This window comes from Dama dama, chromosome 23 (assembly GCF_033118175.1).
Source record: "Dama dama isolate Ldn47 chromosome 23, ASM3311817v1, whole genome shotgun sequence".
Taxonomy (NCBI): domain Eukaryota; kingdom Metazoa; phylum Chordata; class Mammalia; order Artiodactyla; family Cervidae; genus Dama; species Dama dama.
Genome location: NC_083703.1, coordinates 74,790,059 through 74,933,244, shown reverse-complemented (window position 1 = coordinate 74,933,244; position 143,186 = coordinate 74,790,059). Strand labels below are relative to the sequence as shown.

The 143,186-nt window shown below is 51.5% G+C and overlaps 1 protein-coding gene across 1 annotated transcript; it reads left to right on the top strand.

The window, feature by feature from the left end:
- Nucleotides 1-31,713: 31,713 nt before the first annotated feature.
- CDH22 (cadherin 22) lies at nt 31,714-111,151 on the top strand. The gene is made up of 11 exons (XM_061125887.1): nt 31,714-31,965; nt 43,165-43,459; nt 58,227-58,346; nt 69,141-69,308; nt 73,945-74,138; nt 76,739-76,992; nt 86,906-87,042; nt 98,950-99,071; nt 99,192-99,309; nt 106,025-106,276; nt 109,851-111,151. Exons 1-11 carry the CDS (start codon nt 31,714-31,716, stop codon nt 110,414-110,416), a joined length of 2,478 nt encoding a protein of 825 aa, XP_060981870.1. The 3' UTR covers nt 110,417-111,151.
- Nucleotides 111,152-143,186: the final 32,035 nt, after the last annotated feature.

Sequence of the window (143,186 nt, the reverse complement as noted above, 5' to 3'; positions counted from 1 at the left end):
TTAAGGGGACTAATTACCTTCATTCTCCCACCTTTCCGACAGCCGTTTGTTAGCAGCAAGGACTCATTCATCTGCTGCTCAGGGAAGGCCGTCAACATTTGGCTGCGATGGGATTCTCCGCTCCTGCTTTCACTCACAGGGCGTGTGTGTGTGTGTGTGTGTGTGTGTGTAAGATAGAGGGACAAATGAATGCCCCATGGGTAGGAATGAAGGTGAGGGTGGTGCCATATTCAGAATCAGGGATGGATGGGTTCCTGGGGGAGGTGGAGGGTACCTGGGGGAGGTGGAGGCTGGATCCTGCCACACAAGTTCTTGACTAGCGTCTCCCCAGGGACCATAATTCCCAGCCACTGACTCACTGAATGGCTTTGAGAAGTCACTTTGTGTCTTTGGGCATCTGTCTTCTCATTGGTAAAATAAGGGTAGGGAATTCCCTGGTGCTCCAGTGGTTAGGACTCCTAGCTTTCACTGTCAAGGGCTCGGGTTTGATCCCTAGTTGGGGAACTAAGATCCCACAAGCAGCAAAAAAAAAAAAAAAAAAAAACCAACAAGTAAAATAAGAGTAATTTGCTGTAGCTACAGAAACATCTCTGTCAAGCTTTCCTGGAGACCAGGCTCACACAGACACCTCTGCCCACTCTTAATCCTCGCCATACCAGCCTCATACAGGCTTGCCCTGTGAACTGAAACATGAGGTAGCCGAGAGGAGGATGGCAGGGGAGCAGCTCATCTGAGGGCAGAGGACTCAGGGAGAGGGAAAGACTACCCAAGGGCATCCTTGGAGTCAGCGGAAGCTGGGGACACAAACCCAGGGGTCTGGACCCCCAGGTGCCCTGCCCCTGGTCAGCTGCCCCCACTCCTGTGCCCAGCATCGAGGGGCTGCCTTCTGGAACAAGGCTCTGAGCAGCAGGAAACAGACCGACAAATGGGGACGCCCAGAGCAGCGCGCCAGGGATTATGGGCTCCAGCGTCCAGCCTGGTACCTGGTGTGGGGGAGGGGCCCTCACCCACCGCCTCTCCCGGGGAAAACTCACTGGGGGAGGCGGATAAGCTGAGAAGATGACGGGAACATCTTCCATTTTCCATTTAACCACCTGATATTGAATTATAAATAATTCATACACCTGCCAAACATTTGATTAAAAGAACCCAATTCGCACTGCATTTGTCAAGGGGTAAGAATTGCATTTGGTGTTTTTATTTTAATCTGTCCTTTAACTCTTTTACGAATATTTATTTATACTAGGCTGTCAGGTTTTATTCTATTTGCCCTGATTTTATTCTGGCTGTAGCTGGCGTTTTCTCCTTTCCCTTTTTATTTTGTCACTTCTGCCTAGTAGTCATGCATTTGAGAGCTCAGAGGTAATAAATAAGGAAGCGGGATTCCCTCTCTGCTCTCGGCATGCACTCCTACCCCACCTCTGTCTACACCCACTGTTTATGGACGCCCCCCTTACCCTGATCCTCTCCCCACCCATCCAGGCTAAGCTACTCTGGATGTAACTCACCACGTCCAGGGTGTCTGGATGTGTCCCACACATACGCACACATCTCTGTTTCCTGACCTCTGCCCATGCTCTTTCCTACCATCTTTGTTTTTTTCAAAAAAAAAAAATTCATTTATTTGGCTATGCCAGCTTAGTTGCAGCATGCAGGATCTTTAGTTGAGGCATGCCAACTCTTAACTTGTGGCACATGGAATCTAATTCCCCAACCAGGGATCAAACCCTGGCCCCCTGCATTGGGAGCGTGGAGTCTTAGCCATTGGACAATCAGGGAAGTCCTGCCGTCCTTCTTTGTTGCCAAGCTTAGAGGAGGTCCTCTAATAATTATTTTTTGAATAAACGAAGCCACATCATTAAAATCATCAGTATCATTGTCTTTGGGGACAAAATGGAAAGTATTGGTATTCATCAAGTCTGGTGATGAGAATTCGCTGTCACCATGGACCTCGCACTCAACCAGCTCGAAACCCCTGCCCTGTCACGTACCAGCTGGTGAATGTGGGTGAAATACTTCAGTTTCTTAGGTCTGCACTCGCCCATCTGTAAAAGGCATATATTAAAATAGCACCCACGTCAGAGATTGATACAAGAATTAGTGCATACGCCCAGCACATAGTAAGCATTCAAAAGCTGGCAGCTGCTATTTTCATTATAAACTGCAATTTCTCTCTCTCTCTCTCAATGCTGCCCGTGTTCCCACCTGCCCTCCCTGCTTCTCCCTTGAGTCTGAAGTCTTGGTGTTTGTGATATTATCCTCAATGCCGGGTGGAGGTCGACAGATGTGTCTGACAAACAAGGAAGAGAAAAGCAGGCCATTGCTTTTTGTGGGCTACCTGCTTTCCCAATAATGTGCTGTGTTTGTCGGAGGGCTTACACCGGTCGGTTTGTGAGTTGACATAAAAACTTGTTTCTGCCAAGTGATTCAGGTGAGCTGGGAATTTACTTGAGACCTTGTCAATGCTCTCTGAATACAAAGGGGCTGGGAGGCTGTATGCCTCAAAAAGCCTATGATTGTGACATTAAGAGCATCAGGGTGGGGATATGCGCTTTTTTTTTTAAGTTTATGAAACATGTTCTCCTATACATCATGTGTTATATCTCAAGCTCCTATAAAATTCTAGCATCTGTCAAAACCCAGCCAGCCGTCTCTCTCTCCCCTGGCTTATGCCAGCCCACCAGGTATCAGGATTAAAAGGGACCTTGGGCCCTACCTCTCACCTGAACTGTTCACCAGAGCCTTGCCACAGGTCTCCTCGCCCCTGGGCTTGTCCCTTCCAAAGCCACACTCCACACTGTGCGTTCTTTCTGAGACTTAGCCAGCCCCATCACTCTCTTGATTAATCTTTTGATGGCTCCCACTGCCCTCAAAGTAGAGTTCAGGATGGCCCTTGCTTGTGACTGGGGTCTGCCACCCCAGTTAGATGGTGGAGACTTTTTCCTTTGTCATCAATAATTTAATCCTGGGGACTTCCCTGGTGGTGCATTGCTTGAGACTCCACACATCCACTGCAGGGGGTGCGGGTTCCATCTCTGGTTGGGGAACTAAGACCCCACATGCTGTGTGGTGCAGTCAAAAAAATAAATACATAAAACAATTTTAAAAATAATAATGGAATCTAATGAGAAACCAAGCCACAGCTTCCCTGGGGACCTACTTTATGTCAGGTACTGTGCCTGACACAGGGTTCAGAGGTAAGTCAGGCTTCTTCTAAGAGTCAGGGAAGCTGTGAGAAGAGGGAAAGAATAGGAACCAACACTCACGGATCACCTCCTATGTACCTTTTGCCCACTGCAACCTGCAAACCTGGTATCATTGTGCAGAGCAAGGAAGTGGCTTGTTTGAGGTTGCAGGCTGGTAAGTGTCGGAGCTGGGATTCAAACCCAGGTGTCTCTGAGTCTAATCCATGTGTGTGTCTGTATGTTTCCCCACCACTTGTTTTTGCCACTGCCTCCCAGGCACCTCCCAGGGTGAGGGTCTTGAGAGAGGGTGGGGCTTCCCTGGTGGTCCAGTGGTCAAGAATCCCCCTGCTAATGCAGCAGACATGGGGTCGATCCCTGGTAGGGAAGAGTCCTCGTGCTGTGGAGCAATTAAGCCCACAAACCACAACTACTGAAACCAGGGTGCCTAGAGCCGGTGCTCCCCAACAAAAGAAGCCACCACAACAATAAAGCCACGCAGCACAATGAAGACGAGCCCCCACTCTCCACAACTAGAGAAAACCCACGCACGGCAACAAAGACCGAGCACAACCGAAAATAAACAAATCTTTGATAAAAAGAAGAGAAAGAGAAGAGGGGGCGACTCCCAAGCCAGGTGTCCACGGCCGTTGGGGCTAGACAGCGCAGCGGGGCTGTGGGCCTTCTGGGTAGAGGCTGCAGGCCCCCCTGAGAGGGAGCTCAGGGTCGGGTCGGGATGGTGCCCCCACCAAGATTATCCTGTGACAACAGTGACAAAGGCATTCTCATTCCAGAGCCTGAAGCCACAGAAAGAGGGGCCCAAGCTAGGGAGCCAGACAGCCCCAGGCTGGAATCCCGGTTCTGTCCCTACACGTCCCGCGTGTGACCTGGGAAACAGTCACATCACCTCTCTACTCCCCGATTTCCTTCTCACTAGAACAGAAATTACAATTCATCCCTCAAAGTCTCGTTGAGAGGATGGAGTAAGGTCACATGGGTAAAAAATGCTCTGTCAACTAGAAAATGAATTATACATTCACATATAATTCGGTCCTCCAAACAATTTCATGAAATGGGCAGGGCAAGAATTTTTTAAATTTAATTTCTTTTCTTTCTTTTTTTTTTGACTGTGTCAGGTCTTAGCTGCAGAATGTGGGATCTAGCTCCCTGACCAGGGATCAAAGCTGGGTCCCCTGATGCATTGGGAACATGGAATCTTAGCCACTGGACTACAAGGGAAGTAAGTCCCTATGTTAATTTCTTAAAAAAAATTAATTTTACAAGAAATGCATGAATCCATTCTCTTAGAAATCAGGACATTGTTGATGAAACTTAGGTCCCCTTGGGGGAATTCCCTGGTGGTCAAGTGGTTAGGACTCCATGCTTCCATTACAAGGGTCATGGGTTCCATCCCTGGTTGGGGAACTAAGATCCCACAAGCCGCAGGGCACCATCAGATAAATAAAGTCCCCTTTATTGCCACCTCCAATCTGGTCTCTTCCCCACTTCCTTAGAAATCACTCCTGTGATGAGTTTGATTTGTATCATTTCACACCATTTTTATACTTGAGCATATATGACATGGACCTCCAGAAAATAAGGAGCGTTGTTTTGTATTATTTTCATGTTAATGGATTCCTACTAGATGTATCATCGCCCAGCAACTGGCTTTTTTCTCTCCAACAATGTGTTTGAAAGCTATCCATGTTGATAGATCTGGTTCATTCCGTTTAAGTGGCTGTGTTCCATGGTATGAATATACCCCATTTTATGTGTTCCCTCTTTTACCAATAGACATGTAGAATGTTTTCTCTTTTCCCCTTATTACTAGCAGTGCTTCTGTAAATGTTACGTGCGCATCTCCTGGAGCACGTGCTGAGGTTTCTCCGGCACAGATGTGGTCATAGATCCAGGCAGGGCTTGTGAATAACAATGATAGTTGTCCTGTACTGAGCGTTCGCTGTGTTCTAGAAGCATCACACGCATTATCTCATTTAACCCCCACCGAAAGTCATTTGTGAGCAAAGGTCATGTCCAGTTTTCAGATGAGAAGACTGAGGCCCAGAGACATGCAGAATTTCCTCCTCGTCACACAGCTGGCCCTGATTTTCCTCAGCCCAGCACACACCTTGCACCAGCAGTGGTGTTCCCCCTCTGTTCATGGAGGTTTAGAGCAAGAATCAGGAAAAACCAACTGGGCATATCTGCACCCAGAGCCCAGAATCCACAAAATTCCGAGTGACAGGTGTCCTCTGGCGATAGGAAAGGTGCCCAGGTCATTTCCGGGACAGGAGGCTCAGCTTGTCAGCTGGGAGGACCAGCTCCTCACCTCCACCATTTGTTATCATTGTTCAATAGCCAATTTGTGTCCAGCTTTTTGAGACCCCATGGACTGCAGCATGCCAAGCCTCTCTGTCCTTCACCATCTCCTAGAGGTTGCCCAAGTTCATGTCCATTGAGTGGTGATGCTATCCAACCATCTCATCCTCTGTTGCCTCTTCTCCTTCTGCCTTCAACATTTTCCAGTATCAGAGTCCTTTTCAGTGAGTCAGCTGTTCACATCAGGTGGCCAAAATATTGGATTCAGCTTCAGCATCAGTCCTAATGATGAGTATTCAGGGATGATTTCCTTTAGGATTCCCCCCCACGAGTTTTCCTTAGGCAGGGGCTGAAGCAGTCGAGATGTGGACTAGCAGAGACACTGAACCCTGAAATGGTAGACTCCTGGAGCTGGACCTGGGAGGAGAAACTGAGGCCTGGGGAAGGGTTGAGGAGGACTCACTGATGGCCACATGGCCATCCAGAGGAGGAGCAGGGTGAGGAGGCTGCCCTCTCCCTGTCCAGTGGACCCAGAAGTCTAGAGAAGGGGCGTGGAAGCCTGGGCCTGGATTAGGGGTCAAGGAGAGGTGCAGAGTCAGCAGGGTCCCCAGGAGCCCAGGGCCACAGGGGAGAGTTGGGGGCGGCCCCTGTTCCCCCTCCACCCTCTCTCCTCCGGTTAGGTCAGATGAGCCTTGCTCCCTGCCTGTGCTCCTGGCTCCACGCTCCTGCTTCTGCCCTCTGGATTCCACTCTCAGCCCCTCTGTCTCTCCCCTCAGCCCTTCCGTCTCTCCCCTCAGTCCCTGTCTCTTCCCTCAGCCCCTCTGTCTCTCCCCTCAGCCTCTCTGTCTCTCCCCTCAGCCCCTGTCTCTGCCCTCAGCCTCCCTGTCTCTCCCCTCAGCCCCTGTCTCTCCCCTCAGCCCCTCTGTCTCTCCCCTCAGCCTCTCTGTCTCTCCCCTCAGCCCCTGTCTCTCCCCTCAGCCCCTGTCTCTCCCCTCAGCCCCTCTGTCTCTCCCCTCATCCTCTCTGTCTCTGCCCTCAGCCCCTGTCTCTGCCCTCAGCCTCCCTGTCTCTCCCCTCAGCCCCTGTCTCTCCCCTCAGCCCCTCTGTCTCTCCCCTCAGCCTCTCTGTCTCTCCCCTCAGCCCCTGTCTCTCCCCTCAGCCCCTCTGTCTCTCCCCTCAGCCCCTGTCTCTCCCCTCAGCCCCTGTCTCTCCCCTCAGCCCCTCTGTCTCTCCCCTCAGCCTCTCTGTCACTCCCCTCAGCCCCTGTCTCTCCCCTCAGCCCTTCCGTCTCTCCCCTCAGCCCCTGTCTCTCCCCTCAGCCCCTCTGTCTCTCCCCTCAGCCCCTGTCTCTCCCCTCAGCCCCTCTGTCTCTCCCCTCAGCCCCTGTCTCTCCCCTCAGCCCCCCTGTCTCTCCCCTCAGCCCCTCTGTCTCTCCCCTCATCCTCTCTGTCTCTGCCCTCAGCCCCTGTCTCTGCCCTCAGCCTCCCTGTCTCTCCCCTCAGCCCCTGTCTCTCCCCTCAGCCCCTCTGTCTCTCCCCTCAGCCTCTCTGTCTCTCCCCTCAGCCCCTGTCTCTCCCCTCAGCCCCTCTGTCTCTCCCCTCATCCTCTCTGTCTCTGCCCTCAGCCCCTGTCTCTCCCCTCAGCCCCTGTCTCTCCCCTCAGCCCCTCTGTCTCTCCCCTCAGCCCCTCTGTCTCTCCCCTCAGCCTCTCTGTCTCTCCCCTCAGCCCCTGTCTCTCCCCTCAGCCCCTCTGTCTCTCCCCTCATCCTCTCTGTCTCTCCCCTCAGCCCCTGTCTCTCCCCTCAGTCCCTGTCTCTCCCCTCAGCCCCTGTCTGTCCCCTCAGCCTCCCTGTCTCTGCCCTCAGTCCCCGTGGCCTCCCCTACTGCGATGCTTCTGTTCATGGCCTCCGATTTCTGCGTCACAGTCATCCCCTTGGTCCTTTATGGGCACTGGACACCCGTGGCCACAGCATCCTCCCAAATCTCCCTTCACTGACCTCCAAGATCCCCCTTCCCTCCTGGATTCTTCCTGCCTCTCTGAGCATTCCTTCTCCATCACCTTTGCCATCTCCTCCCCACCCGCCCCTCCATTTGTTTAAAAACATTTTTCTAAATATACCAAAGTAGTATACAGAGGAAAAAAATGAACGAAAATGATTTGAAACCTCACCAGTTATTTTCCCCTGCCAATATATTTTTTTAAATAGATGTGGCGCATGAACCACACATCCAGGAATATGCTGTGTCCAGAGAGGCCCCCCCACAACCACTCTCCAGAGGCAAACCCTGATCACCCTGTCTCATAATTCTTCTAGAAAAATGTTTTGTGCATACTCCAGCGCCTATGTCTTTATGTTATTTTTATGTGCTCTGAAGGGATCATCCTAACACCCTGTTCTGTGTTTCTACCACCCTTTAAATCTTGGGGCTGACCTGGGCCTTTTCTCATTCCTCATTCTTGACCCAGGGTTGTGTCTTGGGGTGGAGTGGTGGGGCATGATGCCAAGTCACCTGTTGCCAGCTCTCATTTCTTCTCTGGGTTCCAGACCCACACACTCAGTTGTGTAGTTGGCATCACCACTTGGGTGACACCTCACACTTTTTGTGGGTTTAGCATCTTCCTGCCCACTCCCAGCCCCATCTTCCCATCACTCAACCCAAATCAGCTCCCTGAGGTCACCCCCTGAAAGCCTGACATTGTCTCTAGCCTGCAGCTGAAGCCTGGATGCCCCACTTCTGCCATGGAACCTCCCTGTGTTTCCGGTTCCTGGTGTGCCGTGTGGATTAAGAGCTGGGACCTGCCAGGTGCTCAGAGCCTTCCCTGGCGCACAGTACCTGCCCTAGAAGTGCTGGCTGTGATTATGGATATTACCCATGACCCCTCCCTTTCCTGACCACCTACATCCAATCCATCGCCTGCAACGGTCCATTCTCCCAGGCAGACTGGCTTAAAGCCCCCGTCCAACCTCCCTCCAATCCGTTCTGCTCCTAAGTGATCCTTCCGTAAACCTGATTACAGCCTCCCATGATCACCAACACGTGTTAACTCCACGGTCTCTCCCACAGGCTTAGCGCACAGCAGAGATTCAGCAGGGGATGCCATCTGTGTATGGCCAGTGTCTTTTCTAGTTGGTCGGTGCCCTGCTGAACTGACCACTATATCTTTCGATGCGCCCCAGGTCCTGTACAGTCCGACTCTTGCACACCTCACCAGCCCCATCTCTCATGCCACTCCCTTTAAGGTTCATGTTTGACTGGGACAAACATCTTACATGTCTCCAAACAGAACACCCTCCCTCTCTGAGCTCTGGACCTTCTCACATGCCGTTCCCTGGGCCTGAAACTCTCTTCCCTCCACCCCACCTGGCCAATTCCTACTTATTCAACGGGTCACTCCCCAGGAAGATCCTCCCCACCCATCCCGCACCCATACCAGCCTTTTGTCAAGTTTATCACACTCATGATTTCTTGGTGATGGAACTCAGGGTCACCCTCCATTACTGGTTTAAAATTTGTTCTTGCCTATGGCCTTTCTACTTTTCTGAAATGCATGCCATCTGGGGGTGTGAGATCTGCTCACCCATTCACTGCTGTCTGCTCAGCTCCTGACACAGAGAGCGCATTCAGAAAATGTTTGGTGAATCACTTACTAATTCTTCCACTTAACAAATATTTGTTGAACTCTTTTGTGTCAGGTATTGTTCTCTGCTGAAAGGGTGCATCAGGGAATCAAACCAACATGAATTTTGATCTCAGGGAAGCACCTATGATGGGGTCGAGAGAGAAATAAGCATTAAACATAATAAAGAAGTAAATCGTATGTGAAAAGGTAATAAACACTTTGAAAAACCAAGAGGAGGGAAAGTGGGTTGGGAGAGCCTTGGACAGGGGCTGTAATTTCAGCTGGAGTGGTTGGGTTGCTTTGCACTGAAAAGGTGACATTTGAGCAAAGATATTAAAATGTTAAGGGAGGGAGCCCTGCAGATATTTAGGGGGAAAATATTCCAGGCAGAGGGAACAGCCAGCGCAAAGGCAGTCAGATGGGAACACGTCTGCTGTGTTCAAGGAAAACTCAGAAGGCCAGTGGGGCTGGAGCAGAGGGAAGGGGGGACAGGATGGGAGGGAGAATGAAGTCAACCAGGCCGTGATCACAGACCACACAGGGCCTTGTAGAAACTCTGGCTTTTATGCTGAGAGAAATGAGAGCCTTTTTTTTGACAGCTTTATTGAGGTGTAATTTACATACTATAAAATTCATTCATTGTCAGCATACAATTCGATGATTTTTAGTAAATTACAGACTTGTGCAACTCACATCACTATCCAGTTTTAGAACATTTTTTTTATCCCAGGAAGATCCTTCGTGCCCATCTGCAGTCAATCCCCGTTCTCACCACCAGCCCCAGGCGGCCACTAATCTGTTTTCTGTCTCCAGAGATTTGCCTTTTCTGGACATTTCACATAAACAAAACCATACAGTATGTGTGTGTGTGTGTGTGTTTTTCCCATCTGGCTTCTTTCATTGAGCATAATATTTTTTGAGATGTGTTCCATATGATAGCATTTATCAGCAGAGTGTTCCTTTTTATTGCTTAATAGTATTCCTTTGTGCGGCTGTATGTTTTCACTTCTTTTGGGTTGATACCTAGGAGTGGACTTGCTGAATCATATAACAAATTTGTGTTTAACTTTTTGAGAAACTCCCAAAATGTTTTCTTGTGGTTCAGACAGTAAAGAATTTGCCTGCAATGCGGGAGACCTGGGTTCTGTTGTTCCTGGGTTGGGACGTTTCCCCTGGAGAAGGGCATGGCCACCCACGCCAGTATTCTTGCCTGGAGAATTGCATGGACAGAAGAACCTGACGGGTTCATGGGGTGATGCAGAGTTGGACACGACTAAGCGACACTCGCTTTCACTTTTCGCTTTCAAAGTGTTTTCCATATGGGCTGCTGTGTGGAGAACAGTCTACAGTGGATCAAGGGTGGAAGCTGAAAGACCAGTTGTTTGATGAATATAAGTAAGTAAGGAAACCCACTGCATCTGTGGAGAGAGAAATTAGGACTGTCACCAGACTGGTACCAAAGACCCTCATGCAAGACCCCCATGAAGGACCCAGGCCAGGAGACCTCCCCAGCTGCAAACCTAGCCTTCCCAGGCCCAGAAAGGTACCGGGAGGACTGTCTCATACCTACCCCTCCCTCCACACCACCCAATCCCCAGACAGCTTCCACGCAGCCAAACCGTGAAAATCCCCAGTATGGAGAAGAATCAACTTTGGGACATGACTGTTCGGAGCCATGGAGCCCTCTCCCCCCCGGGGAGATGACAACATTTTCTTTGCAATTAAAATTCCTTTGAAACTGAGACCAAGGAAAATGCAGAGGAGAAAGCCTTTTAAACTAGGGGAAATACTCTTCTTAGCAATTACTATGTGTGCATTTCAACAAAAGCTGTTTCTCCTCCCTCCTCCTGCCGGCTGCAGGGAGCTGACTCTGCCGGGGCTCGGGTTCCACATTCACAGTGAAGCCAGAAGTCTCCCTTGGCCTCTGAAACTTTTCCCTGACTGGTCCTTGCTTCTCTGCCCACCGCCCACTCTTAGCTCCTGGATCCCTTACACCTTCCAGACTTCATTCCAGGCTTCTACTTAAAATGTCACTTCCAGTGAGTCCTCCTTTCCCAGTCCAATGCCTTACCTGCTAAAATGTGCTTCCGTCTCTGTGTTCCCGATCACTCTGTCCCCTACCCCCTGCTAACTGCCCCTCCCCATCCCACTTAGATCTTCCCTCTTCTGAGTGCACAGCCCTCTGTTCTGACCACAGCGCTCTGGTAATATTAATATCTTGGCTGGGAGTGTGATGTCCAACACATTAGAAAGAATGGGGACATTGGAGAGCTGGATTCATTTCATCCATTAGATCAACAAATATTCATCGAGTCGTCACGATGTGCCTGTGCCTGTTGCCAAGTCCCAGGGGTGGGCAATTTCTGTGTTTAGAAACAGGAGGCTAGTTTTTTGGAACAACCCTTCAGCTGAAAAGAGCTAAGAATACTGGATAAAATAGAAAAAGCATCTTATTAAAGCATCATCAAAGAGCTGACAAGCAAGCTCTTTGTAAGGAATTACCAGGAATTATTAGGTCAAAACTGAGGGGAAGACAGAAACCCAGAGAAGTTCGAGAGCACAGAAATCTGTTTTTGTCCTGAGGGCATTTGCCGATCTTGAAAATTTTGAATTTGTTTTTTGAGGATCTCCCAGCATAAAGGGAATTGAAACTGAGGTCCGCAGCCTGTACAAAGTGGGCAGTCAAGTAGGACGACCCTCACCAAAATGAGCTGAGGCTCCAGGGGGCTTCACCCTTGCATTAAGGGTGAACCAAAGGTAACTCGAGTCTGAGTAAACTCCAGGAGTGGGTGATGGACAGGGAGGCCCGGCATGCTGCAGTCCACGGGGTCTCAAATAGTTGGATACGACTGAGCGACTGAACTGAACTGAACTGAAAGGTAACCCAGCCTTGAATCACGGATTGGTAGCCTCATCCACACTACCAGGGTATTCCAGGGAACATCAAACCCTGAATTTTGTTTAAAGCAGTCCCAGATTGGTAGCACTGCAGCCAAATGCTAATCCTTTTTAGAAGCAAATGCTTTCATCTGAGGCATAAAATTCCTCTTAAAAATTCTTCCAAAAAAAAATTTCCAAGTACAATGGTGAACACATAGTCAAAGATAACCAGACATGTCAGAAAGCAATGCTAGTAAGCTAAGTAAGCACTTAGAGGTACAGTGTGAGCAAACAAATACCATCCCCCTGTCTCAGAGAGCTTATAGTCCAGCAAGGAAGACAGACACCAAGACTCTAATCAAGGCCACTAACAACCTCTCCATTGCCTACTGGAGTCACTTCTCCTCCTCAGTTTACTTTGCCTCTCAGCAGCTTTCCACATGTTGACCTCTAGTTACTGCTCTTGGTTTCCATGACACCAGTCTCTTGAATGGCCTCCAGCCTTACTGGGAGCTTCTCAGTCTTTCTCCTTCCCTTTCCTCCTCTGTTTTATCTCTAATGTTGGCGGGCCTCAGGGACCATTTCTGGGTCTGCTCTCTATCTCACCCCAGGTGATTGCATTCATTTCCTCAGCATTAAATATCACCTACATGCTGATAAACCTCAGATTTATATCCCTTCTCCTCGGAGTCCAGACTGTTCCATCCAACTGTCTGCTACGTATCTCTTCTAACATATCTTGTGAATGTCTCAAACATAACATACCTAAATAGAAACTCTTGCTTCTTACCGCCAACCCTTCCTTCATTTGCTCAATCACGGTGTCACACCATCCAGTTTTAGGCCAAGAATCTAAGAATCATCTAGAATCCCTGGTTTGAATTAGGGTGGTGATAAAGATTATGCAAAGTGTCAACCTAGAGAGTTATTTATGGAGTAAAGTGAACCAGACTTAATAATAGATTGGGTGCAGAGATGAGAGTTGTCAAGTATGACTTCCAGCCTTCCGGCTTGGACCACTTGACGGATATGGATGCCATTCACTGACATGGAGCACCCAGGAGATGGGCCAGTATGGAGGAAGAAGAACATATGTTTGGCTTTTCACATGTTAGATTTGAGATCTCACAGAGGCATCTAAGTGGAAGTATTGAGAAGTTATTGTATCTTTATCTCCGGACTTCTTCAGGAGGGAGGGCAAAACTAAGCTTGGGAGTCATCATAGCATTGATGGTAATTGGAGCCATTGGCATGGCTGAGATCACCCAGGAAGAGACTGAGGAGCTTGAAAGTGGCATAAAGGATGATAAACCTGCAAAGGAGATGCAGAAAGTATTGTTAGAGAGGTGGGAAGGAACCCAATTGCTTAGTTTCATGTTTCAAATGCTGCTGCGAAGTCAAGTAAAATGAGGCGTGGAAAACATCATTGGATTTAGCAAGATGGAGGTCAGTGGTGACCTCTGTGAGCTGTCTCAATGCAGTGCTGGGGACAAAAGCCAGATGACCGTAGCTTAAGAGGAGAGTGGGAGGTGAGTAAAGGAATTGTGAGGTTACCCCGCCCCCCGCAGAGAAGTTCTGCCATTAAGGGAAGGGGCTGAGAGGTGTCAGGAGGGGTGTGCCTATTTTTGTTTGTTTATTTTAAGATGGGATCTTCTTGAAAGGGGCTTCCCTGGTGACTCAGATGGTAAAGAATCTGCCTGCAAGGCAGGAGACCCAGGTTCAGTTCCTGGGTTGGGAAGATCCCCTGGAGAAGGACATGGCCACCCACTCCAGTATCCCTGTCTGGAGAATTTCATGGACAGAGGAGCCTGGCAGGCTACCGTCCATGGGGTCACAAAGAGTTGGACATGACTGAGAAAGGAATCTTCTTGAGCACGTGTAAATGCCAGGAGTCCATCAGAGACCGGAGAAGATAAGGCAGAAGAAGGGGGAATTTGCAGAGTAAGTTTTCTCAGATGCCAGGAAGATGTGAGTGGGCTTCAGAACCCAGATAAGGGACCTGTCCTCAGACAAGAGAGACATTTTCTCTGTTGTAAAGAGCAAGAAAGAGGAGAGAGGTGATGTGTTCCCTCATCTATAAGATGGGGATAATAATAGTGCCTACCCCTGGGGCCAGTGGGGTGGGAATTCCATGAATGGATGCTTATAATGGGCTCAGCCTGGGGTAGTAATGGCAGGTAGTTAAAACTCTACAGATAGCAGCCACTATTATTATCTTTCACTCTCGAAGCTCTGATCCACTCTCGTGTGTGGATAATAATCATCAAACCTCACCTGGTTATAGCACTTAACTCTTTCCAGAGGATTACTTAGATATTCATCTGTGTGAGTCTCACAGCAAAACCTGGGAGGATTTATTTTCCCTATTCTACAAAGGAGAACACTGAGGCTCAGAGAAGTGAAGAAACCTGCCCAAGGTCACAAAGCTGGCAGCCGCAGAGTTGGGAGGCCAGGTCCAATCCCCAATCCACTCGCCCTACACCAGCTCCTGCTTTCTCCACCAAGACGAACTCAGACTTAGGTCTCTCCTCTCCCCCATGCAGCCTCTACAATACAGCCCTCTGTGGGAGCTCTGTTTTCCTCAGTGGTTGCAGTGTCCCCTAGAGAAAGGGCTGGGGAATCCATGGCTCGAATCTACAGCTTTAAGCTCAGGAAAGAGAGGATTAAGTTTTGAACAAGGTGCCGAGCTCGGCTTGCTTTCTTGTTCCAGCCGGAGACAGGAGATTAGGGAAGACGATGCCCTATCTGCCAGCTCCATCACTTGTCAGGAGAGAGAAGAAAGTGAAACCTCCTTCAAGGCTTGGCATCGGTGCTGCCTATCTGTCACCCCAGAGGAGGCCCTACTCACAGTCAGGAGGGTGATTTGGCCAAACTGGTTTGCAGCTTGCAGCCCCAGCCGTCCCAACCTGGGGATGTAGCACTTGTGAGAAATATTCTTTCCGGGTTCCCTTCTCCCATCTGTTGCAGGCACAACGAGGTCATAAGGAGTGTTTCCACCTCTAAGTTAAGACCCAGCCCCTTGAATTTCCCTGGTGGTCCACCTGCCAATGTCGGTGACATGTGTTCGATCCCTGGTCCGGGAAGATTCCACATGCTAAGAGGCAGCTAAGCCTGTGTGCCACGACCACTGAGCCTGGTGCTCCCTGGAGAAGCCATCGCAGTGAGAAGCCCATGCAGCACAATCAGAGAGTAGCCCCTGCTTGCCGCAACTAGAGAAAGCCCACGCACAGCGATGAGGGCCCAGTGCAGCCAAAAATAAAGAAATAAAAATTTTAAAAAAGACCTGATCCCTTGCCAAGATGCTCAGCCTGGCCACAGCTTACTTTTCCATCCTCTTCACCTCACAGTCCCACCCCTGCCCCGCAGCCTGAATGTTCCTTCCTCTAGGACATTGCCCAAGTAGTCCCTTCTGCCAGGCACTCCCCTTCTCCTTTGTTCTAAATGGTGAACCCCTCCTTATCCTTAAAGCAGCAATTCAAATGTCACCTGCAACAAAAAGTCCCATGTGACTTCCTTAGAGAAAACTGTTAGTCTTTCAGTCATGTTGGGCTCTTTATGACCCCCATAGACTGCAGCCCTCCAGGCTCCTCTGTCCAGGGGATTCTCCAGGCAAGAATACTGGAGTGGGTAGCCATTCCCTTCTCCAGGGCATCTTCCTGCCCCAGGGATTGAACCTCGGGTTTCCTGCATTGCAGGCAGATTCTTTACGGTCTGAGCCACCAGGGAAGCCCTCCTTAGAGAAAAGCGAGCCTTTATTGAGCACCTACTATGTGTGGTCCGCAAGTTAGGCTCAGAGATGTGTCATATCGTGACCTTGCTTCCAGGGGCTCGGGGTTGACAGTCTGGTAGGAAGAAGGGGCCTGGCTGGAGGTCCCTGGGGATGTGGATGCAAAACTGCAGAGGAGGTGGGAAGTGACGACCGGGAATGGGCAGGCTGGGGCAGGGGGAGTGTTGATTTCAGGCCCCAGGCCTGATAGCGCAAGTGACAGGTCACTTTCCCTGACAAAGCAGCCACCTGTGCTTCTCCTTGGTATGCTGGCTCCTCTTGGCGTCTTCTGTCTGCTAACTGTTCGCAAACAAGCCAGGTGGAGTGGAGCAGGGGGAGCACCTGGTGAGAAACATGGCTCTGATGTCAGACCACCTGTGTGACCTTGGGGAAGTCACCTGACCGCTCTGTGCCTTGTCCCCTCCACAAAATGACAATAGAAATGGGGCCTGCCTCATAGGGATGTTTGAGAAAGTGCATTACACACGAGGTGCTTAGGATGGTGGTATCAGGCCCTCAGTGGATGTCGGCTATTTTATTACTATTTATTATTTTCATTGGCAGAAGATTTGGGCCCATTATCAGCTCCCACTGTGTACAGGAGAAATTCACTCTCTCTGAGCCTCTCTCTATCGGGAAAATTAGGAAAGTAGTAGATTTCTAGCTCTGATATGTGAGGATAGGAATAAAAGGGGGATAACAATTATAAGGGGCCGGGGGGAATAGAAAGACCCAGTGAGAAACCCCTCCCGTCCCCCAGGAAGCCTACCATATTGGTGAGCCACAAAAGGTGAGTATTGAGAAGGAAGTGAGCAGCTGGATCACAGAGAAACTCAAATGCCAAAGCAATGCTTTCGAGAGGTGACAGGGCTTGATCAATAATTTGGAGACCGTGTCTAATCATTAAAGAGATAATGGGTCCTTCAGAGAGGCAGTGATCTCCCCATCCCCAGGGGAATGCGAGCAGAGGCTGAGATCTAAGAGAGGGTTCAGACATCAGATAGTGGGCTAAGGTCTTCTTGTCTTCTTTTACTTATTTATTTGGCTGCACTTGGCCTTAGTTGCAGCACCCAGGATCTTCGGCCTTTATTGTAGCATGCACAATCTTTTAGTTGTGGCACGACGGATCTAGTTCCCTGACCAGGGATCGAACCCAGGCCCCCTGCATTGGGAGCAAGGAGTCTTAGCCACTGGACCACCAAGGAAGCCCTCTGGGTGGGCTAAGGTCTCAGAGGGCATGAAACCCTCTCAGACACTGCAGCCCTCCAGGAGCGGCCGTTGCAGGAAGAGGCAGTGACCAAGGTGCTTAAGTAAGTGCCGCAGCCCTGGAGTCACCTGCTTCCACAGTAAGCGACCCCATGCTCTCTGGCCCCAGTTTGCCCAGCTGTCAAATGGGGGTGATGGTTGCGTCTCGTATTGCAGACAGTGTGAGGATAGATGGGATGGCATGGACGTGCTCCTTTATTGCTGGGGTTCCTGTTATTGCCTTGGCCTCCAGAAACCCCATTCTGCTGTCTTGGCCTCTCCTCTCTCCCATCCTAGGAGGAAGCGGCCGCACTAGAGTCTGGGGCTGACGAGGCTCCAGCCTGAAGCCTCCCTAAGGAGCTTGCCATGGTTACCAGCTGCCTGCAAGGGGAGGCCATAAATCCTGAGCCCAGGGTGGTAGGAGGGAGGGAACCCGTGTGTGGGGTGGGAAGGGGGGCAGCTAAGTGGAATAGAATCTTGTTTAAGGAGGAGGCCCACGCCTCTCCGGGCCTGTAATTTACTGCGAGGTTGACAAGATGAAAGCGGAATTTTCAGTGGCATAATCGCTGGGACCTCGGGGAGCCGCGGGAGACGAGCCGCGAGGCAGGCGGTGGCAGCAAAGGCTTTAAGCGAGATCTGGGGCGCTGATCCCGCTGTGATCACAGTGGAGGGCGGCAGACTGGGGGGCACAAGGCTCCGAGCAGGGCCAGCCATGCCAGCTAAGCCTGGGGCTCAGGCCACGTCTTGTCCGCTGTCGTCTCCAGAGCCGAGGTCAGGCCCCGATTTTTCAGCCAATTTTATGTAGCGGAACATACCGCCCAGGACAGCTGTGAGCAAGGCTGCCAATAGCACTCAGCTGAGCGCCTTCTCCGGCATTGCCCTCAGCCAAAGGGAGCTGTCCAGCTCAAGGTCATGCCCGCTGGAGGGGAGGGCACAACTCATGTCCAGTATCTGATTAGGTGCATGGATTCAAAGGCGGGACCCCTTGACTCAACCTGGAGCATCCCAGCTCCGGAGCACCCCATGGAAGCAGCTGGGGCCTCTGTTGAGACAGCCTCATGGTTCAAGTTCTCCCTCTGCTCAGCCTTGCCTCTCTCACCCCTTCTCCCGTATTCCCTTCAGCTCTCCCAGTAAACCTCCCACAGGCACATCTCTACCCTGGAGCCTATTTCCAGGTAATCAGACCTAAGGCTTTCTCTCACCAGCGGGGTTGTTGTAGAACAGCTTTTGTGAGTAGTGTTGAAAGAGGATCACAGAGCCTCCTTTTCCAGATGGGGAGACTGAGGCCCAAAGAAGCAGGAAACTTACTCAAGAACACTTGGTGTTAGGGGCAAAAGCTGGAAAGCCAGACTCCCAGCCCACTAGCCCAGCTCCTCCATTTTACAGATGGGAAGACTGAGGCCCGGAGAGTTACAAGGTACAGGGGAGAGTAGGGCATGGAGGCAGTGTGCTAGGGTGAAAGCTCACAGCTTTGGAGCTGGATCCTAGCCACATGATCTTGAGCAAACCACCTCTTCTTAAGTGCTTCTATTTTTCATCAGTAACTAGAGAGACCAGTTCCCGTCTCAGGAGGATAGGGTGAGGCTTGCTTAAGTAACAATAAGAGCTGGCCCTGGCTGTGTGTTGGATGAGCCCTTCACACACGTCTTGATGAACCACTGTGAAAACATGTCGCTCATAGTAGGTACATGATGCTTTGTTACACAACATCCTGACCACATGGTCCAGGGGCTCCAAAACCAGCTTCAGAATCTGAGAGTGGGCTGTCCCAGACCTAGGACACACTCTGGGGCCAGAAGTTCTTACATCAAGCCCTAGATTCCCACCTCCTGGCTAGGAGTTTGGACAAGTTACTTCACCTTTCTGTGCCCCAATGTCATCATCTGTAAAATGATAATAACTAAAACAGACTGGCACAAATTAAACAGGGTAACTCAGGTAAAGTGCTTAGCACAGCAGTCAACAAGCACAGCTTCTTACTTTTAGTTCATCAGATACCCACATCCTGGCATGTAGAAAGCACCCTATAAATGTTGCCTATTAGTATTATTGTCACTGTTAGTGAATCAGATGCCCTGGGGACCTGGGGATATGGATTTTGAAAGAGTCCCTCTTATTATACTGCCAACATGACCCTGCTTCCAACAGGTTATCGGACGAGCCCTGGGAACCACAGTTTGACCTTCCATTGTACAGAAACCCGGAGAGGGTGGGGTCTTGCCCAAGGTCACCCAGCACAGCGGGATCATAGCCAACCTCCAACCCAGTCCACTTGCATTCCATCCTGGAGAGCTTCCTCCTGCCTGTGCCGCAGAGGGACAGATCCCTTAATGTCATCTGCTCGGGTTGCAGTAAAAATTAACTACCCTGAATATGGGCATCATCAATGCAGCTCCAAGACAGAGAAGGGATGGAAATGAGATGTGTCACACACACTCCTGGGGTATCCAGGCAGGCTCTTTAATGACTCCTTGGAGGGCCCTCCACTCTAGGAGGACATCTCCCCCCAGAGCCTGCTGGTCTCCTCTGCTTTGGCCTGGGTGGGACCCGATGCTAGGACAGGATGGGTGCCCCAAGAGGCCTTGAGTGAACAGGGCTGAGGGTGGGGCTTCACCCTTGACTCCCCTGGTTCCAATCCCCCCCTCCCAACCCACCTATACATCTTACTAGTACATCTTGCCCGTCACCTCGGTTCTCACCCCAGCCCAGATGGCAGTGTTTTACTGTCTGAGTGAAGGTGATGGGTGAGAACTCCTCCCCCAAGTTTGCTAGAAGGAAAGCTGATGCACAAGGGCAAAGGATGGTGCTGTGGGTCTCAGTCTCTGCTCCTGAATATCCTTTACAACAGATAAACTTTAATAGAATCAGGTCTGTGGGAATTTCCCTCTGGCCTAAGCCACACATTCCAAGAACTGATACCAGAGGAAGTATCCAGGCCCCTGGTAGGATGGAGGAACTGGGATCAGGGATGGGTGATATGAACAGATATAGCAGACAGAACAGTGAGAGACAGACAACCAAGGAGGCAAAATGGGGAGAAGAAGATAGAAGGGTCGGAAGAGACAGACTAGAAGAAAGAGCAGGAGAAAGGAGGAAAGCAGAGGAAAAAGGGGAATGACTAGAATGGATATTCACATGGTGGAGTACTATACAGCAGTGAAAAGAAACACGCAAGAACAAAAATGAATCTTAAAAACAAAGCTAACAGGATACAAAAGAGTGTATACAGGATGATTCCATCTATCTCAAGTTCAAAAACAAACCTGACTATTGGAATGCATAATGAGGTGGTAAACTGTATAAAAGGCAAGGGTCTGGTTATCACAAAAGTCTGGGAGAAGGGAAGCAGTGCATTATAGTCAAAAAGGGGCACAGTAGGGGGCTTCTGAAGAGGGGACCATTTTCAGTGTTTTGATCAAAGGGCGATCCACAGGGCTCATTTTCTAATTATTTCTTAAATTCCTCATTTATGTTTCGTGTACTTTTCAGTATGAATGTTGCATTTCACAGTTTTAACTGGTCACCAAAGTTAAGAAAGAGGAGGGGGGGCCACTCAGGAGTGAGAGGGAGAAGGACCTCCCGGGACTCTGCTCAGCTGGCCTCGCGGCAGGGCCCTGCCCCCCATTCGGCCGCGTTTGTAAAATGGAATAAATATTGACACGGCCAGGATGGTATTCAATTTGTCCTGATCACTGGGCTGCGGTGAGTTCTGACAGGGCGAGGTGTAAAACAGCAGCTCGGATGTAATTTCTACTGTCAACATGATGTACAGCGGGCTCTGCCTGTGGCACCAGCAGGCAGGCAGGATGGGGGCAGGGTGGGAGCAAGGTGCAGGCCCCGGGCCCCTGGCAGGGAGGGGGCAGGTGTGGGTGGGTGTCAATGTGTATGCACATGTGTGTTCCTAACTTTCACGGGAGGTCAGGCTGTAAGTAGACATCCAGGCCTGGGGTAAACAGTGTCAGGAGGCGTTTGGGGGAGGGACACAGCTCATCCTTAGAGCCAAATGCAGGCCTTTCCTTCTTTCCCAGCAGCCGCTAAGCCCCTCTTTGCTCATTCTCCTTCCCCGCTTTCTGCACAGCCTGTTTGAATTCCACATCTGCTACTAGCTAGCTGTGTGACCTTGGGCAAGTCCCTCAGCCTCTCCTCGCCACTTTCCCTTCTTCTGTAATAGAAATTTTAAAGAGAGCTGCTGTAAGATTTCAGTCAGATCATTGATATAAAATGCCTTGGAACTAAGTGTTGCCTCTTATTATTAGCTAATTGAATGGCACCGTGCCTGGCACACAGTAAAAGTGCTAAAAATGTTATCTATCATTATTCTCGGTGACTCAGAATCAGCTCAGTACATGCACCCTACCTCCCTTTTTTCCTTCTCTATTCTTTTCATCTGCCAAGGCTGTTTCCCCAAAGGAACAAAGCTTGGGACAAACCCCACTGTGTCCACTCACTCCCCTCCTTCCTCCCCAATTGTGATCAGAGTGAAATGGGATTGTGAAGGGGGATGATGGTAACTTATCTTATGGGGTTATTGTGAGGAGTAAGCAAGGTAACGCCCATAAAGTGCTGGAACAGTAAGTGATCAATAAATATCCCTTAAAAACCAGGGGTCATGCCCAATATTGCTCCCCCCTCATTCCTTATGTCTGACCCATCACCAAGCCTGGTCTACTTTATTTCTTAAATAATTCAAATCTGTTGCTTCCCCTCCATCCCATAACGGCCTATACCACTGTCTATACCACCACCGAGTCCTCCTTGGTCCCCTTTTCTGGTCCTGCACCTGTACAGTTTGTCCTTTAAGTCTCAAGCCCATGATCTTCTTCAAAACACAAGTTTGATTATATCTCCTTGCTAAAAAGCCTTCAATGCCCTCCCATCGCTCTGGAGCTAAAATCTAAACTTCTTAAGACCCTTGGCGAGCCGCTTCTCCCCCTCACGTGCTATGTGAATCTTCAGGCCCCTGAATGTGGCTTTGCACCTTCTATTACTTGGGCCCCAGTATGCCTCTGTCATCCTTTACCTTTTAGCTCAAAAGCCCTTTCTCTGGGAACTCCCCTCCCTGGCGCACCCAGCCCTAATGAGGTTCCTGAAATGTGGTAGTCCCCGTTACCTTCCCTCTGTGGAATCTGCCCCCATCAGTAATTGTATATTTACATGTGAGATGATTGGATTAATGAATGTCTTCTTACACACACACATACACACACACAAACTCCACGGGGGCAGAGACTTTGATTTGCCTACAGCTACATCCTCAGCCTCTAACACAGTGCCTGGCATAGAGTAGGTGCTCAATAAATATTTAATGAGTCAATGAATGGAACAAACAGAAGGAAACGATGCCATAGACGGGCGGTCTGCAGGGAGGTGGTGTGGCAGTAACCAGGCAACCGCAATGCATGCCCTCCTGTCCATTCCTCCATCCACCCATGCCTCCATCCATTCATGCCTTCTTTCATCCAGTTCACTCACACATTCAGCAGCAGCCAGTCTGAGCATGTACACAGGTATGAACTGAAGGGCAGAGAGCAGTAAGGGAGTTGCCCAAAGCCAGCTGGCCAGATGCTGAGACCAAGACAAGAGAGAGAGCCTGATTCTGAGCCATGGCTCAGGTGAGTGAGCTCACTGGGGAGGTGGTGGAGGGGAGGCAGAGAGACTGCCTGGAGGAGAGGGCAATGGGGCTGGGCCCCATGAGGGGGGTCAGGGATGGATGTGGGGCAATGTGGGAGAAGGGCATTCCTGGCAGAGGGACCAACAGTAGGAGAAAAGAACTAGAGGCATGAAAGTAGTAAACAGTGGCTGATCCCATCTGCTCAGAGAGATGAGTGCGTGGAGAGACACCATGACAGCAACTTCCCTGGTGGTCCAATGATTAAGAATCCGCCTTACAATACAGGGGATTTGGCTTTGATCTCTGGTCACGAGAACTAAGATCCCACATGCTGCAACTACTGAACCCGTGGGCAGCACTAGAGAGCCTGCATACTGCCACTAAGACCCAATGCAGCCAAATCAACAAATGTAAAAAGTCTCTTTGAAAACAAGGCGGTGACGGTAACATGGAGTGGGCCGGTCCAGATCTCCCAGGGCCTTGAGTGGCCGTGTGTGCAGTGGCTAAAGGAACAAGCTTTGGAGCCCACAGCCCAGAGGTCGAATCCCAGTTCCACCTCCTCTGGATGAATCTGGGGCAAGTTTCATGAACTCTCTGTACCTCAGTTTCCCCATTTGATAAATGAGGGCAAATAACAGGCCCCACCTCAAAGGATTACGTCTAGGCAGAGTCACTGAATATGAAGAACTCTGTTACTCTGAATGGTAACTAATGAATGCCAGGTCCGAGGCTGCACTTTATCTTGAAGGTGAAAGGGAGCTGGGGAGAGTTTTGAACAGAGCCTTCCAGACTGAGCTGGGCTGCATGAAGGTGCCTCTGGCAGCATGCCCAGGATAGACTGGGGGCAAGACTGGGAGCCCTTGCAGATGCTTGCAGATGGGGTGATCCTTTATATGGGTTACATATGACCCCTCTTGTCCCCTCTCTCCCCCAACCTCCCACATTTTCCTCCCTTTATAACTGTCCAGCTACCAAGCCCAGAAGCTTTGGCATATCCTGAGCCGCCATACAAACACTCAGAGAGATAGTCCCTACCCCACCCAGCAATACAGCACTGTTTACAGGACACCCGCCTCACCCCCAGGGCCCCGGGAACAGCCCACGGGCTCAGCTCACACAGAGCAGGCCCCTATCCAGTCTTCCCTGCACACTTACTGAGCACCTGTCACGCGCCAGAAGTTGTTCTAGCTGCTGGGATACTGTGCGCATGCGTGCTATCCCTGCACACGTCATCACTGATGCAAAGGCACACATGTGCTCAGGCACACCCATGCTCACGCGTGTCAAGGCAGGGCTGAGGCAGTAACTGGTCTGCTGTCTCGCTTGTGACTCCGCTGTGCCTTCCATGGAGCAGGGGGGTGGGAACGGGCAGACACAAGGTGACTCTGCCCCATACCGCTCCACACCTCAACAGTTCCTACATTACTCTGGGGTCCATTCTGGCCCGGAGGGAGAGTACTGAGCTGGGAGGGATCATTTCTCCCCCAGGGGAAGGCAGCAGCCAAGCACAGAGCGCTCTGGGCACAGGATCCAGCGGGCATGGAGCCCTCAGGACTCGGACAGGGCAGACAGGAGCCAGGCTGCCAGGCACAGTTCCCACTGGCAGACCTGGGAGCCAGGTGGGCATGGAAAGAGGACATATACATGTCAAGCCAGCGTGGGGCAGAGAGAGGGAATGAATGGATGAGAAAATGAATGAACAGCCTCTTCCTGCATTACACATCCCCTCCAGGGCAATAGCCCTGGAGCCAGAATAAACACCACAACCTGGTACAAGACTTCACTCTTCTTAGAATGAGGTGCATTCATGGGCTTCTAGCAGTTGTTAAATAAATGCATGAATGAATAAATGAATAACTGAGTGGACAAATATCTATGAGCCCCTTTCACCTGGTCAGGATACTTTTGTACAAAGTAGGAGTCCATTAGTAATTTTATTTTACTTTTAAATTTTTTTAATTAATTTATTTATTTTAATTGGAGGCTAATTAGTAATTTTATAGTTTTTTTTTTTTTTTTTTTTCACCTCATCCCTTGGCATGTGGATCTTAGTTCCCCGACCAGGGATCAAACCCATGTCCCCTGCATTGGAAGCGAGCCTTGTTTGGCTCTGGCAGGTGTGTGTAGGAGGGAGCAGGGAGGGGTGGAAGAAGGAATAGGCATGATCTCTGCCCTTCAGAAGCTTGTCATCACAGCTCACACCAAACCTCAGAGGAAGCCCCAGCCAGAAAGGTCTGAAGGGGTTCAGAGGAAAAAAGAAAAGGAGAGTCTGGAGGAAGTAGGGGCCAGAACTGGATCATGAAAGCCCAGAATGGATATATATTTGGTGGTTCAACATCATCATCAAGGATACAGACTTTTCCATCATTTTTAGTAGGGCCCTTTGGCCTCATTGTCCCAAAATGGCTGCTAGCGCTCTGGCCATCACCTCATATGTGCAGGAAACAAAAAGTTTCTCCTCAAGACACCTCTTTTTAAAGACTAAAAAAATATATATCCAGAAGCTCTCCAGGAGTTATACTTCATTGGCCAGAATTGTGCATATGATACTTTCTAGACCAGTCACTGGTGGAGAAGGGAGAATGGCTCTTACTGGCTTAGACTAATCACTGTTCAGAGGGGAGGAGCCCCGCACATGGCCCAGCTGTGGGAGGGTGGATATTAAAACAAAATTGAAACAAGAAAGAAGGTTGGGGGAATGAATTCATTTTTAGCAGCCAGCCCATCTTTTATATTTCCCATCACTCTGTTTACACATCATAAAACCTGGCCAGACTGCTGAGGTAGGGGGCGGGAGCTGGGGGAGCAGGCAAAACGGACCTTCAAAAATCCCTAGGGGGGCTGCCACCCACTCACACATGTCTGCACATATTCTCTTCCCAGCCTCTCCTGAACCCACTCCAGTAGCACCAGCACACCCACCACTCGACCAAAATAGCTTTTGTCAAGGCCACTAATGACCTCTGTGTTGCTAAATCCAATGGTCAATTCAAAGTCCACATCTGACTTGACCTAGCAGTAGGATGACCATACAATTTATCATCCAAGCTGAGAGTAAAAGGGGGTAAGACACTATTCATAGTTATGCCAGGACAGCAGATGTAAAGTGGAACTGTCGCAGGCAAAGGTGGACAGAGGGTCACCAGTTAATGCCTCCTCCCTCCTTTTTCTACTGGTTTCCAGGATACCTCCTCTCTGCTCGCCTCCCTTCCCCTCTCTCCCCTCTTTCTCAGGCTCCTTTGCTATCTCCTCATCTCCCCAGCCTCTACGTGCTGAGATGTTGGGCCTCTTCTCCATCTACATTCACTCCTTCACAAGCTCACGCAGCCTCAGCTCTGAATACCATCCAAATTCCCACAATTATACCTGCAGGCAGGACCTCGCCTCCGAACTCCTGTCTGTAAGTGCTAGTCACCTGCTTGATGTCTCCGCTGGGTATCCAGTAGGCAGTGAACGTAACACATCCGGGACTTGATTGTAATATGTCCAAATGAGTCCCTGGTCGCCTCCCCAGGTTTGCTCTGCTCAGGCCTGTCTGCAGCTCTGTGAAAGGGCACCCCATCATTTCTGTTGCCTAGGCTGCAGGTGTGGTCATGCTCAGTTCCTCCCTTTCCTCCACGCCGTTTCTGACCCACCAACGTATCTTGTGGGGGAGATACCTGCAGGAGGAGCCTTATTTCTCAGTACTTCCTCTGCTCCCACTTGGTCCAAGCCATGTTTATTCCTCGGATGGATTATTGAAATAGCTCCCTCGCCACCCCCCTCCCTTATCCCACTTCCCTCTGTTTTGAATCCACCAGCCAGAGGGATCTTTTAAAACACAGGTCAGATTGGGTCTTTCCTCTGCTCAAACCCTCCTATTGGGTCCCATCTCACTCACAGAAATACCCAAAGGAGACCCTACAGACTCTGATGCCAACCAAGCTCATCTCACTGACTTCATCTCCTGCTGCTCCTCTGCACTCACTCCAGTTCAGCAACACTGGGCTCCTTGCTGTTCCTCCTGCACACCACACACGCCCTGATCTCAGGACCTTTGCACTGCTGTCCCCTTAGCCTGGAATGCTCTTCTTCTACCCATGCGCACAGCTCTCTTCTTCACTCACTTCAGAGCTCTCTTCCAATGTCATCGCCATTGCGGGGCCTTCCCTGACCACCATGTATAAACTATTACTTATAATACATGATTGAGAGAGAGAGAGAGAGTAAATCCCCACCCTCAACACTTTCTGAGCCCCAGTTTTGTTTTTCTCCATGGCGTTTACCAGCTTCTGACATGTTGTTTGTTTATTTTCTGACCCCCACTAGAGGTGCAAGGGCAAGGACTCTTTCTTTTCATTGTGCCGAGAACAGCATAGGGTGGAAACTCACAAACATCTGAAGAGTGAACCAGTATGCACCAGATAGACACACCCACATAGGCTAGCATGCAAGACTGCAGACCCATGTCCACAGGCAGGTAGGAACCACACCCATTTACTCCAGAGCTGGAGAGCACAAGGATTACAGGAGGTGAGGCTGACAAGCAGGCTGGGTGAAGCCAACACTAACTGAGCCAGGCTGGGGCTCAACTTTTCATGGGATTCAACATGGGATTCAACAACTGCGCAGTAGGATGAGACGTTTGGCTCAGAGAAGGCCACCAATACTCCCAAGATCTCACCAGGAGGCCCGGTGGAGCCAAACGTGACCCCACGGCACTACAGCTGTCTCCCCTGAAGGACTCGGAATGCCAGGACGGGGCCCAGTAGTTGACACCCATTCAGGACAAGCAGCTGGAACAGGAGAGAAAGGAAGGAAGGGAGGGAACAGGCTGGAGTGTCTGCAGCAGCCGTGGTAGAGTCGGCTGGCAGCCAGGGCAGCTGGCCAACACGCCCGAAGGTGGACCTGGTGGGCCGAGGTATGAAGGCCCAGGGAGGGAGGGAGAGATGGGGTCGTGAGGACCTTGCCCCTCAAACAACAGTGCAGGATCAGCACGTACAAGGGCGCCTGGCCTGGGGCAGGTGGGGACTGAGAGGCGGCCACTCTTGTCCTGCCAAGCGTGCCTCCTGGCCTAGGGCTGATCCACTCAGAGGGGCATCTTTTCCCATCCTCCTTAAAGGTGCCCTCTGCCAAGGGGAATCCAAGTCCTGGGTTCGAGGCTCCACCCCATCATCAGGCATCCTGTGCAAATTTGGACCACACTCTTGGACTCCGCCCCTTTCTAAAGTGGGATCTGACCGTAGGCCTCTGCAGCCCTTCCATAGAGTGCACCCTCTCCTCCCCAGCACCCCAAATGCCACCCGCCCCAATCCTTCCTGTGCCTCAACTCCAACTGCCACCTTCTCTGCGATGCTGTCCCTACTCCGCGGTTCACTAGGCCTGGCCCTCCAACGTTGACGGGCTTGCATCATGAAAGTCCCTTATGGCCGTGTACCATTTCGTTTTACCATGATTTTTTACTGCATAAAGTCCCTCCAAGCCTTTCTCTGCACGCTCAGAATTAAATGGACACTGCTTCTCTTCCTCCAGTCCTGCCCAGCGTGGCCTGTACCCCTCTCTCCTTCATCTTCATCTGTACTGCTCTGTGCCAACCACAGTGGCCTTCCCCCTCTTCCTCAGCTTCTCCCAGCCTCTGGACTTTTGTACATACTGCTCCATCAAACCATGCTGTCCCCAGCTCCGTCTCATTCCTCCAGATCAGCCAAATGTCACCTCCTCTGAGAGGTCCTCCCTGATACCTTGTCTATAATAACACACACCCTAACTCTTTCATCATCCTCTTCCTTCCTCTTTCCTGCTTTATATTCCTTCTTAATACTTACCACTCCCTGGAATTGCATTGTAGATTTTATTCCTTTGTTACCAGAAGGTCAGCTCCATGAGAGCTGGGACTTTATTTTATTACTTTGTCCCCAGTGCCTAGCGCAGGAACTGGAATCAAGGAGGCATGGGTAAATATTTGTAGAAAGAGTCTATGAATAACCAGAAGAAATGCACCTCTCTCCTGTCACATTGCTGAGGAGCTGATTGCATCTTTCTGTCTTACACAAAGAGATGATCTTTAAAGTGTGTTGAATGAGTAAATGAAATGCATTTCTGTCTCCCCACTTGTAGCGGACACTAATGTTTAATGAATGGATGAATGATTGAATCTTAGTGTGTCCCCGTCTTGTAAAAGGTGTTATAAAGAAAGACATAAAGAAGAGAGGGGGATGGGGGAAGGAGAAAGAGCCACAGTGGGGTGCTTGCAAACACTGAGGGATCACCCCTTGTTCCCACTTCCTGCACCCCCCACAGCCCTCCTGGAGATGGTCCCCACTTCCCCAAACCCTCCCTCCCACCAGCCCCTCCCCTTTGCATCCCCACAGGGCTGTGATGAGCCCTGAAACTGCCTGATGGAGTCAGGGGACCAGTTCCTGCCGCGCGCAGGGAAGTCATAAGCTCCAGGAAATGAAGGCCTCGGAGCGGCGCCTCCTCCTCACCCATAACTCCAGTCTCATTAGGACCAGCCCTGGCCATGACGTGGGGAATCGACGCTGGATGCCCAGAGGCAGCAGCACAGCTCAGGGACCACCCGGGTGGGGAGGGGTCTGCCAACATCTTCAAGCCTAGACCCCCCAGAGTGGGGTGAGGAGGGGGTGGGATGGGGTCCTGGGGATGCTCTCATCAGGGTCCCAGGTCCTCCTGATGCCCATCAGTTCAGGGTGGGTCCTAAAGGGAAAGAGGGCTGGCTCAGGATGCCTCCCTTCCATTCCTCCTTACGGACTGTGGGGGTTTTCCCATTTTCACTGCCCCAAAATGCAGTTTTGACCCCCTCACTACTGCCCCTACCTCCCAGCAGATGACTCCCTCCCCCAGAACCCCTTCCATAAAGAAATTCTGGAGCTGAGAGGGGGAAAGAGCACTGGGGCGTTGAGCATCTGTGAAATGGGTATAAGACGCCCACTTTCACAGCTGTTGTGACTCATGTGACTTAGCGAGTTAAACTGCAGCAGGCCCCCAACTTTTGGCACCAGGGGCGAGTTTCAGGGAAGACGATTTTTCCATGAACCGGGGGTGGGGGAGATGGTTTCAGGATGATTCAAGCACATTGCATTTATTGTGCACTTTATTTCTATGATTATTACATCAGCTCCTCCTCAGATCATCAGACATTAGATCCCAGAGGTTGGGGACCCCTAAAAACGTATGAGAATTGCCCACTGGGGTCCTGGGTCACATGAGGCCCATGTCTTCTGCCGCTCCGCCCCCCCCCCCCACACACACACACCAAATTCCAGCCACTTCCTTTGTCTACAGGAGGACCTGGCTGGGGCCAGGCACTTTTGCAGATTCTCTGCTTAGCTCCACACACCTCACGGTTTCCAACCTGCCTCTCCAAACTAGCCAGATCACGCCCAGCCTGGCTGCACACTCAGCTACCAGAATGCCCATCCCTTTCTTCTTACCCAGTCAGATGCCCCCCTCCTCCAAGCAGCAGCCCTGATATCCTTCCATACACCTGCGCCTTCCAGACAGGTGTCAGGTAGTACCCCCTTTTATAGCCCTGATTACATGCCACCCAGCATTTAAGTCATTACTGGGGGTCTTGTCTCCCACCCCACTAAACTGTGAGCTTATTTCATCTTTGTCTTAGCATCCAGCCCAAACCTGGACCAGAGTGGAAGCTCAGCAGAATGGAGTGGTTGAATTGAACTGGGCTGGGAGGGGGCAGGGAACTTGGGGATTCACCTCTGCTCACGTGTCTCAGGCCGAAACTCCTCCATGGAAGCAGCTTTGCTGTCCCCTGTAAACACCCACACGAAGCCATTATTCATCATTATGGCTTGAGTAGGAGTTAGTCCCTCAGATCCTTTCTGGCTGAAAGCAGGATCTGATCGGGGGGGGGGGGGGGGCATGGCGGGAAGGAGAGATGGATTGATCTGGGGAGGCAGTGCTGGTCCGGGGTAGTGGGGGGAGTGTCTCTCAGTCTCCAGGAAAAGAAGGTTTTCTGGGGGGGAGAGAGGGCGGGTGGAGACACCAAAGGCAGGCACAGAGGGTGTGTGACCCTGCCAAAGCCACAGAGGATGCCTCCAAGCAAGGCCCTCTGGGACTCAGGTGCCCCACTCCTGAAAGGGGGGTGTGGAGGGACTCCAGTGAAGTCAGAGGGCTTTCCCCAGGCTCTTGCTTTGGATGGAATGACTCCTCTGTGCTGCCGCGGGAGGGCCGGAGGGGTGGTGGGGTGGCAGGCTGGACTCTGTGCACCCAGGAAGCTGGGTCCTGGGAGCTCTCCAGTGTTTCTACAAGGGTTGGCTTCCTCTCGGTCAGGGGTTATGGGGGCAGGGGGGCTGGGCTACAGAGATTGTGGGGGCGGGGCGGGCAGGAAAAGCAGCTCAAGGGGTCCCTGTCCCTGTGGGCACGTAGGGTGGCCCAGGACCACTAAGAAAGGGCTGGACCAGGGGAGCTGAGGAAAAGGGATGCTGGGCGAGGAGAGGTGAGCGGTGGGTGTTCAAAGGAAGCACGCGGGGCTAGCGGAGGGAGCGGGGAGGGGCAGGACTGCTAGACCTTGGGCCCAAGAAGGTTGGGACTACTCTTTCCTCTTTGTCCCAGCCTGCACGGTGCCAGGCACACAAGAGGTGTTTAACTGGTACCTAAAAGGACAAAAAGATAGACCCAACCCGCCCCGACCCCGCAGAGCGCCTCCTCTGATGTCTTCTTGTTTCTCTCACAGGCTCCTGGGCGGGACGGCCCCTAGTTCCCGAAGGACCAGCCCGGCCCCGGCCAGCACCCCTTCGCGCAGGAACCATGGCGCATCCCAGACTCCGGAGCCGCCGAGGCGCTGCCTGGTGACCCGGCCGCGCCGGCGCCAGCGGGGCGCGGGCGGGGACCTCGGGGGGCCGTCCATGCCCCGGGTGCGGTCGCGCCCGCTCCTCCTCCAGCCCGGCGCCCCCGCGGCTGGGCGGCGATCAGGGCCGCGGGCCTGTCCGGGTGCCCCGTCGGGGGCGGCGCCCCGGCGGCCGCGCTGAGCCACCATGTGACCGCGGCGCCGCTCCGTCCTGGCCACCGAGCGGCGACACCCTGGTGCCTCCCGTCCATGCTCCTGGGCCCGGGCCCCTCGCAGGCCAAGCATGAGGCCGCGGCCTGAAGGCCGGGGGCTCCGGGCGGGAGCCGCGCTGTCGCCCGCGCTGCTGCTGCTCCTGCTGCTGCTGCCGCCGCCGCCGCCGCCGCCGCTGCAGGGAGCCCTGTGGGCGGCGGGCACGCCTGCGCCGTCGGTGCAGGACGGCGCGCCCGGCGCCGGCCGCGTGAAGCGCGGCTGGGTGTGGAACCAGTTCTTCGTGGTGGAGGAGTACACGGGCACCGAGCCCCTGTACGTGGGCAAGGTAAAGTGGGACCCAGCACCCGCCGTCCTACTCCTAGGACCCCAGAGACACCCGCTGGCAGACTCGAGGGATCCCAGCTCCCTCCCACCCCCTCCCAACCCCCTTCTGCCTCCTCCCAGCGGCCCCGATGGGGCGGGCCGACCACAGGACCCTCACTCTGCTCGCATCCCTGCCCTGCATCCTTCTCTGGACCCTCTTGCTCTCGCATCTTAGAGCAGAGAGGACTAGTAGGGCGCAAAGTCAGTCCGTCTTGTAGCTGGACCCAGCTGGGGTGCAGAATGCCATGCTGTGCCAACTCTCTTCAGTCGTGTCCGACTCTTCGACCCCATGGACTGTAGCCAGCCAGGCTCCTCTGTCCATGGGATTCTCCAGGCAAGAACGCTGGAGCGGGTTTCCAGAATGTAGAAAGGAATTTGCATATCTGATCATGTCACACACAGACTCCCTGCTATGCTCAAAATTCGTCCATAGCTTCCCATGCACTTGGGGTCAAGTTCAAATTCTGCCCCACTGCTTGCAAAGATCCGGCTTCTCCAACCTCATCTCCTGCTACACTCTGAGTTATGGGCCACAACACCCTTCTGATACCTTTCCCTGGTCCCTCTGCTGCCCCCACAGGCTTCTGCCAGCCCCACACCCCCTTACCTACCTCGATTGCTTGCCTCCCCTAACTGCTCCATCCTGCTCCTTCTTTTTATTTATATTTTTGACTGCACTGGGCCTTCCTTGCTGTGCATGGGTTTTCTCTAGTTGCAGAGTGGGGGCTACTCTCAAGTTGCGGTGGTTTCTCTGGTTGTGAAGCGCACTCTAGCGTGCGCGGGCTTCAGTAGTTGCAGCTCCTGGGCTCTAGAGCACAGGCTCAATAGCTGTGGCACACAGGCCCAGTTGCCCCGCAGGATGTGGGATCCTCCTGGACCAGGGATCAAACCCATGTCCCCTGCGTTGGCAGGCAGACTCCCAACCACTGGACCACCAGGGAAGTCCCCATCCTGCTCCTTCTGTTGCTGACTTTATCTCATATTCAGGTCTCCACTGAAATGCCACTTCCTCAGAGAAGCCATCCCTGATAACACCCATCTGGGATGGATCCCCCTGCATGTGGCCCTTGAGGTCCCCATATCTTTCCTTCATAACACTTCATTATGTATGTGTTTTTGTTTGATTATGCAATTAATACATGTCTTTCCTATTAGCTTGTGTTTGTTTTGCTCAGCATAAAATCCATAGCGCCTGGCACAGACGTTGCTCACAAATTGTTCATTGAATGAATGAATGAATGAAAGCTAGTTTCTCAAACTGAGGAAGTGTTGGTTAATGTGACTGAAGGTCTATGCCTTAAGAGTATATGGAACTGAGAAGGACTTTCGTTCATCCCTTTAATCCCTAAGCCCCTCATGGGTGTGATGGTGTAGAGGCAGAGACACCCTGGTGCAGAAAAAGCTCCACAGGTCAGCACCTGGCACTGAGTAGGTTTTCATTAAGTGGTATCTGTTGACTGGCTTTGTGGAAGTGTTTTCTAAATGCCTGAGCTAGGTTTTAATATATGAGTAGGAGTTTGGGCTGATGGGAAGAGGGCATAGCCTATAAAAAGACTTGATGTCCTGACGGAACCTGGCTTATTTAGAGTCTTGTCAACAGTTGAGATGTTTATAGTGCATGAGTGAGGTGGGCTTCCCAGGTGGCACTGTGGTAAAGAACCCACCTGCCAATGCAGGAGATGAAAGAGATGTGGGTTTGATCCCTGGGCCAGGAAGATCCCCTGGAGAAGGACGTGGCAACCCACTCCAGTATTCTTGCCTGGAGAATCCCATGGAGAGAGGAGCCTGGCTGGTTACAGTCCATGGGATTGCAAAGAGTCGGGCACAACTGAAGTGACTTAGCATGCACACACGCAATGACAGTTGTATATTTCATTACTCATAATTCAATGTTTGGTGCTGTGGCCTAACCTAGGTACAGGGGAAATGGAAATGAACAGCCATATGCTTGATCCAAGGCAGATTCTTAACCGCTGGACCACCAGGGAAGTCCCTAGTTGTTTATTGTTGTTTTCTCATTATTCCCATATGAAGCATTTAACTCTTAAACTGTAAAGTAGAAATCATTCCATTTTGTAGACAATGGACTCAAGGTGCAGAGCAGGCAGGCATAGAGTGAGCAAGTGGCTTAGCAAGGATTGAAACCCGTGTGCTGATTCTCCAAACCTCTACAAGACCTACAAGCTTGGGAGAGAGATTTGGGTCCAGGAAAAGCCCAGAAACTCAGAGAGTGACTGACATGTCTACCTGATTGTCAGCTACGGTGGTCTCAGGCACCTCGGCCATGTTGTCTGCCTGCCAGCTGGGGCTCTGAGAAGGTCTCCTCAGCCACCCACATCCCGAGCAGATGAGAGAAACCAGATGCTGATTCATTCACCATTTCCCATCTGCATCCACCTAGCAATTATTGTTATGAGTCAAACACCACCCTTGTCTCGTTGAACCACTGTCTCTAGGTGATGGAGGGCATACTAGTACCTGCCTTCCTGGTAAGGGGAAACTGAGGCCAGAAGAGTATCATGCCGAAGCCAGTCAGCTTTCCAGGGACTTTTGATCAGCAGAGATGGAGTGAGTCCAACATGGTGGTAGAACCAACCCCAAGAGGTGAGGTTCTGCTGACACCAGGTCTGGCCCCAGTGCAATTTTTTAATAGTTTTTTTTTTTTTTTTTGGTAATATCTTGACCCTATTTATTTATTTTAACTTTTTGGCCATGGGGCATATGGGATCTTAGTTCCCTGACCGAGGATCGAACCCACACCCCTTGCCGTGGCAGCATGGAGTCTTAACCACTGGGCCACCAGGGAATTCCTCCAATGCAATCTTTTTTTTAAACTTTTATCGGTGTATAGTTGATTTACAGTGTTGTGATAGTTTCAGGTGTTCAGCAAAGTGAATCAGTTATACATCTGCCCACTCTTTTCTAGATTCTCTTCCCGTATAAGTCATCACAGAGCACTGAAGAGAGTTCCCTGTGCTGCATAGTAGTCCTGTATTAAACACCCTCTATGAGCCCCGCACTGTGCCCAGCCCCAGGGGTCCTTCTCACAGCAGCCTCTCCCAGCATCCCCACTGCAGTCATGACTACGTTATCTTCCCCCTCCATCATCTTCACCCAGAGCCCCTCCTCCCTCACTCTCAAGGCCACCTCCAGAAAAGCACTCTTTGCAGGGAGAAGAGAAAAGTTTCCATCTCTTTGCGAACATGGGCCCAAAGCACCCTTTCTTGTGAAAGGTGGTATAGTGTGTGCTTCAGAGATGTATGTATACGTCTATGTATATTACGTACATGTATAACTGATTCACTTTGCTGTTCAACTGGAGCCAGACTGCCAGGGCTCAAATCTCAGTTCTGCTGTTCATTCCTTTTCTGACCTTGGCACATTATTTAACCTCTCTCTGCTTAAGTTTCCTCATCTGCTGAGTGAGGCTGTACCTGGCACCTTCTCAAAGAGTTTCAGTGAGGATTCAATGAGCTAGCATATACCAAGAACCTAGAGAGCATGTTCTATGTGCCCAGTAAGTATTAGCTTCTATTATGATGGATCTTGCCTGACTTTCCCACTGCCTTGAGTATACACCGGTGTTATGAACCCCAGCCCCAAATCCCGAAAGCCTTCTTTGCAACCTGATGTGCTAGTTTCTCACCACAAGGTAGGGGGAGGTGGTCGTCAGCCCACCCCGACCCTGGGAAGATGAGCTCGTCCTCTTGAAAACCACCTGTTCCCCTTCCAGCCAAGTCCCACATTTGCACAAGTGGTTGTGTATGCACGCACACACACACACATTCATACCACGTGCTCTCGCTCATCAGGGAGAAAGGACTTCTCCACAGTTTCAGTTAATTCACTGCTTCCCGGTCCCCACCCCAGGGAGCCGCTGGGAGCATCCGTCCTTGTCGAATTCCAAAGGTAGCTTAGCAACAGCACCATCCGTGGAGTGAACCCCAGGCGCCCAACGGTAACCTATTTTACAGCCGCCTCCTCCATCACTCACCGCCAGGCTCCTGTCGGCACCTGCAGGAACCACTGGGCCCTGTGGTTGTCGCCAGGGCCCCACACCAACAATTCCCTCTGCTGTCCTGCCCCCCCACCCCCACTCCCCCCAACAGCTCGGGGGCTGCCTCCTCCCTACACCTTCTCACAACTCCCACCCTCAGAGTGGCCTCCCAACATTTCCATACAATCTGGGTACTTTGACTAATCCCTTTTCCGAACTGTAATTTCCCCTGAGGCTTCTGTCAGCTGGATGTGGGTTTTGTAGGATTTTTAATTCTTTTTTTTTTTTTTTTTAAAGAGAATTATGGGGTCAGCACTTATGACCAACTCCTGTGGGCGGTGAGATCTATTTTAGATATACGGCAGGATTAAAGTGGGGAGGAGAGCAGATTTAATTAAGTTGCTAATATTTAAAGAAAATTGATGAACTCCTGGTTTACGAGTAGCACAGGCATGAACAGATCCCTCATTCTGGGGGACGCTTTTTATTTGATTTGCTTTCTGTTTAAATCCTGGACTCGTTTTATTTGCGTAGCCGCACTGTCCGTTTAATTGTCTTTAATAAGGAAAATGTACCTCTGCTCGCATTTAATTTTGATTTAATTAGGAGGAAGTAATTAATGGCCTCGTAAATCCCATTTTTCAGCATTCCCCCCACCCCCCCACCCCAGGATGAGAAGCCATCACTCTGGTGTTTTTCAAGTTGTTTATGATCCTGGGCTGGGGCTTAGGGAGGGGGAATCCCCTGCGGGGCTGTCTCCAATAGCTGCAGTGAAAAGAGCCCAGGATGTGGAGGCAGACAGGCCTTGGGCTGCCTCTTGTTAGCTGTGTGGCTTTAGGTGGGATGTGTTCCCTCTGTGAGCCTCAGTTTGCCAGTCTGTACAATGGGGAGAGGATGTACTCTGAGCCACAAGATCATTATGCAATATCAAGGAGGTAACAGTAGAGGGTCTAAAAGTGTGCCTAGTGATTGTCCATCCTAGTCTAGCTCACGGGTACCTGGGATTGAACAGAGTGACTGGATCCTCCAGAAATCCTGGAAGACAGTTGCAAAATTCTAATGACAGTTGCAGGGCTTCCCAGGTAAACGCTAGTGGTGAAGACTCCTCCTGCCAATACAGGAGACATAAGAGATATGGGTTCAATCCCTGGGTTGGAGAGGTCCCCTGGAGGAAGGCATGGCACCCCACTCCAGTATTCTTGCCTGGAGAATCCCATGGACAGAGGAGCCTGGCAGGCTACAGTCCATGGGATAGCAAAGAGTCGGGCACAACTGAAGCGACTTAGCACACACACACAATGACAGTTGTATATTTCACTAATGTATTCAATGTTTGGTGCTGTGGCCTAACCTAGGTACAAGGGAAATGGAAATGAACAGCCATATGCTGGATCTGAGTTCACCATCTCACATACACACTTGCTCTCTCTCTCTCTCTCTCTCTCACACACACACTCACCTCTCCCACTCCCCCTGTATTTTCTCTGCATACGTTGTCAGTACACCTATTGTATGCCTGGCATGGGGAATTCAGACAAAGATGAATCAAAGTTAGTCCCTGCCCCTGAATCCCATGAGAAGTGGGGAGACAGACTACAATACAGAGGTGTTATAGGCGAATGTGGAGCAGAGGGGAGTGTGCATGGAGGAGGGTAAATGGGAGGGCCTCTGGGAGGGCTGCCTGCAGGAGGAAATGAGCTGAGTCTAAAAGGCAAGAAGACGGATTTCCCTGGTGGTCCAGTGGTTGAGACAGCACACTTACAATGCGGGTGATGCAGGTTCGATCCCTGGTCAGGGAACTAAGATCCCACATACCACGTGGCAGGGTCAGAAAATAAAAATAAATAAAATAAGAATAATAAAATAAAATAATACTTATAATAATATTTATAATAATATAGTACTTATAATAATATAATTAGTGTAATATAGTAATAATACTTACAATAATAAACAAATACTTAAAAAATAAGTAAAAGACAAGAAGATGTTGCATAACGGCCCCCATGTCTCCAGTGGGTCAGGATTTGAGCCTATGGCTATTATGTCAGGAGATGGGGGAATGGATGCACTCGTTGACCCTCAGTCTCTCTTGAGGTCAGGTACCAGAAGAGGAAAGGCAACTTGTCTTCAGTGAGCACTTAGTAAGTGCCCGGAGCTCCCACATGTTATCTAGTGCATCTTTAGACTCTGGGGAAGCCCTGTCAGTCTCTTTTACTGTTGAGAAAACCGAGGCTTGGAGGAAGGTAGCCTCTCACTCAGGGCCAGGCAACAAGTGGGTGACAGAGCAGACGCTGGCACCTGGCTCTTCCAGTATCCAAAGCCCATCACCTCTTCTGATTTTGAAGTCCTTTTCCAAATGATGAGATAGAGGCTCAGATTGAAAAGGCCACCAATGACCATGGCCTGCGGGTACAGGGTGGTACAGGCCTCTGTCGAAGCCATGCAGCCCCATGACTGCCCTCCAGCCCACCCCCTCTTCCTTTCTCCCTCTTCCTTAACCAGAAATGTTATAAGTGGACTAAGTGAAGTCAAGTGAAAGTCGCTCCGTTGTGCCTGACCGAGAAGGTCAGTTGGGATCTGCTCGGCCTTTCCCTTTTCCAGGGGAATCTTCCCAACCCAGGGATCGAATCCAGGTCTCCTGCATTGCAGTCGATTCTTTACCAGCTGAGCCACAAGGGAAGCCCAAGAAAACTGGAGATCCCCTTCTCCGGCGGATCTTCCCGACACTGGAATCAAACCGGGGTCTCCTGCATTGCAGGCAGATTCTTTACCAGCTGAGCTACAGGGAAGCCCTGTAAGTGGACTAGCCAGATTCCAAAGGCTGCAGAGGGACCAACTTGTGCTTTGGAGTCAGACAGACCTGGGACTATCTCAGTCTGTTCTCCTGGAAAATGGGGAGACATTTACATGGGCCACAGTGTTTTCTTTTAAATTTATTTATTTTTGGCTGTGCTCAGTCATCACAGGCTTTCTGTGCGCCAGGCTTTCTCTAGTTGTGGCAAGTGGCAGCTACTCTCTAGATGGGGTGTATGGGCTTCTCATTGCAGTGGCTTCTCTTGTTGTGGTGCACGGGCTCCAGGGTATGTGGGCTCAGTAGTTTCAACTCACTGGCTGTAGATTATGGGCTCAGTAGTTGTGGGCCATGGTAGTTGCTCCATGGCATGTGGGATCTTCCTGGACCATGGATCAAACCCATGTCCCCTGCCTTGGCAGGCAGATTCTTAACCACTTAGACTACCAGGGAAGTCCTGCCACAATGTTAAATTAGATTTCTGCAGAGGCTTGCAATCTGGCATGTAGTAGGTGCTCAGTAAATAAAAGCCCCATCCCAGCCTCATAGCTGAGATTCTTGAGAAATATCATTCTGGGATAGAATGAGCGGCATGTGTGTGTGTGCTAGGTCACTTCAGTCGTGTGCGACTCTGTGACCCTGTGGACTCTAGCCCTCCAGGATCCTCTGTCCACTCCCTCTCCACTCCAGAACCAGGACCCAGGCAGTGGGTGACGGGTGGGAAGCAGCCCCGACCCAGCCCGAATCTGCAGCTCTGAGCTCTTAGCTCCTCCACAGGCTAACCGGCTCTGTCCAACTCTGCTGTCCCCAGAGAGCAGTCCCTGGGCCCCAGCATGAGCTCTCTGTCACACTTCACGGAAGAATAGCAGTGACATCATCGCTAGGTTTCACTCCCTCCTTTCTACTGCTCACTGGTAGGTGATCCCTGGCCAGAGGCTGAGATAAAATGTTAAGGGCTTCAGGGATGTGATGGAGACCCAGGAGATGGAAAGGGAAGGAGACAATCACTTACAGAGTGTGTTATTGTTTAGTTGCTGAGTCATATCTGACTCTTTTACCACCCCATGAACTGTAGCCCACCAGGCTCCATCTTTCCATGGGATTTCCCAGGCAAGGATACTGGGGTGGGTTGCCATTTCCTTCCCCAGGGGAATCTTCCCATCCCAGGGGTTGAACCTGTTTCTCCTGCATTTGTAGGTGGGTTCTTTACCACTGAGCCTCTAGGGAAACCCTATAGAGTGTGTAGGTCATGTTCCTGTTTCGTCTTCACCGCATCTGTGCCAGGTAGGCTTGATCCAATTTCTCAGGTGGAAAAACAGACCCAGAGGGATAAAAATAACAGATGGTGTGATCACAACGTGCGTGAGTGATGAGTTCAGGAGATTGGCTTCCTGCACTTAGCTGGGTGACCAAGCAAATGACCTCTCCCCTCTGTGTTCCTCAGTTTCCTCATCTGGTAAATGGAACTAAGAATGACATTTCATTCTTATTAGGGTGGTGATGAAGACTAATAAGATTACAGCTGTTATGCATTCCTCCAAATGGCATCTATTCCACCAGACTTCCGGGGAGGAGTGTGTGCTGATTAAATAAACCCGCAACGGCTCTGACTGGGAAGTGGGTGAAGTCATCTGAAAAAGGAACCCATTCACTCTCTCTGGTCCCTACCTCCTCCGGGCAGAGGTGGAGGAACAGCATAAACAGCAAACAGGAGAGACAGGTCTCCTCATCTCTAGCACTGCTGATGATTCAGGGCTGATGTCTTGAGATAATTTTATTGGGGGTATTAAACTGAGTTATGAGGTTTTTACAATCCAGCCACTTATGAGAAATCTATTAACAGTAACTGGACAGGAAGAAGGCTTCTCAGTGGAGCCCAGGACGGGCATTAATTGGGGCAATCTATAACAGGACGGGGACCCGGAAAGGTTCCACCCGACGCCTCCATTTACTCCCCGCAATTTCTGCTGAGAATCAGCAGACTCGCCAAAAAGAGAGAGATGCCCATTAATCGGCTAATGAAATATGAAAATGTTTATGGGCCATTCAATCTTCCAAATGGCACTTCTATAATCCACCTTTCAGACACAAAGTTCCACCAGCAGAATTTATACCCGGGCTCCTCCTGCGTGGCAGGGGGTGGGCTTTTATTCCTCTTCGTGATGACTTCATTGGCACCTGTTATCCTGCTGAGTGGGCTGGGGTACATGGCGTCCTGGCCTGAAAGGGGCCTTTACGGCTTCTCTTGTTCATGCTTCATCTTGGAGGAAGCTTCGAGAGGAGCAGAGAGCCGCCCAAGGTCACTGACTTCCTCGGATGCATTTTCTTCTGCTCAGCGCTGCCTGAGAGATTTGCACGTTGTAGGATAAGGACTTGGGTGTTTCTATGTGGGAGAACAGTCTTTCTGCTGGTTCCTTGCCCAGGAGATCTCGGTGCAGTGAAAACAGCCTGGGTTCTGGAGCTTAACAGTGCCTGGATTAAATCCCAGTTATATATAGCTAACATTTAATAATAATATAATAATAATGATAGCTACCATTTATGGGACATTTACTATGTCTTAGGCAGGACTGATTTTCAACTAGTACCTACCAGTATAGTTGTACCAGTTGCTAAAATAGTGAAGAGGCTCCCTACCTGCGGTAAATAGTCTGTTTCCCCTCACTCCCCTCAGCTCCCTCCGCCCCTCGGACCTCTCTGTGATCCAGCATCCAAAGTGTTCCCACCTGGGCCAGCAGGGGCTCTGCTGTGGTACCACTCCATAGGCAGTGCCAGTGCCAGGCTGGCTGTTACATATTGTAAACATCATCTGGTGCCAGGCAAGTGCTAAGGGCCTTTGTGGACTTTAGACTCAATTAGCCCTCCATTTGGGCTCCCCAGGTGGTGCTAGTGGTAAAGAACCCTTCTGCCGATGCAGGAGATGTAAGAGACACATGTTCGATCCCTGAGTTGGGAAGATCCCCTGGAGGAGGAAATGGCAACCCACTCCACTATTCTTGCCTGGGATAATCCCATGGTCAGAGGAGCCTGGAGGGCTACAGTCCATGGGGTCACACAGAGTCGGACACAACTGAAGCCACTCAGCACGCAGACGTGCCACCCTCCGGCACCTCTAGGAGGAGGTGCTATTATGCTCCGCGTGTTACAGAGGAGGGACCTGAGGCCCAGAGAGGTAGTGACTTGTGCAAGAACTCACAGGGAGGTGATGCTGGCACCAAGGCTGGACCAAGCTATACTGCTCCTTCCCTCTGCCATGGGCTCCTCCCAGGAGGCGTGAGGATGGAGTGAGAAAGCCCAGGCTGTGGACCAGGCCAGTTCCTCCAGTGGTCTGACCTTGAGCAATTCATCCCATTTTTCTAGTCCTCAGTAGGGAAATGAAAAAAAAAAATCTGCAAAGTGAAGATAGCAAAACCTACTCTAATAGTGATTTTCTTTTTAAAGAACTGTGCACCAAATAAATATGTAAATTGCTCAGCACACTGCCTGGCACATGGTAGGCACTCCTCCAGTTTGCATCTCCCTTTCCCCTCTGTCCTTCCAATCCCTGTCCCCACCATATGCCAAGCCCTGAGGCTGCTCTCCGGAGAAGTAAGAAGATACTTCTGAGGGCTTGGAGCCTAGGGACCCTAGACCTGTCACTCCAGCGAGGGTCATGGACAGCAGCTTGGAAATTTGCTAAAAATGCAAATTCTGAGGCCCCACTCCAAACTCCCTGGGTCAGAATCTGCTTTTTACCAAGATCTTGGGTGATTTGCATGCACATTAAGATTTAAGAAGCATGGCTACAGCGAACGTGATAACGATGGCTTGACGTCTTGCAAAGATCTTGGAGCAGAATGGCAGAGTTGGAGGTGGAGTGGGAATGGGGGTGGGGGTGGGTCCAAAAAAAAGCTTTTGAGAAGAGGTGGCATTTAAACTTGCAAGATGTGGCAAGCCTTGCAGGATGAGGAGACTTTCAGTAGACAGAGAAATAAGGCAGGACACGAAAAGAAGAAGAGGGGTGTGGAGGTGGCTGTGACTTCTTTGTAAGAGTGATAGGGAGCCATAGAAGATTGCTTGCACAGGAGGACCTGTTCAGATCTGCCTCTGAGGCTGATATCTCTGGCCGTAGGGGGGAAGGTCAATTACAGGGGCAGGGTTGGGGCAGGAAGAGCCATGGAGGGCTAGTGGAACATGCCAGACCAGACAGTGAGGCCTGGGACTGGGATGACGTTTGGTTTCCCCAGCCTCAGTGACTTCACTGAAGCATGGGTATGTCAAAGAAGAGATGTGCTTAGGACGAGGCCCCCAGTGGGACTTGGTGGAGGAGTGGGGCGCCAAAAGAAGCTGCCACCCAGGCCTCCATTCTGCCTTCCTCCTTGCCTCCCCAGATCCACTCGGACTCAGACGAGGGTGACGGGGCCATCAAGTACACCATCTCGGGCGAGGGCGCTGGGACCATCTTCCTGATCGACGAGCTGACGGGCGACATCCACGCCATGGAGCGCCTAGACCGGGAACAGAAGACCTTCTACACACTGCGGGCTCAGGCTCGGGACCGTGCCACCAACCGCCTGCTGGAGCCCGAGTCGGAGTTCATCATCAAGGTGCAGGACATCAACGACAGCGAGCCCCGCTTCCTGCACGGCCCCTACATTGGCAGCGTGGCTGAGCTCTCACCCACAGGTGGGCGGTGGGCTCCGGGGGGTGGGATGAGCCAGCAAGAGGGGAAGGGGAGCAGCTGGCTTGAGCGAGGGAGCCTGCTGGGGGGAGGGGAGTCAGGGCACAGCTGTGAGCCCAGTTGCCCAGGCACGGTCCTGGACAATCACTTAGCCCAGGGCTCCTGGTAGAAACTGGAGTCGTGGGCTGAGGAGCAAGCCGGCCACTACCACCTTCCCCACCACATTAGCCTAAGTCACCTGCAAGCCAGGCTGGACAGGGAACAGTGGCCCTGGGTCCTAGAACACATTCCATCTCTTTGGCCAAGGCACTGCCTCCTTCTTGGCCTTCCAGCTCTGCAGCTGCTCATCAGAGGCCAGAGGAACTTGGTTTCTTGGGGAAAAGTGCGGTCACCCCTGGCTTCTCTAGATGGGGCAAATCGGTAGGTAATGAGCAAGCAGGCGGTAATGGAAGAGAAGGGAGTGAACCAGAGAAGACAGTGAGCACAAAGGATGGTGGGAGAACAGGGAACGGCGAGGGTGTGAATGTGGGTGTGGGTTGGTGTTCACACACACACAGGTGTGCTGGTGTTGTCTGCTGTGCATACCATGTTCTCACGCGTGCGCAGATGTGCACGGCCTTTAAGACCTGTGCATGCATTTGACAGGTTATGTGTCTGCTGAATGAATTCATTCATTCTTTTAACAAATATGCATAGGTACCTGGGACACAGCGTGGAGAAGGCAGACCAGCCTCTCTGCTCTCATGGAAGGGATATTCTGGTCAAGGAAGACAGGCAGGAAGCAAGTTAACAAACCGATCCTGGGGTTGGGAAGAAGACACTGAAGCAAAGACTCGAAAGAAGTGAGAACCTGCGCCCAGGGAACAGCAGTCCAGGCAGTGGGAACAGTATATGCAAAGGTTTCAGGGCTGACTTCCCTCTGAGGGGAAGCAGAGAAGAGACCAGATCAGGCAGCCGTGTGATCATAGTCAAGGTTTTGCGTTTTATGCTCAGCAAGCTGGGAAGTCAGTGGAGGGGCTTGTTCAGAAGAGTGACATGACATGACTTAATTTGAACAGGATCCTGTGACTGTTCCGTGAAGATTAGATGGAGAGGTGGGGGAAAGGCAGAAGCAGATAGCTCGTTGACAAGGATATTGCAATTACCTAGGCAGGAAATGATGGTAGCTTGGAACAAGGTGGTACCAGTAAGGGTACTGAAAAGAGGTCGGCTTCTAGATATATTTCGAAAGTAGAGCTGAAAGCATTTGCTAATGGATTGGATGTGGGGTGTGAGAGAAAGAAAATTCAAGGATGACTACCGAGATTTTGACCTGGGCAATTAAATAGATGGAATCTCCATTTACTGAGATGGGAGAAACAGTGGGAGAAACAGATTTGTGGGGATGGAGGGAAATCATGAGTTTGGTTAGATGAACTAAGTTGAAAGTATTTATTAGAAAGCCAAGGAGAGATCTTGAAAAAGGCAGTTCAGTATCCAGTTTCAGCTGCAAGGTCTGAGGTAGAGAGATAAATTTGGAGGTTGTCCATGACAGAGACCCAGGCAGTACTTAGAAATCAGTTTTGCAAGTGGGGAAACTGAGGCTCAGAAGAGCCGTGACGGGTCTCAGGTCACACTGCAAGTCAGAGGTAGCTTATGAAGCCTCTGATTTCCCAAGTCTGGCAGCCCTTACTCCTGGACTCAAACTCTGGCAAAAGAGACATAGTCCTGTCTCTCTTCACTCAAAAGTGAACTGCATGTTTCCACATGGAAAAGCCAGAAAGATGGCGAAAGATGAGGCTAGAGGAGGAAGCTGAACTCATGCAAAGGACTTGAGGGAAGCAGGTAGCCTGGGAAAAGCTTAAGCAAGAAAGTAAGTGGGCAGACTTGCATTTTGGAAGCCTCCCTCTGCCTCAGGGTGGAGAGTGGATGGGAATGAGGGGCCCAGAGAGAGTTATAGTCCCATATACCCCATGCTGGCTTGCCCATCACCACTTCACTCTCACTTTGACTCTGAGAGGTGGCAGGACTGATGTCAGCATCCCTATTGAACAGATGGAAACACGAAGGCTTAGAGAGAAGAGATGATGTGACCCACGGTCACATAGCAAGTCAATGACCCAGCAGATCGCTGGGTTGGGCTCCCAGGCTTTTGGAGTGTCAAGGTTCTTGTGTTACTCATGGGGAAAGTCAGACCAAGAAAAGCGCAAGGACTCACTCAAGGTCACCCAGAGAGTGGGAGGCTGAGCCAGCCCCTAGCTTGATGAGCCCAGCCGCAAGGAACCCCCGCCCCACCTCACCCCGGTTTCCCGGTCCACTGATTCTGACATTCTGCTCAGGAAATAGTGGGGATTTAACTCGGACAAGCCAGGGGAACCCAGGAAGGGGGAGGAGGAAGCAGAAATTAAATTAGTTTATTTCATTTGAGCAACTTTTTGAAGGAAAAGCAAATCCGACACTTGGGTGCTTACGGAGACTCCAGGCAGCTTTGAAAATCAGTCACAATTACTGAGCCTCCTGATCTGGGCTGAGGGGGGCGGGGCCGACAAGCGGCACCGGGGTCTGGGCGGCCTCGGAGATCAGAGGGAGCGGGACACGGCTTGGGACATGAAAGGCAGCGGCGCTCACAAATTAAACCACTCACAGCTTAAAAGGGAAGGGAAGTGTGCCGGGGGCCTCCAATGAGCCACGCTTCTAAGGAGGGGCACGCCAGCCACGCTGAGCCTAACGCTGCAGCGCGGGTCCTGCATCTGACAGTCAGGAAGCCTGGCGCCCCGCGTGACCTCGGGAAAGCCCCTGCTCTTCTCTGGGCCCCAGGTTCCCTTCTGAGCACAGAGCAGGCTCATTCATGCCCAAATGTTTACTGAGAGCCTACTCTGTGCCAGAGACTGTTTCAGGCATCGGAGATTCTTAGAAAGCCTACATCTAGGGCAGGGAGAGAGATAGGAAAGAAAGAAACAAGTCAAGATATAAATACACCCTCTGGTGTAAGTGTGAGGGGAATTGGGACTTATATTGGGGGAGTGCTATTTTAGACAGAGGGGTCAGGAGAGACCTTTCTTTTTCTGTATTTATTCGCTTATTTGGCTGCATCTTCGCTGTATCACACGAATATTTTGTTGCAGCGCAAGGCTTCTTTAGTTGTGGTACAGGCTTAGTTGCTCCAAGGCTTGTGGGATTTTAGTTCCCCTACCAGGGATTGAATCCACATCCTCTGTACTGCAAGGTGGATTCGTAACCACTGAACCACCAGGGAAGTAGGGACGTAAGGCCTTCGTTTTTTATAAGAGAACATTTGAACAAGGTCTGAAGGAACCAAGAGAGTGGACCAAAGAGCTATGTGAAACTCAGTTCTCAGTTCAGTTGCTCAGCTGTGTCCGACTCTTTGCGACCCCATGGACTGCAGCACACCAGGCCTCCCTGTCTATCACCAACTCCCAGAGCTTGCTCAAACTCATGTCCATTGAGTCGGTGATGCCATCCAACCATCTCATCCTCTGTCATCCCCTTCTCCTCCTGCCTTCAATCTTTCCCAGCATCAGGGTCTTTGCCAATGAATCAGTTCTTCGCATCAGGTGGCCAGAGTATTGGAGTTTCAGCTTCAGCATCAGTCCTTCCAATGAATATTCAGGACTGATTTCCGTTAGGATGGACTGGTTGGATTTTCTTACAGTCCGAGGGACTCTCAAGAGTCTTTTCCAACACCACAGCTCAAAAGCATCAATTCTTCGGTGCTCAGCTTTCTTTATAGTCCAACTCTCACATCCATACATAACTACTGAAAAAACCATAGCTTTGACTAGACAGACCTTTGTTGGCAAAGTAACATCTCTGCTTTTTAATATGCTGTCTAGGTTGGTCATAACTTTCCTTCCAAGGAGTAAGCGTCTTTTAATTTCATGGCTGTAGTCACCATCTGCAGTGATTTTGGTGCCCCCCAAAATAAAGTCTCTCACTGTTTCCACTGTTTCCCCATCTATTTGGCATGAAGTGATGGGACCAGATGCTGTGATCTTAGTTTTCTGAATGTTGAGTTTTAAGCCAACTTTTTCACTCTCTTCTTTCACTTCCATCAAGAGGCTCTTTAGTTCTTCTTCACTTTCTGCCATAACGGTGGTGTCATGTGCATATCTGATATTGATATTTCTCCCAGCAATCTTGATTCCAGCTTGTACTTCATCCAGCCCATTCTCATGATGTACTCTGCATATAAGTTAAATAAGCAGGGTGACAATATACAGCCTTGACGTACTCCTTTCCCGATTTGGAACTAGTCTGTTGTTCCCTGTCCAATTCTAACTGTTGCTTCTTGACTTCCTACTTTTGCATTCCAGTCCCTTATAATGAAAAGGACATCTTTTCTGGGTGTTGTAGGTCGTCATAGAACTGTTCAACTTCAGCTTCTTCAGCATTACTGGTCGGGGCATAGACTTGGATTACTGTGATACTTAATGGTTTGCCTTGAAAACGAACAGAGGTAATTCTGTCATTTTTGAGATTGCATCTAAGTACTGCATTTCGGACTCTTTTGTTGACTATGATGGCTACTCCATTTCTTCTAAGGGATTCTTGCCCACAGTAGTAGATATAATGGTCATCTGAGTTAAATTCACCCATTCCAGTCCATTTTAGTTCACTGATTCCTAAAATGTCAATGTTGCCATCTCCTGTTTGACCACTTCCAATTTGCCTTGATTCATGGACCTAACATTCCAGGTTCCTATGCAATATTGCTCTTTACAGCATTGGACTTTATTTCCATCACCAGTCACATCCACAGCTGGGTATTGTTTTTGCTTTGGCTCTGTCTCTTCATTCTTTCTGGAGTTATTTCTTCCCTGATCTCCAGTAGCATATTGGGCACCTACCAACCTGGGGAGTTCATCTTTCAGTGTCCTTTTTGCCTTTTCATACTGTTCATGGGGTTCTCAAGGCAAGAATACTGAAGTGGTTTGCTATTCCCTTCTCCAGTGGACCACATTTTGTCAGAACTCACCTCCATGACCCGTCTGTCTTGGGTGGCTATGGCATGGCTCATAGTTTCACTGAGTTAGACAAGGCTGAGGTCCTTGTAATCAGATTGGTTAGTTTTCTGTGATTGTGGTTTTCATTCTGTCTGCCCTCTGATGGATAAGGATAAGAGGCTTGTGGAAGCTTCCTGATGGGAGAGACTGACTGAGGGGGAAGCTGGGTCTTGTTCTGATGGGCGGGACCATGCTCGGTAAATCTTTAATCCAATTTTCTGTTGATGGGCAGGGCTGTGTTCCCTCCCTGTTGTTTGGCCTGAGGCCAAACCATGGTGGAGGTAATGAGGATAACGGTGACCTCCTTCAAAAGGTCCAGTGCACCCACTGCTGCATCAGTGCCCCTGACCCTGCAGCAGGTCACCACTGACCCATGCCTCCGCTGGAGACTCGTGGTCACTCACAGGCAAGTCTGGGTCAGTCTCTTGTGAGGTCACTGCTCCTTTTTCCTGGGTCCTGGTGCACACAAGGTTTTGTTTGTGCCCTCTAAGAGTCTGTTTCCCAGTCCAGTGTAAGTTCTGGTGGTTCTATGGTGGGTTAATGATGACCTCCTCCAAGAGGGCTTATGCTATACCCAGGTCTGCCACACCCAGAGCCCCTGCCCCTGCAGCAGGCCACTGCTGACCCATACCTCTGCAGGAGACACTCAAATGCAGCTCTGGTTTGGTCTCTGTGGGGCCTCTGGGTCCTGGTGTGCACAGGGTTTGTTTGAGCCCTCCGAGTGTCTCTGGCAGATATGGGGTTTGACTCTAAATGTGATTTTGCCCCTCCTACAGTCTTGCTGGGGCTTCTCCTTTGCCGTTGGACGTGGGGTATCTTTTTTTTGTGTGGGATCCAACATTCTCCTGTCAATGGTTGTTCAGCAGCGACTTGTAATTTTGGAGTTCTCGTAGGAGAAGATGAGCACACGTCCTTCTACTCCACCATCTTGGTGAGGTTCATGTGAAACAGTGGTTTGCAAAGTTTATTGTACTTGGAGGACTTGTTAAAGCGCAGAAGGCTCCCCTCTACCCCCAGGGTTTCTGATTCAGTGTTAGTCACTCAGTCTTGTCCCACTCTTTGCAACCCCATGGACTGTAGTTTGCCAGGCTCCTCTGTCCATGGGATTCTCCAGGCAAGAATATTGGAGTGGGCTGCCATTCCCTTCTCCAGGGGACCTTCCTGACTCAGGCATCGAACCTGAGTCTCCTACATTGCAGGCAGATTCTTTACCATCTGAGCCACCAGGGAAGCCCAGCACATCTGGTCTATTAGAAATGTTGGCATTTTTAACAAAGATGTTGTCAAAGCCAATGCTGATGCTGCTGGTTCAGGGGACACTTGAGGAACCAACCAAGCCTGCACCACAACTGAAGAATTCTTGCACAAAAGATCCGCAAAAACTAAGCTAGAGGAAGAATGTTCCAGGAAGAGGAAACAGCAAGTGCAAAGGTCCTGAAGCGTAATGTGTTTTCTCATGTTTGAGGAATAGCAAAGAAGTCAGTGTGGCCGAAAAGAGGAATAAAGGAAGGGGAGAGGGTACAAGGAGGTCAAAAGAGATACCGGAAGCTGGACCACATAGGACTTTTGTAGCTGCTGAAGGCTTTGTGGTTGTGCTTTGAGTAAGACAGGGTGGGGCAGAGGAATTCTATGATCCAACGTAGATTTTTAAAAGATGATCTGTTGGCTGAAACTAAGCTATAGGGGTTAAGGGTGAAAGTAGGGGGATTGGTGAGGAGACATCTGTAATTGGGGCAGGAGGTGATGGTGACTTGAATTCTGGATGTATATTGAATGCAGACCAACAGGGTTTGTAAGGGATTGGATGAGGGGAGTGAGAGAGAGAGAAGACAAGGATGAGGCTGAGTTTTTGATCTGAGCAAATGGATGGATGAAACTGCTATTGCTGAGGTGGGAAATGCTCCACAATGAGCAAATTTGCAGCACAAAATTAAGAGTTCCTAATTGGACATCTTTAGGCAGCAGCAGCAGCAGACTGAGATGTCTACTAGAAATCCAAGTGGAGTTGTCAAGGGGACAGTTAGATCTCCAAGTCGGGAGGTCAGAAGCAAGATGAGGGCTAGAGTTACCACTTTGGAAGTCATCAGCAAAGCAAGAATTTAAAGCTTGAGGCTGGGTGAAATCAACAAGGGAGTGAGTTTTGGTATGGAAGCGTTAGACTAGATAATCTCCTGTTGCTGGGGGGCCCAGATCCCTTATGTAGGCTGGCAGAACCTGACCAGTGGACAGCAAGAGCATTTCACAGGGCTCCCATGCCCAGTTCAACTCCACCTACTTATTAATGCCAACTATGTGTAAGACAAAATCCTTGACACTGTTGAGGATACAGAAATGAGAAGTTCAATCCACATCTATTACCCACTACTTTATTCAGGGCACCACTGGGGATGTAAAGATAAGTAATTGAATTAAATCCACACATGTTTATTAGCACCCATTATATACAAGGCCTTCAGTGTACTTGGGTCTGTAGGGGTTGCAAAGATGAGTCACCCAACTAAGCAAACATTTATTAGTACCTACTTTATATATATATATATAGCCCAAATGGGATAGAAAAATAAGCAGTTGCTTTAATTCAGTAAATACATAATAGTGCCTACTATGTATGTGGTCCTTTGCTAGGTATGTGAGGATGCAAAGATAAGCAAGATACTGCCACTGTCCTCAAAGTGTTAGCAGATCAGTTTCATCTCTGGTGCCAGCTCTGGTCAACTGGTCATAGGGCTGTGTTGAGAAGGTGTCTGAGGTCTCATTCAGGTTTAGCAGAAAAAAATACCACAATCGATTAGTGATGTCTGCTGGGAGCAAAGGAAGGAGACTATGGAGGCACATATGCCATAGGATTGGCATTGCTGGACCCTGAGATTAGGGCTCAACAGACTGTGGAAATGGACAGGGGCCCTGCCACAGCCGCTTTCCCGATATTGCAATCCCTCTGTGAGCAGCATCTATAATAGATGGAAAAAGACTCTTTTGTAGTACAGTCTGCACTTCTCGGGACATCCACTAAATAACAGCTATCAGCCAACACTGTTTTCACAAAGCTATTTCCCTTTATTCTCACAATCCTGGGGGATAGGCAGGGCAGGTATTACTGTCCTCATTTTACCAATGAGGAGATAAATGTGGAGAGAGATAAAGTAACTTGCCTGAGGTTCCATAGTAAGAGCTGGAGCCAGAACTGGACCCAGAGCCTGGATCCAGAACCTAAGCTACTTGCCTCAGTGGGCATGAGAAACAGCCACAACCATCTCTTTAGTGTGCACAGGACTTTACAGCTTACAAAGCACTTTCACACCCCTAATCTCATTTCATCCTCCCAGAAACTCTCTTGGGTTAAGTGTAGATACCCTCATTTTACAGCTGAAGAAACTGAGGCCTGAGAGGGGAGGGGGAGATAAAATCGGGAGGACATACTATCTGATTGCCAGGGCCCGTGCTTGAGAGGACGGTGGCAGAGAGGAGAGGAGGAAGGCAGGGGGCAGTGTGCTTCCCAGAGGTCCTGTTTGGGGAGGGCAGGGAAGGCTGGGAGCCTCTGACTGTCCCACCTGCTGCTGGAGAGAGTGTGGCTCAACAGCCCTCAGGCCCAAGCCAGGAATCAATTGCTGGCCTCTGCAGAGACACCTTCTAAAGATGTTTTTAATTAAAGTCCAGGAAGATCTATATGTGCAATATCTCCTTGCCTAGCAACGGCACTGGCTCTCACCACTCAGGATGGGGAGAAAAGGGGCAGGAGGTTTCTGGTGGAGAGAGGTGGCAGAGAGGAGCACAGGCCCCAGCTTCACTTCATTCTCTTGTCTTTTCCATCAACAAATCCCTCAGCAAACATGAGCAGCCCCTCTCTGCCAGGCCACGTGCCCACATGTCAGTGAGTACAAAGGTGACAAATGTGGCATCCTACCCTCAAGGGTCTAGCACATAGTAGGTGCTCTGTATACCTTGGGTGACCGAATAGAACTGAATCATAAGCCAAAAATATTTGCTTTCTGCAACTGGCCAAGGGATGCTACTGCAGAAACTTAGAATGTTGCTGCACCGAATAAACGAGGTGACCAGACTGCTCCACAGAGGATCCCACTTGAATGTGGAGAGGATGGAAGAGTCAATGGGACTCAATTTGGAACAAAAGAAGAATCCCCCTTTCTCAGGGTGGTAGATGAGATCCACGCACACACACACACTCAAGTGTTGCCTGCCTGGGTGAGTCCATGGCGATCTCTTTCTGTCCCCGTCTCTGTCTCTCTCTCTCGTTGTATATATATGTATATCTGCCTCTTTGGCCCTCATCTCTCTCTCTCTATTCTAATTTCTCCCCACTTGTCTGGCTACCTCTGTTTCTGGCACTTCTTTCTGTCCATCTCTCTGCATCTCTGTTTCTTGTTTCTCAGTCTCTGACCCACTTTCTCACCGCATCTCTGTATGCCGCCTTCTCTGTCACTTGTCTCTTGACCTGCTTCCTCCCCCTCTATCTTCTGACCCCGCATCCATGCAACCACTTTCCTGCACCTCCTGTGTATCATTCGTCTACATTAGGCTGCCCTGACTGGGCAGCCAGAAGCGGAGTTGAGGCCCGTGCAGTGAGCCGGCATTGTAAGTGATGAGCAAAGAGAGAGTTGACAGGGGCGGGGGGCGGAGGTAAGAGGGGGAGTTTGAGAAGGGACTTGTTTCCTGTGTAATCTGAATGTTCCCAGGGACTCGACAAGTGGTTTTTAATTTTTAATAGAAAGCATTCCACGCAGTTCTAGCAGCAGCAGGGGGTGGGACTCATTTTTCAAAAATGTTTGAGAAGCTAAATGTGAGCCAAGGGTTTCCCCGGGCCCAGCAGGGCAGCAGAGGGATGTAGGGAAGAAACAGGATGATAATAATTACTAACATCTTCATAATAATGACACTTGGTCATCTCGGTTGAGGACTCTGTTCTTTTCCAAAGCGTTTCATCCCTTTCATCTCATCAAGGGGTCTCCCTCATCCAGGATACAGGAAGCATAAAATGTTATCTCCATATTACAGAAGGGGAACTGAGGCCCAGTCAGGTTGGGGTAGTTGTCCCATAGCCATACAGAGAGCCAAGGACAGGGCTGGAATGAGAATTTGTCTTCAACCCCTGACCTCCACTCCACCTGGCACCACCTTCTCCCTGAGCAGCTTGGGGTTCTGGGGCCCATGTTTGGGCCTCAGTTGGATTTCATAAACAGCAAGGGTTAAAGGGAGAAGAGAAAGCGTTCTGACCTGGGAGCCAGAGCATGGATTCTAGTTCTGGACCCAGGATAAACAATGTCAGAGCCACCCAGATAAACTAGAAATGAAGGGTGGGCAAGCCCCAGCCCTCCTGAATCTGGTGCCCAGGAGTCTCCCACTCAGGGGCAAAGACACAGCCCCAGAGATCTTCTGACCATATAGAGAGAAGAGAAAGGAATAAACTCTTACTGAGCACTTACTAAATGCTTGGCTTTACCAGCCTCTTAAATCCATCATCTCTAACCCCCATAACATCTCTGAGAGGCAGAGTGTGACCCTCTAACTTATCGATGAGGAAAAAGGCCAAACAAGGGAAAGACTTGATTGAGGGCACAGAGTGAGGAAGTGGTGGGATTTGAACCCAGGACTCTCTGATGCCAAAGTCCCATGTCTCCATGGAGTTGCAAGGGGCATCTCTTTGTAGGGCTGTCCAACTTCTTATGCTGATTTGGTGGCTTGTGTCATCCTTGCTGCTTCGTTTTGGGTGTCAGTCTCAGTGCAGGCACAGTGAGTCCAGGAGGGCGACATGCTGGCTACAGAGATGTGGGTTGGAATCTTTTCCTACCGTTTACTAGTGACTTGACCTGGGGAAAGGCTCTGAGTCTCTCTGTGACTCTGTTTCCTCATCAGTTCAATCAGGGGTTGCATCTAGGGCATCAGTTCTCAGTCTGGAATGCACTTTAGAATCACTGTTGGAGCTTTTAAAATACCCTTGCCTGTGCTCCACCCCCAAGGGAGTGCTATTAAATTAATCTGGGTTGGGGCTCAACATCAGTTCTCTTTTAAAGCTCCTAAGAGATTCTAATGTGCAGCCAGGTTGAGAACCACTGGTTTCTGTGCTTTCCAAGGAGCAGCCTTTCCATATCCAACATTCTACATGGAGCCCTGGAGTTCTGAGATCCTGTTTATGCAAGAATCCTTTGGGCAATCCTTCCTACGACAGTCTGGAATTAGGCCCTTAACCTCAAATAGCAGAAGGGCTGGGGGCATCCCCACGGACGGCGAATGGCTCATTCTAGCCAATCCCAGCCCTGCTTCTGAAAGTCTGGGCTTGAACTAAATACCAGGGAGGGAGAATCCTGAATCCAGTTCCTCGCTCTCCTCCTGCTCTTCCTTTCTGTCCTTTCTTCCACTCTTCTCTCACTTGCCTATCTACTACTTCTATTGATCCCCAACCTACTACCTTATAAGGCAAGATACGTGTGTGTTTTGACATCAGATCGACCTGGGTTTGAACCTTGCCTCTCCTATTTCCTTGCCGGATGAATTTAGCCAGGCACTGTCCCAGCTGTTGAGCAAGGAAATCTATTTGAGTTCTCACAATGGTCCTGAGTACCCCCATTTCACAGATGATGAAATTGAGACAAAAGGGGTTCTTTATTAAACTTCACTCAGCCTCCATTTCCTTATCTGCAAAGTAGAAATCTTAATAGAGCTTACTTCAAGACTCTATTATATGAATTCCGTAAGATACTATGCATAAAGAGCTTATTATAACATGTAGTGCAAGGTAGTTATTTAATAAACAATCTATCATTATCATCGAAGACATTTATGTAATAATGGGTTTCATTATTATTCATTATTAATTTACATTGTCATCCTTCACTGTGCATAACAGTTTCCTCATCTGTAAAATGGAAATGATGCAGGAGTATACTGAAGTTGGCTTGTATCAGCTCATGAGAGCCAAATATTGACTTTCAGGAGTTTCATAAGCCACTTGATATCACATTGGTAGTTTGAAATTGGCCATGGTGAGAGTATTTACACCGTAGAAATCAGCAAACACTACAAAGCAGGGCATTTATCCCCACCCCTCCGTCCCCCAGAGCCAATGGTTAAACATTTGCCAGCATGTCACTGCATCTACCTCATCGAGTTGGCATGAGGACTGAAGGAGAGAAGAGCCGTGATGGTGCATTGTAAAATGCAATCTGCTAAACTTAGGGGGATGGTACAAAGTGGTCCTACAGCATCCACAAGCCTGGCACCCATTTTTCTGCTGATTCTGGGGAGCTGCTGACTTGTGAAGGAGGTGGGAGGCAGTGTGGGGCCTATGGAACCAGGGATGAATCACTGACTCTTCACCATCCCCATGCGTCCGCATTAACTGTAATGGCTGCAATAAAGAACCCCAGATTGGGGAAATGATTCCATCATCCCTGCGGGAGTCCCTGGGATACATCCAGGGAGAGAGAGAGAGAGAGCTCAGCCATGTCCCTGGGGACTCACTCAAGCCAGCATTGTGTCTTGCCCAGGGGGTGGGGGCAACATGCAGAGGAGAGTGACAGGGAGATCCTCTCTCCTAACAGTTACACAGCCACTATTTATTGAGCGCCCACCATGAACCTGATGCTGTATGAATCGTCTCTCATTTCAGTATGTCTGTGAGGGAGGCTTGATTGTGCCCTTGTATACAGGCATGCAGTGCCTCCTGAGAAGACAACAACCTGCACTTACGGAGTTCTTAGCGTGGGCTAGGCGCTGTCCTTGGTGCTGAATACGGAAATCTATTTGAATTCTGAAATCGATCCCAGGAGTCTGGTGGTACTGTCACCCTCGTTTCACAAAGGAGGAAACTGAGGCAAAAGCGGGGTTCATGACGGGCCCAAGGTCAAACTGCTAAGAAGTGGCAGAGTCACTGGCTGTGATTCAGTACACCGGGCCACCATCGAGGGTCACCATGTGTGTCTGTGCTGACTCTGGCTTCCAGAGGACTTTGACCTTAGAGAGTCCTGGGTTCAAGTCCCACCACTTCATCATTCTGTGCCCCCATTCAGGTCTTTCCCCCTGTTTCCCCCACCTGTAATTTAGAGAGGTCCATTCTGCCTCTCAGAGATGCTATGAGAATTAGAGATAATGGATTTAAGTGGCTGGTGAAGCTAGGCATGCAGTGAGTGCTCAGTAGGGTCTATTACTCTCTCTTCTCCCTGTTTAAGAGGAGGGGCCTGGGATCATGCCCTGGCCCTGAATAGAAGACCCCTGGTTACCTAGCATCAAGAGGGAGGGGGCTTGCCCAAACCTCTTCCTCCCAGCTTCTCCAGGCAACTCTGACATGGTTGATGTGGAGCTGGAGCCGCCAAAAGAGAGAGGCGCATTGCAGGGCCGGTTTAGGAGGCTGGGAGGGGGGGGACACGGAGAGGGAAATGAGAAATGCAAAAGAGTGAAAAATAAATACATGTGTCTGTCTGGAATGATCGAGGGCCCCAGGCTGGAGGAGGGAGAGGCGGGCAGCAGTCTGGGCTCAGGAGAATTGCTGCAGTAGCACTTCCAGAGCCTCACTCATTAGCCAGGCAGTGAACTGGCCCTACCCCCCAGCATGCCACCTCGCTGGCCCAGAGAGCCCAGCCCACCAGAAGGGTTCTATCTGGAACCTTGGCAGCGCACCCAGAAGGGGGCATCTCCTTGAAGTGATGCCTGAGTCTCTTCCCCCTTGGGTCCCATCTCGAGCCTTCATGACTCCCTCTTGGGTCTTATCCCCTCCTCTCTGGAAAGGTTCCGATGGACCACTCAGCTTAGCCCGTCCCTCCATCCAACCCCTCCCCCACCCCTTCCATCATCTGCACCCTGTCCAGCCTCACGTCCCAAGCTCTGCTTTCGTCAAATTGAACATGATGTCAAATTAGAGCCATCTCTGGGACAGGCCGAGAGAAGCTCCCAGTTTAATGAGGCAGCGTCGAAAATCAATAACTTAATTGCCGCTGTTTGATGGACTTTTATCCAATTTATACTCTCCCCAGCAGCCTACGTGCAGAGCATGAGGAGAAGTGTGTGCGTTGGGGCTGGGGGCTGTCTGGGCACCCGGGGGGAGGAGCGAGGAGGGCACCAAGGACCACAGCCAACTACTTCCCAAAGCAAGAGCTGGGTGCTGCTGTTCTTCTGCCTGGGGGCCAAGAGACACTGGCTGCTGAGTCTCACTAAACTTGGTTGTCCTTCTGCATTGACCTCCGCACACACCCCCTCCATGGTGGGGATGGGAGTATGGAGGATGGGAGGAAGAAGGCAGAATTCCCTTGAGAAATCAGGACGGGTTGGGATGGGTAGAAAGACCCCTGCTTTGGGAGTAAAGTGCGTGGTTTCCAGTCTCAGCTCTAACTCTGACGGTAATGACCTTAACTGGTAAAATTAACCATTTCCACCACCACTGAGAGACGGCTCTGAGCCCATTCATTGTAGACTGGGAGTTTAAAATGTGTTCCATCATGAACAAGAACCAGGATTGTCCCCATTTTGCTGGTGAGGAAACTGAGATTCAGAGAGGCTCTCTTCTCTCGCCAGAGTCCTGCAGCTGGGAAAGGAGTTTGAATCCAGATCTGGCTCCATGGTCCTGCTGGTGCTTCTGGGAAGGCCCCCAGATCTGGAAGCGGGTTGGGGCTTAATGTGGACAAGGGGACTGTGAAGGGACTGGCTTCAGTGACCTCCAGCCTCAGTCTCCTTTCCCAGCTTGTCGTGGGTGGGGAGAGGTGGAGAGGAGGAGCACAGCGGCGCCAGCTGACCTCTGTCTCGCTTGGTCCCCCGGGCCCAGGCACATCGGTGATGCAGGTGATGGCCTCGGATGCGGATGACCCCACGTATGGCAGCAGCGCTCGACTGGTGTACAGCGTGCTGGATGGCGAGCATCACTTCACCGTGGACCCCAAGACCGGTGAGGGGCGGGGCCAGCCCGAAGGGGCGGGGCCGTGGCGGGGCTGGAGGCGTGGCATAAGGGGCGGGACCAGAGAGGCGGGCAGACTTCCGCTCTCAGCCTTCCAACCAACAGCGCTGAGGTTGGGACAGGATACCGAAGCATCTCGTCAGATCCAGGAGACCCCAGGGTCTCGGAGGGCGGCCAGGCAGGAAGAGAGGACAAAGCAGGAGGGGGAAAAATGGAGTGGGGGGGGGCACCTGCAAGACTGGCACGAAAATCAAAAGGCGGGAGGCATCCACTATAAGCCTCCTGAAAGGACGTCAGAGATCTGAACTCAGTGGCCCCCCACCTTGGCCTGAGAACTAAACTGGAGCAGACGCATCCGTAGTCCGTATGAGTTGGCCATGGTCATAAGTGTAGCTGGGGGCCCTCAGGTAGTGGGGGGCGGCAGTGGGCCTGTGCAGGGCACATTTTTGGCAGTTGTGAAACCTTTGTTCAAGTGACAGTTGTTAAGGATCTGATGGGAAGACAGAAGCCAAGACCGTTAGGGAAGGTCTTGGCTTACTGCTCCCCCCCCCCCCCCCCCCCACCAAGCAATGGTGCAGCACACCTCCCCACTGTCCACTGCTTCACTCGCTCTGAGGCTAGAACCTGAGTACACCCCCAGGTGGGGGATGTGCTCCGGTGGCTTGCCGGAGGTGCACAGAGGACAGAAGGAGGAGGCTCAGAGAGGTGAACTGGTTCACTCGAGGTCCCACAGCTGGCTGCGGCTGCCGATGCCAAGAGCAGTGCTCTCACTGGTCCTGGGACTGAAGAAGGCAGGGGTTGAGACATCAGATACCACCAAATGTTTATTGAAAGTCACCATGGGGCTCCTAGTCCAGTGGGGGCAGGGGGACAGGCGTCTGCGTGGGCAATGAGGATGCCAGTTTCTCAGAGGAAGTGGTAGCAATCTCCAAAGGATAAAGTGCTGGCCAGACCGAGATGCAGAGAAGGGCACTCCAGGCAGAGGGCATGGTACAGGCAAAACTGGGAGGAAGAGAACAGCCTGAGGCGTAAGGGGAATTGTAAACAACTCAGGACTGGGGAAGAGGCTTGTGGAGAGGTGACCTGGAGAGGCTGGCTGGGGCCTGGCTGCATCGCATGCAAGGCAAGCAAAGCGCTTGGATTTTATTCTAAGGGCAGTGGGGTGGGAGGGTGTTTGATAGATTTGAGATTGGGATATTGTATGTGTGTGAGTTTGTTTTGTTTAGGGGGAGGGTTCCAGTCTATAATCACATGCTCTTACACATAATATCTGCATTACTTTTTCTCCTTGCAAAACTAATACATTTTAGAAAACATTCAAACATGAAAGAAATGTTTTTAAAAAGAGAGGAAGGAAGAGCAGTCTCACCCTCAGAAGTTGCAACCCCAAAGGGAGCCACGTGGTGTGTATATCCTATGAGACCTTGAACTCATTCACTTGAAAAATATTGTTTAAAAAAATTTTTTAATAGATAATACATTTCAAGATTCAAAAAGTCCAAATTTGGGAGCTTCCCTGGTGGCTCAGAGGTAGAGAATCTGCCTGCCAATGCAAGAGACACAGGTTTGATCCCTGGTCTGGGAAGATCCCACATGCCATGGAGCAACTAAGCCCATGCACCACAACCCACAACTACTGAGCCCGTGAGCCTAGAGCCCATGCTCTGCAACAAGAGAAGCCACGGCAATAAGAAGTCCGCATCCCACTAGAGAGTAGCCCCCACTTACCACAACTAGAGAAAGCCCACACACAGCAACGAAGACCCAGCACAGCTCCAAAACAAGTCCAAGTTTGTATTTAATGGAAAATTTTCACCCCTTCTAGTCTCCCAGATACCTGGTCTGTATCCCCAAAGCAACCAATGTAATTTTCTTGTGTATCTTTCCAGAGCTATACTATGCATGTACAAGAATGTAGGTACATGTATTTGTTTGTTTGCTTGTTTTTTACACAAATGGTAGCTATAAACACACACTATACACACTGCTTGCCTTTTTCGCTTAACAATACATCTTGCAGATTATCCCATATGAGCACATAAAGAGCTTCCTCATTCTTTTATTTAACAGCTGTTGTGGATACACTGAAATTTATTTCACCAGTCCCCTCTTGATGGACACTTACGCTGTTTCCAATCTTTTTCTACAACGAACAATGCTACAGTGAATAACCTCATACATATATCATTTTGTGCTTGTGTGAGTGTATCTGCAGGATAATTTTCGGGAAGTGGAAAAGCTGGGTCAAAGAGCATGTGCGTTTGGAATCAGGATAGATAATGCCGAAATGTACCAGATTACGCTCGCGAAGAGCCGCCTAGGAGAGAGCCTGTTCCCCTCCCCTTCGCCAACCCTGTGGGTTCATTGATGACTTTAAAGCAGGAAAGTGACATGCTCAGGTTTTCATTTTAACAAGATCCCTCGGGCTGCCCCTGTATAGCATGGCTCAGAAGCAAGCACTGAATTCAGGGACACCCAGGAGCCTGGGGTGTCAGCAGAGAGCCCCGAAGGACAAAAGTCAAAGCCTGCACCCTTTCTTGGTGCCCACCCAGACTCCTTAACTTGCTTCATCTTGTTGGGGGCCAGAGATGATACGGGATTGCTAGGGAAGATTCGTTGAGATGCTGAGGAGGGAGAATGAGGGGTGACAGTGAGATCCTGCAAAGGGCAAACCTTGAAGACCTGGGTGAATGTATAGGACTAGATTAAGGAAGGGATCTGGGGTTTCCTAACGTCAGAACCTGGGATGGAAAGGGGCACTATCTACAAAAACAGAAGGATGAGGTTGGCTTAAGAAAACTGTCAAGCGGCAGAGAAATTACTGAGTATGCTTCAGGATCTGGGGCAGAGCTATTTAATTTGATTTTAACTCTGTTGGCTTTTAGATGAGAGGAGGGAAGAATCATCTAGAATGGGCCATCTGAAATTTGGGTGTAAAGCTCCAAGAATGCTTGGGACTCTGAGCTTTGACTTCCCCATGTGCACAAGAGAGATAATAATACTCATTTCACGTGATTGCTGGGAGGGTCCAGTAGGAGAATTCATTCATTCATTCATTCACCAACTCTTTATTGAATGCCTGTACATGTCCTGCTGTCTCCAGGCCCTAGGAATGCAGCAACAGACAAACCCAAGACCCTACCCTCACAGAGCTTTTAGGTAGAAAATACAGAAAACAAGCACATAAACATGTAACATAATATTGAGTAGCAGTGAGTGCTAGGAAGACACCTAAGCAGGATAAGACAGTAGACTGAGATGAAGAAGTCAGGACAGACCTTTCTAGGGAGGTGATATTGGGGCTGAGCCCTGAATGAAAGTGAGGGGGTCGGCCACCCAGAATCTAGGACAGAAGATGCAGGCCAGGGAACAGTGAGGGTGTGATGGGCTCAGTGCAATCCCTGGGGATGACGGTGCCTTCAGCCTGAGAGTTCTTCAGCTTTAAGGTGGGGAGGAAAAGACAGGACAGAGAAATAAGGGCAGGGCCAGGACTGAGTCTGGCAGGTGACAGGGGTGGGCAGATGAAGCATCAGACTCCAAGAGAGTGAGGAGGATGGCCAGGTTCTAAGAAAGGGAGGAAGGTGGCAAGTAGGAGGCCGTGGAGCCTGGGAGGGCAGAAACGGTTCCCAAGAAGCTCGAAAGTGGGCACCGGGCAAGGCAAGCGGAGAAACACAAACGGGGTCCTTGTTTTCAGGATCCTTCAACTTCCACAGCCTGAAAGGGTCTTTGTGGAGGTGTTGCCCAGGAAGGACTCGATGTTTCCTCCCCGAGCCTTTGGCCCCACGGTAGGAGCCGCCCCAGTGCCATTTCCAGCCCCAGCTCCATTTCCCCAGCCAGGAATATGCCGCTGATGCGGGTCTATATTTAGCAGCTGCTGCGAGGTACAGTCTGTTCTGGCTGTGCAGATAGCAGGGAGCAGAGCCGGAACGGGGCCTGAGAGGAAGGTGTGAGAAGGGAGGAGGCGGGGCGCCACGAGCCCGTGCCAGAGGAGGAATTAGCGTGTGTGTTTTAAAGGCCAGGCCTGCCAGCAGACCCCCCGCTGGGAAAACAGGGATGGCATTTGCGGGGCTAATGAGGCGTCACTTGGGCTCCTGGGCCCCTTCTGCAGCATTTGGAGGGGACGGCGGGAGCAGGGAGGACAACAGCTGGAACTGGGGGCGTCGGGTGAGGACAAGGCTGTGGGGAGCCAGGGCCAGGTTCTCATTGCCAGCCCCCGCCCAGCCACCATCCCAGCAAGAACAGAAAGCCTCTGGCTCTCAGAGACTTCAAGATCTCTGCTGAACATTCTCAGCTGAGCCAGAATCATTGGCTTCCCGAAGAGGGAATGAAACTCACCCTTGTAAGTGCCAGATCCCGGGGGTCAGGATGATGCACTGGATCTGGTTTCTGCCTTCATGGGCTTTTGTTCCACCAGAGAAGCCAGATAGACAGACAACTATCCAGGCTGGGAGAGGCAGGCAGAGGGTCTATGGTTGTAGGTCCGTAAGTCAGAATGTTTATCGAACACCTACTATGTGCTGGATTGTATAGATAAGATGATGAGCAAGACAATGTGGATCTTGGCCCTTGTGGAACAGATTTATGGGGTCCACAACCCAGGACTTTAGGAGAGGGAATCCTCAAAGCATCTCCAAAATGTGGGACCTGCTACTGAAGCTTTGCCTCATTTAACCCACATAAGAGCCCTTTCCACTCAGTAGTCCCATTTTATAGAATCGGAAACTGAGGCTCAGAGGGAGTTAAGAACTTGCCCAAGGTCAGGTAACATATAAGTGGTGGAAAGAGGGCTTGAACCCATATCTATCTGACTCTAAAGTCCCTCATTTTTGTGCTACTTCTTATCTGACTCTGTGTAGCCCTGGCACAAGATAGCCCCTCAGTAAGGCCCTGATAGATGAGTCAGTGAATGAATTTTCAGAGTCAGATGTTTGCTTTTTAAAAAATAATTTTATTTCTTCATTTATTTTTGGCTGTGCTGGGTCTTCCTTGCTGTGCGGGCTTTTCTCTGGTTGCGGAGAGTGGGGGCTCCTCTCACTGAGGTGTGCGGGCTTCTCACTGCGGTGGTTTCTCTTGGAGCACGGACTCTAGGGCACACAGGCTCAGTCGTTGTGGCTCACGGGCTTAGTTGCTCCTCGGCCTGTGGGATCTTTGCAGACCAGGGATCAAGCCCGTGTCTCCTGCGTTGGCAGGCAGATTCTTCACCACTAAGCCACCAGGGAAACCCAGAGCCAGATGGTTTAAGAGTTGATTTGAGAATTTTCCCTCAGACTCTCAGGTGGACACCAGCCTCCAGGACGCTTCTCCCAGCATCAGGGATAGAATGGGGCATGGAATAGAGCAGATCGTAAAATATGCCATCAAGTCCTCCCATCCCTGAATTGGCCTCCTAGAAAAGTGACTTCAGCTCTTCCCATCGAGTGGGGGAGGAGGGGTCTATTTCCCTGCGCCTTGAATCTAGGCTGCCGCCTTACGACTTGCTTTGGCCAATGGAATGTAGCAGAGGTGATATTCTGCAGATTCCCAGATTAGGTCTTAAGAGACCTTGCAGCTTTCATGCTTCTCTCCTGGAACATGGTCCTGAGATCACGGTTTAAGGAAGCCAGCCCAGCCCACAGGAGGATGAAGGAAGGCCTGGTAAACAGCCAGGATCAACCACCCAGCATGTATCAACGCATGAGGCCATCTTGGACCTTCCAGCCAGATGGCCCTCCCGTGAAACGCAGCTACAGGAGTGAGCCCAGAAGAGGAACGGGTTGGGGAATTTCGATTTCTCTGTTAGCTATCTACCGCTGTGTGACAAACTGTCCCCAAACACAGTGGCTTAAAACAGCAACAATTTATTATTTGTCACGATTCTGTGGGTTGGCTGGGCAGTTCTTTTGCTGGGGTCACTCACATAGCAACAGTCAGCTGGCAGGTCGGCTAGGACAGCTATGGCCTTTCATCTTGGGTTTCTTCATGGCGCAGTGGTCTCGGGGTCCCAAGGAGACAAGCCCTGGCACACAAGGGTTTATCAAGTCTCTCTGCTTCTGTCGCACTTGCTGATGTCCCGTTGGCCAAAGCCAGTCCCACGGCCGAGGCTGGAGTCAGTGTGGGAGGGGCTGACCCAAGGCGTGAATCCCAGCAGGCGTGGTTCATCGGGAGCTATCACCATAGCAACCTGTCATTGAGTGTGGCCCTGGGGGCAGGGTTCAGAGGCAGCACCTACTCATTGTCCGGAGAGGGCACCTGCTCACACACTCAGCACGGCTTCATGACCTGTTTCTAGGGATGAAGACTTAAGTGTCCCCAGCTCCTCTGGAGTCAGAACTGACAGGGACAGCAAGGAGGCCAGTCACACAAGTGTGGCACCTCACCCACAGGCATAGATCTCAGTCAGACCCCTGCTCCCAGACCCACTCAGAACCGAGGTCACTGACGTTTTGGTCCACAAGCTCATCTATGCACAGTGGCCCCATCACCAGACTCCCATCAGTGAGAGCCTTGACGTAAATGACAAAGCTCAGCCCATAGATTTCCTTGGTGGCTCAGACGGTAAAGCATCTGCCTACAATGTGGGAGACCTGGGCTCAATCCCTGGGTCGGGAAGATCTCCTAGAGAAGGAAATGGCAACCCACTCCAGTATTCTCTTTTTTTTTTTTAATTGGAGGCTAATTACTTTACAATATTGTGGTGGTTTTTGCCATACATTCATATGAATCAGCCACAGGCACACATGTGTTCCCCATCTGACCCTCCCTCCCCCCTCCCTCCCCCTCCCATCCCTCAGGGTCATCCCAGTGCACCAGCCCTGAGCATCCTGTCTCATGCATCAAACCTGAACTGGTGATCTATTTCATATATGATAATATACATATTTATTATCCTCTTATACATGCTATCCTCTTAAATCATCCCACCCTCACCTTCTCCCACAGAGTCCAAAAGTCTGTTCTTTACATCTGTGTCACTTTTGCGGTCTCACATATACGGTCATCGTTACCATCTTTCTAAATTCCATATATATGCGTTAATATACTGTATTGGTGTTTTTCTTTCTGACTTACTTCACTCTGTATAATAGGCTCCAGTTTCATCCACCTCATTAGAACTGATTCAAATGCATTCTTTTTAATGGCTTAGTAATATTCCATTGTGTATATGTACCACAGCTTTCTTATCCATTCGTCTGCCGATGGACATCTAGGTTGCTTCCATGTCCTGGCTGTTGTAAACAGTGCTGCGGTAGACATTGGATACACATGTCTCTTTCGATTCTGGTTTCCTCAGTGTGTATGCCCAGCAGTGGGATTGCTGGGTCGTATGGCAGTTCTATTTCCAGTTTTTTAAGGAATCTCCACACTGTTCTCCATAGTGGCTGTACTAGTTTGCATTCCCACCAACAGTGTAAGAGGGTTCCTTTTTCTCCACACCCTCTCCAGCATTTATTGTTTGTAGACTTTTTGATAGCAGCCATTCTGACTGGTGTGAAATGGTACCTCACTGTGGTTTTGATTTGCATTTCTCTGATAATGACACTCCAGTATTCTTGCCTGGAAAATCCCATGGACGGAGGAGCCTGGTGGGCAACAGTCCATGGGGTCGCAAAGGGTCGGACACAACTGAGCAACTTCACTTTCACTTTTTCTTTAGCCCACTGTAAGTGCTTGACTGGCCCGCGCCGCGCCACCCCCCAGCCCGCCTCTCTGCCCCCCACCACGTCTCTGGCCTGTGGTCACGCCCCTGTCGGTCCATCTGTCTGTGTTCTCCTTCCCGCCCTCCCACCTTCTTTCTCAACCCCTCCCTGTCCGCCTGCCTCTCTGGTGTCCCCGAGGAGGTCTGTCCATGCTGCCCTTGCTGTCCTTGGCCTTGTTTTCTCCTTTCTTTCGCTTTCTCTCCAGGCCTCTGTCTCTCCGTGGGTCTCCCTTTCCCTCTCCTCCCCTCCTTCCCCTTCTTCTGTGCCTCCGCATAAGTGGCGCTTTCTGTCTCTTTCAGCTCTGACCTCTCAGATTCCTCTCTGCCTCTCTCTCCTTCCCTTTCGGCCACCCCCATCCTCCCCTCTCTCTTCTCTCTTTCCTTCCTGTTCTTTTCCTCCTTCAGCCCCTCAGGATAGAGGACACACAAGGCCACCTTCCCAGTACAGCCCCTGCTATCCCAGCCTCGGGTCCTGCCCTAGTCCCCGGAAGGGATTCCTCTGACAATCCCAGTGTTGAGGTCCAGCCCCGGGGAGATGGGCAAGGAGCCTAGTGCATGACTGGAAGCATGGCTTTCCTGATTAGGATGGAGATGAGCAAGGACTCTCTCAGGAACTGAGACAGAACCGCATAAGCAGCATCAGTCTGTCAGAGGCTTGCGCTCTCCCCTTGTACCTGAGGCTGGGTGGGGCAGGGGATACCAGGCTGGCTGGGCAGGGGCCCTCCGTCCTTACTGAGGTCCAGCAGAGCCATCCACAGCACGGGCTCCAGCCCCAGAGAGCCTGCTGGAATCCTCACCGTGTGCTTTCTACATGTGCGATCTTGGGCCAGTACTTAACCTGTCTGTGCCTCCACGTCCTCATCTGTAAACTGGGTATAATCACAGCACCATCCTCATAAGGCTGTGGAGAAATTTAAATGAGGCAGTTCCCTAAAGGTGCTTAGAACCTCAGCAAGCACAGGGTAAATGCACATCCATGTCAGTTATTGTTGTTACTGTCACATGCAATTCTCATGAGATGAAACTCTACCCCAGTGATTCTCAACCAATTTTGCCCCCCAGGGACCATTTTCCAATGTCTGGAACTGTAGCTGGGAGGGGGAGGGTGCTGCTACCAGCATCTCGTGGGAGGAATTATCCTGCCCGGGATGTCCACGGTGCCAGTTGGGGAAATCCTGCTCTTTGGGGAGGTATGTGATGGTCCCATTTTATAAATGAGGGAACTGTGGTCCAGAAAGGTGAGGGGTGTTGCTCGAGATCACCTGGTCAACAAATGGCAGATCTGGGATTTATCCTAAGTTGGTCTGCTTCCGAGTCTCTCCTGCCCTTGGAAAGATCAGTCCAGGCCAAGGAGGAGTCAGGAGGGAGCTTATTGAGGAGTCTTGAAGGCCACTGATAGAGGGTCTCTATGACCCCTGATTAGACAGACTGCACTTTCTGTATCTCCATGGGATCCCACAGAAGCAGGCCCATCCCCTAGATGCACCACCTCTGGCTCCCCCAGTTACACACACACACACACACACACACACACACACACTATAGCCTCTTCTCCCGTTCCATTGCCTTTATTGGAGTCTAGGGACTGTCTGGGGACATCAGGAGGGAGAGGCTGGGTTTTATGGGGCGCATCGTGGGGCTGCTGGTGCGTGACTCCACCTGGCGCTCAGGCCCTGGGCACCACCTGCCACCACCTGGCGCTCACAGGTTGAAGTGGGTCAGGGGTGGGGGGGCTCTGACTGGTGCATCAGCTCCCCCCTTCCTCCTGATCTCCCACCGTATGAGCGTGTGTGCAGGGAGACCAGAAGTCCAGCCTTCCCCTGCTCAGAATTCATCTCACAGCCACCCCCTCCTGCTGCCCCTCTGCCTGCTTCCATTAACAGTTTGAAAGATTGTCTGATCAGCAATTAGCTGATGTCTGGACAGAGAATCTAGGGCCGGGCCCCAGAGGAAGGGGCTGGGGTCCCCAGGGCTGGGGGATGACTTAATCATGGAGGGTGTATGTGTGTGTGTGTGAGAATAAGTGTGTGCTAGTAGCTATGTGTGTGCCTGTGTGTGTGACCTCATAGGTGTTAACTGTGTATTGATGTATTAATGTGTTAATAGCACATCTAAGTGTGTGAGACATATCAGTGTTTATGTGCGGGTGAGTGTGACTCCATCGTGAGTGTGTTTGAGGGTGACTGTGAGGCCAGTTCACTCAGTTAAACCATTCACCAAGCTGCTACGCTGGGACTGGCTCTGGGCTGAGTGACACCGACCCAGAGATGAATCAGACAGAGGCCACGCTCACCCAGAAAATGTCAGGATTCCCACTCACATGGGGAAACTGAGACCCTGAAAGTGGGATCGGAGGCTCAAGGGGGGTCACACAGTGCCTGATTCTAGGCCCTATGCCTCTTTCTAGTAAACTAAATAGTCCATATTCTATTGCTTTTGTGTTGCCTGTGAGTGTGTGAATGTGCACGTATGTGTGTGAGTGTGTGGATGTATGTTAATATGTCTGTATATAATGTGTGTGTTTATGTGTACAAGTGGGTGGGAGGGTGTGTGTTTTAAAATATATGTGCATGTATCTGGGCTTCCCCAGTGGCTCAGCAGTAAAGAATCCGCCTACAATGCAGAAGACGTGGGTTTGATCCCTGGTCTAGGAAGATCCCCTGGAGAAGTAAATGGCAACCCACTCCAGCGTTCTGGTCTGGAAAACCCCATGGACAGAAGAACCTGGCAGGCTACAATCCAGGGGTCACAAAGAGTTAGACATGAACTGAGTGACTGAAGACACACGCATGCATGAATCTGATGTGTGTGAGACAGCAGTGTGTGTGTGAGGGTGTGTGTGTGTGGAGTGCTGAGTGTGAGTTGTCTGTGAGCCTATCTGTATAAGCGTGTGTGTGTGTGTGTGCATGCATGCGTGCGTGTGTGCACACGTGTGTGCACATGTGTGTGTATGCTGAGCCCCACACCTTCATGGTGGTCGTATCAGTATCTTCTGCATCAGTGATTCCCCTCCTGAACTTGAATGAGCCTGGCCTCTTCTTGGGGAAGGGTCTCCGTATCGGTTGGCAGCTGGCAAGGGGCATCCCTGGCCTCAACCCCCCCACCCACAGGTGTGATCCGGACGGCTGTGCCCGACCTTGACCGCGAGAGCCAGGAGCGCTACGAGGTGGTAATCCAGGCCACAGACATGGCGGGCCAGCTGGGCGGCCTCTCCGGCTCCACGACCGTCACCATCGTGGTCACTGATGTCAACGACAACCCGCCCCGCTTCCCGCAGAGTGAGTGAGGCCTTCCCGGAGGGAGGAGTGCATCTGTGTGTCTGTCTGGTCATCCCTACCAGTCACCCTCTGACCCCAAGTTGCCCCGCAGCCTTCTCGCCATAGAGGGACTTCCCGATCTGTCCATTTGTCTATCTGTCCAAGTCACCCACTAGCCCCCTCCCCCCTCCAATCTTGCCTTTTGCAGGAGACAGCCCCAAAGTTGTCTGACTTTCCACACATCCTGTAACACACCCTGCAGCTTGCTTCTGGTCAAGAGTGAGCCCCCATCTGTCCACCCACCCCAGCTGGTCCTTGCACACACCCCTGTCACACTTATTATGTGTGACATGCTACTGACCCGAGCTTACAAAGGTACGCTGGGGATGGAGGGACAGACACAGGGATCCTTTAGACAAGCAGACAGAGGCTGCAGCCATGCCCAGGGGCACCTATCATTTTGCATAGAAATGCTATGGTCTGGAGAGACAGGTCTTTCCCTTCTCCTCTGAGCCTGCAGGACTCTGCTTCTGAACTGGGGGAGAGTGCTTTCCACTCTCTGCCTCCCCAGGCACAACAGAGTGGGGGTGACTTCTCTGGCCCAGTCCCCCACCTCCCGTCAGCCCAGCCAGCCCCTCCGTCCCAGCTTCAGACGGGAAAGCTGTGCCCAGGAAGCCGACGAAGCTGGCAGAGACTAAATGCCGTGGGGAGCTGGGCTGATTCCTATCAGGCGAGTCATTACTTGAGGTCTGCTGCTCTCATATTAGGCCCTGCCACAGGGGACTGACCCCCGAGAGATAAGGGAATCCAATCCCTTAGCTGAGAGCCCAGCGTAGCCTAAGCGCCTCAGTCCAGACGCAGAGCGGGGTGGGCAGAGCCCGCCAGCCAGCTCCCCGTCTTTGCTGTTGCCGGGGGAACCCGGTCCAGCAGCCGCCCTCAGCCACTCCCCCAGCCCAGCCCCACTCACTTGATGGGGAAGCTTCAAAGCCCCTGTGAAGGGGCGGGGGCCACCCAGTTTCCTGTGTGCCAGGCTGTGTGCCAGCCCTGAGCTGGAAGGGGTGGGGCAGCAGAGGGGCCAGGGCCCCTGGAAGACTCCTGTTTATTCATTCATGTATTCTTTCTTTTTTTTTTTAACCTTTTCATTTTATATCGGAGTATAGCCAATTAACAATGTTGTGATAGTTTCAGGCAGACAGCAAAGGAACTCAGCCATACACACACATGTATCCATTCTCCCCCCAGCTCCCCTCCCATCCAGGATGCCACATAACATTGAGCAGAGTTCCCTGTGCTGGACAGTAGGACCCTGTTGGTCATGCATTTTTAATATAGCCGTGTTGCTCATCTATTCTTTCTTTATTTCTTTATTGGGAAGTACAGCACACAGACAGAAATGCATAAAATATAAATGTCCAGTTCAACACATAATTACAAAGCAAACATTCTTGTAACCACCGACCAGGGCCCCGAAGCTGCCACAAGTCCTTTCTTGATCATAACTTCTCCCCCCTCCCTCTTCCTCCAGAGTTAACCACCGCCCACTTTCATGATCATCATCTCCTTGCTTTTCTTTTTCTTCTTTATCGAAGTATAGTTGGTGAATAATAGGGGCTTCCATGGTGGCTCAGATGGCAAAGAATCTGCCTGCAATGCAGGAGACCCGGATTCAGTCCCTGGGTGGGGAAGATCCCCTGGAGAAGGGAATGGCAACCCACTCCAGTATCCTTGCCTAGAGAATTCCATGGACAGAGGAGCCTGGTGGGCTACTGTGCACGGGATCACAAAGAGTTGGACACGACTGAGCAACTAACACTTTCACTTTCTTTGATGTATAATATTATGTAAATTATAGGTGTACAACACAGTGATTCATAATTTTTAAAGGTTTACTCCATTTATAGTTACAACTAATTATAAATTAGTCGCTATATTCCCTGTGTTGTACAATATATTCTTGTAGTTTATTTTAAACCTAATAATTTGTACCTCTCAATCTCCTCCTTCTATATTGCCCCTGCCTGCTTCCCTCTTCCCGCTGGCAACCATTAATTTGTTCTCTGTATCTGTGAATCTTTTTCTTTTTTTTATATTCTTTAGATTATATATATATATATAAGTGATACCATACAGTATATGTCTTTCTTTGTCTGACTTATTTCACTTAGCATAATGCCCTCCAAGTCCATCCATCTTGCTGCAAGTGGTAAAATTTCACTTTTTTATGGCTAAGTAGTATTTCATTATGTATAAATATGCACATATACCTCGTCTTCTTTATCCAGTCCTTTAGGGTTGATTCACCCATGTAGGCATCACCTAACATTATAGTTTAATTTTATAAGTTTTTTAACCTTATCTAAATGGAAACTCACAATACAAATGATTCATCTTGCTTTTTTATCTCCCCAAATTATGTTTGTGAAATCACATGTTATTGCTTCTAGCTGGAATTTATTCATTTTCAGTGCTGTATAGCATTCCATGATTTATCTATTCTCCTGCCAATGGACATTTGGGTTGTTTCCGGTCTGAGGTTATTATCGAGGACACCGCTTTGAATATGGTTGTATGTGTCCTACTGCTGTTTTGCATGCAATTTCATTAGTCTACAGAGGAGCAGAATAAACTCATCTTCAACTTTACTAAATAAAGCCAAATTGTTTTCCCCCATGAAGAAATGCATGTGTCCATCATACCATATCCTCACTGATACTTGGTATTGTCAGATTTCTTTCATTTGTGTTAATCTAGTGAGTGTATACTAGTAACTCATGCTGCTTTTCATTTATTCACTCACTAGTCACTCAAACATTCCATTTATGTGACAGCCTGGTGTTCTGCCAGGCACCATGAATGCCTGATGAATAAGAGATGTGGTCCCTGCCTTGCAGGAGCTCACAGCCCGGAGGGAGGGAGGGAGGGAAAAGAGAGAGAGAGGGAGAATAAACAGAAAATAATAGGGAGATGCAGTAATCCTTACAATAGAATAAGCTTGGGGGACCTGGACACACAGGATCAGAGCCTGGAGGTCTGGGAACCTTCCCCGTTATAGGAGGTAATAGTCAGTGAGACTAAAAAGGAGGGGAAACAGAGGAAGTGAAGGTAGAGAGGAGAATAAAGAGAGGAAATGTCTAGAGGTGGGACAGAGAAAGTCATCGTGAAGGAATTCTAAGAACTTCAGCCAGGCTAAGGCTTACGTTGAGGTGGGGAGTTGGAGGCATGAGGCTGCAGAAGTCAGCAGGGGCCAAGGGGCTTGTACAACTTCACCCCAAGTGCAGCGGGGAGCTATGGCAAAGAGTGGGGGGTGGCATGGTCAGCTTGTGTTAGGAGTTCCCCCGAGACTCTTATGTGAGAGTCAATCAGAGACAGCCATACCACACAAGGGTATCCAGACCAGTGGGGGCTCCAAGAGAGACACATCCCCAGTGCCACAGCCCCTGCTTCCCCTGGGCGGGCCCATCACTTAGCAAATCACCCTCACCTTCATCTCCACTCTGGGAGGAGAGCAGGGAGCCATTTGAGTTCTACTTGACCATCACTCCTTCTGGTTTCCCCTCCGCTTCCCCACTCGGGTAACAGTGGTCATCTTGCTATTCTTCAAACATGCCAGGCATTGCACCCACCTCAGGGCCTTTGCACCTGCTGTTCCCTCTGTTTTTCCCAAATATCTGCTTGACTCACTGCCTCACCTCCCTCAGACTTTTGCAGAAATGTTGTCTTTTCCTCGATTACCCCATTTACAGTCTTTTTGGCTGCATTCTGCAGCATGTGGGATCTTAGTTTCCCGACCAGGGATTGAACCCTCGCCCCCGGCATTGGAAGCACAGAGTCTCAACCACTGGACCACCAGGAAAGTCCCAATTACCCTATTTAAAACTCCACACACACTCTCATCATCATACCCCATTTCCCTTCCCAGTTTTATTTTTCTCCCAAGTACCATTTGACATCCTATTTTACTGACGTGATTGTTTAGTGTCTTTCTCCTTCCATTAAGAGGAAAGCACCGTGAACCCTGGGATTCGGGTGGGTTTTGCTTGTTGCTGGAACCCCAGTGTGTACAGCTGCATCTGGGACATCACAGATGCTCAATAGTATGCAGAAATGAAGGAACCAATATCATTAACATCCACAGCAACAAAAAGTCAGTGTGCAGCCCTACTATGAATGCAATGTGTCCCATTTGTTGGGTAGGTAACAGATACTAGTGTCTATACTAAGTAACTGACATGCATCATCATCTCAGTTAGTTGGGAAATGACAGTGCTATTAGGAAGGCACTATTATTCTTCCCATTCTACAGATGAGGAAAACCAGAGCTCAGAATTACACATGCAGGACTGACTCCAGAGCCGTAGCCTTTATCACTGTGCTTCTCTGTTCCCTTACTGGGCAGATGAGGACACTTGAGTCCCAAAGAACTGCTGGCACTTTCTCAAATCAATCAGGGGATAAAGCTAAGGTCAGAATTAGAACCCTCCTCTTTGCACTGCATCCCACATTTCTGCAGAGGAAGTGCCTCTCCCAGTACCAGTCCTGGCCAAGCAGGGAGCTCCAAGGAGCCCATCTGAGACCTCCCCCTCCTCTCCCGTAGTGCTGGTGGAAGCTGGGGGAGGGGCTGCCTTCCCATCCCCGCTCACAGCTGTATCCCCTACAGAGATGTACCAGTTCAGCATTCAGGAGTCGGCCCCCGTCGGCACGGCCGTGGGACGCGTGAAGGCCGAGGACTCAGACGTGGGCGAAAACACAGACATGACTTACCACCTCAGGGAGGAGAGCGGCAGCGGCGGGCACGTGTTCAAGGTCATCACAGACAGCGACACGCAGGAGGCCATCATCGTAGTGCAGAAGGTGCGGCCGCTCTGGGAGCGATGGGGGAGGCAACCCCAGGGCAGCAGGGTCGGGAAGGGGGTCACTGAGCAGCCAAATACCCCATCCCACTTCACTCCAGGGATGAAGTCTCTCCAGAGACGCTGGACCAACCTGGGGAAACGCTGATGCTGTCCTTCCCATTTTACAAAGGAGAACACAAGGCACAGAGAGATTAAGTGACTTGTCCGAGGTTGCACAGCTAGCTGTCAAGAGCCAGGAGTCAATCCAGATTTGAATCTATGCTGTGCTACTTTAAGTTCACACCAGGCCCTTCACACTCACTGTCTCCTTTCATCTTCATGTTACCCTCCGAAGGAAGACATATTATGACCGTTTACAATAAAACAGAGAATTAGAAAGGTCAAAGGGCTTGCCCAAGATTATACCTGGAAGGGATAGAATAGGATTTGAACCCAGGTCTGGTGACCCCAAAGCTCTTTCCTTCCTGAGTCTAACAGCCTCCTTACTGACCAGCCCAGGAACCAGAAGCTCAAACAGTAAACTCAGCACCCGCTAGGGAAAGGAGACAGAGGTCAGATAAAAAAGCAAAAATCATCTTCCAGGGCTTGGGAACAGGTTTGGCAACTCAGGGGTGCACAGGGCTTTGACGCTGCCCACTCCAACCCTGCTGCTCCACGGGAGGTCTGAGTCCCCTGCCCTGGCCTACAAACAGTCGTAAGCTTTTGTATACTCCCAGGGATGGGATGCTCACTCCCTACCAGTGTCCTGCTCCTCCTTCTCCCATTCAGCCACAGTCTATCTTACTCTTGTCAGCCCAGGCTCTACCTCCCGGGACCCACAAAAACATCTGCCCTGACAGCCCTTTATTCACTCAATAATCAAACACTCTCCCTGGCCGTGAGGGTTTGAGGATAGAGAAAACTCTGTTTCTTCAACTAGGATAAGAATATGAGGCTAATACTTACAATGAAATGTTAATAGTGTGCCAGCCTCCTTTCCAATGCTTTCCATGTATTAACTCATTTAATCTCTACAACAACCCTCTCAGTACTATTATTGCCGATTTCATAGGCGAGAATCTGAGGCCCTGAGTTCAGTCATTTGCATCCAAGGACAAGCATCTTACAGAGAAGTTGTAGGGACAGGGCCCCAGGGAGTCTGTCTCCAGAATCCACCCTTTTAAACATTACATGGCTTTCTGACCTCCACTTGTCTTCACTGTAAGATGAACCCATTTCACAGATGGGGGAACTGGAGGCCTGGGGTGGCCCAGCATCACAGAGCAGTAGAATCAGGCCCCAGGCCCAGCCTGGGGACCCCAGCACAGCATTTGCTCTCCTCCCCGGTGATGCCCCTGCCTCTTGCCCCATAATGCCCCCCTCCACCCCGCCTGCTCCAGCAGTGGCGCCTGAGGTGTCTCTGTGGAGTCAGTGGTGGCTCAGGCAGCAGAGCCCCCGCCTGATTGATGACCTGGCTCCAGAGCCCATCGCTCACTCCCAGGCCAGGTCTGCGCCTGCCTCCCTGCATCCTGATTTCCCAGGCAACAGGACGGAGGAAGGAGGTAGCCCTTCTTTTCTTTTTTTTCTGTTAGAGAAGGGGGAGCATGGAGGGGAGGTTCTGAGAGGAAAGGAGGGTCCCTAGACGGAGAGCAGTTCTCCAGGAAGGTGGCCCTTGCTCTCCAGATGGCTTTTCCAGCATGTAACAGTGGTGCCCATGTTCCACCACTGCCCTTTCTCTTTGCTCTAAAGGCGTTGCCCTTAGGAGGCCAGAGCCCACGCAGCCATGCAGCTTGTCCATCAGAGGGTCACCCACCAGCACTCCCTGATGAGGACCAGGGCTCAGCGTGGCTTTAGCCAGGTCTCTGAGGGAAGCTCTAAGGCTGCCCAGCTTATCAGACTCAACTCATATTAGCAGCTGCCACCAACAGTACACCAGGAAGGTCTCTCTCACCCTCCCGCCCAAGGCCCAGAGAGGCCGAGATTGCCCGCAGACACACAGCTGGGCAGCCACAGATCCAGCACCTTTCCTGCCGTGGGGTTAAGGGCTGGAACTTGACAGCTGCACTGCCAGGGATGTGAATCCCGCTTCTGCCAGGGACTAACTGCTAAGTGACCTAGGGCAAGTTACAGAGCCTGCTGGGCCTTGATGTCCTCACGTGTCAAATAGGATGATAATAATAATACAAGCCTCTTTGGGATGCTGTAAAATTAGATGAGTCGCTACATTTAGAACACTGGCACGCAGTGCTTTGTAAATTAATAAATTATAGCCAGTCTCGTGTGCCGGGTAGCAGGAAAGCTGGACGTCAGTATGTGACCCTGTGTCCCTGAGCAAGACTGTCCCCAGCAGGGCCTGACTTTCTCTACCTGTAACCCGACAGTGTCAGTGACGCCATTGAGTCAGTGATGCCTCAGCCAACTGTGACCTTAAGCCAGCCCCACCCTCTCGGGGGTCAGCCCCGCCCTCTCGGGGGTCAGCTCCGCCCTCTCGGGGCCGGCCCCGCCCCCTCGGGGCCAGGCCAGCCCACCCAACCCCGACTTGAGCTCTGTCCGCCTGGAGGTGTGGAGTAGACCCCAGCCCACTCACCGGCCCTCTGCTCCCTCCGCCCACCCCTCCAGCGCCTGGACTTCGAGTCCCAGCCGGTGCACACCGTGGTCCTGGAGGCCCTCAACAAGTTCGTGGACCCCCGCTTCGCCGACCTGGGCACGTTCCGCGACCAGGCGATCGTGCGCGTGGCCGTGATCGACGTGGACGAGCCCCCCGAGTTCCGGCCGCCCTCCGGCCTCCTGGAGGTGCAGGAGGACGCGCAGGTGGGCTCCCTGGTCGGCGTGGTGACGGCGCGGGACCCCGACGCCGCCAACCGGCCCGTCCGGTGAGACCCCCGCCCGGGGCCGACGCCTGCTGCCTGCTACCCCGCCAGCGCCTGCGGACAGACGGCGGGCAGAGCGGGTGGGGACGGGGCAGGGGGCGGGGGCGGCGATGGTGCGGGAGGAGGGGCGAGAGCGGTGGACGGGGCCACCGGGAGCCAACGAGACAGAGGAATCAGATTCGGGAACGGTGGCAGAGAGACGGGGAACTCAGGATAACGAGAGAGAACCGGGTGTGATAGACGCATCAGTGACCTGGGCTCAGCCTCGGTCCTCCACCAAAGGGAAAAAAAAAAAAAAGATAATTTCATCCTTCCAGCTTTTCAGGTCAAAAATGTTGCAAACATCCTCGACTTATGTTTTTCTCCCACACCTCCCTCCAATCCATCAGCAAAGCCTGTCATCTCTGCTTTAAAAACATCTCCAGAATCTGACCATTTCTCACCTCCTCCGCAGCTGCCGCCCTGGTCCAGGCCACCTGTTTCTCTTGCCTGATTACTGCCTCTCTCTGCTTTTGTCCTCACCCCTCTTCAATCTAGAATGGGCACAGGAGCCAGATTGACTCCCGCCCCACCCTTCTCATGACCCAAACCACCCTCCACTGGCCCTCCTCTGCTGAAAGCCCTCCAAAGGCACCTCTGGGGCTCAGGGCAAAAGCCCAGACCCTATAGGATGTGGCCTCACTGTAACCTCTCAGACCCCATCCCCTGCTCACCTTCCTCCCTGGTTCACTCTGCTCAGCCACATTGACCTCCTCACAGCTCCAGGGATACACCCAGCCCGCCTCTACCCCAGGGCCTTTGCACCTTCTGATCCCTCTGCCTGGAATGTTCTCCCGCTTAACATCTCCATGGTTGGTTCTCTCACTTTCTCCAAGACTTTCTTCAAGAGTCACCTTCTCAGTGCAACCTTCCCTGACCACCCTTTCGAAAATGTCAACCCCACCCCAACGTGTCCCCACACTTCATATCCATGTTCTTTCGTCCTTCATCACCATCTAACCTGCTACCCATTTTCCTGATGACTTTGTCCCTCTCCCTAAAAGATAAGCTTTAGGAGACTAAGGATGCGTGTCTAAGTTCACTGCTGTATCCTCAGGGCCTCACACTGCCTAGCACTTGGTGGACGTTCCCTGATGCATGGTGAGTGAATGAAATGTAAAAACAGAGAAAGACAGAAAAGAGAGAGGCTCTTGGAGAGGTAGTGAGACCAACAGTGAGAGGAAGTGACCAGAGAAGAAAAGCCAGTGGAAAGAGGGCAGGAGTAACTAAAGGACAGAGGAACCGACCTGACACTGTAGGAACAGAAAGAGGAGACTTGGAGAGAAAGCCACACTCAGAGGCAGAGGCATGGGAGGTGCGGCGCGGGGGGAAGGGGGGCAGCGGCAAGTGGGCAGAGGCGACAGGATGCTGTGGCGCTGTTGGTGTCCCTGGAAGGGTTTGCGATCTGCAGGGGTTGGGGAGTCCCTGACCATGGCCCCAGTTGAAAGGATGTCAGATAGAAAGTGATCCAGAGGAGGAGATCAGGGTGGGGTGAATGGCCACTGCTGACTGAATTTAAGTGTCTGGAGCTTCCTGTTTATTCCCTGAAACCCCTGTACATAGTGAATGATCCCTGAGCCAACTGTGTGCCTAGCTCTGTGCCAAGCATTGGAGAAGGAGGGAAAGGACGTTACTTTAAGGATCTCTGCATTACTCAACTCCATATGGGTAACACTCTCACCATCATTCATGTGAATGGCTCCCTCCGATTTGTCCAGTGCATAGCCTGTGCAACCTTACATGGCAACCCCAAGGTGAGGACACAAAGATGTTTAACTACCTATGGGCTCCCAGACTGGAAGCTACCCTCAGGGGTCTAGAAAGACTTCCTGGAGGAGGCAGGAATTATACTGAGCTGTGTACCTGAGTCTGGTCAGTGTAGCTATGAGGAGAAGGCTATTCCAGGCACAGGCATAGGAAGGCAAGAAGTGGTAGGTGTGTCTGGAGATGAATAGACTGTGATGTCTACAGGAAGCTGAGCAATGAGCCAACAAGAGAAGTCTGATAGGGCTTAAAGATAGGCTGAGGGGCTCAGACTCAGTCCAGAGGTTCCGAATGCCTCCTAGGCTGCCTCCACCCTTCCCATAGCCAAAACCACCCCCCACTGCCTATGAACTCCTCCACCACCCTTCCATCCCCTCTGACAATACATACAGTCTTTAAACATCCCTGTCAGCCTCTGGCTCAGCCCCAGACCTTTCCCAGGAGGGCATTATCACCCTTGTTTGGCAGGAAACTGAGACCCAGGGAGGGGAGGAGGTTCCCTGGGCTCACAAGAGTTACCAGGCAGCAGTAGGAGCCTTGTCCTTGCCTCCCAGGTCCAGCGCGCCCCTCTGCCCTCTCCCCTCCTCTCCAGTATTGCTCTCCTCACTCCCCCCTCAGTCCTCCCCCTCCACCCTCTGTTGACTTCCCTTCCCCCCTGCTTTCATCTGCACTGAAAGGGCCAACTTTGAAACCTGCTCCTCACCTCCTTTCATCTCTCTGTGCCGCCCCTTCCCTGGGGCTCCTCAGATGTGGAGGCGGTGAGGAGCTTGAGACAGGTCCAATTTCACACCACAAACATTTACCCAACTCCTCCTCCTCCGTGCCCGGCCTGGAGCCAGGCCCACGATGACTCAGCCAAGGGCAGAGCTGGGGAGGAGCGCCCAGTCTGTAAGGGGACAGATGGCTAGAGAAGGGGTCCTCACAGACCACCTGGGCAGCCCAGAGCCTGGCTTATGTTCCAGCTCCCTGAGTTCCAAGGGTCCTGGACTCCGTCAACACCTAGGCGTGTGAGTCATGTCACATCCGGCACTAATCCAGACAATGGGGAAACAGCAGTTAGACCCAGTCTCTCCGCTCAAGGAGTTTGCCTTCTCCTGGGGGGCAGGGGAGGCAGGGAAACAGCCAATAAGTAGTTGAATGTTTGTCACCACAAGTCAACAGATGGTTAAAAGGGGTCATTGCTGATAAAAGCTATGAAGAAAACAAACAAGGTAATAGGATAAGATCAATTGGGGCCACAGGGGGCTACTCTGGATTAAGTGATCAAGGAGTTGACAAGTGAGTTGACATCAGAATGATCAAGAGAGAGCCAACTAGACTAAGATGTGGCAAAATGCATTGTGGGTAGAAGGAATGAAAGTGAAAGTCACTCAGTCGTGTCCGACTCTTTGCGACCCCATGGACTATACAGGACTATACAGTCCATGGGCCAGAATACTGGAGTCGGTATAGCCTTTCCCTTCCCCAGGGGATCATCCCAATCCAGGGATCAAACCCAGGTCTCCCGCATTGCAAGCAGATTCTTTACCAGCTGAGCCACAAGGGAAACCCAAGGATACTGGAGTGGGTAGCCTATCCCTCCTCCAGTGGATCTTCCCAACCCAGGAATTGAACCAGGGTCTCCTGCATTGCAGGTGGATTCTTTACCAACTGAGCTATCAGGGGTAGAAGGAATAGCAAGTGCAAAGGTCCTGAGGCAGGAACAGGCTTAGTGTGTTCCTGGAAAGGATGTGATATCCTAGGCGATTCTGCCTAGGATGGTGGCACCTGGGAAATCCAGAGATGCAGATGTACAGAGTGATTTTTCTGAGTCATTGTACTGCAGAGCATGGAAGATGCCTCACACTGTGGCGTTTGGCCCTCAGGATGTAGTTTACTCATTTTATAGATGAAGAGACTGAGGGGCAGAGAGAAGTGACCCTCCCAATGTCACTCAGCCTGAAAGGGGAAAGGAATGGGATTTAACCCATGATTGTCTGATTCTTGAGTCCAGCCTTCTGCCATTTCACCCCTGCTTCTGATTCTCTTAGGCCTTCCCTCATAGCTCAGTTGGTAAAGAATCTGCCTGCAGTGCAGGAGACTGGGGTTCAATCCCTGGGTCTGGAAGATCCCCTGGAGAAGGAAATGGCAGCCCACTACAGTATTCTTGCCTGGAGAATCCCATGGACAGAGGAGCCTGGTGGGCTGCAGTCCATGGGGTTGCAAAGAGTCGGGCACAACTGAGTGACTAACATTTCTTTCTGATTCTCTTTGTAGTTTGAACAGCTTCCAACTTTATGCTGTGCCTTGCGCCATTTGTGAGGCACAGAGAGTCAGACGGGAGTGAAGGGGAAGGCTGGGCCCCCATATGAGTGAATCAAGTGACAGATGTAAGATCAATGGGCTGAGCAGGGGCTTCAGGGCTCAGGAGATCCAAGAAGGGGTGGATTCTCTGGGCACCAAGGAAGGATGGAGCAAGGATAAAGAGGCTGCGGTTGAAATGGGAGGGCAGTATCCAGGGTGGAGTGGTTGTGAGAATCTGGTGGCAGGAACAGACTCAGGGAGCCAGGAGGTCAAGTTCAGGATCATTGAGGTCAGCTGAATGAGCTCATAGGAGGGGCGTTGGGACCAGAGAGGAGGTCGGGGTGGGGGCACTTGGGGACAAGCTGTGAAGGACCTTGAATGTCAGGTGAAGGTGTGGGACTTTATCCTTAGGCAGTGCCAAGTCTTGGAAGGCTTTGAAGAGAAAGAGGAGAGGGCTCAGATGGGCCAATCTCTGGATCTGCAAGGCAGCCTTGCAGACAGACTGGCTATTTATCAGCCCATCCCCAGCCCTACCAGCCCCAGCCCCCTCGTGAGTCTCCCTTGAGTGTCAAAAACAGGAAAACCCACGCTGGACCAGAGAGAGAGCGAACACTTCATTTCCTCCCAGCATTCCACAATGGGGTGCAACAGAAAGCACATGGGTTTTTAGAGTCAGAGAAAACCCGGAATGAATCCTAGCTCAGTCGCAGAATTATGGGAAAATCACTGCACCTAATCCAACCCTCAGTTTTCCCATCTCTAAAATGGGTGTCATGGTAGTTCTTGCCTCATTCATTTATTAAAAAAAAAAAGTACTAAATGTCTACTATGGACCAGGTTCTAGGATCAGTGGTCCCAGGGTTGGAGGAAGGATTAAGTGTTTGGCCCATAGCAGGTCCTCAGGAAATGGACCTTACCATTTTTCTTGGTGGTCTGGACACCCAGTACTCCCCTTCATTCTGCAACCAGTACTAACCCCAAACAGATTTCTAGGCATTGTGTCTGGGCTTTGAGGGTGTGCTTTAAAAGGGGTGGGGGAGGGGAAAGAGTCAAAGGCAGGATGGAGTGAGCAGAGAGGAATCCCCACATCAGGGGAGTCTCCCCCACTAGGAGCTCAGGCGGGGGCTGCATCATACAGCCTGCTGTGTGTGCACATGTGTGTACACGAGCCCGGATACAGGAGCACCGGGCAGCCTGGACACCCATGAGTCTGCACACTTTCGTATTTATCATGCCTGCGTGAGCTATATATGCACATATTTAAGTGTTGAAAACCCACATGCGCCCTCAAGCCAGGAAGACACACCCTCGCCACTTCTCTCGCCCTGACCTTGACAACAGCAGTGTTTTGTGCTGTTCCCAGCGTGTGGGAGCGCCCGCAGGTGTACCCAGCTGGCCCTGAGGCGGCTGCTCTTAGTTAGACGTGGGACTCTGCACAGACGAACATGGCTTGGGAATCTGGTTTTGCCACCCATCAGCCCTTCTACCCCAGGTCAAGGCGCCTGGCTTCTCTGAGCCTCAGTTTCCCCATGTGTAAAATGGCAGCAGCAGTGATGACAGTTATCTGCAAGGTTGGGAGGGGCTCCTGCATGTGCAGCCCTTAACACAGGCCTGGCACAGAGTTTTGCTGAGCAAATAAAAATGAGAGTGAATCCATACGTCATGCGGCAGGGGTCCAGCGCCGTTAAAAGTGTTTTATTGGTGTTTTATTGGTAGTACTTGTCTAATCCTCACAACCACTCTGAGGTAGGTGTTATTATTAGCGCCATTTTTAAGAGGGAACCGAAGAGCTTAAGTGACTGACTCAAGGTCATATAGTTAGGTTGCAGACCTCGGCAGATGGCCACCAGATCCCACTCCTGACCACCATTGCCAGGCTTTCTTGCACTTGTGTGCACACACACACACACACACTAGTGGACACAAACCTACACTCTCTCACTGCACTCTTCCACTCACACCTGCTCCTGTTCCCTTCCTGCCCTCCAGGTGCTGGCTGACCAAATGAGAGGTGAGATTTGAGCAGAACCTTCTAGACCACAGATGCCTTGCTCCCATGTCCATACATGGTACCTCCCACCCCCAGGCCCGCAGACCAACACACTGGGTTGGGGGGCTCCTTCGTCTCTGGTCTTACCAGACATTTCTGAATTGTCATTAAAATAACAATAGTGCTCACTCATAGAGTCATTTTCCTGGAACCCAACTAGGCACCTGTCCCCCAGCTAGGCACGTAATCCTCCCAACTACTTGCAAGATAGGAGTAAAATCACTTTTCCATTTTCCTTAAAATTAAGGCTCAAAGAAGAAGCGGCTTCCCTGGGGTCGTTGTGGATCCTTCTCCAAGTCTGAGCGCCCGCCTCTTGTACCTTCCAGCTGTAACACAGCGTCACACACACGCACTGACCACCTGCAACACAGACCAGACACACAACTTGAGCGCCGCCAAGTGAGGGCCTCAAGCCTCCCCTGCTGCCCCCCACACCTGCCAGGCCACGCTCCTTGCCACGTGCCATGCCCTCCACCCACCCCTCCCTCTCGCTCGCTGGCTCCCTGAGCTGGAACAAAGCCCCCTGGTCTGGGCAGCCACACCGACCTGCAGCCCCCAGTCTTCAGCTGGAAGATGGCGGCTCCCCACACCGCCCCCCTCCCTCCCCATGTCCTTGGGAACAGCTGCCTCCACTGAGAATCCATCCCCCTCTCCCCCTCCAGGAGGAAACAAAAGAGTAACTGGGAGGAAAGAGAAGAGTGGACAGAGGTCTGAGCAGAGAGAGGAGGAGAAAGAAGAAGGCGGTGGGCATCCTCCCATCAGCCCTGCCTCATGCCCAGCCCCGACCAGGCAATCAGGGGCCCCTGACTGTCTCTTGGACTCACTTCTACCTGTAAAATCAAGAGGAGGTCTCCATGGTTCCTTCCAACTGAGCCAACACTACTCAGAGTCTGGTTCTACCTCCTTTGGACCCAAACATCCAGCAGTTCAGGCTTGGGTCCACAGTGACCCGAGACTCCATGCATTGCTGCTTTGGATGGTTCAATGTGCTAGAAAGAACTCTGGGTGTAGAGTCCAAAATTGGGGTACAAATTCCAGTTCTCTGACAGTCCCCGTGCAACCTTAGGCAGGGTTTTCACTAGCCCATGTGGCACATTTCGTAAATAAGAAAAAGGTCCTCCTTTGAGAAGATGCTCCCTGAGCTAGCACTTGTGGCTGGGCAAGAAGAACACCAGCTGGTCTTCATCCCCTCTACCCCTCTTCAGCCTAGTAACTTTGCGCAGGACACAGCCTGCACAACCATACTTGGCAGCCCTAAGCTTGGGAAGCTGCCTGTCTCGTCCTCATCTGCAAAATGGGTTGACCACACATCAGCCTCACAAGATGCCAGGCAGGGCGGGGCCTCATCTGTCTCATCTGCCATTTTACCCCGAGAGCTTAGCACAGAGTGGGCTTCCCCTGTGGCTCAGTTGGTAAAGAATCCGCCTGCAATACAGGAGACCCCGGTTCAATGCCTGTGTCAGGAAGATACCCTGGAGAAGGGATAGGCTATCCACTCCAGTATTCTTAGGCTTCCCTCGTGGCTCAGCTGGTAAAGAATCCGCCCGCCATGTGGGAGACCTGGGTTTGATCCCTGGGTTAGGAAGATCCCCTGGAGAAGGGAAAGGCTACCCACTCCAGTATTCTGGCCTAGAGAATTCCATGGACTGTATAGTCCACGGGGTCTCAAAGACTGACTGACTTTCACTTTCACTTTAGCACAGAGCAGCACGGAGAAGGCATTCAGCTAATGTTTAGGCATAAAGGAACGAAGGGAGGGATGGCTGGCGGAAAAGTAAGCTAGACTGTTAAGTGTTGTCCTGATGGGAGGAATTATCATCTTAGATCTGACCCACACACTTTGACCCAGGTCAGGGGGACCCAGGCTGAGCAGGGCCAAAGAGGATGTGGGCTTAGCAACTTAGAGGAGGTGGCATTAAACCAGGGATTTGGGGGACCTCCCTGGTGGTGCAGTGGTTAAGACTCTTCGCTTCCAATGCAGGGGATGTGGGTTTAATCCCTGGTCAAGGAACTAAGATCCCACATGCTGTGTGGCATGGCTGAAAAAGAAAAAAAACCTAGGGCCTCAGGAGACTAGCTGTAATGCCCACCACACCCTCATGCCCAGCCCTTTGCAGTCTGCCACAAGCTTCCACCTCCACTACTGCAGTGAATAGGAAAACAGTAAGGGCTGTCACCATCGCCCGGTTCCATGGATTACCTCCTCTAACCCACACCAGTGAGGTATGAATCACCCTATTTTGCAGACAAGTAAACAGAGGCCAGTGAAGTCCAGTGCCTAGTCCAGGGTCACCCAGGTGTAAATAAGCAGAGGATTCAAAGCCAGCCCCACCCGCTCCCAGAGTTCTGCAGTCCCACTGCTACTGCTGTGTTCAGTAGTTGGCGACTCTTGGCGACCCCATGGACTGTAGCCCTCCAGGCCCCTCTGTCCATGGGATTTTTCCAGACAAGAATACTGGAGTACGTTGCCATTTCCTCCTCCAGGGGATCTTCCCGACCCAGGGATCAAACCCATGTCTCTTGCATCTCCTGCATTGGTAGGCATGTTCTTTACCATGGGCTACTTGGGAAACCCCTGCCACATGCACTGGGTATCATTATCCCCATTCAACAGATGAGGAAACTGAGGCCTGGAGCGGTTTGGTAATGCAGCCAAGGCCCACTGAAGGGCCATCTCAGGGCTTCGAGTTTCAGTGCGGGGAGGGAAGGGGGTGTTCTGGTGTCGTCCTCTCCGTGGGCCTCAGTGTCCGGGCTCCGGAAGATGCGGGAAGGGCTTGTTTCCTCCGGCTGGAGAAAGGGGGAGGGGTGCCCCGCCCCACCAGGCTCCATTGTCCCCGCAGCACAAAGAGCCCTTGCTTGGCATTCGGGGGCCTTTGTAGGCCGCGCAGCCTGACGGCGCCCCCGCCCGCGTTATCAGCCCGGGGAAGCGGCGGACAGAGCTGGCGGGGCCTCTCTGGGCCGCCGCCGCCCGAGACATGTGTTGGACACGGGCCTTTCAGGCCTGGAGCCGCCGCACAAAGGCCCGGGAAGGAGGCGGAACAAAGGGCTTTTTCACGCGGCAAGTGAAAAGCCGCAGATTAGCACGGGCGCGCTGCGCTGGCGGGGAGGGGCCGGCGGCCAGACTTCAGACCCCTTCCCGGCTCAGCCCGCGTTCCAGGTCTGGGGCCTCCGGAGAGCCTCGGAGCGGCACAGCCAACTCCCTCCCTCCTGCTCAGAATCCCTCTAGGCTCCCCAGGACCCCCAACGCCCTGAATTCTGCACTCTGCTTGTTCTCAAGCCGCCTCCTCCGCACTTCCCAGTTCTGGCCGTTTCTGCACCATTTGCCGTCCCCTGAATGATTCTAATTCAAGCAGTTCTCACTTTGCAGCTTCTGTTCCCCATGCCTGGAATGCCATCCTGTCCCTTTCTCAAGCCCAGTTCTAGGGTCACCTCTTATGGAAAGATAAGAATCAAATACCCCATGAGTGCTAACTCTGCTGGGCCCTTTAACTTCTTCCCGCCTTCACAACGACCGTGAGATGAAAATTATTAGCCCCGTTACCCAGCTGAGGAAGCTGAGGCTCAGAAAGGTTGACCGTTGCCCATGGTCACACGTCAGGAACCCAGTGTAGCTGAGATGCAAACTCGGATCCATTTCCACTCTTCCTCTGCCGGAAAGGGTCTCTGCTTCCTGTGTCTCCCAGGCAGGTGGCTCCTCTTTAGGAGGAGGGTGGAGGGACATGGGCACCGGTTCCAACGGCGCCAGGACACCTTCAATCAGCCCTGACCTGCCTCTCTTAGGTACGCCATCGACCGCGACTCCGATTTGGACCAGATCTTTGATATCGATGCGGACACGGGTGCCATCGTCACCGGCAAGGGGCTGGACCGAGAGACGGCCGGCTGGCACAACATCACAGTGCTGGCCATGGAGGCTGGTGAGCCAGGGGGCGGGGCGAATACGGAAGGGAGGGGCGATGACAGAAGGGTGGGGCTGTGGGCGGGGCAAAACCCAGGGAGGAGGGGCCGAACGCTGGGGGCAGGGCAAAAAGTTAGAAGCTGGGCAGAGCTGAGGTGGGGGCGTGGTCGGCAAAGGCTGACCCACAGGAACACAGATCTGGGAAGGATCCCAAGCCAAAAAGGCAGGGCCCAGTCTTGAGTTTGGCTTTCTTCCTTCAGCTTTTATTGAGCACCTACTATACACCAGTCCTTTTTATAGAGGCTGGAGCTATAGCCCCTAACAAGATAAAAACAACAACATCTTCTTTCTCCATGGGCTAGAGCTAGACCTTCAGCAAACTTCAAGAAAGGGTGTTCACATGTCAGCTGATGCTAAGTGCTAATAAGAAACTGGAAAAGAAGAAAGCAGAGGAAAGGGATTAGGAGGGAATTGTTTCTCTTAGGGTAGGCCTCTCTGCGAAGGAGACTATTCAAAAGAGAGCTCGTTAAAGTGAGGGAGTCATGCTGCCATTGGAGGGAAGAGAGTTCTGAGGAGAGAGAACAGCCAGTGCAAAGGCCCTGGGATCATAACTGGAGAAATAGCAAGGAGGCCAGTGTGGTTGGTGAGGGGCAGAGTGTCTGCCATTGCAGGGTCTTTGGACTTGACTCCAAATGAGGTGGGAGTCACTGAGGGGTTTGAGCAGAGGAGGGAGGTTGCCTGACATGATACCTATGGCCACTGCATTGAAAATAGATTGTCTGGGGGCTGCAGGGCAGGGGCGGGATGGGGGGAAGGAGCAGGGGCTCAGCTAGAATTTACATGCAGCAGGTCCCTGAAGATGCGACAGTGGCCTGGCCCAGGCTGATAGCCATGGAAATGGTGAGAAGTGGTCAGCTTTTGGAGGCAGGCTGAAAATAGAGCCCCCTGGGCCTGCTGATGGGGTGAGATGGAGGAAAGAGACGGAGGGTCAAGAATGACTCCGAGGTGCTTGGCCTGTGTTGAAGAGTGTGGTGTGTGTGCTCGCATGTCACAGGCGGTTTGGTGCAGCTGGGGAGGCGTGTGAGCTGAGAAAGAAAGAGGAGGCCCTGGGACATGGAGTCTGGACAAGTCAGGCCACGGAGGTGAGGAGCTAAGAGCATAGGGGTTCACGGCACCCCAGGAGTGGGGAAAGGGCAGTTCAGCAGACCTCCTCCTCAACCAGAGCAACACTGCCAGTGCCCATGCCGGACCGGCTCCGCAAGCTCCCCGCCGTCAGCTCTCCAGGTCTCAGCAGCCAGCAGAGCCTCCAGTAACCGATGCTGACAGCAGGAATACTCAGAGCCTCAGCCTTGGTGCGGGTGGGCGCCATTCAGTCTCCCCTCTGCAGACCTGGGCCCCAAGGCCCTCCTGCCCCTTCGAGCCCTCCTGGAGGCTCTCCTCCTCCGCCTTCCCTGGCTGGTGCCTCCCACTTCCCTGGCCCCAGCAGCCCATTCCAGCCGAGGAAGTCCCTAGGCTGAAGTTCCCTTCGTCTCTTTCAACTTCGGTTTAAAAGAAAATACAAAGCTGGCTCAAACCTCAGTGCCTGCTGCTCCCGAGCCTTTGAATCCACTTCTCCACCGCATGAAAGGGAGATAACAAAGGTGGCTGGAGAGGAAGTGGCGGCTGGACTGGCGGGAAGGCAGCTCCCCCTCCTTACCTCCCTGATCCTGCTTCCTGGGCAGCCAGGGGGCCTGGCCGGGCTGCTGGGCAGAGACGCCCCCTCTCCCTACACAGAGCATCTCCCCACCAGCTGTCACACCGCCCAACGGCCCACCACTAGCCGGTTCCTTCTTGGGTTAAGCATTGTGCTTCTGCCCTGTGAATCTCTTCCAGAAAGCAGCTGGAGAAGCATACAGAATCTCTAATGCTACCATTTCACAGAGAGAGTGTGTCAGGGGACTCTCCCCAGCAGAGATTTTTACAGTGTTTGCTTAATAGATACTGAGCTTGATCCTTTCTAGCACATACTTCTATTGAATCATGATCAGTTACAGGTCAGCACCCATTTTATTGATGGGAAAATCGAGGCTAAGACTATTAAAGGCTTTGCCCAAGGATGTGCAGTGGCAGATCCGGGATTTGGGGCCGAGTCTTCCTGGTTTCTTCCACAGCTTTGCTCCACGCCTCCCTTTTCCTGGTACTCTGCTCTCTGGGCCCCACCCCTATTGCCCCCACACCATCCCAGTAACTGAGCGTGGGGAAGGAAAAGACTGGGCTAGAGACCACTCCCCTCGGAGCCGCAATTCACAACTCCTGCCCAAGTCTCACCGGGGATATTAATCAATGAGAAAATGAGTGGTTCCCACTTCACTGTGCTGGTGGGAGGATTAAATAGGATAGAAAGAACTTAGCCTAGTACTTAGTGCTCAGTTAATGATATCTATCCATCTGGACTCGGTGCACTTGCCTTAAGCACTCACTCTGTGCCAGGCGCTTTACAGTGCTGTGTTCGCTGAAGCTCCCCACTTATCAGACGTCGATTCTGCCATTACCCACAATGTATGGATGAGGAAACTAAGACTCGGGGAGGTGAAGTCATTTGTCCAAATTCCCGGCCCCAGCCAGTCTGACTGCACCGTCCGGCGTTCACCCAGCAGCCCCCGAGTCATATGTCTTTGGTGCCAGGCACGAAGCCAGGAGCGGCGTCAGCGATCCACCCACTCCAGCTTCTTGCCCTCTCCGTGAGACGAGGACAAATTGTTATCCCCACTTTACAGACTGGGAAGTAGAGGCTCAGGAAGGAACCGCGATGGCCCCAAAGTCACAGAGCCAGTCCCTGGGGGGTGGGGGTGGGCAGGGCTCCCACAGCCAGGCCGGAGCCTCAAGGACAATGCCCTGGGGTCTCCCCACCCCCACCCGCCCCCCCACCCTGGTGCCCTTCTGCCAAAGCCTCTATTTGGCTTCTCAGAAACAGGGAACCACGGTGGGGGTCCAGTGGCGGGGTCATGGTGCCCCGCCTGCTGCGGGTGCAACAAACGCGAGGTGACAAGAATCAGAGGGGAAATATTTACACACAGCGGCGGAGCCTTGTGAGCCCCTCTGAGCACGCAGCACTGAGGCACAGCCGCGGCCTGTCAGGCTGGATTACCTCAAAGACTCCCCAGCCACTTAGCATGCAGGCTCCCCTCTCCCCCGAACTTCTGAGTCATCCATTCTGCCCATGCAGACGCTGCTTCCACTGACATTATCTTTAACGTTTTGTAATCATGAAATATTAATGACCGATATTGAATTTAAAGTACAATTTGTGTCTGAATCCTTCAGTGGAAAAAAGGGCAGTTGTAAAGGGACAGTCTTCAAAGAGACAGAGGGGTGGTGGGCGGGCTGGCAAAGCCGGCGCTGGGGTAGAGGGGGGCGGTGTGCCAGGGCGCTGCAGCCAGCCCCCTCCTCCAGGCCCTAAACTGGTCTGGAGGGGTGGTCTCTGGCTGGACAGCAAAGAGTTAACTAGATTAGCTAGGGCTACCCCATCTGGGTCACCCCAGACCAAGTCACTATTTCACAGGCTCCTGATTTTTCCTTTCTATCACAGAGCAAGCTTTATGATTTAGGTATGCATTTGTGTGCCGACTCTGTTGATCTCTCTTCTCCTGGGAGAAGGACCTTCCATGAAGGCAGGGTCTCTTCTGTATCTGTAGCATTCACACCGGGCCTGGCGCTTAGAAGGTGTGTACAAGTATTGGGATGGCCAAAAAGGTCATTCGGGATTTTCCGTAACATCATATGGAAAATCCCAAACGACCCTTTTGGCCAAGTCAATACTTCCTGAATAGATGGTAAATGATCTTGCCTGCCCAGTTAGGAAGGCAGGGCAGCGTGATAGAGAAACACTGCTTCTAGTGGTCTGACTCCCAGCTGAGAGTATGGACAGTCATTTCCCCTCTTCTTGCCTTGATTTTCTCACCTATGAAATGGCACCCTATTGGATAGCTATGAGGATAATACCAGTTACTGTTGACTTTTAATCATGCGTGTTCAGTTGCTTTAGTCATGTCCAACTCTTTGCAACGCTATGGACCATAGCCCTCCAGGCTCCTCTGTCCATGGAATTATCCAGGCAAGAATACTGGAGTGGGTGGCCAAGCCCGCCTCCAGGGTTTCTTCCCAGCCCAGGGATCGAACCTGTCTCTCATGTGTCTCCTGCATTGCAGGCAGATTCTTTACTCACTGAGCCACCTGAGAAGTTCATAACTCTTCATCATAGTGGCTTCTGTTTATTTGAAGCTCACAATCTGCTGGGTGTTGTGCTGAATGCTTTATATAAAGTGTCTGCTGGGGGCCTCTTCTCACCTACTGGGCCTGGGCACTGGAGTCTGGGGGTACAGTCTTGGCCTGTGACCTAGGGAGGTCTGACCCTACTCAAACCTGCACTGGACAACACAGCGTAGAGGGGAGGGGGCGGTGGGCTCTTAGGAGGTGCAGGCAGGGGAAGAAGGCAAGAAAGCTTTCCCAGAGGAGGGGACGTCTGAGTTGGGTCTCAAAGGTTCAGGAGAGTGGGGTTGGGAGCTCCCAGCAGAAAGACACCTGCGTGCTCAAGGCCTGGAGGCTTGGCCAGCAGGAAGACCACTGTCTGTTCTGAGAAACGGGTGTGGCCGGAGGGTGGCTGGAGCAGGTGAGACGAGCTTAGCATGCAGAAGCTCAGTGGGGGCCTCTACAGGAAGGGTCTCAGGTGTCCTGTGAGCAACTGGCTGCAGCTGGACATCTCCTGGAGATGACAGGGAGTCAGAGCAGGTCTTCGAGCAGAAGAGGGAGATGGTCAGATGTGCAGCCCTGCGGCCACTTGGGCTCGTGGGGGAAGGAGGACGAGAGGAGGGCAGCCTGGAGCGGGGAACAGATGGGAGGCTGTCAGGAAGACTCGGCTGAGACATGTGCTGAGGGTGGAGGGCAGGCAGGAGGATATGCTGGGGAGGCTGACTGTAGTGGTCTGGGGAAGAGGCTTGGCACAGCCCTGCATGGAAGCGGTTGCCTCAGAAGGCAGTGAGCTCCCCGTCACCAGACGTGTGTAAATCAAGCCTGGGTTCCACTTGGACCAGGTAACTCCCAGGATCCTGAGCCACCTACGTACTTAACTGATCCCACCAGGAACAAAGATTTTTATGAGGTCCATGGAGTCTTTGTAGGAAAGCCCAGAGTATTAGGACCAACTCAGCCCTAAGAAGGAAAACTTCCTGCCACCAATGATTCCAGGGCCCCTATTTTACCCAGAAGTCCTCCCCTACCCTTTGGCGGATGAAACATCCCTACCTCAACAAGGTCAAACTTCCCGTCTCCATGTGGAAGCCAAACAGATAATCAAAAAGCAGAGAAGGGCGCCCTAACCTCGCGCTCCCACTGGAGGTGAGTGGGGACCGGGCCAGGAATGCAAGGCATCCTCCCCTGACAGCTCTGACACCCCTTCTCTGGAGCACCCCCACCTGCTCACCCAGTCCCCCTCCCCACCCTGCCATCCTGCCTGCTTGTCTTGGCCAGCTCGTAATTGGGATGATAAATCTTCCTGCCCAGCTGGGCAGCGCTAATCAGAGCCTGGTGTTTGGATGCAATTTAATTCCCTCGGGAGGTGGTGGGGGCGGGCGGAGCTGAGGGAACTGTGGAGCAGAGGGTCCAGGCTACCCTTGCACCACTGCAGGTGAGGGAGAAGGAGGTACCTTCCAGCAGCCCCCCACCTCTGTGGCCCCCTCCCTCCGCCCTGTCCCCACTTCTCACTCTCCTTCCCACGCCCACTCTTGCATCCTCACTTCTCTCTCCCTGGCTTCTCTCTTTCTCTGTGACAATCAAGGAGAACCGCGGAGTCCAGCTCCATTCGTTTTACGGATGAGAAAACCTTGGTCCAGGGAGAGAGGCAGGAACAGGGTCGGACAACTAGACTGCTCCCTTGGTGATGTGATTCAGGAGGGGATGCGGCCCCCACAGACTTTGTCCCTCCAGAGGTCTCGATCTCTCCCTGTCACTCTGCAGCAGCCCAGCACAGTTAGAGATGCCATAGACAGCGAAACCCATTCATCTGACAAATCTTTATTAAGCACCTACTGTGTGCCATGCAGAGAGGGGCTGGGGAGACAGCAGAAAGCACAAGAGACCAAAAATCTGCTTACTTTCTAGTGGGGGAGATAGATGATGGGTGAATTTAAGTAAGTAAAACTATAGACAGAGGATGAGACAGTTAGATAGCATCACTAACTCAATGGACATGAGTTTGAACAAACTTGGAGACAGTGAAGGACAGTGAAGCCTGGCAGGCTACAGTCCATGGGGTCACAAAGAGTCGGACAAAACTTAGCAACTGAACAACAACAACAACAAAAATACAGGGATGTTGGATAAAGACTACAGAGAGAGAGCAGTAAATGGGGTATCTGGTGGAACTGCAAGGAGCAAAGTAAAATAAAGTCATCAGAGGAAGTCTCTCTGAGAAGACATCTGGGCAAAGAGCTGAAGGAGGGAAAAGAGGAAACTTGGACCAGAGGAAAAAGGAGAGAGGGGCGAGGGACAAGGCCAGGGAGGAAGATCACACAGGCCTTATGGGTGTGTAGGTCTTGGACGTATAGTCTGATTGCCCAGGACTGAGGGCAGTCAAGGAAAGCTTCCTGGAGGAGGCAGAGACATTTGGGGCCTCAAGGCAAGCCGGCCTCAGGCAGCTAAAGGTGGTCAGAAAGGCCACATCATTTGATGGGTAGAAAGTCCCTATTGTGAACCAGGCTCAGGTTCCATTGATTGTCCCCTGTGAAACTTTGGACAAGTTCTTTACCTCTCTGAGCGAGTTTCCTCAGCAACAAAATGGCAGTAATTCAAATCCGTACCTCCCACAGGGGCTGACAGGATGAAATGAGGCAGAACAAACCCTGGCCCGTGGCAGGTTCTCTATATGTGTTTGCTGGTGGCCTTCTGGGAGGCACACATTCCTAGGAGTTCCCTAACAGGGACACCAGGCCAGGCCCTACCCCCTCTGCCTTGCCCAGTGGCCTCCAGCCCTCTAAGTCCAGTTTGGTCCAGATACTATATTAGGAACGGCCAGGGGATGAGGTCTTCCTTAGAAGGAATCCAGAGTTTTACTATCTACAGACTCCCCTCCCACCCCAGGACCTTTGCACATGCTGTTCCTACTGCCTGGAGAGCTCTTTCTTCCCATCCCCTTCACCTGATCACTTCCTAGTTGGATCTCAGCTTGAAGGTCCCCTGATAAGTGCCAAGTGGCTTCAGTCGTCTGACTCTTTGCAACCCTATGATCTTTAGCCCACCAGGCTCCTCTGTCCATGGGCTTCTGCAGGCAAGAATACTGGAGTGGGTTGGCATGCCCTCCTCCAGGGGATCTTCGCAACCCAGGGATCGAACCTGCGTCTCTTACATCTCTTGCGTTGGCAGGCAGATTCTTTACCACTGGCGCCACCGTCCCCTACTTCAGGGTAAACATCCCTGTGCCCCACCAGGGTAGGAACCCCTGCCTCCTCCTCTCACAGTCCTGGACTTTTTTTCTCTCAGTTCTTATCACAGTCTGGAATGCTGTCTGTCCCTGCCATAGACCAAGAGGCAGTGTTGGTCTTGTTCAGTATTGTGTCCTTGGTACAAAGGAGACGCTCAAACTGTAATAGTCAGCAGAAAACAGAAGTCTCAGTTTCAAATTGCCCAGTCCGGTCCCCCATCTGTTATACAGAAGAGACTCTGAGACCCAGAGAAGCTAAGGGGCCTGCCAATACTGCACACTGGCTCTCCTGCCCAAGCCTGCTCTCTTCCCAAGGCACCCACAGAGTGGCCCACGCTTCTCAGCCCCTCGGTCCCCCAGGGCTCCACCTGCCACCTCCTCGGATTAATGGTGAGCCAGCTCAGAGAGGAAGCACCCGGCCGAGGCACGTTTAATTTTAATTTAGGAATCGGTTAAGACTGCAGGCCTGCTCAGCTCTGGGCTGTCAATCAGCCTTCCTCAAGGCTGCATCAATTAGTTTAAAAATATTGAATGTAATTTTGCCTGACACAACATATTGCAGCTACTGCAAAATATAATTTATTTTAGAAGAAGAAATAATTAAACTAATTTGCATGTCAGTCAGCTGAACTGAGATGCCAGGGGAGGGTGGGTGGGACCCCTGGGGGATCCAGCCCTGGGAGAAGGCGCCTACCGCTGGGTGTGGGGTGAGGTCAGCCTGGGCCTCAGTCCGAGCAGTAGCTGCATCTGGATGGACAAATATTCAGGCAGCGGGAGGGCCCACTGGCATTGCATCTGGACTAGGCACTGGCCTCAGAGTCCAGAGACCTAGGACCCAACGCCAGTTCTGCCACTGACTCTCCTATGGCTTTGGACAAAGTCTTACCCCTTTCTGGGCCTCAGTTTCTCCATCTGCAAAATAGGTTTAGGGAATTCTCTGGCAGTTCACTGGTTAGGACTCGGCACTTTTACTGCCCACACCTGAGTTCGATCCCTGGTCAGGGAACTAAGATCCTGCAAGTTGCACGGCACGGCCAAAAAAAAATTTTTTAACAGGTTTAATTAAGACCTCCTTTATGAGTTGTTTTGAAGATCCAATGAAAAATAAGAAAGCTTGTTATAAATTGAAACTTTCTGCATGAAGAGGAAATTATTGATGGATTTCTTGTGTTATACCAGAAACATTTAAGGTGGTACAATTATGCATTATTATCAATTATTACAAATGATGCTGTGATTCATAGGGGTTTGGAGAAGCCAATCAGAGGCAAGCTGTCCAGTTGGACCTCCCCCAGCACCTGCCAGTCACCCCTGGAGTTTGTAAAACTTGCTATGGATACATATTATATAGATTCACCTGGAGTTATTAAAAAAATATAAATGACAAAGTCTTAGGCATCAGTTCATTTTAAAGCAGGATTTTTTAAAAAAAATTTGTATTTACTTGGCTGCATCAGGTCTAAGCTGTGGCTCAACGGGAGGTTCGTCGCATCGTGCGGTCTTTCACCGTGGTGCATGGACGCTACAGCATGGTGCACAGGCTCTCTGAGGCAGGGAGGCTTAGTTTCTCCATGGCATGTCAGCTCTTAGTTCCCTGACCAGGGATTGAACCCACGTCCCCTACATTTCAAGGTGGATTCTTAACCACTGGACCACCAAGAAAGTCCCTTCCCAAGTGATTCTAGTGAGCCAGGCTGGAGACTGCCGTGATGTCGAGAGCATGGGAGTGCTGCCTTTGGGTTGGCCCACGAGCTCTGGGGTTCCAGGCCAGCCTCCAATTCAGGGGGTCTCTGCGATAAGCTATGTAGGTGGCAGCTTTGGCAACATAGAGACACACCTCTTGGCTGCCCAGCCTCTCAGATCTGAGATGCTCTCTCTTGCCAAAGGACTCAGGACTTTCCCAAGAAGTGACCCGTAACATTTGAAAGGAGGAGCTAGGACAACAACGAAACAGTAGCCTTGTAAAGTAAGGCTGTACTAACTAATTTTTTGTGACTAGCATTTCGCAATATCTATGTGTATTGAATCACTGCATTTTACGCCTTAAACTTATACAGTGTTATATGTCAATTACATCTCAATAAATCAAGATAATCGAGATAGAATTACAGCTCAATGAAGAGATGGGAGAGGCCCAGGAGAATTCAGAGGAATGATACAATAATGGGTGCTCACCAGCAGTGGACCCAAGCCTCCAGTCTGCCCACTGAGGATCTTATCCGACTCTGAGCACCCCTTCTGCATGGCCCCACAGGACCCTACCTCTGCCTCCAGCCCTAAACCGCCCTCCAATGAAGGGGAAGCTACCCTCTCAGCCCCTACCCTCCCTCTGCCTCAGTGGGGAGAGAGGTGCCCATTCCTGGCGATGGACCTCACCCTCCTCTCCTCCCCTCCTCCTCTCCCCACAAAGCACCCTCTGGCTGGCTGTTCTCCAGCAAAACGCTCTTAAAAATAACAGCTCACCCGGCATTCCCAGTCACGACTCCTATCTCTCGCCCCCGGAAAAGCCCCCTCTAATCGCCGAAGCGGCAGATCTGGGTGAGCTGAGAAGATAAGGTGCCCCTGGCTAAGGGGAGATTCAGTGAGGAGTCGGGGTTTGAGTTAATTAAGGACGCCCCCCACCCCCCGCCCTTCCTTTCCCTGACCCGGTGGCCACACCTGCCTCCCAATCTCCATTTCTGTCTTTATCGACACAGGAGCAGCTGCAGTCGGCATCCGATGGGGCCCTTGAGTTCACAGAAAGGAGTAGTCGACCACCCCCCTCATCCCCCCAAAAAACTCATGGGGTTCCTGGCTGCCTGTCCTTGATTGCACTGTTGGCTGGAACATGTCAGTAATGAACTCATGGCTAAGATAGCCAAGGACACGGCACCCCTGAGCACTTAGAGGTCTGGGGGCTGTAAAGGGCCAACGTTCAGGGTGCTTCTCAGAAAGGACAGGAGGGGATGGGGTGTCCCAGAGCCCCGAGTCACCGAGCCATTGCTGAGAGGATCCTTCAAGGATGCCTGTTTATTTAACAAGTCCTTATGTAACACTTGTGTGTTATATATACAGCTTTAAGTGCTTTGCAGATATTGACTCAATCTGTCTGCCTAACCAACTCTCTCTTAACAGACCCATTTTGTTGAAAGTAAGAAAATCAAGGCCCAGAGAGGTCAAGTGACCTGGCAGGGATCACAGAGCTGCTAAGTGACACCACTGAGATTGGAGCCACTTGGTTCCTGAGTCCTTGCCCTTAATCACTGTGCTGTTTTCCAGGTGTGGAAACTGATGTCAGAGAGGGGAAAGTTTTACCCGAGATCAAACACGGTGTCAGGGACAGAGCCATGCCTGAAATGCAAGCCTCTGTCTGTCTCAGTGTTTCCAGGTTTCCCTCATTCACTCAGCAGATCTGTTAGAATCTAGTCTGTACCACATGCCACAATGCTGGGGACCCAGGAACTAATGCAACGGAAGCCTTGACCTCAAAGACATCACAGATGGAGGGGTGGGGACTGCATGGTTTTGGAGGTGAAGACACCTCCAGTGGACTTGTCTTGCCCTCTCAGGATCGAGTCTTAAAAGAGCAAAAGTTTGGGACTTCAGTTGCCAGCTGACCGATTCTTTAAACTCTCCAATGTTTTCATTTCTCTTCTGCAATATGGGGATAGAAATTATACCAAACTACCTGATTTCTGCAAGGATACCTGAAATGATGGGTATGGATGCTTCAGGAGCATTCTGAGCACGCTGAGGTGAAGGGGTAGGGTGGCAGTGTTGACTGTAGTGTGGCTGGAGGTGGGAGTGGGGGATGGTGGTGCTGTGGTAGTGATGTGGGTGATGATGGCGGGGTCACGGCAGTGTTGGTGGGGCTGGGACCGAGATGGTGGATAAGTGAATGACTGGAGATGATGGTGGTGGTGATATTGGTGATTGTGGTGTCGGGGGAGGGGGGTGCTGGGGTTGGTAAGGGTGGTGAGTGATGGCCTTAATGTCTGTGATGATGGTGAAGATGAGGGAGGCAGTACTAGTGGATACGATGGTGGTGATAATTCTCATGCTGATGGTGATGATCATCTATGGTGATAGTGACAGAGGTGGGATGGCATTGGTGATGGTGAGAGCGGGAAGGATGGCGATGGTGGTACCAGTAGTCATGCGGGTAGAGGTTGCAATGCCACTAGTAATGGTGATGGTGAAGGTGGCGGCAGTGATGGTGGAGATGGTGATGGTGTTGGTGATGGGGTGGTACTGGTGATTATGGTGATGGTAATGGTGATGGTCACAGTGATAATGGTGGTGATGATGATAGCAACACTGGTAGTGGTGAGGACTGGTATGGTGATGGTGACCCATTTAGCCAGATGTCCAGCTTGATCAACACACAGATCTCTCAATGCGACCCCACTGCCTAATGTCCTAGCAGTAGATGGGGGGGGCTGTCTAGATCTCATACTTGGAGCCTCCCACCCCACAGCTGTGCTGTTGTTACAGACAATCACGCCCAGCTCTCCCGGGCATCCCTGAGGATCCGAATCCTGGATGTGAACGACAATCCCCCGGAGTTGGCCACACCCTACGAGGCAGCCGTGTGTGAGGATGCCAAGCCAGGCCAGGTACCACTGAGGGGCTGGGGGCTGGGGGTCGCTACCAAGTCGGTTGCCGGGGCAACCTCTGTTCAGGCCCAGCATGGCCTCGGCCTCGCCTCAGTCCCCTGCCCCCTCCTCACCCTTCAGCTCATCCAGACCATCAGCGTGGTGGACAGAGACGAGCCCCAGAGCGGGCATCGCTTCTATTTCCGCCTGGTGCCTGAAGCTCCCAGCAACCCCCATTTCTCCCTGCTAGACATCCAAGGTGAGTGACCTCTGAAGGACCGCCAAATCCTAGCATTCGTGGAGGGAGGAGCCTAGCCTCCCTGTCCCCTTCCCATGTTACAGAGGCCCCTAGAGGGGTGGGCCTCTGCGCCACACTGGAGCCCTTACCAAGCCTGCTGGCCAGACTGAAGAACAAGCAAGAGGCGGGTTGGTGGAGTGAAGGGGGCACAGCTCCAGGGTAACAGGGGTAGATAGAAAGACACAGAGAGGGAATACATGAAGAATGGGAGCAGATGCAGCTCCAGGGTGGAAGGAGCCCCTGATCTAAGTGAAGACTGGAATAAGCCAGGGATCCCGGGTGGCTCAGATGGTAAAGAATCTGCCTGTAATACAAGAGACCTAGGTTTGATCTTGGGTCAGGGAGATCCCCTGGAGAAAGGAATGGCACCCCATTCCAGTATTCCTGCCTGGAGAATCCAATGGACAGAGAAGCCTGGCAAGCTACAGCCCATGGGGTCACAAAGAGTCGGACACAACTGAACAACTCACACACACGCATGCGTGCGCGCACACACACACACACACACACACACACACACACACACAACTCCTACCCTTTTGTTTTAAAAGTGCTTTATCCCTTGGGACCTCCCTGGTTGTCCAGTGGTTGACAATCTGCCTTCCCATTAAGGGGGGACAGGTTCTGCCCCTGGTCGGATATCCAAGATACCACATGCTGAGGGGCAACTAAGCCCATGCGCTGCAACTACTGAGTCCATGGGCCACAACTAGAGAAGCCTTCGCACTGCAGCTAGAGAAAGCCAGTGTGCCTCAGTGAAGACAGCACAGCTGGGAAAAAAGTGCTTTAGCCCACTCGCGTTTCTCTTTGCATCCTCATGGTCACTTGAGAGGCGGTTTTCTTACCCCTCCCCTCATTTTGCAGGTGATGAAACTGAGACTTTAAGAGGATAAGGACTCACTCACGGTCGCATAGGGAGTCAACATGAGGCTGGGATTCAAACCCACACCTGTGTCGGTTCCAATGTGCTTCCTTCTCCCTACCTTGAAAGCAAACTGCCCCGCCCAGCCTGAGCTGATCCCATTGTGAAACCCACCCCTGCAGGTCCCCCTTCATCAGGAAGTTGAAGTCTGAATCTTTAAGGAGTAGACTTGGGGGTAGGATCAACACACTGGGAGTGAGGGACCTGGGTCTCAGTTCAACCTCAGTTCATGGCTTCCTGTGCAGCCCTGAGGTCCGCCCCAGTTTCACCATCTGTAAAATGGGGCTGAAAATGCCTGCCAAGCAGCTAGGTGGCCCCAGTGAAATGTGGTCTACCAAAGTGTAATGTCAGCACCTAGAACATGGCATCTCCTTCATTCAACAACTATTTATTGAGCATTTATTGAAAAGTGTCTACATGCCAGGCACTGTTCTAGGTTCTAAAAATGTAGTAGCACATGAGACAAAATCCCTGCCTTCATGGAGTTTACATTCTAGGGATGGAAAACAGAAATTAAACAAATAAATAATATGATGAGGGTAGTAAGTGGCCAGCCGGGAGAAATAATGCAATCTTCACCAAAGTCTGGACTTTGTTCTCTTCAGTGCTGGACCCTGGGTGCCTGGCACATAGCAGGTATTCACATACACGTGTTAGACAAAACAGGAGGAAATAAAGCCAGGTAAGGGTAGAAGCTGGGCTTCCCAGGCAGCGCTAGTGGTAAAGAACCTGCCTGCCAGGGCAGGAGACCCACGTTTGATCTCTGGGTCTGGAAGATCCCCTGGAGGAGGGAATGGCAACCCACTCCAGTATTCTTGCCTAGAGAATCGCCATAGACAGAGGAGCCTGGCGGGCCATAGTCCATGGGGTCGTCAAGAGTCAGACCGGACTGAGGCGACTTCGCAGAGCACAGCACAAGAGGAGAAGCCGCTTTAAATGAGGTGGTTCAGGAAGGCCTCTGTGAAGGAGTCAGTAGTGAGGAGGGGTCTAAAGGGAGTTAGGTGAGCCATGCAGATAACCGCACAAAGAATGATGCAAGTCCAAGGAACAGCAAACGCAAAGGCCCTGAGGCAGGAACAGGCTTGCGATGGGGTGAGTGAGTGACAGGACTGGAGGACGTGTAGTCACAGAGGTACTAAGGGTCAGATTATGTCAGTTCCTTTTGAACCTGGAACAGGTCTGGGTTCACCCCTGCCCCCGCGACCCAAGACTTTGACATCCCTTCCCTCAGTGGCCTCTGAAGCCAGACCCATGTGTATTTCCAGGAGTCCTAAATGGATTTAACAACCAGTGCAGCTCAGATAACCAATCAGGTCACTGATCATAAACCTGGAGTAGGACCCTGGGGCCTCTGCGGAGCCAGGCTTTAACCCATCAGTGACTTGATTGTGTTGAAGTGGGGGTGTGCTGGTGGCTCAGCAGTAAAGAATCTGCCTGCCAAGGTAGGAGACATGGGCTTGATCCGTGGTCCAGAAGGATCCCACATGCCGTGGAGCAACTGGGCCCAGGCACCACAACTGTCGAACCTGTGTTCTGGAACCCAGGAGCCACGACTGTTGTGCCCATAAGCGGCAACTGCTGAAGCCCTGGAGCCCGTGCTCTGCGATAAAAGATGTCACTGCAGTGAGAAGCCTGAGCACTGCAACTAGAGAGTAGCCCCCACTCCCAGCAACTAGAGAAAAGCCCGCGCGGCAGCAAAGACCCAAGCACAGCCAAAATAAATACATTAATGTTTTTTTTAAAGAAAAGTTGGCGGTGTGCTTGAGGGAGAGGCTAAGGCAACAGGGCTGGAATTGGGGGACTCAGAGTCACGGCTATTTAAACCGTAGTAGTTCGGTATTTTAACAACTTTCACCACCAGTACTGTCCTGCCTGCTCATCATTGCTGTGGAATCCTGAGCTGGGCATAGGAGACACAAGGAGCCCTGGCTTGACCCATGGGAGCCAGGGCAGCAGCAGCGTGCTGAGGTCAGCACAGGCAGGCAAGGACTCCTACTTCCAGCCCCCCAGCCCCTCCCCGCGGTGTGCCAAGCCCCCTCCTCCTCACCATATAAATATCCCAGTTGACAAACGGCTACCCCAACCCATCTGTTTCTTTGTACAAATTTGTAGCCAGTTTGGAAACGTGATTTATAAATATTGCTTTTGCAGCCAGGGATTGACACTGATGTATGTCAGGCCAGATGGATGGATGCAGTGCTGGGCGCAGATCCCGCCTAGAAGGGTGGGGTCGGGGTCTGGGGTGGCCAGCGGCTTCCCCAGATAAAGCCAGCTGCCAGGAGAGGAGTGAAGAGGGATGGGAATGAGGCTCAGGGATTTCCTCTTATGGAGTGAAACAGTAGCAGGGACTAGAGCTCCAGAAACATATGGCTTCCGTGGTCAAAGACAGCAGCCCTGAGAAACAAATATCCCCTTTCTCCTCCTCTGTTCTTACTTGGGAATTTGAGGCTGAGCCAAAGCCAGCCACTCATTTTTCAAATCTGTCTACTTCTCAGTGCCTCCACGACCACTATTATTTCACATCTAAAACATACAACAACTTCCTAACTGGTCTTCCACATCCACAATTGTGTTTTAGATTAGAGTCACCCTTGCTTAGAAGGTAGGCTCCGAGAAGGCGGGGATTATGTCTGTCTTATTCACTGCTCTATCCTCAGGGGCTAGACTAATCCTGACTTCTTGTTGTTTAGTTGCTAAGTCATGTCCAACTCTTTTGTGACCCCCATGGACTGTAGCTCACCAGGCTCCTCTGTCCATGGGATTTCCCAGGCAAGAATACTGGCCTGGGTTGCCATTTCCTTCTCCAGGGGATCTTCCCACCCCAGGGATCAAACCAGCATCTCCTGCATTGGCAGGTGGATTCTTTACCACTGAACCAGGGAAGGCTTATCCTGACTTACAGAGGGTGTTTAATTCTTATTTGCTGTTGAACAGAGGGATGATATGTCACTAGGTTGCTTCCTTGCCCACCAATCAGTGGCTTCCTATTGCCTTTAGGAAAATAATGCAATTCCTTACCGTGGCCTCTAAGATTTTCTATAATGAGCCTCTGCCTCCCTCTCCAGCCTCTTCTTGACTTACCCTGTCCCTCCAGCCACAAAAGACTGCTCTCAGCTCCTTGAGTTCCTGTGCCTCTTCCAACCACAGGACCTTTGCATGGGCTATTCCCTATCCTCAAACTCATTGTTCAGGGTTCAGCAATAATATCATATCTTCACCCAAAGAGTTCTCCCTGACCTCCCAGACTTGGTCAGATCCTCTGTTAAATGCTCTTCCTATACTTTTCCTTCTTAGCACTCCTCATGGTTTGCAATTGTAGACTAAATTGTGGGTTTATTTGATTAATATTTGTCTCTCATATTATCATGTAAGACCAGATCCAAGATTATGGTTGATTTAGGTCTTCATTATTTCCTTCCTATGACTAGCATGGTGCCAAGCACACAGTAGGTACTCAATAAAGATTTATTGGATCCATGGATGGAGGGATAGATGAATGGATTATTGAAGGATAGATGGATAGATGGATGGACGGATGGAGGATGGGTGGATGGATGAATGGAAGATGGATAGTTGGATGGATGGATTGATGATAACATGGGTGAATGGAAAAGATAGCTATGCCACCAATTCACAGAATAAATTCAGACAAGTCCCTTCTCTCTGAACCTCAAATTCCATGTATTTAAAATAATGTTACAACTCTTGATGTTTGCCAGGATTAAGCATTTCCACCCAGTCACTGATGCATTAAAAAATATGCAGTCAATGCAAAGGAGTCCCATGCTATTCGTTTTACCCCTCATCTTGCTCTTCAGCCTCTCATCCTCAGGGGAAGGCAGATGTTGTCACAGCTGGCTTGACTGCCCTTTGACAGGAGGCTAAAGCCAGAACTTGAGGAGCTGACCCAGGACCACCAGTTACCCCTAGAAGATGTGGCTCGTTCAAGCATCATTCTTTCAGATTGGCTCACTGCCAGGGAAGAGACAGGCAAATGCTACCTTAAGGCAGCATGACAAGTGCTGTAACAGAAGTGTGCGTGGCACCTGCATAGTCAGAGCAGGGCGGGGGAAGCCGTAAATCCTTCCTTCCCAGAGAAGCGGAGAAAGGTGGCCACAGAAAGGAGGTGACATTTAGCTGGAGCATGACAGATGAGGAATTTGCCCAGGCAAGAAGGTGGAGAGGGTGTTCCAGCTAGCGGGAACTTGGTGAATAAAGTCAGGGCAGCCTCAACAGAGAGTGGGCACGGGGTACAGTGTGTGGGGGTGGAGCATGAAAAAAGTAACAACCAGCATTCACGGAGAGTTTCTGCTTTGGGGGAGCTATTCTACATGGCATGGATGAACTATACTATTTCATCCTCACACCTGTATGATGCTGTTTTCCTCAGTTTACAGATGAGGAAACCGAGGTCCCAAGAAGCTAAATGAGTTCCCCAAACTAGTACATGATCAACTCAGCCTTAGTTATTAACATTTTAATGAAAAATTTCCAATGTGTAGAAAAGTAGAATCACACAACAAACTCTTATGTGGCCATCACATGACCTTCAACCCATGACCAGTCTTGTTTCAGCCGGATCTCCAGGCTACTTCACAGAGGTGCCCAAGCCCACAAGTTGGCCCTTCCAAAGGCTCTTGGTTCCTGCTTTATGTCTGTGATGGGGAAGGCCAGGACAGGCACACTGCATGGGGGCCACGGAAGAGGTTGAGTTAACTGGGGACTCGAAGCTGGGGAAGGGACCCAGGCTGCCAAAATCTGAGGTCAGGGAGACCTGCCTGAGGTCTGTGAACGCAGAGAGAAGGACTCAGGAAGGAAGCCTGAGCCCCCCGTGGGAAGTGGGGCCCCTTTTGTGGGGCTGGCTGTCGAGGGTGGGGGCAACAACCAGCAGCCAGGTGGGCTCTGAGTACTTCCACCAAAATGATGGCAGGGGAGCGGGTGGTCCGTGATGGCCTGGCCCATACAGGGGAGGTGCAGAGGAGTCAGGAGGCCAGGGGAAGTGGGCACGTCTACACATTCTCCACCCGCACTCCCGGCGCCAGCCAGCAGCAGTGTGAGTATGACTCATGTGAGTTCACTGTCTCCTCTGGCTGCCAGCATCCAAAGGAGAGAGACGGGTGAGGAGACCTTGGTGCCCTGAGGCATCCTTATCAGGCCCCAAGGGCATGTCCCCGGCACTCCAGGCTCAGCTCTTAAAGAGACCCCTGACAGCAAGCTCCCTCAGCCAAAGGCAGGTGCCAGTTGGAGTTTCCAGTCTTCTCTGATGACCCAGAACTTGTCGGCGCTCAGGAAGCCACAGCCCCAAGACCACAGGGCCCCAGGGTCAGGATGCATTTGACAGCTGGTGTAGAATCTGAAACAACAACAACAAAAGGCTGTTGAGGCACATGGCAAAAAAAAAAAAAAAAAAATTTGACATAGGCAGGGACAGGATCTTGGCCCAGCTGGGGATGGAATCTTGGAATAACAGGGGACAGGACCTTGGCACAGCTGGGGACAGAATCTTGAAACAGCTGAAAGCAAAACTTTGAGACAGCTGGGAAGAGAAACTTAGAACAGCTAAGGACAGAAGCGAAGGCTCGAGGGCTGGGGACAGAACCTTCAGGGATCTGGGGGGCAGAATTGGGGGAGATCAGGTCCGCTGGGAGGCGGTAGCTGAGGGCAGAGTGAGGCAGATCCCAAGGTGGACTTAGGAGGGGCTGGGACAGGCAAGGCTGACCCCGAGTCACTCGCCCCTCGCTTTCTCCGGAGCAGACAACACGGCCGCGGTGCACACGCAGCACATGGGCTTCAATCGGCAGGAGCAGGACGTGTTCTTCCTGCCCATCCTGGTGGTGGACAGCGGGCCTCCCACGCTGAGCAGCACGGGGACGCTGACCATCCGCATCTGCGGCTGCGACAGCTCGGGCACCATCCAGTCCTGCAACACCACGGCCTTCGTCATGGCCGCCTCCCTCAGCCCCGGCGCCCTCATCGCCCTCCTGGTCTGTGTCCTCATCCTGGTCGGTGAGTCGGCCAAGAGCCAGCCCCACCCCCCCGCCTGATTGGCCCCGGTCCTCGGCCCGGATTTCCTTCCCCAGCGGCCCCCGTGGGGGGTCTGACTTTCCCTGTCCGCACAAGGAAGGGCTGGCTTGATGGAGCTCCAAGTTCTTTCCGGGATCCCCAGGCTGGGAGGCCTGACGTGGGACTCGGAGCCTTCACAACAGGAGGAGAACTTCTTTGGTTCTCCAGTTTGCGGGGTGTCCATCTGGCAGGTATGGGATTTGATTTTATCGTGACTGCGCCCCTCCTGCCATCTGGCTGCAGCTTCTCCTTTGTCTTTGGATTTTTTTAGTGGGTTTCAGCATCCTCTGGTCGATGGTTGTTCAATAGCTAGCTGTGATTTTGGTGCTCTCGCAGTAGGAGATGGGGGCGTGTCTTTCTACTCTTCCATCTTGAACCAATTGCCTGAGGTCCAAGCTCTAACCTGCAGCTCTTATAAGTCTCCTAAGTACCAAGCAGCCACTTTGCCAACTTCAGAAGTGGTCAGCACCCAGTGGAGACTGAGTTCAGCTGGCTCTATATGGCCCGAAGTCTCCCCTAATTTTTAAAAGCCATGCCTATGTTTTAAAGTTCTCTCATGTCTATCGTCCTATTTTATTCTCTGTGTAGGGCTTTTAGTAAAAAGGACTCTTGTGAACCTTACAACCATGCAGCCAGATGTATCAACCCCATTTTTCAGATGACAAAACTAAGGCTTGGAGAGGTTAAGTGGTTTGCAGAAGGGGACCCAACTAGTCTTCTAACTGGGTCTTCCTTGAAATCAGGTCTTTTCAGCCTGTGTTTTCTGTTCCTTTAACTATCCCACCTGCTGGGAAATCTGGGCATCCCCCATGGCTCAGAAGGTAAAGAATCCGGCTATAATGCAGGAGACCAAGGTTGGATCCCTAGGTCGGGAAGATTCCCTGGAGAAGGGAATGGCTACCCACTCCAGTATTCTTGCCTGGAGAATCCCATGGACAGAGAAGCTTGATGGGCTACAGTCCACAGGGTCGCAAAGAGTCAGACACGACTGAGCAACTAATACTTTCACTTTTTTTCACTGCTAGGAATTTAAACTGGGGGCAAAATCTTGGGACAGCTGGTGTAAAATCTTAAGGTATTTGGGGAGGGGGCAAAATCTACTCTGGTTATCAGTTGCACCAGCAGCCACTTGAACCCCCAAAGTGTCCCCAAGGAAGAGGTCCAGTTTCAGGAGCTCAACTAGACCCAGTGGCCACAGTGCCGCCTCTCACTGTCCTCTGGACTTCACAGAACACCCAAAGTTGGAGGAGCTCAAGGAAGGGCCAGATGGCAGATCCCAGGTTTGCTCGGTTCCCTGGGAGATTCAGCTGCATCCTACGCCTCGCTGCCCACCCTTGGGACCTGCGGAGGCCCTGGACAGGCCCCTCCTAGCTAGGAGGCTCCCCCCACCCAGCCCGCTCTCTCCCCTCCTCAGCCCGTGGCTCAGAAACCCTTTTTCCAGAGGGTACACTTTACAGCGGTTTCATTTTCCGAGGCAGTGCAAACAAATTTCTGCCTAATTGCCCACAAACGAAGAAAGTGCACATCAGTGCTGTAAAGGTGACGGGCGGAATCGCTGATCAGGCCTGGCACATCTGTCGCCCGCCGCCCACGCTCCCCACCATCTGCTCTCACGGGCATCGCCCTCCACAGCTCTGGCCTCCAGCTCCGGAAGCCGTCCATCCATCTTTCCCACTTCTCTCCTGACACCTTTCCTCCCTCCCGACCTGTCCCCGGGTCCCCCCCCCCCCCGCCCTTCCCGGTCATGGGCCACCTTGTTAGGTCGTGAGCCAGCAGCCTGCCCCATGGCCCTCGCAGCTGGTTCTGGCCCCTGGCCTAGCCCGAGCTGTTTGGAGCAGCAAGAAAAATCCAGTGCCTGACATGATACCCAGCGTGTCTCTGTCCATTCATCTACCCACCCATCCATCTAATTCTCTGTCTGCTCCTCAGTTCCCAGTTTATCCATCCATGAGCCCCACCCCCATGTGCTCAATTATCCTAGGCACTGGGATTCATCAGTAAATGAAAGAGGCAAAAAGCCTCGAGTCACTGGGAAGTTGGGGTTGCCGTTGCTGAGGCGGGGAGATGGAGGGTAGGAAGGAGGAAAGATTATTATATCAAATTTCAACAGGTTAAGTTTGCGATTCTTCTGGTCACCCCCTGGGACTTGTTGGGGCGGAAACTGGATGTACAATCTAGGTTTCAAGGGAGAAGTCCAGGCTGGAGGCTGCAGTATGGGAGCTGTCAGCCTCTAATTGGAATTTAAAGCCACAAGACAAGGAAAGCGCCATGAAAGAGGATGTGGATAAAGGACCAAGGACTGAGTCCTGGGACATCTGATGTTAAGAAATCAGAGAGGGGACTTCCTGCCCCTGGTGGTCCAGTGGTTGGGACTCCATGCTTCCAAGACAGGGGGTGTGAGTTCAATCACTGGTCAGGGAACTAGGATCCCACATCAGGCATAGCCAAAAATTTTTTTTAAATAAAAGAAGTCAGAAAGTAGAGGAGAAGAGAAGCTTAGAAGGTTGAAGACGAGTTATCAGTGAGGTGGGAGGAGGAAGGGCATGCGGAGTCCTTTCTGGCAGGTGAAGAAAGCCAAGAAGGGACAATTCATTCATTCTCCCAACCTTGCAACACCCAGGTCTCCATCTATTTCTTCATTCAGTCATTCATTCAATAAGCATAGTTCTCATGCTTACTGCGTGCCAGGCACCCTGCCAGGGGAACATGCCCCAGGGTCCTCCAGGGTAGTTCAGAGTGTGGATTCGAGGTGAGATGAGACCGACATATGGCAGGGTCTGTGCTGTGAAGGAGCGGTGGCTTTCAGACCTGAGCTGCCTGGGCATCACTTCAAAGCCTTACTGAAACAGATCCAGTAGATCTAGGGCACAACCTAAGAACCTGCATTTCTAACAAGTTCCCAGGAGGTGCTGATGCTGCTGATCCAGGGGCCCAAGCAGGGCGATAGAGAGGAACCCTCACCAGGGAAGCTTGGAGGTGATGGTGCTGAACCTGGCCTGCAGGAGGTGAAGGGCTCCTTCAGGACATACCTGGATCTGAGACCCGAAGGGCTAACAGGGTGATCAGGGCCTCTGGAGTGGACAGAGAAGGACAAGGGTGAGAGAGACGTCAGGGTCAAGGACATTTCATTCCCTCAAACCTCAGCTGCCCTCTTTCCATGCACCAGCCCCCAGAGACCTCACAGGAATGTATCTTCATAGAGCTGAGGATGAAGACCTCAGAGGTTGGGTCCAGCCCTACAACACACACGAAATCTCTTAACACCAGCTCTCTGTCCCCACCGCCAGTGGGGGTGTAGCCTTGATTTGCACACCTCCCAAGATGGGCAGCTCACTACCTCTCCAGATAGCCAGCTCTGTTCAGACTGTGAGAAAGGTATTTTTGCACAGAAATCTAGGAAGCCCGCACGAGCTTTTAGGCTGAACCCGTTCTGCTGGGCATCAGGAGAAGGGTGGTCCGCGGGCCACCCCGGGTAGGGCTGGGCGCTCACGGGCTCCCACTTCCCTCTCCCGGGCAGTGCTGGTGCTGCTGATCCTCACCCTCAGGCGCCACCACAAGAGTCACCTCAGCTCGGACGAGGACGAGGACATGCGGGACAACGTCATCAAGTACAACGACGAGGGCGGCGGCGAGCAGGACACCGAGGCCTACGACATGTCGGCGCTGCGGAGCCTCTACGACTTCGGCGAGCTCAAGGGCGGCGGCGGCGGCGGCGGCGGCGGCGGCGAGGGCGCCGCAGGGAGCGCGGGGAGCCCCCCGCAGGCGCGCCTGCCCTCGGAGCGCCACTCGCTGCCTCAGGGGCCGCCGAGCCCCGAGCCGGACTTCTCGGTGTTCAGGGACTTCATCAGTCGGAAAGTGGCGCTGGCGGACGGGGACCCGTCGGTGCCGCCCTACGACGCCTTCCAGACCTACGCCTTCGAGGGCGCGGACTCGCCGGCCGCCTCGCTCAGCTCGCTGCACAGCGGCGGCTCGTCGGGCTCCGAGCAGGACTTCGCCTATCTCAGCGGCTGGGGCCCCCGCTTCCGGCCCCTGGCCGCCCTCTACGCCGGCCACCGCCCGGACGACGAGGCCCCGGCCTCCTAGCCCGGCCCTCCCTGCCGCCCGGGACCCGACTGCACCCCCAGGACAAAGCACGTCCGTCCCCTGCTTCACCCCCGTTCCCAAACCTCCCACCCTCCCAGGGCGGCCAGGAGTGGGGCCACGCGAGCGGACCCTCCGACGGCATCCCTCCCCGAGGGGGTGGGCAGCGTTCGCCCAGAGGTGCGGGAATTAGGATCAACATCACGGAAACTGCCCCGAGAACGGGCGCCGCTCAGCTCTGGGGCTTACACAGAGAGAGGGGTGTGGGGTGGGGCGTGGCTCCCTCCTGGCTTGGGGGAGAAGCCGGAGAGAGAATGCTGCCGAAGTGCCCCCGCTTCCCCAGGTATCCCCCATCAGAGTTAAGAGGAAAGAAGGGCTGTTCATTTACTAAGCGCCTACTGTGTACTGGGACTGTGCAGAGACCGTCTTAGTCGTCATGGAAACCGTGAGGTGGAGCCCTGAAGGTAACAGATGGGGAAAGCCCCCCCAGAGCAGTGGCTGGGACCTCTCCAAGGACACCTGGCCAGTGTGCGGTGGAGCCACGGCCCTTACTGGCTACCTGGCCTTGGGCAGGTTACCTCCCTTCTCTGGGCCTCAGTTTCCTCCTGTGTCAAACGAGGCAAATGAGCAGAACCTACCTCGAAGAGTCCTGAGGATAAAAAGGTTTCGTATGTGTCAAGTGGTCAGGACAGTGCCTGGCACATAGTAGGTGTTCAATAAATGTTAGCCTTTGATACTATTATTCTTTTTGTCGTTATTAGAAGCCAGGCGTGTCTGTCTCCCAGGTCTGAGCTTGGGTGCTCCTGCTCTGAATGGAGGATGGGGGACATAGGGACACTCCCAGCGACTGGAGTTTCAGGTGACGCTGAAACGACACTGGGCAGGGGTGCCAAGAGGGGACAAGGTGGGCAGCTCCAGGACTTGGCTCAAGTGCAAGGGTTGCTGGGAGATGGAGGAGTTGAAAGCCACTGGGTGTGATGAGGACCTTATTTTATTTTAGTTTTACCTTTTGACCACACTGCACAGCATGTGGGATCTTAGTTCCCTGACAAGGGATCAAACCCACTCCCTTTCAGTCAGCAGCAAGGAGTCTTAACCCACTAAACTAACAGGGAAGTCCCTGAGGACCTTATTTATTTGGTCTGGGACCCTGCAGTTTCCCCAGCCATGGACCCCAAGTTAAGGACCCCAGGGCCAAGTCATCTCTAAGAGCCTCCAGTTCTAAAACCATTTGATTATAAGATACAGGTAATTTGCCCTCACACCCTCGTCCCCAAGTGATTCATTCCACATTGATTGGCTGTGAATTCCAGCTCCTGCTAGGTAGGCATCCTTCATCAGGGTCCTCAACTGCTGGAGCCTCAGTTTCCTCATCTGTAAAATGAAGCTAATGATAATCCCTTCCTTAAAGGATTGTTAAGAGACTTAAAGGAAATAATGAATGTTAAGTTCTGATCTCAGTGCCTTCCTTCCACATTGAAAGTGCTCAATAAATGCTCTCTTGCCTTTTTCTTTTGCCCTCCCAGGGAGCGTTCATTCATTCCCTCCACATTTGCCAAGGTCCACTGTGACAGATCCAGAGATAGTCATTCTGTCATGAGTGCCCTACCTGTATTATCTCATCTAAGTTAGATACTGTCAGCCTAGTTCACAGATGAGAAAACTGAGGCTCAGAGAGTAGTAACCCATGCAAAGTCATTAATACACAGAGCATAAGTAGTTCCTTCCTTCCAGTAACTTCCAACTTGGGGGAGGGGGTGCAGAGGGCCAGAAGCAGCCAGTAACAATGCATTGGGTAAGCGTTGTAGCAGAATTAACAGGAAAAAAAAGTTGCTGGAAACACTGAAGAAAGATTGAATAGTTCCCAGAGGAGGTGACTCCAACTGGATCTTGAAGAATGAGTCTGAGATATATGAGATAGCCGAGCAAGCAAGAGCATTACAGGCAGAGAGAAGAGCATCCTCAAGGACTGAGGGTGGGGGAGTGGCAGGAAGCATGAGGCAGCTTCAGGAGTGATGTGTGGTCCCCAGGGCTGGACCACCAGGTGGAGGAATAGTGAGATGTGAGCGGGGAAGGCTGGTTAGAGGCCAGCTGGGAAAAGACCTTGAAGGCCAGGCTAAGAAATGATGCTTTGGTCAACTTGACCATGTCTCCTAAAGTCCACTGAGGGATGTGGGGCATTGGGACTCTCATCCATGTAGGAGCCCTGGTAACTTGCGGACCCCTGAGAAGACGTGATCCTCTCCCTCACCCAATTGTGTGCCCATTTCTCACATACAGAATCCCAACAGTTCTCAGGTTAGGATCGCCATCGCCATTGTAGAGAGGGTAACTGAGATCCAAATCCAGAGAAGTAAAGTGACCAGCTCAAGTTCGCCCAGCTGGTGGGGACAGAGCTGAAACAACACAAGACCTCTGATTCCAAGTCTCTGTCCCTTCCACATGTGCCCCTTGCATTGACAGACTCTGTCCCTGCCGAGAAGATTGCAGACAGGTTGCACATCCAGAGGGACAGAGTCACAAAGACCCTTGAACATTTTGTCCAAACCCCATACGTGGAGAATGACTTTCTTGAGGTCACACAGAGTTAAAGAGCTTGCCAGAAATAAAAAATGTCATTCATCCAGATTCACCTTCTGAGCCTCTGGCTCTTCTGTTTTCCAGCTGTGTGACTTTGGACAAGTGTTTTACCCTCTCTGTGCCCCTGTTTTCTTCTCCATAAAGTGCACACACTAGAACACCTACTCCATAGGGTTGCAGTGAGGATAAAATACAGAAATAACCCCTGGCACTGAGCATTTCCCACCCGCCAGGCATTACTCAAAGCTCTTCATGTGAATTAACCTCTTTTAATCCTTTATCAGCCCAGCGAAGTAGCCCTCATTTTATTGGTCAGAGAATGAGGCACAGAGAGGTTAAGTAACTTGCCCAAGATCAAACAACTAAGAAGTGGAGATGCCAAGATTTAACAGGGGCACTCTGATCCACGGAACCTACACCATCTGTAGCACGTATGGTGCCTGACCCACAGGAAGTCCTGGACACGTGGCCTGGGTCTATCTGATGTCACCTTCTTGCTCTGGGAGAGCTTTTCCTCCACTTACCACCATGTTCTACAGGCTGTGGGAGTCTTCAAGGTTCCCTGTGACTTCTGCTAATCCTAGGAGTGGGGTTGGAGGGCTAGGGAATGCCCCCTCGATCCCCTCTGCTTCCAGCTCCCGCACCCTCACCCGCCTACTCCACTGAGCTCTGAGCCAGCCCAGGAGTGAAATACGTGAGCCCAGTCCCTCCTCTGGGTTCCACAAGGTGCCTGTCACGTCATGTATTTTGTGAGCTTTGTACCCTTCTCTGAGGGTCTGGGGTCACAGACAAGGGTCTCATGGCAGACACAGTGTTTGCCCATCGGCCTCACTGATTCTCACCAACTTCCCCCACAAGCTCCATTTCCCCTGCCTGTATTACGCAGACAGCACAGCCACCCCAGCTCCAGGCTCTAACTGGGCACACCCAACTCTATCAGGGAGCTCAGAAAACAAAGAGCCTTCCCTCTCCCATGTCTGCCCCCCTTTCAAGGCATGGGGAAAATGAAAAGAAAAAAAAATCCCTTTTATTGTCATCATCTCTGTCACCATCAGCAGCACGGGATAAAAGAGCATTCAGGGTCATGAGCAAGAATTGATGTATAATTGGCTAAGAATTTTAGAACCAGGGATATTAATGACAATGACAATGATGGTAAAAGATGATGACAACGCCCTACATGGCTCTTGCCGCATGCCAGACCCTGTTCTAAGCTCTGTACATAATTACTAGCTCAGGTAAAACCCATGGAGGTGGACTCAACGTGTACTGTGTTTAGTGCTTTATTTAAGTGGCCTTGTTTATTTTAAGCAGGTACCTCATTAGCTCCATTTTACAGACGAGGAACCCAGTGCTCACAGTTGGGCAGGGGGAGGCTAGATCAGGGCTGCAGAGCTTACAAGGGCCTGGACCATTTCACACACACCCCACCATTGATTCTGTGCAGAACAAGGACAGCTCGGATTCTGAGTGGAGTTTCTGGAGGTGTGGGGAGGAGAGGGAAGCAGTTGGTGAGAAGGGGAGGCATTTCAGACAGATGGCAGAGCTGGGCAGCAAGGTGGAGGTGGGGCTGTGGCCACGGTCCAAGCCCGGGTCTGCGTCTCTGGATGTCCCAACGCGTGTGCGTCTGCACGTGGATGTGGGCATGCACCAGAGAAGTGGGAAGCCAACACCAAGTGCACAGGTCAAGAACTAACCTCCCACCTCCTGCTTCAGGCAGCTCAGAGAGGCGGCTGCTGTCATAGGGGGCGGCTGAGAGCTGCATCCGTCAGCCGGCCGTCATGACCGCCCACCCCTGGGTCACGAATCAGCAGCTCCACTTACCTCCTGCCAGCCAGTGCACTCAGACCAGCTCTGTCACTGGCCGCTGAGCCTTTGGAAAATGTAACCCTGTCAGCCCTCACTTGGAAGCAAGAGAGTGTTCACGCTTCAGTGCGTGCACGGGGGGGGGGGGGGGGCACGAGCATGCCCACATACCCAAGCCAGCGTACAGCGCAGGCACATGTGTACCTGCAGACACGTTCCTGACTGGGCGCACGGTGCAGACATACGGATGCTCCCAGCCACGCACACAGAGCATAATTCCTGCAGGTCTGCAGATGTGGCCGTGTGCCCACACACCATGCGTGCACTAGAGGCACACTCTCATGTGTGCGCTCACATTTGCACACAAGACATGTGTGCCTTCCATAGCTGTGTTCTCTTGCTTGCATGTATGTGTGTGCTCACTGATACCCTTTCAGGAACCAACACATTTCCCCATTCAGGCATGCATGCATGCATGTTCATGAACATATGTGTGTCCCCAGACACTCCCAGGCAGGTATGTGGTATAAGAATGTATGTCCCCTCAGATGCACCCATGCATGTGAACTCATAGGTCCATGCATGCATTCATAATGCATGTGCATGCACAGGAAAGCATGTATAGCCTCAGGAACTGTCAGCCCTGGCACATGGGTGCACGCATGGAGCTAAATTCAACTCCATGATGCCCAGAGATGTGTATGCACATACGAGCACATAGGCCTGCGTGTACATAATATACATGATCACTTACAAGCATCTAACCACTTAGAGGCATCCTCCAGTAAGCCTCAGATCAACACCAAGGACACATACACGTGCAATGATATATACCCCCATATGCCTGCCTGCCTACACGTGTGCACCGCCACTTCCACACCACGTGTCCTCAGGCACCTCACCACCTCTGTCCACGTGCACAGTCAGGCTGACCTGCCACAGTTCACCCATAGCCACGCCACATGTGTCTGACTCCACACCCAAGCATGCACACAGATAGACACGTGCCTCCAAAGCCCACCTCCCACATGGGTGTGGGGTCAGAGCCCTGGCACATGGGTGCACACACAGCCCCTCTGGGAAGGAGCCCATCCCAGCCCCAGATTGTCAGGTGTGCTGGGGACAGCAGGAACGGTGCCCACACACAGAAATCGCCACTCACGCAGAATTGCATCTGCCTCAAACTTCTCATCTGCTGTGCAAATGATGATTAAATGTTATTGTGCAAGAGAAAACGGCAAGGAGGGATTCATTAGCTTTATTGTCAGAAAGGACTCCGTGGGCTCCAGCTCCCGTCTCCAAGGCTGGCTTAACTCACTGTGTGCTGGGGGCATTGCATTCTGATGTGGACTCCTAAAGTATGACGACCCAGGAGACAGAGAACCCAGTGCTGGGTCCACATGAGCCAGCTGGGTGCAGAGAGCACTGGGGAGGGACTTATGAGTCCAGGCGGCCGCTGTAACCTTGCCCTTCACTTGCTGGGTAGCCTTGAACTTGTCATTTCATTCATCAAATAGTCTCAGACCCCAAACAGTTCCCAGGAATATAGAGATGGACAGAGGCCATGGTCCCTCCCGGATGCATGGGGCTTCTCAGATAGACAAGGGCATTCCAGGCTGACAAAACAACTCAAACAAAGGCTTGAAGCCTGGGAGACACAGTGGCAGTGCCTGGCTTGTCCAGGAAACACTGGGCTTGGACAGGTCAGTTGGAGGACAGATTATAAAGGTACCAGTAAATCCCTCCAAAGAGCTTGAGCCTTTTCTCAAAAACAATGGAGAGCCATGAAAGGTGTATGCAAAGAGTTGACAGATAAACTGCAGGGTGTCCAGTTGTATTTGAATTTCAGATAAATAATAAATTATTGTTTTAGCATTAGTATGTTCTAAATATCACCTAGGCCACACTTACATTAAAACATGTGTCATTATTTATCTGAAATTCACATCTTTAACTGGGAATCCTATATTTTTCTTTGCCAAATCTGGCAACTCTATGGATTTGTATTTTATAAGGATTACCCTACATTGCTGTGTCCAGGGTAGATTAGAGGGTGAGAAAAGAGAGAGGGAAACCCGTGAAGAGGTGAGGAACTCCCATTCTCACCTTCTTCTTTAGTCAGAAAACCCCGATTTTGCACTAGGCATTTGGCCCCCTAATACAGGGGCCACATTTCCCAATCTCCATTACAACTATGTATTACATGGACTGAGTCCTAGTCAACAATCTAAGCAGAATTGCTAAGTGGAAGCTTCTGGGAACAATTCCTTAAAAGACTGTTGACCCACACCTTTAGCCTATTTTTCCTGCTCCTTTCTCCTTTCTGTTGGAGGAACACAGCTGAGATGGCTGGCACTCAAGCAGTCATCTTGGACCATGAAGACAAATGCTGACCCTATGGTTGCCAGACAGTGGGCTGGACAGAAACTTTTAGGTTCCTTTTAGCCTCATGGAGCCACCATACCAGCCCCGAACTGCCCAATCCACACTTTGATTTCATGAGAGAGAAATAAACGTCCAACTTGCTGAAGTTTTCTGTTCCAAGCAGCCAAGCTTAATTCTAAGCTGATACAAGGAGTTAATACAGGGACTTCTCTAGTGGCCCAGTGATTAAGAATCCGCCTTGCAATGCAGAGGACGTGGGTTCAATCCCTGGTCAGGGAACTAAGATCCCACATGCCGTATGCCAAGGAGCAATTAAGCCCACACACTGCAACTACTGGGTCCGTGCACCACGGCTAGAGTCCAAAGACCCCACATGCCGCAATTAAGACTCAACACAGCCAAACAAATAAATACATTTTTAAAATAAAAGCTAATACAGGAATCTCAGAGAGAGAGAAGCTGAAGCTTAAACTGGGTCAACAACAGTGGATTTAAGAAATATTTAAGCGGAAGACCCAGTGGGAGTCAGCAGTTGACTGGATGTGGGCACAGCGGAGAGAGCAGGTCAAAGGCTTCAGGCTTGAGCGGCAAGGACAGAGAAGCTGGTAATGAGCCAGGGAACCCAGGAGACGCCCTGGATCAAGGATCACAGAAAGTCGGTTTGGCTCCGGGCATGTTGAGTTTGAAAGCCCTGCGGGCCATGTGCGCAAGACAGGGAAATTCTGGACTGGAGCTTGGGAAAGAGGAGGGGCTGACAAGAGCTCTGCGGTCACCCTCGTCTGCAGAATCGCTCAAGTCGCAAGAGCTAGAGAGCCGGGAGCGCTCAGAGGGTCAAGGGTGAGCAGGGAGGAAGCATTAGAGGTCGGGAGAGGGAGAGGAGCCACTTGGACCTCAGCTTCTCCAGCTCTAAAATGGGAGCAGGGGAGAGGGATGATCTAGCTGGTACCAAAGTTCCTTCCTGATCTGATGTTCAAGAAGTAACACGTCATCTTAGACCACTTATTTCTCCTCCCTGGGTTTGGTTTTCCCTCTGGAAAACTGGGCTAAAATAGTCCCTGTCTTGTGGGGTTGTTTGGAGGGTCTGGTGACCCAGACCTGCACCTAGTTCAGCCCGAGTAAGAGCAAGAGCTTCCCTGGTGGCACAGATGGTAAAGTGTCTGCCTACAACGTGGGAGACCAGGGTTCGATCCCTGAGTTGGGAAGATCCCCTGGAGAAGGAAATGGCAACCCACTCCAGTACTCTTGTCTGGAAAATTCCATGGACAGAGGAGCCTGGTGGGCTACAGTCCAGTCAGTTCAGTCTCTCAGTCATGTCCAACTCTTTGCGACCCCATGAACCGAAGCACGCCAGGCCTCCCTGTCCATCACATACTCCCAGAATTTACTCAAACTCATATCCATCGAGTCGGTGATGCCATCCAGTCATCTCATCCTCTGTCGTCCCCTTCTCCTCCTGCCCTCAATCCCTCCCAGCATCAGGGTCTTTTCCAATGAGTCAACTCTTCGCATGAGGTGGCCAAAGTATTGGAGTTTCAGCTCCAGCATCAGTCCTTCCAATGAACACCCAGGACTGATCTTTAGGATGGACTGGTTGGATCTCCTTGCAGTCCAAGAACTCTCAAGAGTCTTCTCCAACACCATAGTTCAAAAGCATCAATTCTTCGGTGCTCAGCTTTCTTCACAGTCCAACTCTCACATCCATACATGACCACTGGAAAAACCATAGCCTTGATAGACGGACATTTGTTGGCAAAGTAATGTCTCTGCTTTTTAATATGCTATCTAGGTTGGTTATAACTTTCCTTCCAAGAAGTAAGCATCTTTTAATTTCATGGCTGCAATCACCATCTGCAGTGATTTTGGAGCCCAAAAATATAAAGTCTGACACTGTTTCCACTGTTTCCCCATCTATTTGCCATGAAGTAATGGGACCAGATGCCATGATCTTAGTTTTCTGAATGTTGAGCTTTAAGCCAAATTTTTCACTCTCCTCTTTCACTTTCATCAAGAGGCTTTTCAGTTCCTCTTCACTCTCTGCCATAAGGGTGGTGTCATCTGCATATCTGAGATTATTGATACTTCTCCCGGCAATCTTGATTCCAGCTTGTGCTTCTTGCAGCCCAGCGTTTCTCATGATGTACTCTGCATGTAAGTTAAATAAGCAGGGTGACAATATACAGCCTTGATGTACTCCTTTTCCTATTTGGATCCAGTCTGTTGTTCCATGTCCAGTTCTAACTGTTGCTTCCTGACCTGCATATAGGTTTCTCAAGAGGCAGGTCAGGTGGTCTGGTATTCCCATCTCTTTCAGAATTTCCCACAGTTTATTGTGATCTACACAGCCAAAGGTTTTGGAATAGTCAATAAAGCAGAAATAGATGTTTTTCTGGAACTCTCTTGCTTTTTTTATGATCCAGCGGATATTGGCAATTTGATCTCTGGTTCCTCTGCCTTTTCTAAAACCAGCTTGAACATCTGGAAGTTCACAGTTCACATATGGGCTACAGTCGATGGGGTCACAAACAGTCAGATACGACTGAGCGACTTCACTTTCAAGAGCAGGACCCAGATGCGGGCACTTGGTCTGGGAGAAGGAGCGTGCAGAAGAGGTCTCTTTCCCAGTCCCGGCCCAGAAAGAGACTGAAAGCCTGGGGCCCCTCGCTGAGTCCTTCAGTGGGCACCTGCTCTATGCAGAACACAGAGCCAGATGGGAGGAGCGGGAAGTGGGTGGAGAAAGATATACTTGGGCTCAGAAAGGTGATTAAGCCCAGGCTTATCCGGAGAGTCTGGAGGAAGCTGAGATCTGGGGGCAGGGAAGGCGTGGGGAAAGGGGCAGAGGTGGGGTTGTCTAGCCCAGGGGAGGGGCTGATGGCCTGAGACCTTGAGGACACTGTGATTAGTGCTGGGAGAGCCTAGGGCGGCGCGAAGATGCGGGCAGCCTGCTGATCACAGCACTGGAGGCTGCGAGATGGGTCTGCAGGAAGCAGAGGAGCTCGGAGAAGCACTTTGAGCCTTCACATCCCCAGATCAGGTTGCTAGGGCTGCCGTAACAAAGCGCCAGAAGCTGAGCAGTTTAAGCAACAGAAATTTATTATCTCACAGTGCCAGAGGCCGGATGTCAGACATCCAGGTGTCCACAGAGTTGGTTCCCAGTGTGTGGTATGTGGGCCTAGGTAAGGCTTATGTGTGAGGCTCTGGGAGAGGAGGGTCTGTGACAGCCAGGCCGCTCTCCTTGGCTCGTAGATGGCTGTCATCTCCCCCCACTGCCTGTCTGTCCCTGTCCAAACTCCTCCTTTCTCTAAGGACACCAGTCATGTTGGATTAGGGGTCCGCCTGACTCCAGGATGACCTCCTCTTAGCAAATCACATCTGCAATGACTCTTTTTTCAAATAAGGTGACGTGCTGAAGTTCTGCGGGTTAGGAGTTCAACACGTGGATTCCACGGGGACACAATTCATCCCCCAGGCCAGGCTCAGCACCAGCTGTCACCAGACACCAGGCTCACCAAGCTCTTTAACTGGGGGTGTGCGAGACCTCCGCCCTTGGGTGGACGCTTGTACAGTCTGAGGGAGGAGACCTTGGGATCCTGACCACCAGCTGGGACGGGGTGAGGATGGGGCACGGTTTTCTCTCTTCCTCTTCCTTCTTACGGATCAGCTCGCTCAGAACGTCACATTTAACCATAAACATACACAGACGCACACACAAATGTGCACACTCGGGCTTCCCAGATGTCTCAGTGGTAAAGAATCCGCCCGCCAATGCAGGAGACACAAGTTCGACCCCCGGGTCTGGAAGATCCCCTGGAGGGGGAAACGGCAACCTTCTCCAGTTTTCTGTGAGAGCCAGACCGTTCTCCTTGGCTCATAGACAGCCACAGACAGAGGAGCCTGGCGAGTTACCTCTTTGTGGTCCAGGGGGTCACAAAGAGTCAGACACGACTTAGCGACTAAAACAAAAACACATGCTCACACACTCTACCCAGAGATAATCCCAGAGACCCTCCCATATACCTGAAGGCACATACAAAGACAGTCGGGCAGAACCCGCACACACACACAGAGTCACACAAGAATATACACATGCTCAGACGCGCAGAGACCACATCTCATACATACACCCCAGGTGTGCGCTAGCAGACTCACAGAGGGACGATGATAGCAACACTTATGGATGCCAGAGACACATCGATGGCCTCCAGTCCCACACGACGCGGGTCTGCCTATGCGTTCTCACGGGCCCTTGTGGCCACACATAAAAATCACAAAACACAAGGACAGCACGCACACACACGGGGCCCGTCTGCATACACAGGACGCTTTAATCCTGGCATGCACCCGCCATCCCTCTGGCCTCAGGGCTCACCATCCACTCCCCGGTAATTGGAGGCTACCGAAGCCCCCTCCTGCTCAGCCAATCATAGGCTCCACAGAGCACGCGGCCATCAGAATGCTCCGCCACAGGGGCAGCGAGGCAGAGAGCCGCTTCTGACTCCTGTTTCCCCACCCTCCTTTGTGGTTGAGACGCAATTTACTAACCTAGACACGTGCGTGCACGCGCGCACACACCTGGTAAGGTCTTGAGACTGTATACACCACACACACAGTCATGGATACACAGAAATACACATTGCAGGCACACACTACGCACATTTGAGGGAGATCGGAAGAGCCGTAGGAAGATAGATGATGCAATGGGTATTACGTCACCGCGAGAAGGATGATGTCTGTATCGACAGATGCACAGTCTCCTGGTGGACGGTGTGAACGAGTGCGCATCGTTCCAGGAGCTCTGAACTAATGCGTGTGAACACACTAACATACGGGGATACCTTGAGATGAAGGACTCGTACACAGCACTGTTCATACACCTCCACGGGGCTTGGTGAACACCTTCCTGGGGTCTTCCGCTGCAGGAGGCACGGGTTCAATCCCTGGTTGGGGAACTAAGAGCCCACATGCTACACAGTGCAGCCAGAAAAAGAGAGAGGTACGTAGCACAGAAACACAGGAACAGATGTACCCACTCATGCACACGCACATAAAACACATGGGACCTCCCGAGCCCACAGTGTGTCCCTCCGAGGCCCATGGTCCACGTCTGCTGAACCCAGAGATGGCCTGTTTCCCTCCCCTGCCAGGCTGACTTCCCAGGAGGTGGGGGGGCCGAGACCCCACCTGTCAACCTGCTGTTTGTCACTCCATCGCGGCCGGTGTGCTGACATTCAGAGCCCAGCACGGCGATGATCGCATTTAGCTGTAATGTACCACAGATTGCACTGACATTTGGAAAATATTCCACCTCGGGACCCATTCAACTTCAAACTTTTTTCCTGGAAGAGGAGAGAAATGGCAGAGAGGGGGGCAGCGAGGGCCTGCTGTGCTCTGAAAGGGGCTGCTTCCTAGCCCAGATGCCAGGGGCTGACCCCCGGCCCCTCCTCCCAGAGACCCAGGCCACTGGCTGTGCCTTCTGCATCCGCCTGTGGACAGGGGGACGGGGAGGAGGGACGGAGGTCCCCACGGCAGAGACGAGGTGCTGGATCACCCAGCACGTCTTCACAGAGGCTCTGCCAGGAGTCCTGCCGTCAACAGTGGCCTGGCGATGCCTACCTGCCATCAGTGGAGCACCTACTAAAGCCCCGGGCCATGTTCTAAGCACATTACATACACGACCTCATTTGCAATCTTAACAACCTTGCGAGGTAGGAACTGTCATCTTCCCGTTTGAATGATGAGGACCCAAAGCTCAGAGAGGTGACGTGACTTGCCCAAGGTCACGCAGCCTTTGGGGAAGGCTGGCATGGAGATTCGAACCCCAATCTGTCTGCCCTTTCCCCAGCTGCACTTGATGAACTTGCAAGATGTGCCTCCGAGTCGGGAAGCCGGCGGATCCTCCCCAGGCCCTCCGCACTGCCTCTCCTTGTCTCTTCTTTCCCTTCTCCTCCTCTTCCTCTCTCTCTTTCCTTCCTCTCCTCTCGCATCCCCTCTCTCTGCCTCTCTAAGCAGAACGAGTGTCCCCGGAAGGATGGCACGGTCTAGGATGGCTTCCTGGCAGGGCGGAGGAGGTTGGAGCTGCACCTGGAGACGCAGAGGAGTGGATGGGCGGGACTGACATCTGCAGAACCGATGAGCAAGCCTTGCTCATGCAAAAGCCTCTGGAAGTCACTGCCTTTTAGTGGCTGGAATATTTGGGTCTTTCCTATGCGACAGCTGCGTTGAGCCAGGACTTGGATGGGGGAGACTGGCCTGGGGTGGTCCAGCCCTTTCTGAGGTTGCGCCCAGACTGGGATCCGGGCAACAAGGCCATCTGAGTAAACAAACAGCGGCCAGAGATGTGCCTACTTCTCCCCTAAAGAGGAGCTGGCAGGAGCCCCTGCTGAAGTGACCTGGGCAGTCATGGTGAACGTACAGGCAGACTGGTGGGCAAAAGAGATTTTGAAGGAGGGGTATTTTGAAAAAGGGGTAACAATGGCACGGTCCCAACTAGCCTAAAAAGAGATAGAAGTAGGAAGACTGTCTGGTTCTCTGATGAGCTGATTAATCTCCTTAAATAACTTGCAGTCCAACTTCCCAAAAGGCAAAAGAAAGTTAGGTTAATCTACTCTAAATGATCCCTGAGCTTCTCAGAGGTGGTAATCAATATATACACACACACTCCTCTCTCTCTCTTTCTCCTCATAAGTAATTCTCAGTAATTGCAGGAAAGAGGTGTTTGGGGTGGAAAATGACATTCTAACCACAGAGAGAATTCCTGGCAAGGGGATCAATAGGCCACCAGTTGGGAGGTGGGTTCTGCAGCTCGGTAAAGGCCAGGAGAGAGCCACCATCACATCACACTGGGAGCCACAGGGTCATCCCGAGGTCTGTCTGCCTGCAGGAGCTTTAATTGGTTGGGGAAAAGGAGACTGAAAGCGGAGGGTGAGTGAGATCTGCAGGAGAAGGACAGATCGGCTCCTTCCAGAGCCCGTCACTGATGTCTTTGAGAGCATGACTACTGCTCAGGGCCAGTGCCCACCCTGGATGCCAAAGGAGCACCATCAGTGTCCGTTACCAATATCCTCGGGAGCACGAACTCAATGCTTAGCACCAACACCCCCGCGGACGCCAGCAGGGATCGCCAGTGATGACTTGGTGGCATTATCGATGTTTGCCAGCAATACCCTTGCAGGTCCATCACCTGTATTCTCTACCCATCAGTATCCGCCCCCGAAGCCCTTGCTTGGTATCCTCACCGATGCCCTCAAGCATCAGGGCTGTGTCCTTTTTGTTCATCACTGTATCTCCACTGGGCTTCCCAGGTGGCGCTCATTCGTGGTAAAGAATCCGCCTGCAGTGCAGGAGGCATAAGGGTTCAATCCCTGGGTGGAGAAGATCCCCTGGAGGAGGGCATGGCAACCCACTCCAGTATTCTTGCCTGGAGAATCCCATGGACAGCGGAGCCTAGCAGGATCCAGTCTATAGGGCCGCAAAGAGTTGGACAGGACTGAAGCAACTTAGCAGACATGCACGCACATATCTCCACTAACCACAGAACCTGGCCACCATAGGAACTCGATAACATCATTTGAACAGATGAATAAGTAAGTGACCGTTCTTAGGAAGGAGAGAGACGTCTTTTTCCTCTTCACCTCCATACTCCCTATTCTTAGGACCTTACCCACTGCCTAGCCAAAGAGAGAGTTCCATAACTACCTGTTGGATGGATGACTCAGGGGGCTGATGAATGAACAGATGGATGGATGGGTGGGTGGGTAGATGTTAGATGGATGGATGGATGATGGGTGCATGCATGGAATAAAGAAAGAGTGACCCTGGGAGCACAGTCAGTGCCATTTGTAATTCCAGACATACAGCCCCCATGACCAGAACTCAGCGTAAAGTTATCCCGAGAGAGAAGGAATTACTGCCTTCTGCTCCACCCCTGGTGGGTCTGGGCCCTCCCTGTTGGCTTTACCTGATTCTCTCCTTGGCTGTGGGGATGCAGATGGCAGAGGCAGGAAGAATCTGTCACCTCCTGCCCCTCCTCTCCCCCTTTCCACTCTCCAACCTGAATACAATTTTCTAGACTGTCTCCAGGTCCAGGAGGGAAAGCTCATTACCTGCAACCTGCCCATAAAAACATCAGTAGCTGCCTGCCAGCTGGGGAGCAAATGACCATCTACTCGGCCTGGCGGCGGGATGGGCAGGAAGGCCGAGGTGGGAGTGTGCGGGCTGCAGGAGGCTCAACTCAGGCTCTCTGAGGACACCAACTTTGTGTAGACTCAGCCACGACCTCCGGGAAGGCAGACCTCCCAGAGGGCCATGCTGGGATGGGAAACGCTCAGTCCACCTGACATTTATTCCACACGCATTCATCCCAAGCCCTCAACGGGCTGTTGATTATTATTACGAATAACAACATCAACAACCAAGGTGGGGGCAGCCTAGGTCCTGGGCACCTCCTGACCCACCTCCCACCTTGCAGCCCCGCCCACTGTCCAGCAGCGCTTGGCCAAAGCTCATCTGCTGCACAAATCACTGCCACAGATTTCTTGGAGAGCAGCTTTAGGGATTTTGTGATTTTTTTTTTCAAGTTTGATTTTAAATCCTGGTTTATTCTTGGCAACTTAAAAGAGGAAGTGGAGAGTCGGAGGCAGGCTGCATCCTTCCTGCCACTTGGTCTTCCTGCTCTTTCACCCTACTTCACCCCAAATCCAGCCCGCCTCTTCTACATAACTTTCTCCCCACAGGGACCTCTGTCCTGCCCTGGGGATGGGAGGAAGGGATGGAGTGAAAGAAGGTGACTTGGAGCCCAGAGGCTGTCCCCTGTCCTCTTGGTGATTCCTGCCACTCAAGCCCTGCTCAGGATCTCCCCCTCCCTCCCACCTGTGCAGCCTTGGATTCGGGGCACTGGCTCGGGAGCCCCCCCCAAAACTCTGCCACTTCTAGCTGTGTGGCCTTGGGCACACCATGAAAGCTCTCTAAGCCTCTGTTTCTTCCTGCAAAATGGGTGGTGTAGAGGTGCTGTGGGAGGACCCATGGAGATAACCAGGCCGGTGGGGGCTTGGCTCAAGCTCTGACACTCGAGGGGTTCTCAGTGAATCACAGTCTCGCTGGGGGAGAGGTCTGGCTGCCTCCCGGGGGCCCCTGGGTCCAGGTGGAGTCAGGCAGAGAGGCCTTCCCAGTTGAGTGTTTCAAGCTCAGGCTCTGGAAATGTTGCAGCTGCCACTCTGCTACGACCCAGCTGGGACCCACTGACAGCATCTTAATTTCAGCCCAAGCTCTTTTCCAGACGGGCTGCTAATTAGGGCTAATGGGCAGCTCTCCCTGCTGGCTCCCACTGCCTCCTCCTCCTCTGTTAAAGCCAGCCACTGAGCAGGGTCACTGGGCTGATGCCCCAGGGGCCCGTTGGTGAGTCTATCCTCTGGGTTAAGCATTGCTCTCCAAAGTCTCTTGGCCGCGTGAGCTTTTTGTTGCTTTTTCACCTGACAAATGGGAGGTGGAGGAAGGGGCAATCTTCATCCAGGCAGGCAGGCAGGCAGTTCAGTGACCGTGGACCTGCTTCTTACTTTATGCCAGGCCCATGGGAGGCACTGAGGCCACACAAATAAACCAAACCCGAAGCCAGACATTCCTGAATTCAAAACTTAGTTTAATCTTGTTCTGGCTGTGTGACCTTGGGCAAGTTACTTAACCTCTCTGAACCCAAGCTCCACATTTGTAAGACAGTCCCTACTTTACAGGGATATTGTAAGGATGAGCTGAGACGTGGCAAGTTGAACACAGTGGCCAGCCCCACAGCGATGAAGCTGGCAGGAGTCTAAGGGATCATAAAAGGCCTTGAGTGCCATCTCAAGAGGCTAGGACTTCATGCCCACAGAGCAATAGACAAGGACTATTGTTCTTACCGTGTTTGTTCCTGCTCAGGGCTTATTAAGCACCTCCCAAGTGCTAAGAATGTGAGACTAGCTAAAGTCACACAGCACTCACTATATGCCAGTCACTGTTCTAAGGAACTCATTTAATCCCCACAACAACCCACAAAATGGGGGTAATTATTGTCCCCACTCTACAGATATAGAAACTGAGACACAGAAAGGTCTTGCCCACAACCACCTAGTCAATATTTAGTTCCCTATCACTGTGTAGCAAATTAGCCCCAAACTTAACAGCTGTAAACAATAAACATTGATTATCTCACAGTTTCTGTAGGTCAGGACTCCACAGTTTACCTGGCGTCCCAGGCCCTCACTACTATTGACTAGAGATATTAGCTTCTTGCCATATATGCCTTTCCATAGACCACAGGGCCGTCCATAACAGGGCAGCTGTCTGTCGTCCCTCATAGAGAATGGGCAGAGTGTCAAGACGGGAGCTTTCACCCTTTTATAAGCTACTCTCAGAGGTGACTTTCCGTCACTTCTACTGTATCGTATCTATTAGAAGTAAGTCACTAGGTCCCAGCCCACACTCAAGAGGAAGGGGCTCCACACAGGTATAAATTCCAGATGCTCCCACCCTACTGGGCACCATCTTGGTGGGTATTCAGCGCAGCCAGTAAATCGAGGCACTGGAGTATGAATCCAGGGAGGCTGGACCAGAATCCATGTTCTCAAACCAGAACCTGATTAATACCCCACCCAGCTTCACGATCATTGCCTGAAAGATGGGAAAGGGGACAGCATCCCCACCCTCCTAAAGGCCTCCATTTATAGAGAGAAAAGCCAGAGTGAGGTGAAAGATGCATTGGCAGGGAGGATAGCAGATAAAGCAGAAAGAATTCCTGGAGGAGGCACTGCCTGATCTGAGAAGCAGAAGACAAGATGGGGTTGGCCAAGCTAAGAGAGGTATGGAAGAGAATTTAGCAGCTGGAAACGTTTGTGCCAAGGCTCACATGGAAGAACGAGGCTTTGCCTGAAGGCCAGTGAGTGTATCAGAGGATAAAAAAGGAATTGGAGACGTAAACAGAGACTCTGTTGTAATGGGGCAGGTAATGGAACTTGGATATCATTCTGAAGAACTAGGGAGCCATGGAAGGTTGTCCACGGTAAGATTTGTGTTTTAAAAAGGCTCTCCTGAAAGGTGTGGAGAACGGAAGAGGGTGCCTGGGGGCAAGGAGAGGAGTGAGGAAGTTTTTCCTTCCATTTAGGTCATGAATACTGAGCAAGGGCCAACTAACTACATATACTATTCCAGGCACTGGAGATTTGGCCATCGATAACACCAGGCTCTTTTCTATTGGAAGTCACATTCTAGCAGGAGGAAATAATAAACTTACAAAACTAATAAATAAAAGCGAAAATTACCAAGGTGATAGGTGTGATGAAAAATAATAATCATAAAGCAAAGTAGCTTAAAAACAAAAGTGGCCACATAAGTCACAGTGACCTTAAACCTGAAATTCAAGAAAGAGCTGGCCAGGAACTTCCCTGGCAGTAAAGTAGCACAGCGGCTACTCTGGGCTTCCGCTGTAGGCGGTGTGGGTTCAGTCACCAATCAGGGAACTGAGATCGCACATGCCTTGGGGCATAACCCTCACCCCCAAAAAGAAAAAAGAAACAGCTGGCCATGAGAACCCAGCATTCCAGGCAGAGAAATAGCCAATGCAAAGGTCCTGAGGTAGAGCAGGTTAGGTCGGAGGCCAGGACGGCTGAGATACACTAGCCAAAAGTGAGAAGGACAGGAAATGAGGCTGAGGAAGTAGACAGAAGCCAGAACAAGAGAGGACTCTTGCTGTCTGCCTGACCCTAAGCCCTGGCAGCCGGGAAGAAAGGTAGAAATGCCAAGAGGTGACACGGAGGAGGCACAATCCGCTGGCCTTGTGTAAGCGCATCTGAGTAACGATGCTGGCCCAGTGGGCCAGGGGAGCCACGGCAAGTGAGGGAGAGAGGAGGCTGGCCCAGCCCCGGCCCGCTTCTCAAACAGGCCTCCTCCCCACGGACCCCGCCGCCAATTAACAGTCATCCCTACGGCAGACCCGGGCGAAGGCAGCGGAGAGGCAGTATTTGCATATTTGTTTAATAAAAAGTTATGGATGTACAAAGACGGATAATTAATTACCCAGCATATTTTCCCTCCATTCCCTCGCCCCTCCCCCACACTACCACCATGGCCCCAATCACTTTCCTCTCCTTCCAGCTGAGTCAGCAGAATCTTTGCCTCTTCTCAGGGGGGAGAGGGCTTCGGGGGGGCGGGGAGGGGGCAGGCCCAATAAATATGTACTTATGAAGTGTGTATTGCGGCCAGTCAGGCCTGCATAAGTAGCTATCCCGGACGGTTCTGCTTGAAGTATTTATGCCAGTACCTAGGGCCACTTTAGCTATTTATTTTCGCAAAGAAATTAAATTAGATAGTTTGATAGCTTTCAGTGTAATTATAAAAGAAATTTACATGAGATGGTTATGAGGAGGAGGGAGGTCATTAAGCACCCAAACCCCAAGGATATCTATTGGTTGGGACCCTCCAGCTTAATTCCTCCCCAGCTACTGCAAGAGGGTGGGGTGGTGTCCCTCCCAGGGAAGCCGAGGATGGGGGGGCGTGGGGTTCAAATTGCTCGAATATGAGTCCCAAGAGGGTGGGAGCAGTCTGTTTCTGCAGTCAGTGTGAAGCCTGATAAGTGCCCAGGGGATGCTCAGTGCGAGTGAACGTCAGCTCCCCCAAGTACAGGGGTGTCTTATCTCTGAGCCTCATCTGTAATAATGCCTCCCTCACCAAGCTGTTCAGAGAATTCAATAAGATGATGCAAACAAAATGCTCCCGAACCCTAGCTGCCATTAATTGAGCACTCATCATATTTCAGGAACTGTCCCAGGTACCACATTGAATCCCCTTAACAATCATTTTTTTCCTGGTGGTCTAGTGGTTTGGATTTGGCCCTCTCATGACAGTCAGGCTTCCCTGGTGGACCAGTGGTAAAGAAATCGCCTGTCAGCGCAGGAGACACAGATTTGATCCCTGGGTCAGGAAGATCCCCTGGAGGAAGGCATGGCAACCCACTTCAGTATTCTTGCCTGGAGAATCCCACGGACAGAGGAGCCTGGCGGGCTAAAGTCCATAGGGTCGCATATTCAGATGTGACTTAGCGACTGGGCACGCATGCACCTGACAGTCACTTAAATCACAGGTCAGTGCTTTAATTTTATCCCCACTTAATGGATGGGGAAAGTGAAAGCTGCCCAGGTTCAATGAGCTATCCCAGCCGCTCAGGACAGGACCAGGTTATAAACCTGACAACCGGGCTGAGCCCACACCTCTGGTCAGGAGCTCTGCAACCCCCCTAGTTTTCTTGGAAGTGGGCAGGTCTTGCATTTCAGAGTTAAAGACCTACTGGCTTCAATGATGCCCAAGTGTAGCCAAGGAAACCCAGAGCCAGGAAGAAGAGCATTGTGCCAGCATCCCACTGAGCGAGCCGGGGCTGGAGCCCCCCAGCACCACTGCGCTCACCTCCCCAGGGCTGAGTAATTATCCGGGGCTGATTAGCACTGATTGCAGGACCCCCCATGGGGCAGAGGAGGGAGCCCCGCCTACAGCCCGGCGTGTGGGCTGGGGCAGTGGGGGCACAGCGGTGCTGGGGGTTCCTCTCATTCACCCTATCACTCACCCGCCAGCCCAGGGGTCTACAGTCCGGGCCCTGGAGGAACACCCCTGGGAACCTGGGGCTGGGGAAACACACTTTAATCCAACACTGGGGAACTGAGGCTGGTTGCGGAAGCTATGGGAAGAGGAGGGGCAAAACACGTGAATTCTATTTCTGGCTCTGCCACTTACACTAGCTGTGGGGCAAGTCAAGCTCTCTGAACCTGAGTTTTTTCATCCATAAAACGGGAAGACAACGGTCTCTTCCTCCAGGAGTTTCATGAAGACAAAAGAAGGTCTGAAAGGAAGTAAGCACTCTTTATTATCATTTTCCAAATCCTGAAAGTGGGAAAAGCAGTGAACTTTTTTTTTCCCCAGCTGCCCTGGATCTTCGATGCTTCACACGCCGGCTTCAGTAGTTGCGTGTGGGATCCGTAGTGGTGGCTTAGAGGCTCCAAAGCATGTGAGATCTTCCTGGATCAGGGATCGAACCTGTGTCCCCTGCATTGACAGGCAGATTCTTAACCACTAGACCGCCAGGGAAGTCCCTAAACTGTCTTTTTAAACCAGAAGCTGCGAGACTGATGGATGCAGGAGAGAGCTCTGCCCTTGGGCCATACGGGCCGTGTAGGGGTGGTCATTCTTCCCGCCCTGTGAAAGCCCCCCTCCCAGACTATCTTGGAGGTGGACTGAAGGAGACACCATGTGTTGCTCATCTCTGTGGGCCAGGTAAACTCATTCAGGTGAGTCTCAGTCTCAGATGAGGACACAGATTCCCTTTGCACAGATTTCCACAACCCCCTCCCCAACCCCGAATCAAGTAACAGAGCCAAAATTTCAACCTGGGTCACTCTGTCCCCGAAGCCCCTGGGGCATCTGGAGTACCAGCTTGAAGCCCTCTTCTTGGCATGGGAAGTCACCTGGGCCCTGGGCAACCCTGCCCATCCCAGGCCCTGCCCAGGGTAGAAACTCAGCTAAAAGGAGCATAGAGGACTTAACTGCAGACACTAATGAGGGAATCCTAGTGAGGATGCCAGTCAAGATCCAATTAAAATGCCAGCCACCGTGAGTTCCCCGTTTTAATTTTCCACAAATTAGCTTAAAAGGGAGGATGGAAATGAAGATATTAGTTGTTTTATTTATTTTTTTAGAGCCAAGAGGAAAATTCTTTGAGGATTTTTGTGTCTCTTTAAAAAAAAAAAAAAAGCCACTCTCAGCTGAGGGATTTGGGTTCCATCCCTATCCCCCTTAGAGGCAATTTTCAGGGCCAGCCATTTAGAGTGCTGGCATGGTAACCCCTTTAGAATATAAAGCACCATTTCCTGAACGAGCACTTAGCGTGTACCTTCCAACCCTCACCACCCCGCAGATCAGCCTCACTGCACCTGTTTACTTGTAACTGAGGCTCAGAGGGGTGAAATGATTTGCTCCAGGTCACCCAGCTGGGAAGGGATACCACCTGGTTCCAACAGTCACATGCTCCCCAGTGCAGCCAGGCTCTCTCTGGTTCAGCCCCAGATCCTGGTTCAAGCCCCGAACCCCCCTGGGTCCCCCAGGAAACTACAGAGCCTGGGGGACACAGGCAGGGCTCCAGCCTGCCTTCTGCATCCTGTCGGGCCTGCCAGGGGTTCTGAGTCTTCCAGAGGTCCCATGGACTCTTTGGTCTTCACTCAAGAGGGGGTAGTCCCAGGGAGGCAGTGTTTTCTGACCCCCGAGACACACACACACACACAGGAACTGGGTCTCTGCCCTTCAGCGCCTTGCCGCTGGGACCCGACCCATTCATCAATGTCTCTGGCAAAGGCCAGCTCCTGCCCCCACCACCCCCACGGCGACTGGCCCTGGCAACCGGTATCCTTGATCTCACTGCGGTGTCCTCCACTCCCGTGTTCCCCCCATCCTCCTGTCTACTGGAAATAATGCGTTTCGCCGATGTGGAAGCAATACAAACTTAGCCTCAGCGGCAACAGCAGCCTCGCCACTGCGCCTTCTCCAAAAGCCACAGCACCCCGGAGCCCCTCCACCCTGGGCATGCCCAAGACCTTACAAGGTCTGGGCCAGGACCTGGGCAGAGGCAAAGTTCCCACACTTCAGGGCTGTGTGGCTTTGGACAAGTGACTTAACCTCTCTGAGCCTCTGTTTCTTTATCAAAAGAGTGGCTATAATAAAAATCTAGTTCAAAAGGTTATGGTGAGGGTCTTCCCAGGGGGCTCAGTGGTAACGAATCTGCCTGCCAAGGCAGGAGACACAAGTTTGATCCCCGATCCGGGAAAACCCCACAAGCCTCAACACAACTAAGCCCGTGCACCCCAACTTGAGTCTGCTCCAGAGCCCGGGAGCCACAACTGTTGGGCCCACGCACTGCAACTACTAAAGCCTGAGCACCCTAGAGCCCATGCTCTGCCACAAGAGAAGTCCCTGCAGTGAGAAGCCTGAGCACTGCAACTGGAGAAAAACCCACGCAGCAACGAGGACCCAGGACAGCCAGAAATAAAAATCAATAATTGTTTTAAAAAGAACAGTTATGGCGAGTGTTCCATGAGCCCACACTCATGGTACACAGAAGATGCTCAATAAATGTTCCCCTCTCCCCTCTAAAACCTGGAGGGGTGAAAGGCCCAGCTAGGATGGGGGATTCTAGATGGAAGAGGAGGCAACAAAGGGGTGAGAAGATGAGATGAGCCGTCCCTTAAGTGAGTCCCAAGTCCACTGAGAGGGAGACAAATGACGCATCAGGAGCTGGGTGACAGATGAAAATGTCTCCGCTGCCTTCCTGGCCTGGTAGAAAGGGCAAGGGCAGACCTGAAACTTCCCAGGTCATTGCTTCCTCAGTCATCACCTGTGAACAGGTTCTCTGCCCCTGGGTGGGCCCTGGGAGAGCCCCAGCCTGCAGTGACCTCAGGCTTGGTCCGAGCTTCTTTGGGGGAGGATGCCTGAATCTGAGGGTGACCCCTCGGATTCTGGGGGCAGCCCAAGGCTGGGGATGCTCAAGCTAAGGGTTCGAGTCTAGTTTGAGAAGATGTCTGAATCTGGGGTTGTGCCAAATACATGTAGAAGCCCACCCCTGGGGGATGTCGGTCTGGGGAGTTAACTCTCAGCTTGGGGCCGATCTTGGTTTAGGAGGCTAGAGATCTGCACTGGGTGTTTAGACTGAACTGAATCCTAGGTCTGTCTGTGAGCCCGAGCCTAGAAGCTATCAGATTTTGAGGTGAGCTCTGAATGTGGGGTTTGCTGACAGTGAACCTTAAAATATTGGGTTATCGATGGTCTGTGGATGACACTCTGGGCAGTGCCGATCATGCAAATGGCTCAGACAATGCCAGGAAAAAAAGAATATATTGGGGCATCTGTGAACCCAAATATGTGAACCCCGCATCTGAGGGATGCTGTCTGTTTTAGGAGACCTATGTGTGAGGGTCCACGCCAGCCCTGGGGGTTGCCTGGGGAAGGAGATAGGCATCTCAGGGCAGTAAGGAAGGAGTCTTGGGGGCATCCGTGGGCAGCAAGTGAAGACACACCTAGTTCCCCCTCCGTTGGCTCTTCCTTTATCCTCTATTAACGCACACTATCCTCACATCTCTGGTCTCACCCTCCATCACCCGCTCATCCCCCCCTCCCCATCTGTGCCCTGAACTTCTCACTCTCCAGGAGCCTCTTTTCTGAACCCCAAGTCTCAGGCACCTCCACATTCCTTCCCTGGGTGAGAAGGATCAAGGGGTGAGGGGGAGAGAAAAACCATCATCTCGTCCTCAGCCAACAGTGTTTAAGTAAATCCTTCCCGAATCACCCTTCAGGGCCTGGGAAAGGCAGATCCGATTCTTGGGGAGCTCAGAGGCCTGCTGCCTTATCTAAGCCTCTGGAACAGGCATTTTGCATTTATTCCCCCAAATGTGATGCCGAACTGCGTTCCAGCCCGTGGCTCCCAGCCATCTGCAGGGAAAAATCCAGTTAGACCTTGTATAATAAGTTCCTGACAATCTTGCCGAGGACGCTGGGTCATAAAAGTCTCCTGGTTTTATCGCCGGTAACAGACACGGAGTGAAATTAAGTTGTCTTATCAAATTTAGATAATATATATCCCTCTAGAGTCGAAGGCTCTGCATGGGGCTTTCATGGTATGAGCCCAGGAGGGGAACGGTGAGGGGAGGCGTGCTCCTAGGACGGGGCGCAGGGCGGGGGCCGTGCTGGGGAGCCTAGCAGGATTGGCAGGCAGGAGGACAGAGGTACTGGCATCCCACGTCTGTGTCAGCCAGGCCTGAATTTGCGAACTGGCTCTGTCATTTCCGCGCTAGGTGAACTTGGACAGCTTCCTTTACTTCTCAGCTTCTTCATCTGTAAAGCGGGCATGATGAGAAGAGTGCCTACCTTCTGGGTTGAGGTGAAATTTAAATGAGATGCTAGGGGTGAACCCTGGTGGTCCAGGGGTTAAGAATTCGCCTTTCAGGGGAGGGGATGTGGGTTTGATCCCCGGTTAGGGAACTAAGATCCCACATCCTGCGGGGCAACTAGAGAAGCTCCCACGCTGCAACTACTGAGCCTGCGTGCAACCAGAGGAAGCCCGTGTGCTGCAACAAAGAGCCCACGTGACACGATGAAGGCCCAGCACAGCCAAAAAATAAAGAAAATAAAACTTTAATAAATAAATGAGATGCTACATGCAACAGGCTAAGTTGTTCTTATCCAGTGCATGGCATGTTCTTATTGTTCAGCCGCTCAGTCGTGTCCGACTCTTTGAGACCCCATGGACTGCAGCACACCAGGCTTCCCTGTAATTCACCATCTTCTGGAGTTTGCTCCATCTCATGTCCATTGAGTAGGTGATACCATCCAACCATCTCATCCTCTGTCGTCCCCTTCTCCTCTTGCCTTCAAACTTGCCCAGCATTAGGGTCTTTTCTAATGAATCAGCTCTTTGCATCATGTGGCCAAACTATTGGAGCTTCAGCATCAGTCTTTCCAATGAATATTCGGGATTGATTTCCTTTAGGACTGACTGATTTGGGCATGTGGTGAGTACTTAATATGTGTTGTCAGTGATTTGGAAATGGGAGAGGGGAAAAGGGGCTGGACACTGACGTTTATCTGGTCCACTCTCTTCCCATTTTACAGGTGGGGAAACTGAGATGGGGAGTAAGTAGACAGCGGCCACACGGCAGAGGGGTTCCCAAGTCACCCCTTCAGGGCTGAATCATCCCAGCTGTCTCCCACCCCCACTGGGGCCACGTTAGGGACTGAAGTCCCACACCTTCCTGCTTCTGTCTGTAGCACTCCTACCATTCAGGGCCTCACGCCAGGAAATGAATATATATGGTGGGAAGCTTGGCTGTCTCTTGGCTAGTGGAATGGGCTCCGAGTGCATTGCCCAATGTCAGGCTTCCATGCCTACGCATCTGTTCCTGGAGAACTTTAGTATTCGTTTCTTCTTCTTTTTTTCTTTTTTAATTTGGCTGTACCGCACAGCTTGCAGGACCTTAGTTTCCCCAGCAGAAATCAAACCCAGTCCTGGCAGTGAAAGCACTGAGTCCCAACCACCAAGTCTCGAGGGAATTCTCTGGTCCTGGAAAACTTATCCCACTGTCCTAGGAGGGGGCTGTCACACCCCAAACCAGTGTCTGCCTGATGGAATTGACCTGCTTTTCTCCCACACAGCTGGGATCCTTTCCTGTGGCAACCTCACTCTTCGGCATACCTCCAGTGATGGAGAGCTCACGACCTCACTAGGCAATCGTTACATTTTCCCCAGCCTGGGTGTAAGACAACCTCAACTCATCTGACTTCTAAGCTAAAACTCATTCATTCTAAAGCCACACCCTGGGACTTCCCTGGTGGTCCAGTGGTTAAGAATTTGCCTGCCAAGGCAAGGGACATGGGTTTGACCCCTGGTCAGGGAGCTAGATCCCACATGCCATGGGACAAATAAGCCTGCGCATCAGAGTGAAGACCCAGTGCAGTCAAAATGAGAAAACAAATAAATAAAACCGCACCCTGTCATCACAACTTCCTTCAGCACAGCCTGAGTGTATGTGAGCTTGTGTGTGGTACTGGGCTTCTCTGTGCGTGCGCCACACTGTGAGTTCTAAAGGGAGAGGAAATCACTCTAGTGCAGCTCTGTGTTCCCGAGGGACACATAATAGACTCAAAAAATAATAATAGCTACCCTTTATTGAGCACTTACCATGTGTCAGGCTTGAGTTACATGCATTAACTCATTTAATCTGTAATAACTCCACGATGCTGCTACCATTGTTATTTCCAACTTAGAGCGGAAACCTGAGGCACAGAGAGGTGAGGTAAGTTGCCCAAGGTCACACAGCCAGAACAGGGGACAGCCAAAATTCGAATGCAGGCCCTGTGAGTCCAGAGCGATGATTCTCATCTCCCAGGTATTCCTAAAGAATATTTGGAATGAAGGAAGGAAAACAAAACAGGAAGGGCAGACCCAGGTACGGGTACCCATCTCTTCCAAGTGGACAGGACTCCTGGAGGGCAGGAAATATGTGTTACTCATCTCTCTCCCCCAGCATTTAGCACATGCGTGCTAAGTCGCTTCAGTCATGTCCGACTGTGTGCAACCCCATGGAGTAGCCAGCCTGGCTCCTCTCTCTACGGGATTCTCCAATCAAAACTGGAGTGGGGTGCCATTCGCTTCTCCAGGGGATCCTCCCGACCCAGGGATCAACCCCCGTCTCTTATGTCTCCTGCATCGGCAGCCGGCTCTTTACCACTAGCGCAACCTGGGAAGCCCAGCACTTAGCACAGTGCTTGGCAAACGTCAGGAGCTCAATAAATGTTAAATGACCGTTTATTCATCATAGGTAGATTTTTCTCCCCCGCTCTCCCAAGAGCCCATGGCTCAGGAACTGAATCACAGTCATCTCTATTCAGCTGTCATTAGCCCATTCTGTGTGGATTAAAAAAAAATACAGGCATGATCCTCTGAACATGGGTTGGCAAGCTAATGGCCCATTGTGCAAAAAAAAAAGAAAGAAAAACTCTTCTTCTGCCACCAGGAGTCTCAGGCTGACTAGTGGAGCCCCATTCTCCCTGGGCCGAACCTTCGCGCAGCACACAATCCACAGCACTGGGCTCGGCAATCCTGATGCGGCTCTCTGGGGACCAGCACTGAGCCTGGACCTGGGCGTGGTGTTTGTTGAATGACTATTTGTCGTATTTGCCTCTCTCCTACCCGGCTTCACCAGGAGCCAGTCTGAGCCCCAGGAGAGGGATTGGTGGAAGAGCCACCAGCTGGGTGTCATGCAGCCATGATGCTGATGGGGAAGTTTGCAGACATGAGAGAGAGAGGCAGGGTCAGGCATAATTGGTAAATATTTGTCTATCTAATCAGAGGGCCTTTTAATTAGCAATTTCATCCTTGCAACTGGTTTATCTTTTTTCTTTTCTTTCTGAGGGAAGTCAATTAAATGTAACAGATGGAGGAGAACATGGGGGTTTCCTTGTCACCCACCATCTGTCCCATCCCACCACCTCCACCCCCAGCTGCACTCACGTCTCATTGGTGGAGCCGCCTGCCAATCACCAAAGAGGGGCGGGGCTGGGGCCTGATGGGCAGTGGTGTGGTCTCTGAGCCCCAGGAAGACCTCCTTGATGCTCCCAGTCTCCCTGGCTACCTGGCACATCTAGGCTAATCCTGTCAGCAAGACCTGTGGACCCGGGTCCGGAGACCCTTTGACAACTGGGGATCTCCCCTTCCTGCCTACCGGGGAGCTAATACCCTGGAAGGTGTGCCAGGTTTAGCTCCCAACGCAAGCCTGCCAGTGGCCCTATCCAGAGGGGACTCTCCATTCCTACAACAAATCTTTGCTGAGTGTCTGCTGTCTGCCAGACAATGTGTGAGCCACTGAGGACATATATCAAGCAGTCCCTGCCCTTTAGGAATTTGTAGCCTATTGAAGGAGACAATTATTCATTCACCTATTCTCTGGATATTTATTAAGCACCATATGTGTGCCAAGCTCTGTGCTGGGCCCTGGGGACATAATGATGAATCCAGCCATACCCTGACTTTAAATAACTGTGAAGCAGAGGAGACAGGCGTGTAAATCCATGCATTTGATAAGTATTTATGGAGCGTCTACATGAGCTGTTCTGGCTCTTGAGTACACAGCAGTCAACAACACAAAGTTCACGTCCTTTCTAGGAGGGGGGCAGGCAATAAACAGATGGATGTATAATGCCAGGGCTGATCAGTGATTTGAAGAAAAATAAGCATAATATTCTGTGGAATTGAACTGAGCTCTGGAATTAAAAATCCAGCATGTTTGGCATGACCAACAAGGACCCCGAGCACCGATTGCCTGACCACTCTCCCTCTAGGACCATTTCTTGCCACTCCCCACCTCCCAGGCTACATGCCAGTCAGTCCACCTTCTGAAGCCTCCTCCACCCTGCTGTGCTCTGTCGGAGGTTTTAGCCTAGTCCGTTCCCTCAGCCTGTCACACGCTTCCCTCTGTTCCTTGCCTGGCTAAACTCCGCAGCTGAAACATCCCCTCTTCTGTCGCCTCTGGATCCCTCAGGCTCTGTCAGTTCCTTCCTCTGCACCTCTGCAGCCTCAGTGCTCCCAGCATCCCAGATTCTCCTTCCAGTTTGTTGCCAGGTACTCTTTCATCTCCCTCGTCCTGCCTGCGAGCCAGCCCAGGGCCCAGACCGTGTCCGTCTCACTTCTCTGCAGTGTGTTGCCAGCACCTGGCACAGAGCCTGGCATATACCACGTGTGGGCACGCGTGCTGAATCGCTTCAGTCACGTCCGACCCTTTGTGACTCTATGGACCACAGCCGGCCAGGTTCCTTTGTCCATGGGATTCTCCAGGCAAGAATACTGGAGCGGATTGCCGTGCCCATCTCTGGGGGAATCTTCCCAACCCAGGGATCGAACTCCAGTCTCCTGCATCGGTAGGTGGGTTCTTTACCACTAGCGCCACCTGAGAAGCCTCAGCACCTAGCCGTCCCGCAGATATTCACCAGACCAAATTAAACCAGATAGAGAAAATGAGAGCGAGCACCCCAGTCAGGGGCAAGGATTTGCAAGGACAAGGCAGCGCTAAAGATTCCTGTTTCAGAGACAGGGAGCAGCCCAATGTGACCAGATTAAAGAGAAGAGCAGCATACAAAACTGGAGTTAAGCTTTGAATGTTAAACTGTGATGTCTGGACTTCATCCCTGTAAGCCTTTAAGCCAACATCTATTTTTTTTTTTTTTTTTTTTCTGGCTACACTATGCATCATGTGGAATCTTAGTTCCATGACCAGGAATCAAACCTGTGCCCCAGCAGTAGAAGTGCAAAGTCCTAACCTCTGGACCACCAGGGAAGTCCCCATAAGCCAGCTTCAAATCGTTCACATTCCTCTTCCATGACTGTGCTGGAGACTCATGCATTTCTTGGCTTTTTTCTTTCAATGATCATTTTTAAACTTTATTTTTCAATAATGGCTTTATCGAGATATAACTCACATAAAATCTACCATTTTAATGTGTACAATTCATGTTTTTTCAGCATATTCATAATTGCACAATCAGCATTACTATCTAATTTCAGAACGTTTTCATCAACTATTATCAGGCATTTCCAATTTTCCCTCCCCGCTTCCCCCGCCACCACCCCAGAACTCCTGGTAACCACTAATCTATTTTCTGTTTCTATGGATTTGCCTATTCTGGACACTTCAGATGAATAGAATCAAACATATGTGATGTGGCCTTTTGTGACTGGCTTTTTTCAGTTAGAAACCTGGTGTTAGGGTCCACTCAGATGTGCTGAAGCATGTAGCAGCACTTCATTCCTTTTTATTGCTGAATAGTATTCCATTGGATAGATCTACCATATTCATCAGTTGATGGACATCTGAGTTGTTTCTATTTTTTGGCTCTTTTGAATAATGTCACTATCAACTCACACAGAAGTTTTTGTGTGGGCCTATGCTTTCAATTCTCCTGGGTATACACCTAGGAGTGGGATTGCTGAATTATATGATGACTCCGTGTTTACTTTTTGAGGAAGAACTGCCAGACTATCGCCAAAGTGGCTGCGCCATTTCACAATCCCCCCAGCAATATATGAGCATTCCAACTTCTCCGCATCTTTACTAACACTTACTATTGTCTTTTTTCATTTTTAGTCATCCTAGTAGCTAAATTCCAATGGGTTTAAAATGGCATCTGATTGTGGTTTTGATTTGCATTTCCATAGTGACTAATGGGGCGTCCCTGGAGACTCAGACAGTAAAGAATCTGCCTGGAACGGGTTCGATCTCTGGATTAGGAACATCCCCTGGAAAAGGGAATAGGAACCCGCTGCAGTATTCTTGCCTGGAGGATTCCATTGTCAGAGGAGCCTGGTGAGCTACAGTCCATGGGATCATTACGAGTCACACACAACGGAGCCACTAACACACACACACACACAGTAACTAAAGATACTGAGCATCTTCCCATGTGCTCATGGGCTAGTTGCATGTCACCTTTGGAAAAATGTCGATTCAAATCCTTTGCCCATTTTTAACCATGTTGTCTTTTTATTGTTGAGTTGTAAGAGTTCTTTAATAGTCTGGATACAATTCTCTTATAAGATCTCCTTCACTTTTTTTTTTTTCTTTATTCTTAAAGGGAAAATTTAAATCTCTATCTACAGTGGGAAAACACAGTGATAGCCATCATAAATCAAAGGTGATTGTAATATATATATGTAATTTATTAATTCAGGAAGCAAATACTTAATAATTGTCTCCAATGACACAGGCACCATTCTTGGCTTTGGGGATACAGCAGTGAACCAGACAGGTTCCCACTAATGATCCTCCTGGACATTTTACTAATTCAAGTTCTTGGTTCATAATTATACACATGCGTGCATACATGCATGCATGCTCAGTCATGTCCGACTCTTTCCAACCCCATGGACTGTAGCCCACCAGGCTTCTCTGCCCATGAGATTCCCCAGGCAGGAATACTGGAGTGGGTTGCCATTTCCTTCTCCAGGGGATCTTCCCGACCCAGGGATCAAACCCATGACTCTTGTGTCTCCTGCATGGCCAGGTGGATTCTTTACCACTGCACCACCAGGGAAGACGTTTATAGCTCCATGGGGAAAACAAAAAGCAAACAAGGGAACAAGTAGATGTGCCATGCTCTGCTGTGCCTGAAGAGACCGATTTGGTCATGTCTGGAGTGACTTGGTTATTGGATGATCAGGGAAGTCCTCTCTGTGGAGGTGACCCTCATGCAGACAGCAAAAGGAAGAAAAGATCCTGAGCATGCAAAGATCAAGGGCGAGTGAATCCCGGACAGAATAAGGTGGAACTGAGCTTCGTGGGGCCAGAACAGAGTGGACAAGGGGGTGAGTCATGTGGGGATGAAGAGGGAGAAACTGACTGAAGAGGACCCCGGCTACACAGGTCCTTGTAAACCAGTGCAAAGGGCTTGACTTTTTGTAAGCACCAGGGAATTCCCTTTGAAACTTTTAAGCAGCAGAGGGAGATCATCTGAGCATTGTTTTTAAAAGCCTTTCCAGCTGCTGCGAGGTGGACTGTAGGGGTGCAGGGTGGGAGCTACAGGACCAGGGCAGAGGTGACTGAACATGCAGGTGAGGGACGAGGACGGCTCGGGCCAGAGCAAGAAGTGATGGAGGGAAGTGGCTGTAGCAGCAGGATATGTTTCGCAGGTAAAGTAAATGTGTATAGCTGATAGATTGGATGGGTCAGGTGAGAAAGAGAAAGGAACCAAGGAAACCCCTAGGTGTTTAAGCATCTCCTGCAACAGGGCGAGCAAGAGGGGAGGCAGAGGTGTGGGGTAACTCAAGCTCCATTTTGGACTTTCAGGTCAAGATGGACATCCAGTGGTGATGTCACGAAGGCAGCTGGACATTCCTCTCTGAGTCTGGAGAGATGTGCTGGGGACTCACTGGTGGTGCTGAAGTCCGTGGGGCTGGACAGAGTCCAGACAAGAGGGGGCCCAATGGCACACCAGCTTTAGAGGGCCAGCCCCAGAGGACAATCCCAGAGACTGGGGAGGAGCAGCCAGGGAAGAGGATATAAAGAAGAAAGCGTGCAGTTGGGGAGCCAAGAGGAGAGGTGCTTTGAGAAGGAAATGGTTGGAACACATCAGTGATACTGAGTTCTTGCTGACAGCTCTGAGTCTGAGCCTCACCTCATTTTGATAAAGGTGTAGAGGACAAAATACCATCAAATGGAGATGTCCTCCTTGGCATTAGTAGAGAACCGAAAATTCCCTAAGGGACTCCAGATCATGTAAGTGTTATATAAGAGACTCAAGATAACCTAAGGTGGTCCCCCAACTCTCTGGGTTCTCCTGACGCACTTGGAGAATCACTTCCGTGGGCAAAGGGGAGTCATCCAAGGCTATGGATGAGGGGGTGACGTGGTCAAATTAATGAGGATGAAGAATGAAATAGAAGAGGAGAAACTGGGCAGGAAAT

Excerpts from the sequence above, each read along its gene's own strand:
- CDH22 (XM_061125887.1), top strand. The coding sequence starts at position 31,714 with ATGAGGCCGCGGCCTGAAGGCCGGGGGCTCCGGGCGGGAGCCGCGCTG. Across the intron at positions 99,310-106,024 it reads CTCCCTGCTAGACATCCAAG|ACAACACGGCCGCGGTGCAC; the intron begins GTGAGTGACCTC and ends TCTCCGGAGCAG. Across the intron at positions 106,277-109,850 it reads CTGTGTCCTCATCCTGGTCG|TGCTGGTGCTGCTGATCCTC; the intron begins GTGAGTCGGCCA and ends TCTCCCGGGCAG.